General features: G+C 58.0%; 11 protein-coding genes across 22 annotated transcripts; 6 read left to right on the forward strand and 5 right to left on the reverse strand.

The window, feature by feature from the left end:
* Positions 1-887: 887 nt before the first annotated feature.
* Positions 888-8118, forward strand: RIN1 (Ras and Rab interactor 1). 3 transcript variants are annotated; one of them, XM_065551077.1, is made up of 11 exons: positions 888-1064; positions 1474-1536; positions 1721-1904; positions 2267-2381; positions 2582-2654; positions 2976-3067; positions 3523-4326; positions 4757-5062; positions 5700-5831; positions 6603-6754; positions 7095-8118. In XM_065551077.1, the coding sequence occupies exons 2-11, from the start codon at positions 1511-1513 to the stop codon at positions 7347-7349; spliced, it is 2139 nt and encodes a 712-aa protein (XP_065407149.1). In that variant the 5' UTR covers positions 888-1064; positions 1474-1510; the 3' UTR covers positions 7350-8118. The 3 variants fall into 3 exon arrangements, with proteins under 3 accessions (XP_065407149.1, XP_008177942.1, XP_042705696.1); XM_008179720.4 differs by lacking the exons at positions 888-1064; positions 1474-1536 and adding an exon at positions 1099-1302; XM_042849762.2 differs by lacking the exon at positions 888-1064 and having other exon boundaries at positions 1318-1536.
* Positions 8119-23854: 15736 nt separating this feature from the next.
* CD248 (CD248 molecule) lies at positions 23855-27836 on the reverse strand. The gene has a single exon (XM_008179721.4). The coding sequence runs from the start codon at positions 27819-27821 to the stop codon at positions 25521-25523; it is 2301 nt and encodes a 766-aa protein (XP_008177943.2). The 5' UTR covers positions 27822-27836; the 3' UTR covers positions 23855-25520.
* A 3693-nt stretch (positions 27837-31529) lies between these two features.
* LOC101949686 (actin-related protein 2-B) lies at positions 31530-41412 on the reverse strand. Its single transcript, XM_005305462.5, has 9 exons — positions 41215-41412; positions 36032-36142; positions 35662-35877; positions 35347-35419; positions 34713-34849; positions 33782-33931; positions 33411-33556; positions 32891-33023; positions 31530-32507 (listed from the first exon to the last, which is right to left on the reverse strand). Exons 1-9 carry the CDS (start codon positions 41260-41262, stop codon positions 32337-32339), a joined length of 1185 nt encoding a protein of 394 aa, XP_005305519.1. The 5' UTR covers positions 41263-41412; the 3' UTR covers positions 31530-32336.
* Positions 41413-43657: 2245 nt separating this feature from the next.
* On the forward strand, positions 43658-51384 carry PELI3 (pellino E3 ubiquitin protein ligase family member 3). Its single transcript, XM_005305463.4, has 7 exons — positions 43658-43763; positions 46778-46930; positions 47699-47828; positions 48154-48255; positions 48868-49065; positions 49738-49926; positions 50476-51384. Exons 2-7 carry the CDS (start codon positions 46779-46781, stop codon positions 51040-51042), a joined length of 1338 nt encoding a protein of 445 aa, XP_005305520.1. The 5' UTR covers positions 43658-43763; position 46778; the 3' UTR covers positions 51043-51384.
* An 8831-nt stretch (positions 51385-60215) lies between these two features.
* On the forward strand, positions 60216-78384 carry DPP3 (dipeptidyl peptidase 3). 5 transcript variants are annotated; one of them, XM_065551078.1, is made up of 18 exons: positions 60216-60332; positions 61060-61342; positions 61583-61672; positions 61953-62090; positions 68215-68289; positions 68575-68668; positions 68908-69038; positions 69419-69549; positions 69821-69879; positions 70343-70537; positions 74886-74998; positions 75293-75385; positions 75607-75669; positions 75982-76106; positions 76686-76806; positions 77022-77201; positions 77446-77608; positions 78170-78384. In XM_065551078.1, exons 1-18 carry the CDS (start codon positions 60283-60285, stop codon positions 78319-78321), a joined length of 2256 nt encoding a protein of 751 aa, XP_065407150.1. In that variant the 5' UTR covers positions 60216-60282; the 3' UTR covers positions 78322-78384. The 5 variants fall into 5 exon arrangements, with proteins under 5 accessions (XP_065407150.1, XP_065407151.1, XP_065407153.1 ...); XM_065551079.1 differs by having other exon boundaries at positions 60297-60359; XM_065551081.1 differs by having other exon boundaries at positions 60299-60349.
* Positions 78385-79623: 1239 nt separating this feature from the next.
* On the forward strand, positions 79624-90714 carry BBS1 (Bardet-Biedl syndrome 1). 3 transcript variants are annotated; one of them, XM_042849763.2, is made up of 17 exons: positions 79624-80021; positions 80403-80479; positions 82420-82454; positions 82829-83101; positions 83329-83375; positions 83744-83782; positions 84594-84666; positions 84923-85054; positions 85212-85318; positions 85811-85931; positions 86238-86396; positions 86675-86744; positions 87092-87250; positions 87744-87877; positions 88535-88615; positions 88748-88834; positions 89042-90714. In XM_042849763.2, exons 1-17 carry the CDS (start codon positions 79984-79986, stop codon positions 89126-89128), a joined length of 1719 nt encoding a protein of 572 aa, XP_042705697.2. In that variant the 5' UTR covers positions 79624-79983; the 3' UTR covers positions 89129-90714. The 3 variants fall into 3 exon arrangements, with proteins under 3 accessions (XP_042705697.2, XP_008177855.2, XP_023956126.2); XM_024100358.3 differs by having other exon boundaries at positions 79637-80021; positions 88535-88669; XM_008179633.4 differs by lacking the exon at positions 84923-85054 and having other exon boundaries at positions 79625-80021; positions 88535-88669.
* On the reverse strand, positions 89627-96228 carry LOC101950436 (cathepsin W-like). 4 transcript variants are annotated; one of them, XM_065551083.1, is made up of 11 exons: positions 95751-96228; positions 94970-95036; positions 94391-94504; positions 93720-93856; positions 93368-93467; positions 92635-92715; positions 91972-92088; positions 91471-91535; positions 91257-91347; positions 91066-91124; positions 89627-90003 (listed from the first exon to the last, which is right to left on the reverse strand). In XM_065551083.1, the coding sequence occupies exons 1-11, from the start codon at positions 95838-95840 to the stop codon at positions 89890-89892; spliced, it is 1035 nt and encodes a 344-aa protein (XP_065407155.1). In that variant the 5' UTR covers positions 95841-96228; the 3' UTR covers positions 89627-89889. The 4 variants fall into 4 exon arrangements, with proteins under 4 accessions (XP_065407155.1, XP_065407156.1, XP_065407157.1 ...); XM_065551084.1 differs by having other exon boundaries at positions 93723-93856; positions 95751-96032; XM_065551085.1 differs by lacking the exon at positions 95751-96228 and adding an exon at positions 95341-95421.
* LOC101934885 (Bardet-Biedl syndrome 1 protein-like) lies at positions 96218-112631 on the forward strand. The gene is made up of 9 exons (XM_065551090.1): positions 96218-96516; positions 96948-97068; positions 109169-109327; positions 109607-109676; positions 110034-110192; positions 110684-110817; positions 111882-112016; positions 112095-112181; positions 112388-112631. The coding sequence occupies exons 1-9, from the start codon at positions 96314-96316 to the stop codon at positions 112472-112474; spliced, it is 1155 nt and encodes a 384-aa protein (XP_065407162.1). The 5' UTR covers positions 96218-96313; the 3' UTR covers positions 112475-112631.
* Positions 100870-106940, reverse strand: LOC103307591 (cathepsin W-like). Its single transcript, XM_065551088.1, has 11 exons — positions 106306-106940; positions 105700-105766; positions 105110-105223; positions 104552-104685; positions 104197-104296; positions 103427-103507; positions 102765-102881; positions 102233-102297; positions 102006-102099; positions 101814-101872; positions 100870-101249 (listed from the first exon to the last, which is right to left on the reverse strand). The coding sequence occupies exons 1-11, from the start codon at positions 106393-106395 to the stop codon at positions 101136-101138; spliced, it is 1035 nt and encodes a 344-aa protein (XP_065407160.1). The 5' UTR covers positions 106396-106940; the 3' UTR covers positions 100870-101135.
* On the forward strand, positions 106828-108517 carry LOC101934175 (Bardet-Biedl syndrome 1 protein homolog). Its single transcript, XM_065552753.1, has 4 exons — positions 106828-106899; positions 107693-107911; positions 108161-108292; positions 108407-108517. Exons 1-4 carry the CDS (start codon positions 106828-106830, stop codon positions 108515-108517), a joined length of 534 nt encoding a protein of 177 aa, XP_065408825.1.
* A 323-nt stretch (positions 112632-112954) lies between the features above and the next one.
* On the reverse strand, positions 112955-118845 carry LOC135972577 (cathepsin W-like). The gene is made up of 11 exons (XM_065551089.1): positions 118697-118845; positions 118059-118125; positions 117489-117602; positions 116921-117054; positions 116571-116670; positions 115820-115900; positions 115228-115344; positions 114698-114762; positions 114487-114577; positions 114293-114351; positions 112955-113333 (listed from the first exon to the last, which is right to left on the reverse strand). The coding sequence occupies exons 1-11, from the start codon at positions 118784-118786 to the stop codon at positions 113220-113222; spliced, it is 1032 nt and encodes a 343-aa protein (XP_065407161.1). The 5' UTR covers positions 118787-118845; the 3' UTR covers positions 112955-113219.
* Positions 118846-122199: the final 3354 nt, after the last annotated feature.

Consider the following 122199-nt stretch of genomic DNA (forward strand, 5'->3'; position numbering starts at 1 on the left):
GCCAGGCAGCTGCCAGGTTTGGCTGGCGCCCCAGACATGCTCAGAACCCAGAGCATCTGAGTCCGACGTGGGAGCGAAGGGAATAATTAATTAATAACGACACTGCAGGCAGCGAAGGGGTAGCAGGAAGGGGGCACTGCCAGGTAAGGGCTTGTGGTGGGGGGGCATTGGGATGGGGCACTGGCAGAACTCCCCCAGGATGAGCCGCGATGTCAGCTCCAGTCACATCAAAACTTCACTCCGGGCAGGGAGGGAGCAGCCCGGCAGTTATTTATAGCTCAGGGCCTGGGGGGGGGCTGAGATGGGGGGTGGGAGATCAGGAGAGCTGGGATCTGGCTTGGTCCTGATGGATTTTCCATTTTTTGCTAATCCTCTCCCCCTCTCCGCCCCCCCCCGCTCCTCCATCTACTGCCCTGCCCCCCCCCCTCCATTTCCCTGTGATTATACACACATAAGTACACACCTGGCCTGCAGCCCTCAGATTGACCTTTCTCTCCCATCTGGAAGAGGAGTAGTGTCTCTAGAGTTTAGAGCAGGGTGCTGGGAGCTAGGACTCCTGGGTTCTATCCCAGCCCTGGGAGAGGAGGGGTGTCTAGTGGGAGGGGGGCTGGGAGCCGGGACTCCTGGGTTCTAGCTCTGGGAAGAGAGTGGGGTCTAGTGAGTAAGAGCAGGGGGCTAGGACGCCTGGGTTCTATTTTTAGCTCAGGGATTAGGGTCTAGTCACTAGTGGATTAGATCAGAGGGGCTGAGAACTTTTTCACTTGACCAGAGCTCAAAGATCCGCAGCTCGCTTGAGCACAACCCTTCTCCGTGCCTCAGTTTACCCCTGTACAAAATGGGCAAGCTGGGAGGCTGGTGTCTGTTCCTGGTCCCCCTCTGTTCCCCCTGCCCCGGGGCTGGGTTGCTGATTAGATCTGCGCCCCCGCATGGGCTGTGCCAGCCCAGACAGCTTCGCCTTGGAAACGTGACTGCGCTGCGGGGGGGGAGCCCGTCTGTCCCTGCCTCGGGCTGGGGCTGGCTCTGGCTCAGCCCGGCCCAGCCCTGTGCCAGGGCTGGGTGTGACGGTGAGTCAGAGCCGACGTGCGCATTCCTGGCCCAGGCACGAACAGCTCCCCCGTCCCGCGGAGCCGCGGCACTGTGTAGCCGCTGCCGCAGCCCGCCCTGTGTAGGAATCCCCCCCTCTCCTACTGAGCTCCCGGTACAAGCAGCCCCCGCGCACCACCCCAGAGGCGGCTGCATCTCAGCGCCCCGCCAGCGCTCCATGCCCTGGGGAGAAGCATATTCCCAGCAAGGGCCACGTGGGTATGAGTCGTGCCCCTTCCTGCTCCTCCTGCAGCTTCCCGGTAGCGTTTCAGGGCTGGCGTCAGGCTGGGCTGGGCTGCCCCACACTCAGCCGCCCCTGCGGGCCCCAGAGGAGTTGGTACCAGGGGAAGGGGGGCGCTAAGGGTTAACAGCAGCTCCTGTTTCTGGCAGAGGGAGCCTGTCTCCGCAGCCTGGTCACCCAGCCGAGATGGAGCCCCCGGACCAGCCAGACGGGTATGGCAGAGGGGCCTGGGGACAGGGAGGTGGGGGGGAGCCAGGACTCCTGAGTTCTATCCCAGCGAGGGGCTAGTGGGTTAAAACAGGTGGGGCTGGGATCCCGGACTCCTGGGTTCCATGCTTTGGCCCTTAGTGCTAGAGGCTCCCCGCCCTCCTCACAGCTCTGTCTGTCCCTCCTCAGTCTGGGGCGTGGCCCTGTGTACGATGTCCCAGACCCACACGTCTTCCCCCAGCCCAGACCAGCACGGGGGTCTCCGAACAACGTCAGCCTCCTGGATCGCCTGCTCCTCACCCAGTCTGTCTGGCTGCAGCTGAGCCTCAACTCTGCCACCGCCCTGCACATCCTGCAGCGTGAGCCCCCCGGGGTGAGGGCTCAGGGGTGCCTCTGCCGGGCTGGACACTGAGGGAGATGGGTCCATTGGTCTGAGGGGGGGGGGGATCATGTAGGATGGCCCCTACGGCTCATCTGGGAAGGGGAATGATACAGGGCTAGATGGGTTCATGGCTCTGACTGGGGATGGGGGACAAAACCCAGGCCAGATGGGGTCCATGAGGCTGATGGGGGGGGGGGGAATCCCACACTGGATGGATTTATGGGTGTGTGGGGGGGAATCCCACACTGGACGGGTCCATGGGGCTGAGCAGGGAAGGGGGTGGATATCGGGAAATGTTCCAAATCCCCAGCCCCTGGTAGCCCCTGCTGATGGGTGCCCCATTCCTGCCCCAGACATTCCTGGTGCGCCGATCGAACACACACCGACGCCGGGTGCTCTGCTTGCGCCTCCTAGATGACTTGGCCCCGGCCTTCGTCGCTAGCTACTGCCTGCAGGAGAAAGCAGCAGGTAGGGATGCGTCTGCGCTGCCCTCTGCCCCCCAGGGAGCACCACGCCTACACACAGTCCTGCATCTGGGGCCCTACTGAGCTCCCCAGCTCCTGCAGTACGGTATCCCCTAGTGCTGCACTTGGCCAGTAGGCAAGTACTGACTGCCAGGGGAGAGCGCCTCCTAGCGCTGCAGGGTCTGAGGGGCCTTCTCTTTGCAGGCATCTCTCTAGAGGGCTCATCCTGGAGCTTCCCAGACCTGCTGCACCTGGTGGCCTCCTACTGCCAGAGCCGGTGAGTGGGAGGATGGGGGACATCCCCAAATCTGAGCCCCTGAGCTTCAGCTCTCCCCTGCTCCCAGTAGACTGAGATCCTGTAGTGCCCGGAGCAGTGGGGGACAGCGGAGGGGTTATAGGACAGAGGGCATTGGGGCAGCCCTGGGGGAGAGAGCAAAGGGCAGAAGAGGATTGGGGAAGTGCCCAAGGGGGAGGGGCAGAAGGGAATTGGGGGAGTGCCCGGGGGGGAGGGGCGGGGCAGAAGGGAATTGGGGGAATGTCCCTGAGGGAGGAGGGAGCCCTGGGCCTGTTGTCAGAGCCTGATGCACTGTCCCCCTAGGGAGGTTCTCCCGGTCACCCTGCGCCTGCCCCAACCCATCCAGCAGGCGGTGTCGCACAAGGAACTGGAGGCCATTTCCCACCTGGGCCTTGGTGAGTGACACCCCCCACAGCCCTTCCCCCTGGACCCCTCCCTCAGCGTCCCCCCCGACATCTCAGTGGCCCCTACACTGATCTCCCTGATCCTTCCTCTCCCTTCAGTCCCCCTGGTCCCTCCCTGCCCATCCTCTCTCTGTGCCCCATTTCCACCCCATTACCCCCATCCCCACAGCCACTCCCCTTCCCCCATCACCCTGCACCTCCTCCCTGCACCCCCCAGGTAGCTGGGAAATCCCTCCCATCCCTTCCTCCTCTAGTTCCCCTCCCCCCCGGCCTGGGGCCAGATTGGAGCTGGCACTCCCTAGAGGGGAAAGGCTCATATCCCATTCTGCCCCCCTGAGCCAGCCAGACCTCCCACCTTGGGGCTGGATCAGAGCCAGCGCCCCCTAGAGGGGAAAGCCCATGTCCTCTCCTCAGTGCTGACCCCTCGTTTCCTCCCCCCTCCCCAGAGTTCTGGAGCTCTTCTCTCAATGCCAAGGACCCCCCGGAGTCGCCTGAGCCCCCACTCTGTGAGGATGCTGCCCCTGCAGCTGGCCAGCTGGGTGCAATCCCCACGCGGAGCCCAAGGGAGCTGGACTGTGGCCTGGGCAACGGGGCGCTGGGCTTCCTGAACCCCCTGTTCCAGGGCAGGGATGGGGGCTCACGGCGGGACGACTTCAAGCGCAGCATTAAAGTGCGGGTGTCCACCGAGACCTCCAGCCCTCTCTCACCACCCCCCAAGCCACCGCCCCCCATCCCTTCCAGCCAGACTGGGATGCTCCCCACCCCGCGCCGAGAGCCGGGCCAGTACACATCGCTCAGCATGTCGGGGTATCGGGTGCCCCAGCGGGCTGGGGAGCCCCTTAATCCCAAGCCAGCCGGGAGCAGCCTCCCATCCCTGCAGGAGCTGGACAGCGGGTCCCCCAGTGGCTCAGAGAGCGAGGGGGGTGGGGGTCCTCGTGCCCCCTCACCTCCTGCCCAGCGCCGCCCCCGTGCCCCCCTGCGCTCCATGAGCGATGCCGTCCTGGCAGTGCTGGCCCCTGAGAAACAGCTGGCACGGGCCGTGGAGGGGCTGGCGCGGGACCGGAGCACCAGGCTGGGAGCCAGCATCCAGGATTTCCTGACCCTAGTGAGGGGTGGCGGGGGGGAGTGGCGGTCCAGCCACGAGCTGCTGAGTCCCGTCCGGACCTTCCTGACCCACACCAAGGCCCAGCTGCTGCACAGCCCAGCCCTGGAGCTGCCGAGCCCCACGCTGCTGCCTGACCACAGGCTGGGTGAGTGGGGCTGGGGGGAGGGATCCAGGATGCCTGAGTTCTATTCCCAGCTCTGGGATGAGTATGGGGTCTACTGGGTTAGAGCTGTGGGGCTGGGAGCTAGGACTCCTGGGTTCTGTCCCCAGCTCTGGGAGGCGAGTGGGGTGTAGTGGTTAGAGTAGGGGTGGCTGGGAGCCAGGACTCCTGGGTTCTAAGAGTAGGATGGAGTCTAGGGGGTTGGGGCGGGGGGGAGCCAGGATGCCTGGGTTCTATTCCCAGTTCAGGAAGGGGAATGCGGTCTAGTGGGTTAGAGCTGGGGCGGGAGAGGAACCAGGACACCTGGGTTCTGTTACCAGCTCAGGGAGGGGAGTGGGGCCTAGTGGGTTAGAGCAGTGGGGCTGGGAGCCAGGACTCCTGGCTCTGGCCCATGTAACCCACTCCTACCCCGCAGACGCTGTGCTGGAACGGGCCCTACATCGTTGTGTGCTGAAGCCTCTCAAACCAGTGCTGGCATCACGGCTGCGCAGGCTACGCGTGGCAGATGGGTCCCTGGGCCAGCTCCAGGAGAACCTGCGGCTGGTGCGGGAGCGGGGCCCTGGTGCCTTCCCAGCACGGGCGACCCTGCCTAGCCCCCATGACACCCAGCGGGCACAGCGCAAACTGCTGCAGCTTCTGCATGCCTATTCGCCCAGCACCCAGGTGACACTGCTGCTGCAGGCCTGCAAGGGTGTCTACCGAGCCATGGGGGCAGCCCCGGGTACGGATCCCTTCATCCCTTCCCCCCTCCCCTCCTTCGCCCACGTGATGCTGCTCCTGCAGGGCTGTAAAGGTGTCTGCAGAGCCATGGGGGGTCCCCCTAGCACAGCCTTCCCGCCCAGCCTAACCTGCATGTCCCCTCCCCCTCCGCTCTTCCTCGCCCAGCACCCAGGCCTAGGAGAGCATCTCTGCAGCCATAGATCTGTCCCCAAGTACAGACAACCCCCATATGGCCCCCTGTTCCCCAGCACCATTCCCATATCACCCAGCCTGGCCCCCTCCCTCACCTCCAACCTACTCATTCCTACAACCTCCTGATCCTCCCCCCATCCCCATAACCGACCCCTGTGTCCCTCCCCCATCTCACATATCCACCCAGGGCCCCCCCACCCTCCCCAGTCCCCCCGCCTGTGCACCTCACCCCATGCCTCCCTGGATTCTGGGATCCCTCCCCCATCCCTGCCCAGCCTGTGCTCTCCATGCTGCCCACAGCCCCCTGTTGCTGGGAGCCCCCCTCCCCCAGCTTGTGCTCCCAATGCCGCATGCATCCCCTGCTGCCGGGACCCCCCCTCCTGATCCCCCTATGTTCCTGCTACATCCCTGCCAGCACCCACTCACTTGTCCCCTCTTCCCCTCAGATGGGAGCTATGGGGCGGACGAGTTCTTGCCGGTTCTGAGCTTCATCCTGGCTCAGTGCGACCTGCCCCAGTTGCTCATGGAGGCTGAGTACATGATGGAGCTGATGGACCCCAGCCAGCTCCTGGGGGAAGGTAAGGGAGACCCCTAGGCCCTCCACTACCCTTTTTCCTTGTCCCCCTGAGCCAGTCAGTCCCTGGGGCCAGATCAGAGATGGTGCCCCCTAGAGGGGAAAATCCCTGAGTCCGTTTACTTCCCTAAATGGGAGGGACCCACCTAATCCTCTGAACGTGAGCTCTGCGATCCTGGGGTGTGTAAACAGGGGAATCTCGACTAGGAGAAGGGAGGTTCTGTTACCTCCGTGTGTGGCGCTGGTGCGGCTGCTGCTGGAATCCCGCGTCCAGTCCTGGTGCTCACAATGCAAGAGGGATACTGGTAAATTGGAGGGCTCAGAGAAGAGCCACGAGCATGACTAAAGGCTCAGAGAACAGGCCTCAGAGTGAGAGACCCCAGGAGCTCGATCTGTTTAGTTTGACAGAGAAAAGGCTAAGAGTGATCCCAGTCCAAGTACCTACGTGGGGAACAGAAACGGGAGAGCAGACGGCTCCTCAGTCTAGCAGCCAAAGGTCTAGCAAGAGCCAAGGGCTGGAAGCTGAAGTTGGACAAATTCAGACTGGCAATAAGGTGCACCTTTGTAAGTGAAGGGAATTAATCAGGGGAACAACCTCCCACGGGCTGCATTCTCCCTCGCTGGCAGTGTCTAAAGCAGGGTGGGATGTTTTTCTGAGATCCGTGCTAGTTCCTCCAGGAATCAATTCAGGGCAGCCCTGTGCAGAGAGGGGGCCAGCCTAGAGAATCCCCATGGGCCCTTCTGGCCTGACAATCTACGCCCCATCCTCCCCCAGGGGGCTATTACCTGACCACTCTCCAGGCCAGCCTGGCCCTGCTGGGGCGTTTCCATGAAGAGGAGCCCATGGAGCTGCGCCCTGATGTCCAGAGAGCCCTGAGTTGGCGGCACCAGAGCCCCTCAGGGCGGCCCCCTGGGAGCCCATGCCAGGTACGTGGGGAGGTGCTCTGGGGGGAGTCATTGACGGGGACTCCCTGCTACCCACCCAGTCCCTGCCCCCTCCCCTCCCTGCTATCCACCCAACTCCCGACCCCTCCTGACCCCTCCCCTGTCTACTCTCCGCTCCATCCCTACCCTCTTCCTTACCCCTCCCCACTGCCTGCACAGTCCCCCCATCACCCCTCACGCCTGCTCAGTCCCTATCCCCCATGTCACCCCATCTGCCTCAGTGCCCACTCAGTCCCTGCCCCCATCCCAATTGATCCCTGCCACTCTTAGTCCCTCCCCCCGCCACATGCCCACTAAGTCCCTGACTTGCTCTGCCTTCCAGGACCCACCGCCTGAGAAAACCCAGGCCCCCTGCAGTGGGTGCCACTCCACCACACCTGCGCTGGGAGCCCAGGGGACGGTGGAGCAGCTACAGAGGCACCCCACAGACAACAGTCTCCCCCTGCACCCTGAGGGCCAGCACCAGCCCCAGGAGCACCCGGCCCAGTACCGCCACCCCGGGGAGATGGGACCTGGGCCGGGAACCCCACACAGGCTGCTCCGCGAAGCGGCTGTCGACCTGGATGAACCCCTCTGACCTGGGATGCCTGGTTCTGTCCCAGCTCTAGGAGGGGAGTGGGGTCTAATAGGTTAGAGCAGGAGGGCTGGGAGTGAGGTCTCCTGGGTTCTAGTCCAAGCTCTGCTGTGACTGGCTTTATGACCACTTCCCTCTTGGTGCCTCAGTTTCCCCCTTATGTAAAACAGGGTGAATAAGACCTGCAGCAGTGTGGAAGGGATGTCTGTCCCAGGTAGCCCCTCCCTGTTCCACTCTCGGGGGGAGGGGATTCTGGGGGAGCCTTTTCCTCACTCTGGGGGTGGGGCAGGGAGTATCAGCTTGTGACAATCACTCCTGACTTGAATAAGAGTCCGTTAAATGCCAAAAGAGAGAGCAAGAGAGAGAGAGAGGGAGATTCTTTCTCTAGTGACACAGATGATCAATGTACATACATCAGGGGGATTTGCTGGCACAAAAACCTCTTCTGCTGATGGTATTTTTGTAGGGCCTACTTTATTAAATATTTTTTGGGGGGGGGAATTAATTTTTATTTTTTATTCTCCCAAAAGCGACATGGCTGGTTTGTCCGAGCCCTCAAATTTACAATTTGTTCATATATTACAAGAAAAGGAGTTCTGTAACAAAATGCTCTTGTATCAATATTATTGTAGGGCCTACTTTATTTACTATTTGTAAAAAAGATTTACTTTGTTTGAAGAGTGGCATTCTTTGTTTTTAACTCGAGTCTGTTTTTTTTATTTTCTGAAATTCCATATGTTTTTGATAAATACAAACACAAAACTCTCCTGTTGATATTATTGTAGGGTCTGCTTTGTTGGCCGAACAACGTCCAATCTGTTTAGCTGTCTCTATCTGTAACAAGATAACTTTTGAACACTGTGTACAATCAATTCCAACGTTTCCAGGAACATTCTAGGCATCAATGGGCAAGAGCCGATGGATGTTGGTGAAAATCAGATAAACCAAAAGGGGAAAATGGGAGGCCCCTGGAACTCCAGCATCTGATAGCAGAGCCATGGCTTCAAGTCCCTCTGCTGCTGACAACGATTAACACCTTCCAGCACAACACCCCCCATCATCTCAGCTCTGCCCAGCCTTCAGGTGGAGTTTGAGACGTTGACACCCTGTGTGACTGAGTTCCTGGACAGACAGAGAAGAAATGAAAATGGTGGGAGAGGAGGAGGGACAGACAGTGCCCCTGGCATGGGTGGAAATAAGGGGGCTCTGGTGTGAGGGGAAGGCAGACAGACAGACCCCTTGGCAGGGAGGAGAATGGGGGCCCCTGGTATGGAGGGAAGGGGGAGCTGACAGACCCATGGCAGGGGAAAGGGGGAGCTGACAGAGCCCATGGTGGGACGGGAATGGGGGCCCCTGGTATGGGGAAAGGGAGAGCTGACAGAACCCGTGATGGGGGGGAAGGGGAACCCCTGCTGTGGGGGGAGGGGGAACTGACAGAGCCCATGGTGGGGGGGGGAAATGGGGGCCCCTGGTATGGGGGAGGGAGGGCAGACAGCCCCTGGCAAGGAGGAGCTTGGGGGAGGGGCAGGGAACCCCTGAACGAGAGGGGAATGGAGGGTGGCACCCAGGCAGCTGGGGACGGGGGAAGGAGGGATGCCAGGAACCCTGGTGGGGGCGATGAGCTCGGCCGACACCAGCTGTGAAGCGGGCGCCCTGGCGGGTTTCACTGCGGTTTTCCCCCAAGGCACCATGCCCAGCTCTGTCTGTGGCTGGACACCGAGGCTCTACGCCCAGCTCCCCGGCCTGTGGCGGCCTGCCTGTCGGGCGAGGGCCTTGCAGCAATGGCACAGCCTCAGGGACGTGCCTAGCACCCGGGGACAGAACCCCAGTGGGAGGGAAATCAGGCCCATCTGGCGGGGTAGGCAGAATGGGGACACTGGTGCCCCCTGCTTAGCACATCACAGGCAGCAGCTGCTGCACTGAGTGGGGCACTGGCCTGGAGTCCGGCAGCACGTGAGGCTTTTGAGGGGAAGTAGGGCTCCGGGGGGCGAGGAGGAGTGTGGGGATGGGAGAGGCAGCCAGGACTGGAGGGATGGGCCCCACTGACTGCAGGGAGCTGGCACAGGCTATGGGGCCAGGTCCCCCTGGCCTGAGCACTGCCCCCACTTTGGAGACAGACAAGTCATGAGTCATGGGCTGACTCCTAGCCAAAGGGCCCTGAGTCATCACTCCACTGTCCTAGAGCCCAGCCCCAGACATGAGTTCAGAGCGGTTCTCTCAGGTATCCCAGTGCTCCCGGGACAGGGACTCTCATGCTCCCCATATGCCCTGTTACTCCGATCCCGGGGCCCTTCTCCTAATCCACACAGTGTCCCACAGTGGCCCAGTTGGGATCCCTGGGGCCCATCTAGGGGACACGTCCTCGGGTGCTGAGCTCTCTGAGGGCTAGGCCAGGCCCCCGCCCTCCTTCCTGGGATAAGGATATATTTGGAGTCAGATCCTTTCCCTGTGGGCTGTATCTGAACACTTCTATGGCCAGGCTGAGGAGTCTCTCATGAGCTACTGCGGGGCCTGGCACAAGGCGGGGTTACTGCCGGAAGGCTGGCTGAAGGCCTCAGCCCCTGCCAAGCCACGCCAGATGGAGTCTAGGGCTGCCGGCGTGGACTTGGCTCACGACCGATACGTCCGTCCTCTTCACTCCACAAATGATGGGACCCTGCTGGGCCACGCAGCCTCTTGCCCTTTTGTGATGCCACCTGCCAAACTGCATCTATGCTGCATGCAAGCTCAGCTGGGGACAGCCTGCAGCCCAGACTGGATGGGAGCACTCCTACCCAGGGTTCCCTCCTCTCCCAACTGGGGAAGCACCTGGCTGCAGTTTGGGTAGGAGTCCCCTTCGCCCCAGCCCTTCCGACAGGAACAATATTGCTGGAGGCATCTGTGCTCGATTGGGGAGCCCACCTGGACCATCACGTAGTTCAGGGCAAGAAGAGTTGCTCTGATGGATCTCAGAGCAGGGCACAATGCGAGGATGTTCTCCAGACCGGCCATTCCAACCGGTCCGTTCCTATCACCACAGACAATATGACCATGCTATAAACGAGCAGGGGGAGGGAGCTCCTCTCTTTCCCGTCCCCATGGTCACAACAGATGTCGATCCACCCACCCCATTGCTTCCCAGAGTACTAGGACACAGCAAACAGGACACCGTGCTAGTTCTCCTACTGGCACCCACGTGGCCGAGGCAATAGTGGTTCCAAGATCCTCTTGGTTTGTCCACTTGTTGTCCCATCCCATTCCCTCTGCTGCCAGGGCTCCTCTCACAGAACAAGAGAAGGGCTCGTTCCCCCGAGCTGTCCTCCCTCCACCTGACCACTTGTTTCTTGGCTGGGTGTCCGAGCTAGAAACAATAGGCAGCGCACAAACAGGGACACAAAGTCTCTTGCTCAGCAATAGAAAGGACTGCATAAGAATGGGCCACACTGGGTCAGACCAATGGTCCATCTAGCCCAGTATCCCGTCTCTGATAGGGGCCAGTGCCAGATGTGTCAGTGGGAATGAAAAGAACAGGGCAATTATCAAGTGATCCGTCCCCTGTCGCCTAGTCCAGCTTCTGGCAAACAGAGGGTTAGAGACACCCATGTGATGGGGCTGTGTCCCTGACCTTCTTGACTAATAGCCACTAATAGATCTATCTTCCATGAACTTACCTATTTCTTTTTTGAACCCAGATATCCTTTTGGCCTTCACAACATCCCCTGACAATGAGTTCCACAGGCTGATTCCATGAGGAAAGTGGGCAGCTCCAAGTGGAAAGGATCCATGGCTTGGCGGGACCAGCTCGAGCTTGTACTGGGGCAGTCTCGCGTAGCTGACAGTCTGGACTCTAGTATCAGAGGGGTACCCGTGTTAGTCTGAATCTGTAAAAAGTAACAGAGGGTCCTGTGCACCTTTAAAACTAACAGAAGTATTGGGAGCATAAGCTTTCGTGGGTAAGAACCTCACTTCTTCAGATGCAAGTAATGGAAATCTCCAGAGGCAGGTATAAATCAGTAGGGAGATAACGAGGTTAGTTCAATCAGGGAGGGTGAGGTGCTCTGCTACCAGTTGAGGTGTGAACACCAAGGGAGGAGAAACTGCTTCTGTAGTTGGATAGCCATTCACAGTCTTTGTTTAATCCTGATCTGATGGTGTCAAATTTGCAAATGAACTGGAGCTCAGCAGTTTCTCTTTGGAGTCTGGTCCTGAAGTTTTTTTGCTGTAAGATGGCTACCTTTACATCTGCTATTGTGTGGCCAGGGAGGTTGAAGTGTTCTCCTACAGGTTTTTGTATATTGCCATTCCTGATATCTGACTTGTGTCCATTTATCCTCTTGCGTAGTGACTGTCCAGTTTGGCCAATGTACATAGCAGAGGGGCATTGCTGGCATAGGATGGCATATATAACATTGGTGGACGTGCAGGTGAATGAGCCGGTGATGTTGTAGCTGATCTGGTTAGGTCCTGTGATGGTGTTGCTGGTGTAGATATGTGGGCAGAGTTGGCATCGAGGTTTGTTGCATGGGTTGGTTCCTGAGTTAGAGTTGTTATGGTGCGGTGCGTGGTTGCTGGTGAAAATATGCTTAAGGTTGGCAGGTTGTCTGTGGGCGAGGACTGGCCTGCCTCCCAAGGTCTGTGAAAGTGAGGGATCATTTCCCTGGGCAGCGATTAGTGCCCCCCAGCCCCATGTAGACAGTTTGTCGGTATTCTTCCACCATACCAACTCCCCATTTCCCTGGGAGTATTTCCACCTGGAGTGGAACCTGCCCCAGTCTGGGACCTCAGTGCAGTGTGAACCGGTCTGATGAGATCACTCTTTGAACCATGCTCTTTTCTTCACTGACCCAGGAAAGCCCCCTGTCCTGCAGCAATAACATCAGCAGGAATGGTGGGGGGACTAGGGGCTCTTACAGCTGACCCTCCTTATACAGTTTTGTTCCCAGACAAGGAGTCGCTCAGGCCACACCCTAAGTTCATACCCAGAATTGTGTCTGAATGCCATCGATCCCATTCACGCCATCCATTTACCCAAGTGTCACACGAGGGCCTGCCCCTTTAAGGCCCAGGAGGCCTTGGACCAGTTGGCCCTGTTCAGTTAGCTGCAGCCTGCTGGGTGTGGGCCTTAAGAGGAAAGAAGCCCAGCAGAGCAGAGTGGAGTGTAAGGTGAGGGGGGGAAGGTGTCTGGGTGTGGCTGCTTGGGAGGGGCTGTGGGGGCAGATGGGAAGCATGGCTGGCCTGGAAGCTGAGCACAGCAGGTGTATGTGAATTAGAGGAAAGAGGACAGATCCCTTGGGAAGGAAGGAGTGGATCCAGTTGGGAACTGGGGCAAAGACTCATTGGGAGGGTTGTTGATTCCCAAGATAGGGTGGATGTCTGTTAATGAGTTAGCTGGAGGGCCACATCACTGCAGCCTGTCATCCCTATGGCAGGAGTAGGCTGAAGATTGTTGTGGGGAAACTGAGGCAGAGTGTGCTGCCATGCAGGGCTTCGCTGTGAGGGACTGCTCTGCGGTGGTGAGTCTTGTACTGCTGTGTGGTATCTGAAACGTCACAGAAACGGGGGAGGCCAAGAAACACACGTCATGGATTTGGAGACCTTTAGCCTTTTCCCCCCAGACACAAAACCATGCGGCCCTCCCTGAGCCAGTCTGTCTCGTTGGCTGGGGGAATGGCAGGTGCTGTGGTCTGAGCTGCAGCTGACGTGTCTTGAGGCTGCCACACAAGATCCCCCAAGCACGGTTAGAGCTCATTTGACAAGGGCTCAAGGTGTCCTTCGTGGGCCACCTGAGGAGCGTTCCTGGAGCTGAGCCACCACATGTGGTTCTATCCATACCCTTCCCGGGTACTGCAGATGGGGCAGGCGATTCTCCTGTGGGTGGCAGGCAGGGCTCGGAGCCCTGCTCGGGAGGCCCCTGGAATGTAGCATGCATTGGGACAAGCACTGGAGGAAGATAGGGCAGTTATCTGCAGTGGCAGGGATTCTTTGCAATGTGTTGGCCCTGTGTCTGTTCCACATCCTGCCCCCCTTCCCCTCTGCTGTGGAGCCTGCTGTCTGCTCTGGGAGCCCTGCTGGTGAAGGCACTGGTCCACTCCACCTCCTCGAAATGGAGCATGGGGTAGTTGGGGTGCAGGTGTGGACCAGAGGGGCGCTGCTGGCAAAAATATCTGCTCTGGGAGGACTGTGGCACCGGGCACCTCTAGTGGAATACGCCCGGGGCAGCACTTCTCAAAAGCCCATCGCTGCTGTCCAAGGAAGGAACCTTTCTATGGCTTCCCTAAGGTCCTGGTGGTAGGTACGGCAATGTAAGAGCCAGTCAGCGCACACACGGGGTCCGGCTGGAGCACTCCCGGTCTCGTTTCAGCACCAGGATACTTCCTGCCCCTGGTGAGGGTGCAGCTGTACCAGGATACAGGATAGCTGTACACAAGGGGAATAGGATAAGTGGGGTTAAAGCACCGTTATCCTGGGATAACAGGATCCACCTGAGGGGCTGTCCTGGGATAACTGTGTCACTACAAAATCAACCTCTGTGTGCGCCCCCACTCCCAACATTGTTCTACTGAGGAAATCCACTGTGTGAAGCGCCGGGCCTAAAGAAATCCTGGAGTGGTTTGGTGCCAGAAAGACATGGTCATGGTCTGTGCCCCTGAGCCAGTCCCCTGCCCTGGGGCTGGATTGGAGCTGGTGCCCCCACGGGAAAAGGCCCATATCTCATTCCCTGCCCTCCTGAGCCAGCCGGTGGGAACCGGCACCCAAAAGACATTAATTGAAATGTTAAATTCATCATTGAATCAACTGAATAGAGTCCAGGTGTAGTGCTGCGATCACGCCTGCAGGGGGCAACATCACTCCATCCGTATCCTTAAACAGGGATTGTAACTCAGTTATGAATTTGGAGTGTTGTAAGGACAGCCCAGGTCTGGGACAGCAGAGGCTGTGGGGTGGGATTGAGGGGCTCTGGCGGAGCTGAGGGGGGAGCCCAGGGCTGGGATTGAGGGGCTCTGGCGGATCTGAGGGGGAAGCCCAGGGCTGGGATTGAGGGGCTCTGGCGGAGCTGAGGGGGGAGCCCAGGGCTGGGATTGAGGGGCTCTGGCGGAGCTGAGGGGGGAGCCCAGGGCTGGGATTGAGGGGCTCTGGCGGATCTGAGGGGGAAGCCCAGGTCTGGGATTGAGGGGCTCTGGCGGAGCTGAGGGGGAAGCCCAGGGCAAAAGGCAGTGGGTCAGGATGAGAGTGGGGAGCCCAGGGCTGGGATACAGAGGGGCTGCAAGCTGGACTGGAAGAGCATCGGCAGAGCTGTGTGCATTGGGCCAGGCTGCAGGATCTTTGGCAGCACCGGCTACAGCAGCTGACGCCCTGTGACTGGCCCAGTTCTATCCCTGGGCACTGACCCCTGTCCCCGTCCCACCCACCCTCGTGCTCCGGCCCCAATTCCCTGCCCTTGCGTCAGCCTGTCCATGGGCCAGCGGGGCCGGGAGCAGCTGGGGCTGCTGTGAGCTCATGTGGGGAGAGTGTGGAGCTCTTCCCCACCCCTGATTGCTGCACTTCCCCTGCACCATGGGGCCTTTCCCCTCTGGCACCAGCTCCCATCCAGCCCAGGCCGGGGGGGGGAGGGGGACAGGACTGGCTGGCTGGCTGGCTCAGGGGGGTGGGAAATGGCACATGGGGCCTTTTCCTTCTAGTTCATTTGCCCCATAAGAGGTAAGTTTGCCAGGTCACAGCCTGGTCCCTAGCAAGGCAGGATCTGCCCTCCACAGGGGCAGTAGCACCCTTGTGCCTCCTGGAGTGGACCCTGCATGGCTGGGGAGTGGGGAGAGGGTGACTGAGGGGTGGGGAGGGCTGTGGGGGGGTTGCTCTGAGCAGGTGAGACTAGGGCACGTTGGGTGGACAGGGTTCCTGCAGGGCGGGGAGGGGGCACATTAGATTGGGGGAGAGGCTATGAGTGTTAGGGGATCTTCTGTGCGTTTAGGGATGTGGGGTTCCTGCAGATGTGCTGGGGGGCAGGTTTCCTGCCAGTGGGGTATGTGGGCTGTGGGGGAAGATGCTCTGTGTATGTCTCTCCTCCATGGGGACATACACAGAGCTATGAGGAGGGGTGGGTGTTTTGGTGAGTGGCAGCTGTGTGGGAGAGGAGCTCTGTGTCCTCCCCCCGTCACTCCCTGCTGGCTGTTGGGCTCTGGGTTTGCTCCAGGCTGAGCCAGCACCGCCCAGGCCCAGCAGACGCTGTGTGAACCCTGAGGCCCCACCCTGCATGGCGGTCTGGGGGGGGGGGGATGAGCTCATCCAATGGGGGCTTGGAATAGCACATGCTGTTTGTCCTGTCCTGGAGCAGTGGGGGGGGGGGGGGGCAGCACTCAAAAGGACGCTGCCAGAGGGACTATGGCCCTGAGACACCCCCACTCCACCGGGGAAAGTAATGTCCCTGCTCCCAGCCAGGCCCTCACTCAAAGCAGAGACAGGCCCAGGTGTCCTCTGAGTGGACGAGCTCAAAGTTAAATAGTGAGTCCCCACCCCACTCCCACAGGGGGGGCTCTCGCCTAGTAGTCAGGGCTGATCCTCGGGCCTCAGGACAGTGCTGGGGGCTGCTGCACTGCAGGACTGGGGTTTGTGCAAGTATCCCACCTCTGTTGGGGAGGGATAGCTCAGTGGTTTGACCATTGGCAGGTTGTGAGTTCAATCCTTGAAGGGAACTGGGGTAAAAATCTGTCTGGGGATTGGTCCTGCTTTGAGCAGGGGGTTGGACTAGATGACCTCCTGAGGTCCCTTCCAATTCTATGATCTGGGGTGGGGCAGGGGGGCTGTTCATATGGGGGCTGTTTATAGAGGGAGCATGGGGGGACTGGAGTGAGGTCTGTTGTGGGGGCTAGAGGGGATCAGAATTGCCTCCCCCAGTCCATCCTGCTGTCAGTGCCTCCCTTTGGGCTCTGAGTTGCTCCCCCCACACACTGTCTACTAATCCCTAACCCCCATTCTTCCTTTAGCAGGCAGAACTGGTATCTCCCCTCATAAACCCCATCAGGGGACCCCAGCCCCCTTTGGGCCACAGGAAGAAGATTCCAGGCCCCCCATCTCTGTGTCAGTGGCAGCATCCACGCTTCCCACTCTGATGTTAATCTGTATACGCAGGATGCTTCTCTCATCCCTCAGTCTCACCACAACTTTGCCCCCGCCCAGGAGTCAGCCCCCTACATCTGTGGGGAATGGGACACAAGGTCTTTCCCTCTATGGGGGGTGGGGTGAGCTGTTGTGGGACAGGATGGAAGGACTGTCTGGATCGGGCCTGTAGGGTTTATTGGGTGGGGAGGGGGGAGTCTCCATTCCTGTTTCTGCTGGATCCCTTGTCAGCAAGCTCCTGGCAGCCCGGATGCTGGGTGCCTGTGTGGGAGGAGGAATCATGGGGTTGTGTCGTTGTCGCTGCGGGTCACTCAAGGACAGAGAGGGATGGCTGGAAGCTGCCACCCTGTTCCTTCCTGTCTGTGACCCCCTGCTCACCCCTGAGCTATATTTATCCACTCTGGGAAGAGGTTGCTTGCTTTCCTTTCCTGCTGGGGCCACATTCCCTGGGAACTCAGACCCCAGGGGGCTGGGAATCCAGCCTGGACTACGCTCTCCCTGCTGCTAAGCAGGGTCTGTCCCACACTGCACAGGGCTGAGGGACCAAACCACTGGACTGCAGGAAGGAAACAATGGAGCCTAGTACTTCATAGGAACCAGGACTCCTGGGTTCTATGTCCTGGCTCTGGGAGGGGAGTGGGTCTAGTGGTTAGAGCAGGGGGCTGTGAGTCAGGACTCCTGGCTTCTATGTTCTGGCTCTGGGAGGGGAGTGGGTCCAGTGGTTAAAGCAGGACTCCTGGGTTCCATTCCCTGCTCTGTGATAGACTTTCTTTCACTCCCAGACAGCTCTGAAGAGGTCCATATGGAGGGGAGTCCCAGCTAGTGGCACCCAGTGTGTACTGGGGGGTACTGACCCAGCTTGGGTTAGAGGAGGGGAGCTCCAGGCCCAGCAAAGCCTGGCACATGATCCCATTCTTGCTCTCACTGCGCCCCCTCCCCCCCATGGGCGCTCCAGCTGCTGAGCAAATCCAGATGTTGTTGTGGGTCCAGCCGGCCTGTGTCGGGTGGGGTGGGTGTGAGCAGGGAACGCGTGAGCCCATCACATTCCTGCTGTGATGACTCACTTTCCCTGGGGTGCTGGGGTGTCCTGAACCACCTCTCCCCTTAACACTCCACCCCGACTAGAGCTGGGTTGGAACCCAGGAGTCCGGGCTGGGTCGGTGCTGGCTCTGTGCAGGAGAGGCAAGGCTGCGAGTGCCCCTCTCAGCCCGTCGGCCTAGTTAGCATGGCAGCGCGTGTGAGTGTGACCAGCTACAGGCACGGAGGGGATGTTTAATGCACTGTTTCCTCTACACACCCGTGCACACACATACACCAACATGTACACAGAGCCGCTCACCGATACGCACTCTCACCCGCACTCGCCTGCCCAGCGCACTAGTTGTGGGGCACATGCCATATCTCTCGCACACCAACCCCGTGAGGGCTGGGAGCAGGTCTCTGGGCTACAATCCCCCAGGCCTGGAGGTGCTGGGATGGCTGAGCAAAACCAGGGCTGGGTCATACAAGAACAGGGCGCATTCGAAGGGGACACACACACACGCCCAGCCTCCAGGTCTGCCTGGCTCCCAGGGGGAGTTTCCCCCAGGTCTCACCAAGGGCGCAGGAACAAGTGGGGGAGCTGAGAGCCATTGAACCAAACTGTAACTCTGGGTATGATGGAAACCACTTCAAGCCGAGGGGTGCAGCAGCACCCCTTGTTCCAGCACCTATGGGTCTCACCTGTAGCCACTCATAGGCCCCCTGGCCCCACCACACCGCCCTGCCCCAGTGGCTGTCCTCTAAGAGGAGGGTAGATTGGAGTCAGCACCCCAAGAGGGAAAAAGCCCCCTTTCCCATGCCCCATCCCCTGGGAGCCAGTCTCCCCTCCGCCCCAACACACAAATCCTGGGGTCAGATGGGAGCTGGCACCCCCTGGAGGGGAAAGGCCCCAATGTCCCATGCAAAGCTTGGCCCTGCTCTCCCATCCCATCCTTTGGCTCTTTGCTCAGATACTTTCCTGGTGACGTGCAGGTCCTGGCCTGGCTCCTCCCAGACTGTCAAGCCTCAAATATTCCCCACTCCACCCCCCGACCCGGAGATAGACAAGGGGGGACTTCCCCAGGGACTCCTTCTTCCTCCGACCACCACAGCTGCATCCCTCCCCCAGAGAAGGGACAGAGGCAGGGCTGGGCTGCAGGGCTGGAGTGAGGGGCAGTGCCAGGGAGGCTGGGAGTCAGGGCTCCTGGGTTCTATTCCAGCTCGGTTGGGCGACCCCCTGTGAGCAGCGTGTGGGCAGTGCGGAGGTGGGGCGAGCTGTTGGGGGACAGGATGGATGCGCAGTTGCTGGGCTCTGGGGCAGCAGTGGGGGCACAGTGCCACATGGCGCTCGTGCCCCCCTCTGGCTGCTGATGGCTCTACCAGGCGCCGGAGCAGGTCCCATAGGACTGAGACAGGAAATGGGTTTAGCAGGGAATGGGCCTTGCTCCTTGCAGAGCCAGCGCTTTCTCCTGAGCACAGCTCGACCTCCAGCTCTGATGGTGCCCCTCAGCCCCAACCGCCAGCCCCCTGTTATCCCAGCATTGGGCTCCCCCACAGCTTTGCTGCCCCTCAGATATCCCACCATGACACGCTCCTGAGAGACCCTACAAAAACAAAGCCTGACAGAGGGCTACCGAAAGCGTCCTTAGCTCTGAGCCGAGGGGGTTAAACGCAGTTGAACAGGACGGTACAAAGTGGGAGCTGGCAGCGTGCCCAGCCCTTCCCAGCCTCACTTTGCGCTTCTCTTCCCCACTGTCAGCCCCCATCTCCCCTCCACACACACTGTCACCTCCCCCAGTACCCACTGCACCCTCCCTCCCCCTTAACTGGTCATTTGCAGTCCCTATGATGGGACGGGGGCTGGATACTCATTAATCCCATTCACCCTAATGAGGCAGCGCCTGCTCCTGCCCCACCAGCGATCCTGTCACCGAGCCATGGCTGAGCCACAAGATAGCCCCTCCCTGAACCAGAGGGAACCCAGGAGTCCTGGCTCTCAGACCTCCCTCTCTAACGCTCAAGACCCCACTCCCCTCCCAGAGCTGGGGATAAGGGAGGGGAGGGTAGAGCTGGGTCGCTCAGCTTCCCTTTTGTTGTGTCCAGGGCCAGATTTCACACTCACTCCCACATGCCCTCACAGGCGTGAACCAGCCCCTGATTTCCTCCCACACCGCCACAGCCCCCCACTGGCTAGCCAAACTCTGACCGGTTGCATGTCCCTCGCACACCCAGCTGGGTGCACACCCACACTTGTGCACATGCACTAACCATTTGCACACTCAAATGACACTGACACACACACAGACATTCCCCTGCACCTGGCTGTGCACACTCACACCGCACAGACACACACAGACATTCCCCCGTACTGGCTGTGCACACTCACACTGCACTGACACACTCACACTGCACTGACACACACACATACATTCCCCCGCACCTGGCTGTGCACACTCACGTTGCACTGACACACACACTGACATCCCCCCACACCTGGCTGTGCACACTCACACTGCATTGACACACACACACACACATGCCGACATTCCCCCGCACCTGGCTGTGCACACTCACACTGCACTGACACACACGCACACTCCCCCACACCTGGCTGTGCACACTCACACCGAACCAGCCTGCTTTTCCCATCAGGCTCACACACAGAACCAGCACACACGCACACACCCCCTATGAACTCACAAACACACACTCACCCTGCATGCTTCCCTGGCAGTGGGGCTGAGCTGGGGCAAGAGTGATGGGCACAGCAAGGGCTCCTGTATCTCCATACTCAGACAGACCCTGGGGTCCCCCTCCCCCAGCTGTGCTGATGACCCTCAATCCCAACCCACAGCCCCCTGCTATCCCCACTCTGGGATCCTGTAAGATGAGCCTGTGCCTCCCCCATATCTCTGCTCGGTGGGGGAGGTGGCAGGAAGCTGGGGGGGTGGAGAGGGGGCTGTAGCTCCAGCCAAGACAAACAGACTGCCTGGGCTGCTCCTCTGCGGAAGCCTGAGGCCTGGGCCTGGCTGATTTCCAGGGGCACAGGGATGGGCCAGGCTACCTACCTGGGTCTCTGCCTCAGGTGGGCAGCTCAGGGCTGGGGTAGCAGGGGGCTGCGGGTCGGGATTGAGGGACACTGGCAGAGCTGTGGGGGGAGCCCAGGGCTGCGATAGCCGGGGGCTGCGGGTCGGGATTGAGGGGCACTTGCCGAGCTGGGGGGGGGAGCCCAGGACTGGGATAGCAGGGGGCTGAAGGTCAGAGTGAGGGGCATTGGCAGAGCTGGGGGGGTGTTCCCCAGTTCCTCGTTCTGGCTTCCGCTGCTGAGCCATGGCTGGGACTCACTGGGTGGTCCCGGCACTTCCTTTCCCAGCCCCCCTTCAGCTCTGCCCCCTGCCCGACCTGGATCTCTGCTCCCCACCCCCACTGCTGGGACAGGCCTCAGGCTTCTGCAGAGGAGCAGCCCAGGCAGTCTTTGGGTCCATGCAGTGGGGGAAGGGTATGGGGTGGGCTGCAGGCTGGCTTATTGCACCCCACGGCCAGGGGTCACGAGTGACTTGGGGGGAGCCAGGACACATGTTCAGAACGAGTCCTTGGGGGCCACATGGGTCCTCAGGCTTCTGCACGTGTGTGAGATCCCTGCATGGGCGCAGTCACGGCCCTGCTCCTCCTGACATGCCCACCCGCCCGCACGGGCGTCCGCCCGGCCCCTCGTGCTCATGACGTACCCGCCCGCTCATGACGGGCATCCACCCGGCCCCTCGTGCACATGACGTACCCGCCCCCCCCCCCTCACAGGCGTCCGCCCACCCCCTCGTGCTCACAACGCACCCGCCCGCACGGGCATCCGCTCGGCCCCTCGTGCTCATGACGTACCCGCCCCCCTGCCCTCACAGGCGTCCGCCCACCCCCTCGTGCTCACGACGCACCCACTCGCACGGGCATCCGCCCGGTCCCCCGTGCACATGATGCACCCACTCGCACGGTTGTCCGCCTGGCCCCTCGTGCACATGACGCACCCGTCTCCCTGCCCTCACAGGCGTCTGCCCAGCCCCTCGTGCTCACGACACACCCGCTCGCACGGGCGTCTGCCCGGCCCCTTGTGCTCACGACACACCCGTCCGCATGGGCGTCCGCCTGGCCCCTTGTGCTGACGACGCACCCACCCACACGGGTGTCTGCCCGGCCCCTCCTGCACACGATGCACCCGCCTGCACGGGCGTCAGGCCGGCCCCTTGTGCACACGACGCACCCGCCTCCCCACCTGCATGGACATCCGCCCGGCCCCTCGTGGTCACGACGTGCCCACATGGGCGTCAACTTGGTCCCTTGTGTTCCGATGAGGCCATCCACCCACACAAGTGTCTGCCTGGCCACCGGGCAAGCGTCTCCCCACCACGGTGAACAGGGACAAAACTCCTTTAAACCCCCCACTGGTGAAGGACACCCCATCCCCAAGAACGGAGCACCGGTATGGGTCACTCTCTGCAAGTGCTTTGGGGGGGACACTGGGGGCCTCTATGGGGGAAAGATTTGGGGTCATCACAGGGGAGATGACAAGGATTGGGGCAGTGGGCTGTGGGGAACTGGGGGGAGCATGGGGGGCTGGGCTGAGGGATTATAAGGAGCCATAGGAGGGGTATCAAGGAATGGGGGCCTGTACTGAAGGACGGCAGTGCTGTGGGGGTGGCCTTGCCATGCGGGGCCATGGTGTTGGGGGGGGGGGCCCTGGGGGCAGGTATTGGGGCTTTGCTGGGTGAATGGTGGGGGTGGAGTGGGGGTGTCATGGTTGATGAGGGAGGCAGGGGACTGTAGGAGTGGATATCAGGGCTGTGCCAGGCCAGTGGGGGGGGGGGCTGTACTCTGGGGGAGGCCAGGAGGGGTCTTTGGGACAATGGGGGGCCATGCTACAGGGGGTGAGGGGAGCCAGGCCGTGGAGGGGTCCCTGTCCCAACCACACAGCCCCATCTGCTCTTCATTAGGCCCCACAGAGCTGGGATTCTTCTGGCTTCTCCTCCCGTCTGGCTCTAATTAACCCTTCTCAACACTCCCCCCCTCTCCCCGGCACATTCCTGTCCATCTGGGGGGGGGGGGGGGGGGGGAGGAACGCAGGGAACTGGGGGAAGGGGGGTGGGGGGACAGTATGTTGGGGTTCAACCTGCCTGCCCCCAAATACACCCCCCATAAACATGCAGAGTCAGCCCTGCCCCCACCCACAACTCTGCCTCTGCCAGTGCCCCCTAGTCCTGACCCACAGCCCCCTGCTATCTCAGGCCTGGGTCTGTCCCACATGCAGGCTGTGTCAGGAGGGGGTATGTGTGGGGGCGCCATGTTGTCGGCACCTGAAGGCTGCAAACCCCCTTAGCTGACCATAGCTGGGGGATGCCGGCTTCTCCCAGCAGGGCCCAGGGTCTATGCAGCTCCCTGATCCAGCCAGCAGGGGGCAGGGCGAGCACACACTTACACTAACACTTGCACAGACACACAATGCACACACACACCGCCTAGCCTGCTCACTGTCGCATTTATAGAGTTTGCTCAGCCCTGATCCAGGAAAATCCATGGAGGGACCATCGGCGGGGGGGAGGGTGCGTGAGCACATGCACATCTCGGGGGGTGAGGGTGTTCACCTTGGTGTGGGTGCGTGTCAGTGTGCATGTGTGCTTGCACCAGTGTGTGTGTGCATGTGTCTCGAGGGGGAATGCATGTGTCTCTGTGTGTGGTCACACTGGTGTGTGTGCATGTTTGTATGTGCATGTCTGTCTGTGTGTGTGCGCGCTCGCACCAGCGTGTGCGCACATGTGTCTCCAGGGTGGGGTGTGCGTGTCTCTGGGTGGGTGAATGCATGTTGGTATATTGCACATGAGCGTGTCTCGGGGGGGGGGGTTGTCAGTGCGCGTTAATGTCTCTGGGTGTCCGTGTGTCTTGGCACGTGGGGGAGCTGGAGTTCAATTGGGCACAGACATTGGGAAACTCAATCAGTTGAAGGAGCCAAAAATCTCCTTCCCTTCCCCCCTGCCCCCTTCCTCTCCTGGCCCCCCCATGCCTCCTAGCACCCCTCCCACTCCACCCCCCCCCCAAGGTGCCTGGGGGCCGTTGTTTGCCAAGTGTTTGCGTCAGGCCAGAGTCTGTTTCCAGTTTGTGCTAACAGGCCGGGCGGCTCTGGGGCAGGGAGCCCAGGAAACCTTCCCCCATCCGGCTGAGGTGGGGGGCTCCCTGGGCCCCCGCAGTATTAACCCTTCACTGCATGGTGGGCTGGGGGTGAGGAAGCCCAGGCCTGGGATAGCAGAGGGCTGTGGGTCAGGACTGGCAGAGAGGGAGGGAGCAGCCCAGGACTGGGATAACAGGGCGTATTTCCCTGCGTAAGAAGCTGTAGAACATTTAATCCATAGCCAGACTCAGTTTAAAATATTTACTAATGGTTTGTACACATTGTATACAGAGAAATCACTTCCCTGCCTCTGAGATGCTGCCACCTCTGGGGTGGCGCATGGGGGCTGTTTACACAGGGATTCCTCACCTGGCACTGAGATGAAGCCACTGCTGGGGCTGAGCATGGAGTAGGGATCCCTCACCCCGCGCAGAGATGCAGCCACCTCTGGAGTGAGGTGCAGCAACTGGGTAACTGCTCATTGCAGGATCGTTTAGGGCAGGAAGTGAGCCTCTACCTCTTCTCACAGCCTCCTGGAGGTCTCCCATCCACAGACCTGCCCCCGCTTAGTGTAAGAGCTGAAGACAGCCCATCTTACAACGGGACAGGGGGATGGGATGTTCCTGGCTTTAGTGAAGGGTTAAGTGGGGGAGCCATGTCCCAGCCCACCCCAGTGGGACACAGACTCTGGGGGACCATCGCTCGCTTGGTGGGAAAGGCCCCAGGGGAGAGGGGAGTTGGTACAGGGAGCTTCCTGCCACCAGGAGCTTTAATTACAGAGGCAACAGCAGACACAAACATCCCTGCCTGCTCCCAGGGAGACCCATGAGTAGTGGCCTCCCCCCAACTCTAACCCACCAGCCCCCACTCCCCTCCCAGGGCTGGGAGCGTCCTGGATGGCCAGGGGGCTGAGTGTGGGGCTCGGTAGCTTATGACCCCCACAGATTTCTCACACAATGCCAATTCCAAGGTTTCCATCATGGAGTCAGGGGTTGACTCCCTCCCTCTCAGTAAAACTGTTTGGGAATAGAACCCAGGAGTCCTGACGCCCAGCCCCCCACCCCAGTAAAGCTGTCCAGCTGCAGGCAGTGCGGGCTCCACCCCTTTATTGTGAGAGCAACACACGTTAAGAATGGAACAGCATCTGGGGGCCCCCTGAACATCCACGCCCCCCAGAGGCCCCCCACATTATCTCCCCAAGACCTCCCACAACCCCCATTCTGAGCCCCCCATGACTCCCCCCTTCCCCTAGCTCCAGGCCCCCACTTCCCTCCCCTCTTGGCTCCGTGGCCCCTAGTTCCAGAGGTCTCTCAAGTCCTGCAGGCACTTCTCCATCCCTGTCAGTTTCTCAAAGCTTTTCTGGGGTGGGGGTAGCAGTGGGTCCCATCAGAGGTTTCCCACAATCAGAGCAGTGGGGGTGGCTCCTGTGTCCATTTAGCAGAAGTCCAAGGAGCAAGATAAGGAGGAACCCAGCCCTGGAGATGAGGGGGGGGGACGTGTCCCAGGCAGGGTGCAGGTGATCCATGTCTCTGCCCTGGATCGTGGGGCCCAGTCCTAGTCCTAGTGCCAGCCCTGGGGTGAGGGTGATTCCATCTCCGGGACAGCCACTGCGCAATTCCAGGGGACCATCTGATGGAGGCAGGACAGTTGTGGGGGGACCATGCTCCAGCTGGGGAGTTGGGAAATAAATGAGGGTCCATGTTCCAGCCAGGGGGCAGGGTGGCTGCAGGGCCCTTGCTCCAGCCAGGGCGTCGGCCTCCATGTCCCAGCCAGGGGCTATGGGGTGGCTCCAGGGTCTCAGCTGGGGAGGGGTGCAGGCCAGTCCTGGCATCCCAGCCAGGGGGTCTCATCTCCCAGCTGAGGTGTGTGGGGGGGCGCGTCCTGGTCCCTTTGTGTTCTGGGCCCCCACAATCTCAGACGCTGGTCCGGCAGGTGGTCAGATGGGCCCCTGCAGGGGGGTGGGGAGGCCCCTTGCTCCCCGCACTGGTGACCCAGCGGTAGCACTGTGTGACGCTGCGGCTCTTGGCCCTGGCACCACAGCGGGTGCAGTACACGATGCCCAATGCCACCATGATCACCAGGAAGACGCAGAGGGGCACCAGCAGTGCCACCAGCAGCCACCGGTCATCCCGCTTCCTCCGTGCCCGCTCCCCACCTGGAGAGGTGCTGGGGTCCTCCGAAGGGGGCAGCGGAGCCCTGGCCCTGTCTGCTGAAGGGTCCCCTTCCCCCGCACTGTAGGGTGAGGCAGGAGCACCAGGGGACCTTGGAGATTTGGAGCTTGGGGGGCTGGTGCTGGGGGTTGGGGGGCCAATTGTGGGAGTGATAGCGGGGCTGGTGTGGGGAACTGGGGGGCTATTGGTGGGCTCTGGGGGGGCAGTGGATGTGGGAGGGATCAGGGTGGTGGTACTGGGGATTGGGGGGCTGGTGGTGGGGTCCAGGGGACCAGTGGTTGTGGAAGGGATTGGGGGGCTGGTGGTGGGGTCCAGGGGACCAGTGGTTGTGGAAGGGATTGGGGGGCTGGTGGTGGGGTCCAGGGGACCAGTGGTTGTGGAAGGGATTGGGGGGCTGGTGGTGGGGTCCAGGGGACCAGTGGTTGTGGAAGGGATTGGGGGGCTGGTGGTGGAGGGGCGAGGGGCTGAGTGGCCAGTGCTAGGGTGTGGGGCTGCAGGAGAGAGATCAGGGGGCGAAGCAGTGGGGTCGGGGAACTCCTGGATCAGGCTGAAAGGCTCGTCCGTCCCCAAAACCTGCAGCACCTCCGCCCCCCACTCCTGCTGGTTCCTGAAGTGTGGGTAGAAGGTCTGCTGCCTGGTGGCCAGCGCAGGGGGCTCTGCCAGGGGGGCACAGCTGATGCGGTCAGCCTCCAGCTCGTAGCCCTCGGTGCAGTAGCACTCAAAGCCGCCCACGTAGTTGACGCACATCTGCTGGCAGACGCCGGGGATCTGGCACTCGTCGTTGTCGACACAGTGCTGCGGTGCCTCCTCGGCCGGGCTGAAGCCCAGGTGGCACAGGCACAGGTAGGAGCCCTCGGTGTTCTCGCACTGGTGCTCGCACGGGGCGGTGTTGCATTCATCCAGGTCGGCGCAGCCCCCGGCCTCGTCGTCCTCGTAGCCCACCTGGCAGCGGCATTGGAAGCCGCCAGGGAAGTTGTCACACAGCTGCTCGCACGGGCCCGTGGCACACTCATCCGTGTCCTCGCACGTGTGCCCGTCACTGGCCAGCGTATAGCCCACGGGGCACAAGCACCGGTACCCTCCGTCCTCTCCTGGCACGCACTGAAACTGGCAGGGGTGGTTCTGGCAGCCATCGGCTGGGGCGCAGGAGCGCCCGTCAGGCAGTAAGGCGTGGCCGGCGTGGCACTCGCAAGAGTAGCTGGGACCCTCATCCACGCACAGCTGCTGGCAGCCCCCATTGTCACCCTCACACCAGTCCCCCAGCTCCTCCCCGCACAGGGGCTCCTCCTTGGACCAGCCCACGGAGCCGTCGTCCCGCTGCATGCACAGCACCGAGACAGGGGCTGCGCCACCACAGGCCACGGACGCCACTGTGCCGAAGGGGATGTGGCTCAGGGTGCTGCTGACTTGGCCGAAGGGTGTTGTGTAGCTCACGGGCCCCGTCTCCTCCGTGGCCAGTCCGTGGCACATGCCGGCAAAGCCGAAGCGGCACAAGAAGCCGTCCACGGGTAGGGTGCACGAACCCTCCAGCCACTGGAAATTCTCCTGCGTGGCCAGGCCATAGCTCAGCACCACGCAGCGCGAGGCCGAGCAAGCGGTGCCCCCGGCCGGCTCGGCCTGCGCCCAGTTGGTGTAGAGCGTGTCTTGGTCGCCGGTGGTCCAGGTGAAACCACGCAGTGGGCGCTGGGGGAAGCACTGGCGTGGCTGGCGCTGCAGCCCGATCCAGAAGAGCCGCCGCTGCCCTGTACCTGGGCCCGTGGCCTGCAGCAGCTCCGCCACCTGGGCGGCCTCCTCATGGCGCTTGAGCGTGGCCAGGTTCCCGCCACGCTCTCGGCAGCTCCGCCAGGACTCCAGGAAGCTGCGGCGTTGGAAGAAGACAACGTAGCAGCCCTCAGGACCACAGGCAGCCTCGGGCCCCGGCCAGGCAGCCTCAGGCCCTGGCCAGGCGCCCCGCGCCGGCCCCACCAGCCCAGTGAGGAGCAGCCAGAGACGCAGCATCGTCCTGGCGCCCACGGCTGCCTGCTCGGCTCTGCGCCTCCGCATGGAGCCCCTGCCCTTCTCTTCCCCTCGGCGGGGAGGGGCAGGATGGGACAGTGCCCGCCCCTGCCCTTGTAAGGCAGAGAATTGGTCCCAGGCCCAGGGAGAGGGGGAGACAAGCTGGGAGGGGCAGCTGTGGGGATCGTGGATGGCCTGACCCAGAGGATGGAGGCAGGGTATGTGTGTGTGAGACCTTCCCTTGTGTGCAGCTGGATGAGAAATGCAGATCCCACTCCTCTCCGAGAAATGGGATAGATCCCCGGAGTCCTGGCTCCCAGCCCCCCTGCTCTAACCACTAGACATACCACTCCTCTCCTAGGGCTGGGGCTAGAACCCAGGAGCCCAGACTCCCCGCCACAGTGAATCTGCAGAGAATGGGTGTGTACAGTGACCATATGCTGTGGCTCACACTGACACACACATACAAAGACATGTGCATATGCACACAACACTCACACACACTCTGCATACACTGCTACATCCCCCCCGCCTGCCCCAGTCCCAGACCTAGTTCAGCCCTTTGTTCCAGAAACCTGGAGGCTGGAACACTGGGCTGGAATTTGGCTCCTCACTCCCCCCGCCCCCATGCCCGGCTGGGAGCAGGGAGAGGCTCAGCGTGAGTTTCCTCCCCGCCATCCTCTCCAGGCCCTCATGCTGCTCAGGGCGATTCCCACGGGGAGCTGAGACCCTCAACAGGGAGCTGGTCCCAGATTGGGGGAAGTCAGTGTGCACGTGGGTGTGCATGCAGAGGAGAGTGAGTGCATACAAAGGTGCGCATTGCATGGGCGAGAGCGGGAGCGTGGGGGGTGGGGACATAGAGGGATCAGAATTGTTCCTAGCCCTCACTTTCCCACACGTGTGAGTACCCCCTTGTGCAGCTTAGTTTGACATGCATGCACATGTGCACACCCATGTGCACTCTTGTGTGTGCATGCTGTGCACACACACACACACAAAAGCTCTCCTGTGCAAGCTCAGTTTCTTGTACCTTCTCACTTTCCCATGAAAGCATACCCCTGTGTGTACACACATTCCTGGGCATGCACACCCATCTGTACACATACCCTCCCATGCATGCATTTTCCTGTGCATGTGCATACATACCCTCCTGTTCATGCACGTGTTCCTTACTTCGTCATACACACACTGGTGTGACCATTGTCCCATTGCACACCTGCACATATGCATGCATCCTCCCATGCCACCACACACCCATGCTACCACATTGTGTTCGCTGCTCCCACTCACAAATGTGTGTGCCATGCATGTGGCATGCACACCTGAGCATTTGCACATGTGCACTCACTTGTGAGCATACCCCTGGGCATTTGCACACGTGCTTTTCCACACACTCCTACCTGCTCACCCTGTCTGCTAAGCCAACTGGCAGTCCCTGGGGGCTCCATTCCTGGGGAGGCCGAGGCCAGCAGCACAGGTTCGCGAGGCTCTGGAACTCCCCCCAAGGCCAGGCGAGGGGAGACAGGGAAGGGTCGGAGCTCTGCAATCCAGGAATCCGGGGCTGCAGCCCCGACTAGGGGCAGGGATCGCAGCTGTCTCTGCTGTGAACCAGGTGTGCGTGTGCCTCTGTGTGTCAGGGGGTCGTGGTGTGCATCTCTGCACGGGGGGCTGTGTGTGTTTGGCGGGCTTTGTGGCGGGGGTGTGTGGTGCATCTCCGGGGGGTTGTGTGTTTCGGTGTGTGTGGTGTGAGCCGAGCAGGGGAGGGTACAGTGGGCCCAGCCGCGGGGGCTGCAGGTCGGATGGAGCCGCAGCGCGGAAATGCATGGAATTCCTTGTGTGTGGGAACCAGGAGGGGGGCGGGCGTGGGACGTAGGGCCTTTCTCCGCTAGGGGGCGCCAGCTCTGCTCCCCTCCAGCCCCAGCTGCGGGGAATGGCTGGCTCAGGGAGGTGGGGGGTGGGACACAGCCCCTCCTCCGCCCCGGCACACCGGCTCCGATCCAGCGCCCGTTCAGGGCCCGCCGAGAGGTGAGTTTTCTGGGTCTCAGCCGCCCTGGTCCCTGTTGGGGCAGAAGCCCCCGCCCCATAGGTAATAACCACACCCCGTGCTAGTGGCCCCACGAGGGGGGAGGCATCCCAGGCAGACGCTATGGGAGCTCTCCCGCCCCCTTTCCTCTCGTTTTAATCCCCCCCCCCCCCGGTTTCTGCTTGGTTGTTTTAAGAGACTCCAGAAACACTGGCCTGTGGCTGATGGAGTTGGGCCCCGCTGGATCCGCTTGGGGCTGGGGGAGACACTGACCCCTAGACCCCACCAGGTATTCACCCCCCACCCCTTCAGCCTGGTATGCCGCCCGGCCCCGATCCCTGTGAGACGGGAGGGATGGGGGCCAGCCCCTCCCCCATTTTCATCCCCTCTCTGGACTCTCTGAGGCCGGGGGGAGGCTCTATACTGGGGGGGGGTGTGGCTGATTCTGCCCTGGGTCCTGGTTCCAGGCTCGGGGGTGGGCGGGGACAGGGGCTCCCCAGTTAAGGGGCCTCTGTGCTGGGACAGAGATGTGGGTTGAGCACCACCTGGTGGCAATGTTAAGAACTGAGAGCCAGGGCTCCTGACTTCTGTCCCCAACTCTGAGAGGGGAGTGGTGTCTAACGGTCAGAGCATAGGGGATGCTGGCAGCCTCTGCACTCAAGTGACATCAGATTTACCACAGGGCAGACAGGGAAATGTACGTGTGAATCACTCCGACGTAGTTAGTCTTGAAGGCCTGTGCTGCCCCCTGGCAGCCTGGGGCTGACACTGCCCAAGCCCTATGGTCTGTAAGAGCAGCAGGATTCCTATTTAGCAACAAGGATTATTCTTGGCATTTGTCGTCCCCATGGCCTTGCCACCCCAGGACCTCACAGCCCCTGATAGATCCCAGCGACCTGAGCCACAGCGCCGGGACAGGAAATGCTCAGATTGACCCTTCAGACAAAGGGCCACACTGGGGGCTAGGTGAGCATCCCCCACTTCCCTCCCACAGCTGGGGATAGACCCCAGGAGTCCAGCTCCCCTGCTCTAACCACCAGATCCCACTTCCCCCCCAGAGCTCGATCGGGATAGACCCCAGGAGTCTATTTACACACATGTCGTTCCCATCTTCATCACAGGGGGCCTGTGTGTAGCGCAGGGCAGGAGGGAGCTGAGGGGGATAGGCCTGGGCACCTCCTACATAAATCGAGGCCCCCTCCACCAGTCACTGTCACCCCAGCTGCAAGCAGGCATCTGTTGCCATGGCAACCCAATGGCAGTAATCAGAAAAACAGGCCCCCCCACACACACACTTAAAAAGGTTCCCTTGGCCAGGAAACAATCATGGGGGGGCTCAGAGTTCCAGACCTGGACATGCCCTCGTGCCCCATGGCTGGCAGCCCTAGGGACTCTGTGTCATCACAGCAGCCCCCCGCCCAGAGCATCTCCCGTTATGAGTATGGAGGGAGCAGGGGAGCCACCCCGAGGCCTGACTCCTGCCCCTAGGGATGGGGGCAGATCCCCCAGGGAGGCCAGATTCAGCACTCACAGTTACATGGCTGCTTGGTCCCACTAGGAGCTGGGCTGGGACCCTCCCCCACAGTCAATCCACTCATGGGACACAGAACAGGGACCAGCGCCCCATAGAGAGGAAAGGCCCCATATCTGAGCCAGCCTGTGGTTGAACCAGAGCTGGGACATACACTTCTTCTCATCCCTCCCTCCCCAGCAGAGACAGGAGACAGAGACACTAAGAAGCAAAAACAATTTAAAAATCAGGGTAAAAAAACCCATTTACAGGTTTGTGTGTGCGCGCGGGGGTGATTTCCCTCCGCCACGTTTAATACAGAGAATGCATCGCATGGGAATCCTGCCCCAGGCCCAGCAAACACTCCATGTCTGCACCCCAGCATTGCAGTGTGGAGACGGGGAGGCATGGAAAGAAGTGCCCCCCACCCCCTGAAGCTGGCTACACTCCCCACCCCAATTCAGTTTGTTGTGTCATTGATCCCTTTATTCCTCCCCTCAAATTTCCCCCCCAACACTCCCTTATTTGCTTCCCAAGGGCCAATCCCACAGGGATGGGGGGGGGCAGCTAGCCCCTCCCCCTGGTCCCTACAGCACATCCCCCAGGGTGTTAGCCAGGCTGCGGAGTGGGGGACTACCTGGCCTCACTGATCCCTCCCCAGCAGGGGCATCTCCCTGAGATCCAGCCCGAGACAGCCTTGTGTGAACCCCACTCTCTCCTGCCTCTAGCAGGCTGCTCCAGGGGAGGGAAGACATCACTGGCGTGGCCAGGGCAGAGCCCAGGAATTGGGACGGAGAGTGCCCTGGGCCTATGAGAGAGGCACACCCTCCCTTTCCCCACCCCACCCAGACCCAATCCCCTGGTACCATAATTATTCCCCCCTCCCCACCTCAGAAGAAAAGTTCCCAAAAGAAGCCCTGTGATTGGTTGGCCTGTTAGAAAGGCAGAATCAAGGCGATATTGACAGGGAGGAAAGGGTTAATGAAGAGATGGGGCGGCTGAACTAGTGGGGGGGGAGACGGGGGCGTCCCTATCGCACAGTGACCCCCAGCTTCTCCAGGATGCGGGTCCCCTTTTCCAGGTACTCGGCTCGCTGCAGCCAGAAGGTATCCTTGTCCTTCATGATGTCGGCCAACACAGCGCCCCCCAGGAACACCATGTGCTTCCGCCGCGGTGGGTCCTCGATCCGGATTTTGAATTTCTGCAGGGGAAGAGAAGACCATTTATTAAAAACGGGATCCCCAGGATTCAAACCCAGAGCCAGGAGAAGAGGCTCCGCCCCCTTGGCTATGGGAGGAGCCCGACTGGTCTCAGGCACAGGGTCAGTGGGATCAGGATTTCACCCCTGGATTTTCAGGCCAGAAGAGCTGTTCTGAACCCCTGCATCACCCCTGGGCAAATCCCCCTCACAGGGCAGGGGCCTCCTTGGCCCCCCATGCAGGTCAGTTGCAATGGATTGTGGGTGGCATTGGGGAGCTGAGCTGGCCTATCCCACACAGGGAGGAGACTGTAGGCCCCATGCCCATTGCAAGAGCTAGGGTCCAGTGGGGCAGTGCCCATGCATCTCACATGGTGCCCACTCACCGACAGCTTCTCCACGTCGCCCTTGAGCACCCGCTCCAGGTAGAGCTGTTTGATCTCACGCTCCAGCCGGGAGGGCAGGCCCGGGTACATGGTGGAGCCGCCTGACAGTACAATGTGCTTGTAGAACTCTGCCCTGGGGAGAGGGATGGAGTGAGACAGACAACACCCCGTGGGAGGGGTCCTCGAGGCTCAACCCCACTGCATCCCCAGGATCTCCACTCCACCCCCAAACAACTTCCACCAGGATCCCCCCCAACAGGCTTACCCCAGTGATTGCCTCCACTCACCTCCCAACACCCTAGGATCTTCCCAGCAACCCCCCTCCAATCGGCCCCCTGGGATCCACCAACAACCTCTCAATCCCCAATAACATCATCACCTCCCCTACTAGCTCACTCACACACACACAAAATCCCCATCAATAGTCTCGCCTTCTAGGCCGGCAGCCCCCCTCCCCCCCCCGCAGCGGCCCAGTGTTGAGGGAGGGGCTCCAGGCTCCACTTCCCACCCCCTTGCTCACCTGGTGTCGATATCAGCCGCCTGGATGGTGTTGAAGAGCAGCTCAGCCACACCCACACCCTCCACATTGATGAGGTGGGGCTGGAATAGGGCCTCGGGTGCCTCAAACCGCTCACCCCCCACCTTGATCACACGCCCATCAGGCAGCTGGGGGGGGAGCAGAGGGAGAGGCCATCAGCAACACTGCCTGAGTCTGCAGTGAGCCTGAGCTGATGGCTCCAAGTGGGAGAATTGCTCCAGGCATCCCAATGAGGTGTTAACTCCCAGCCCCACTGCGCTAAGGTCCCCACCATTGCAGCAAGGGTCTCTCAATGGGGCAGGAGTGACCCACCCATCCACCAAGCAGAGACACAGCCCCAGCAGCTCCCTCACCATATAGGACTCCACCAGCACTGTGGTCTCCTGAGCCAGCTTCTGCTCCTGCTCAATGTTGTACCCCACGTAGCAGAGCTTCTCCTTCATCATCCGCACCGTCTCAAAATCCGCAGAGTGGTTAAAGGCATAACCCCGCAGCAACAGGAGCTGCCAGGAGGGGGAGACACAGTCATGGGGGAACCTGCAGTACCAGCAGCTGCCAGAGGGGGAGACCATACTAACAGGAGCTGCTGGGGCCCCACCCCCTCCCATAAAGGTCCCACCCCTCACTCTGGCCTCCTGTGAGGATCTGGGGACGATCTAGGCACTCTGAGTGGGGGCAGGAACTGGCTGCCTGGCTCCTTCCCACACAGGACCCTCCCTTTGGGGTGCAGCCTTTCACCTGCGTGACGCCCTGTTCGCCCCCACGGTGGGCGGAGAGTCCGAAGGCCGGGGGCAAAGCGGTAACACAGAGCGGCGGCGACGCGAGGCACTCGGCACAGCATCGCCCTAGACAACAGACTGGCCCCCCCAGGAGAGCTGGGTAGCGGGGGGAGACGGCCTGGGCAGCGAGGTTGCGGGGCCGGGCTCGCCTGGTGCAGCTGAGAGGGAGTCACCTGTCAGAGGAGGCTGGACGGTTATGAAGGGGAGGAACTGAGCTCTTGGGAGGTTTGGACCATTTTCGACAGAGTAGCCTTGAGGCAGGGGCCCTGCCTGAGTCCAGCTGGGTGGAGGCCTCCCCAGGGAAGGGGAGCTAGTGGCAGGCACTGTAGGCAGGAGGTCGGGTCTGCAGGGTCTGAGCTCTCTCTGCTGCGCGTGATGAGGTACAAGAGCAGCAGGTGAGTCTCGGGAGGCTTAAGACATCCAGGGACCCCGGGGCGTGGATTCCCCTCACAGCAGTCCAATGGGCAGCTAGCAAATCTATGACACACCCTCACCCAACTCTCACCTTGATGAGGTAGCGGGTGATGTCCCGTCCCGCAATGTCCAACCGCCGGGTGAGGTGGGGCAGGGAGAAGCCCTCATAGACAGGGCAGATGTGGGTCACACCATCCCCAGAGTCCACCACCACCCCAGTCAGCAGGCCTGAAGTGGAAGGGAGAGGTTACTGTGCTGAGAGGCAATACGCCTATCTACCCTGGTATCCCACCTCCAAAGGCACCAGGACTGGCCACTTCAGAGGAAAGGTGACAATGGCCCCTTAGTGGCCAAACAGGAAATAACATGCCCAGAGGGGATGTCTCCCGTGCCCGCCCTCCCAAAGCAGGGCTCCCCTGGTCATTCCCTGCACTTCCCACCCCAAACCCTGCTCAGCTCTCAGCCTCCAGGGCATCCACTGGCAGTGAGTTCCCCAGGCCAGCAACCTGGGCAACTGGTTCATTCACCTGCCATATGGCAGGGTAGATTTCACCACTGTGACACCTTCCCCTGCATTCTCTCTACTGCCCCTGACTCTGCCCTCCCCTCTCCTCTCCCCAGACCTCTTGCACCCTCCCCCTCTGGCCCTCCCATACCTCACCTGCTCTGCCCCTTCCATTCCCCTTCATGCCCCCACCCCCACTCCAGCCCCAGCGCCCCCTCACCCTGGGCGTAGAGAGTCAGCACGGCCTGGATGGCGATATACACGCCTTCAAACTGGTACGTCTCGAACATCACCTGGTGGGAGAGGAGATATCATGGGCACAGCCCTGCCCCTGCCCTTCAGCCCCAACCTCCTGCCCCTGCTACCCAGCCCTGGGCGCCGCACCCGACGTCCCTCAAGCTCTGCCAGTGCCCCTCAGTCCCACCCTGCAGCCCCTCCCCCTGGGCTGTGCTGATACCCCTCAGTCCCAACCTAGCCCCCTGCCCCCCCAGGCTGTGCTGATGCCCCTCAGTCCCACCCCACAGCCCAGCCTGACCTCAATGATCTTCTCGCGGTTCTTGGTGGGGTTCATGGGGGGCTCGGTGAGCAGGATCTTGCAGCTGCGGGGGTCGACGTTGAGTTTCTCGGGCCCAAAGGTGTAGTCCCACAGGTACTTCATGTCATCCCAGTTGCGCACGATGCCGTTCTCCATGGGGTAGTTCACCTCCAGCATGGAGCGCAGCTCGCTGGCCTCATCCCCTACCATCAGGTCCTGGGATGGGCAGGGGGCAGATTTGAGACACTAGCCCTTTGGCTAAGCCACCACCACAGGCCAGGGCCCCTCCCTCCAAGGAAAGGCTCCCCTTCAAAGCCCCCCTCCCCTTACCTGACCCCTGTGGGACATGCCCCCCCTGCCAGAGCCTGACCTTGATCTCGATGTTGCCCACGCGGGCGGTGGAGCGGATGATGGGGCGCCCGACCAGCGCGGGGAAGATGTGCTCAGGGAAGTTGGAGCCGGCAAACCCGCACTTAACGAACTGGGGAGAGAGAGAGGGAAATGAAACAGGTGACAACCCCCCAAGTCTCTGCCCAGCCACACAAGATCCCCCCGACCTGGGGACCAGGCCAAGCTGGGGGGAGAACTGCCCCATTCCTCCGTCCAGCTGGTTTAAAGACACCAGGGAGACATGCTGGGGGCCACCTGGCTACTACTGTTACCCTCGCAACACCTAGAGGGTGTTCTGAGGTGGAGGGGGGGTCCCAGGCTAGCTGGGCCCACCAGGATGACCGGGGGTAGGGAGCAGAAGGATACCAGGCTGGGTAGTCACTGGAAGTATCACCCTTTAAATCCCTACAGAATTTCTCCCCTCAGCCCCAAATCCTCTTGGCCCAGCCCTTAGCCCCAGACACCCCTGCCCCAGGGGGAGGGAGCCAAATTGCTGCAAAGAACTGTGTCCAATGCCCCGTGGGCTGGCCTGACCCTCCCTGTCTGCACCCCAAGCGCCAGCAGGAGGTGCTAAATGCATACAGGGTCACTAGCCCCACCTCCGTCCCCCTCCGCCCCCCCCAGTCATGGAGGGAAGTAGCCCTGGGCGCAGAGTCTAGAGGAAGTGACACTTCTGCTTTTGTAGACACTCACCACTCCCTCCCCCCTTCTCCCCCCCCCATGGCAAGGGAGAGGCTCCATCAGTATCCCCATGTAGGGAGATGTGTATGCCCTGCTATTACGACTATTAGGGTAGTGCCTAGAGACCCTGTAAAGCAGTGGTTCAGCCAAGCAGGGCCGGCGTTAGACTCGCTAGGTCCCAGGGCAGAAAGTCGAAGCCCTGCTGCATGGGACTGCAGCCTGGGGCCCCGAGCCCCATCACCCGGGGCTGAAGCCAAAGTCTGAGCAACTTAGTTTTGTGGGGCCCCCTGTGGAGTGGGGCCCCAGATGATTGTCCTGCTTGCTACCCCTTACTGCCAGCCCTGCAGAAAAACAGTTGTTTTGGCCCAGGAGGGTCGTGGAGTTTTTATAGCATGTTGGGAGGGCCTGCAAAAGAAAAAGGTTGAGAACCCCTGCTGTAACGGCCTAAGATAATATCCCTTTAAATAGTGTGAGAGTCCTTTCGGGGTGCTCACCGTGTTCTAAGGCTTTAGAAGTCAGAGCAGCAGTATGAGAGCAGGGCCCCCATTGTGCCAGGTACTACCTAGACCTACAGTGAGAGACAGGCCCTGCCCCGAAGAACTCTGTCTGAACAGACAAGGGGTGGGAGGGGAAACTGAGGCCCAAAGAGGGGAAAGCTCCCACCCAAGGTCACACAGGAAGATGGTGGCATAGCTACAATTAGAGTCCTGAGTCCCAGTCCCACCCCCACTACCCACTCAACCATGCTGCTTAATTTTGTTCCGATCTGTGGATGACCTCATTACCCATCTCAGTGCCCTGCCACCTCTCCAAGCCTGGCCTCCTGAACACCCAATGACAGCGAGCTCTGCAAGTTAATTAGAGTTTGTGTAAAAGCACTGGGCCTGATCCTCTCACCTGCCCTAGGGGATTAGGCCCTCCAGGGTGGCAGGCAATGGACCCATTACTCCCTCTGAGCAGTGTAAGTTTCACCCAACGCTCCTTGGTTCCCAGATTAGGCAAGAGTGTCCCCTAGGCCTTCCTCACTCCCATTAACCTGTGGAACCCTCTGCCACTGGACGCAGCTTGCAGATTAATTCTGCCTCATGTTGAACAGCAGGCCCAGGCAATCATAGCAAAAGCACTGGCAGACTGGCCCTGCCTGCTGTGGGAGCGTGAACCCTGCAGCGAGCGAGCGGATGTGGAGAAAGAGGAAATGCAAGAACTGAGCCTGCTTCTGCTAGCACAACACATGCACTCACACCAGCAGAGAGGCACCCGCAGACCCAGCCTGCAGGAGTCAGGCACATCCCCTCTGGCCCTATCGCTCCTGGCAGCACCCTGTATTTCTGGGCAATCTCCCCTTCTGGCTACAGACTCTGCGTGGCCAAAGCCTCTAGAACAACAGCCCTTACAGAGGAATCTCATTTCTGATTCCTTTTACAGGCACTTTCCTGGCATCCTCCCTGCAAAGGAGTTTTGCTTCATGTTTCATTTACAAATTACCTTCCACTTTGGCATAATGCAGGCCTGTCTCCCGTTTAACCCCCAAGTGAGCAAGTGTGGGCGGGGCTGCCATCCTGCCAGGCACTGCACAGATCCAGACCGAGATCAGGGCCCCTATTGTGCCAGGCGCTGAACAAACCCTGACCGAGATCAGGGCCCCCACTGTGCCAGGCACTGCACAAACCCTGACCAAGATCTGGGCCCCCACTGTGCCAGGCACTGCACAGAGCCCCTCCCCCCTGGCTGAATTGGGACCCCTTGTGTTGGGTGCTGCACGCAGCTGAGATCGGGGCCCTGGTGAGGACAGCCAGGTTGTAGACACTTCTGACAAACGCTTGGATAGATCCAGCAAGCAGTGTCGGAGTTCCCTGCCGAACACACAGCATAGCTGTTAACCTGCGGAACTCACATGGCAATTGCTAGACTGGCTCAGAGTCAAGGCCCCTCTAGCCCAGAATCCTGTCTCTGACAGTGACCATTGTCAGTGGAATTGGTCAGTAGAAGGTGTAAGACTCCTCCAGTAGGCAATGGGGAATAATCGGCCTCACATTAGCCTCCCCCTGCTCTCTCACTAATGGGTAGAGATTAGCTCAAGCCCTGGAGCCTGAGGTTTCATCCCCTGCCAGGATTTGTGTCAGAATCAACAATTCCAACTCTGCCGATTCTGCTTCTCCACAGAAATGACCAATCCCTTCTTGGACTTTGCTGCGTTTTCAGCCTCAGCAATGTCCTGTGGCTGTGAGTCCCACAGGCTAAATACGCCTTGTGTGAACAGCATTGCCTTCTCTCAGCCTTCACCTCGTGGCAAAGCTCTCCAATGAAGCAGGTTAAAAAGAGTTTCTCACTTGGAAATATAGAAGAAAAGGCTCTTACGATGTTCACTGTAATGTACATCGCACACAGAGGCTTCTTTACAGACAGACAGAGGAGTGCCTATGGAAGTGGGGGTCTGCCCCACGCAGGTGATGAGAGGGTTAATGTGGGCCTGAGAGCCCAATTAACACAGCTGGCTGCACCTGGAAGATGGGCCAGGCCTCAGTGAAGATGAAGCTCAGCTGGGGGGGAGCCGGATGGAGCTATAAAAAAAGGAAGTGGGGTGAAGCTAAAAAAAAGGTGGAAGAACTCTACATCCTGGTGGGGGAGGGGGTGAGACATGAGAGTGCCTTGAGTGGCCTAGTAAGGATCTGATTGGGGATGGGGGTGCTGAGAAGGCACCACATTGAAGCAAGTTCCTGTGGCTGACCTGACCCAAGGGTAGGGCCCAGATCTCTGGGAGCTTGTTAAAGAGCCCAGAGGGGAGCTGGGGATGAGGCCTGAAGAAAGGCTAAGGGGTAGGATAGAGACCAGGGAGACAGTGACAAGGCATCTGATAGCACAGAGCTTGGCTGCATATGCTAGGGGCCCTGGACTGAACCCCCACAACCAGCCCCTGGGGGGAGGTAGTGTGAGGCCTCTGAGAAGGGGATACAGGTGATTGAAAGAGAGGCTGGTGTGCAGGGCTGTAGGGACCACAGAGCCTGGAGTTGAGCACCAAAGATCCAGCGTAAGGATGGGGACTGCTGTCAGTTTAGCTTTTGGTACCCAAAAGGGGAGGGGTAGAATAGAGGTGTGAGCTGGCTGAGTGGTGAGAAAAGGAACTCCACCATGGTTGGTGTGACCATGGGTAGGGGAAGTAGCAAGGAAAGAGCTGTTACTCCTCAGTTCTCCACAAGGGAGAGCACCAGAGTGAGCCCACTCTCCTACAGGGCTAGACAGGACTGAAAGGAGATTTTCTAGTCAAGGAGGTCATCACTACCCTGCCTTGAGAATCCAGCTCCGGGGGGGGGGGGGGTGTTTGCCCCCCCACTGCTGGGGGAGGCTGTTCCAGAACCTCCCTCCTGTGAGGGGCACAAACCTTCTTCTCACTTCTAGCCTCAGCTGTTCCCTGGCCAGTTTAACCCCATTTGTTCTTGTGCCCACTTAAACTTCAAGAGCTCTTCTCCCTCTGGGGTTTCCTTAGAGGGAGCAAGCAGATCCCTTCTCTGGCCAGGCTGAAGCGACTCAGCTCTTTCAGGCTCCTCCCCTAAGATCGGCTCTCCATTCCTCTGATCAGCCTAGGAGCCAGTTTCTCTGTTGAATGGGGTGAGCAGAACTGCACACAGTAATTCCTGATGTGGTCTTACCACTGCCTTGTCTAATAGTATTAATGCTTCCCCCTCACCAATGGAGGTGCCTTGCTTACACTGGATATACAAAGTCCCCCCTACACAAAGCAATTCAGCAGAGGGGATGAGTCAGGGTGGGCTGATAGCTGAGATTCCTGGGTTCTATTCTTGGCTCTGCCCCTGAGCTGCTTTGTGACCTCCAGCAAGTCCCTTTTCCTGCCTCAGTTTCCCTTCCTACCCTTTGTCTATTTAGATGGTGAGCTCTGCAGGGCAAGGACTGTCTCTCACTGGGTGGCTGGGCAGCACCGGGCACAAGGGGTCTCGAAGCTTGGTCAGTGGGTCTGGCACAAGGGCCCTTGATTTCAGGCTGGGAGTGCAGTTCCCACCGTAATGCAAATAAGAAACTGAAATGGGCAAACAGGAAGCGCCAACGCTGAGATGCTGGCGGAGTCGCTGGGCCCCTTCCCCACCCGGGCCAGCACCGCCGGGCGAACCCTGTCCGGCCAGGGGAACTGCCGGCCAAGCCGAAACAGTCACCGCACCCACAGGCCACACTGGCCCAGTTACTCCATCTGCTCCTCCACCTCCCTCACCGGAGAGCCAGGACCCCGCACCGCACCCCGGGGAGCGGAGCGGGGCGAGGCTCTTCCGGCGGCTGCAAAACCCTTTAAGCCGATTGCTTCTTGCCGGTGCCAGTGGGAGGGCCCGATCCCCCCCCCCCCTGCTCCTTCCGGGGCCCGATCCCCACCCCGAACCGCGGTGGCAGCGAGACTGGGCCGGGTCTAGGTCCCGAGCCGCGGCTCACGGCCGCCCTTGCACCCAGCCAGGGGTGGGGCCGAGGCTGCACACTCACCCCCGTGCCATTGTCGCACACCACCACCCTGCGGCCCTGGCTGTCCATGGGGGCTCCGCCTCTCGCTGCCCTGCGCCGTCTGAGCCACGGAACCGCGGTACTAGCCCAGTGACCCGGCTCCCAGCGCAGGAAACCAGCCCCGCTGATGTAACGTCCTGGGCTGGGACCGCGTCGGGGGCGGGGTGTGTCTGTGTGCGACGCGCTGCTGCCCCCTGCTGGGGAGAATCAGAAAAGTGTGTGGGGCGGGGGCAAAGCGGGAGGCGGGGGGGGGGGGGGCACTGCCTTTCCCTCCGCGGGAAAAAGCTGCTTTCAGTATTCACCTTGCAGGTAGAGCCACACACACAGCGACAGCCCGGGGACTCTTGGCGGTTCATGCCGGGGGTCTGCTTCTTGGGGCGGCCAAGGGGGGAGAGGTCATACTGTCTGGGTTGCCCCCATCACCGCAGGGGCTCAGCACCTCTCTCTCCACCCTTCCCCCCAGGAGGCAGGGCAGCGCTGTGAGCCCCACTGCACAGAGGGGGGACTGAGGCCCAGTCTACACACCCCGGCCTGGCCCACAGCAGCTGGCTTGGGCTAATGGGGCCCTGGTTGCAGGGCTGTAAAATTGCTGTGTAAACATTCAGGTTTGGGCTGGAGCCGAAGCTCTGGGACCCCAAGAGGGGGGAGGCTCCCCTGGCTCCAGCTGGAGCCGGAATGCCTGCCCAGCGAGTTTACAGCCCTGCACCCTGTGGGCGTCTACTTGCTGGGCAGACATACCCTGGGGCTCTAGATTCCTAGCGCTTAAGGCCAGCAGGGACCGAGATCATCCACCCTGATCTCCCGTCTAGCACAGGCCTGACCTCTCACCCAATTCCCCCTCTATTGAGCCCCAAGACATAGTTAAACCAAAGCATTTCAGTCTCCAGAGACTAACCTGTTGTGAGCCCCAGGCAGATAACAGGGGAGGTTGAGGGGCCCCCAATGCCCGGGGCTAATGCAGTGGCAGGGAATTGCTGAGGTGAGTCACGCCCAGCGGATCCCAGCAGGCGACCTGTGCCCCATGCTGCAGAGGGAGGTGAAATCCCCCCAAGGTCCCTGCCAATCTGACCTGGGGGAAATTCCTTCCCATCCCCTAGCCTGGTGATCAGCTGGACCCTGAGCATCTGCAGGAGCGGTGCCAGGGTTTTTGGCGCCCTAGGCGGGAGTCCTTCCACGCTCCCAGTCGTCGTCGGCAATTCTGCGCGGGGGGGTCCTTCCGCGCTCCCGGTCTTCGAGGCACTTCGGAAGCGGGTCCCGGAGTGAGTGAAGGACCCGCCACAGAATTGCTGCCGAAGACCCGGAGCGTGGAAGGACCCCCCGCCTCCGAAATGCCGCCCCCCCAAATCCTGGCACCCTAGGTGACCGCCTAGGTCACCTAAATGGAAGCGCCGGCCCTGAGCATCTGGGCAGCCTGCACCAGCTTGGCAGCGAGAGAAAAGATTCTGTGAACAGGCTCAGAGTCCAGTGCCCACCTTTCCTCACCCTCCTCCTGGTGTCCTGTCTCCAGCTGTGGCCAGCCCTGATGCTTCAGAGGAAGATGGGGGTGGGGGGAGAGGGGAGAGGGGAACCAACCATTCAACCAACCCAGAATGGATCTGGTCCATTGTGCATCAGCCAAAAAAGTGACTTGGCCAAGGGGACACCAGGAAGCTGGTGGGAAAGGGAAGTGAAGCCAGGCCAGTGCCCTGGCCCCTGAACCAACCTTCACTGTCCTCCTCCGAATGGGCAAAGAAGGATACAGGAGGCCAAGGAAATTTTGAGGAACAGTTAAGAGTTTGCAGAGGCCACTGGCCCCTCAATGTGTCCCCAGGTCCCCGTAGTGGAGATAGGGCAGAAACCCAGCTCGAAATCCACGGGGAGTTCCTAGTGTGTGGGGGAGGGTCCACATACCGCCCCCCCCATGAGCATCACTGCTCAGCAGGAAGTGGGGACCAATGCACAGACTCTCATGCCCCCCAACCCACAGCAAGCGCCCTGCCCCCCAGTCTAGCTCTGCTCCCCCCCGTCCAGCTCTGATCAGCTCAGTTCCCTAATTCAGCTTCAGTCCCCTCAATACAACTCTAGCTTCCCTCCTCCGGATCAGCTCAGCCCCCAATCCAACTCTAATCCAGCTTCAGTGCCGCCATCCGGCTCTGCTTCCCCCGATCAACTCAGCCCACCCCCGCTCCGGCTCCGATCCCCCCCCCCCAGTTCTAGCCTTTTCCATCCCTTCTCGCACCTGCATAGTAATAAAAGCGCCTCGCCCCATCCCCCCACGAGTGACGCAGCGGCTGCGGGCAGGGGGTGCACGCGTGGCTGGGGGGATCCCTGCCTGCGGTGGGGTGGGGGGGAGGCGGGGGCAGGGCAGGGAGGGGCGGGGGTGGCCGTGGTGGTCTCGGGGCCTCCCCCACTCACACCCCGCCCCGGGGGGAGGGCAGTTCCGCTCCAGCACTGCCGGCGGAGACAGCAGCAATGCAGGGCTATTCATCCTGGCGGCGCGACGCAGGCGGCTGCTGAGCCAGGCTGCGGGGGAGCTGGGGCCGCGCCGAGGGGTAAGCGGGGGGTGTCGGGGCTGCTGGGGGGATTACATGGGGGGGACAGAAGCAGAGGGGCGGCTGGAGATGGGAACCTCAGTGTCAGCCAGGGTCACCTCCTCTGTCCTTCCCTTCACAGCCCTGCAGCCATCCCTCCATCCCTCCCTCCCCTGTCCTGTAACCCTCCCTTCCTCCATCCCTAGTCCTGTAACCATCCCTCCCTCCCCAGTCCTGTAACCATCCCTCCCTCCCTTCCTCCATCCCCAGCCCTGTAACCATCCCTCCCGCCACAGCCCTGTATCTATCTATCTATCTATCTATCTATCTATCTATCTATCTATCTATCTATCTATCTATCTATCTATCTATCTATCTATCTATCTATCTATCTATCCGCATACACTTCATCTGTTTCTCTCTCTCCTTGAGATCTGATTGCACCATCAGTTCCCCTCCTTGTCTCACTAACACACGCGTTTGTTGTCTGGAGGGGAGGAGGTTGTTTCTTTTGCACCATGTGTGCTAGAGCCAAACCAAAGGGTCAGATAGGGACACCTCCACAGCTACATCCCTTCCCGCCTCCCAGCAGCCCCCAGTCACTTAATCCCCAGCCCCTGATCCCGGCCCCCCTCCCTCCTATCTCACCCCTGACACAGACACCCGTCTGTGGCTTGGGGACCAAATGGCTCTCTGCGCACCCACACCAGGGCTGCAGTCCGGGTCTGGCTGGAGGAGGTGCGGGGATCACCTGGCTCCCGGGCAATTGCTGCCAGCAGCTGCAGCAGCCACTGCCCCCTCCCTGTTTGTGTGTGTTTGGGGAGCCGGTTGTGTTGCTGGGGGGCGGTGCCTGGGAGGGGAGCCCCTTGCTCTTCTCCATGTGGGTTGTGTTGGTGGGAAGGGAAGCGCCTGCTCACCCCACTCCTGTGTGTGCTGGGAGGGAGTTGTGGTGGCATTGTGTTGGAAGGGGATCCCCTGCCATTTGTGTGTGTTTGGGAGTTGTGTTGAGTGGGAGGGCAGCCCTTGTCCCTTCCCTGTCTGTTTGTGTTTGGGGAAAAGAAGTTGTGTTGTCCTTGTGCACGTGTGGGGAGCCCCTTGCAGCCCTGTGTGTGTGTTGGGATAGGGTTGTGTTGTTGAGTTAGAATGTCTCTCCCTGTGATGACACCAGGAATTGTTGTGTTATGTTGTTTTGGTGAGGGTTGTTTGGCTTCTTGCTTTTCAAAGGGGGTGGGGTGAAGGATGTTTATCCTGCGTGTGTGTAAGGGATGGGTATGTGGTGTCGGGGGGTGGGGGTGTTGCCAGGTGTGTCTATGTCTACTGTTTCAGGTGTGTAGTATCGGGGTATGTGTCTGCGTCATTTCAGGTATGTCTGTGTGTAGTGACGGGGTGTCTGTGTATGGTGATGGGGTGTCTGTGTGTGATGCTGGGGGTGTCTGTGTGTCATTTCAGGTGTGTGTGTGGATGGTTGATGTTACAGTTGAGATATTAGAAACAGATGTTTCCTCCCCCCATACAGATATGTACAGACCAAAGAAACCAGTCCGTAGACTCTCGCCTTCCCTCCCAGCCAGTGGGCCTCTCCTGTCCATGGGCAGGTGGGATGACGATTGGGAGGCACCGCATTGTGGTACCCGATGGGTCCCTGCAGCTACCCACATCCCGAGCCTCAATGCCCACAGCTACCCCTACATCCCAGGGAACCCCACAGATCAGCGATCCCACGTGCGTCCCCTACATCCTGTGCTGCTCTGGGGGGATGAGAAAACTCACTATCCTCGTCCCTTCCCCAGGTTCCTCTGCCTCGCTTAGGCTTCACTGCCTGGCATAGCTAGCCTTGTGTGGCATGGATCCCATTGCAGGGGAAGGCCGGAGAGCCAGCATCTGGGGGCTGCACAGGCCTCTGCACATGGGCAACCCATGGCAATCCATAGGGGCAACTCAGAGCAGGGAGGGTTTTGGCCTTCAGGATCAGCTGGTGAGGGGGCGAGGGGGAATAGGATGTGGGGTCTTTCCCTTCTAGATGGCTGGCTCTGACCCAGCCTGAGTGAGGGGGGACCAACTGAAGGGAAAGTGTTTTCCTGGTAACAAGAGGGGTATTAAAGATCTAAAATGTCACTGTGATGACAGGGATTCCAGTTCAGGAATGTTGCCATGGAAACAATGGGGTTGTTATGGTCTGGAGCATCGCCATGATGATAGTGGATATCAGAAATCAGGGATGTTGCCATGGTAACATGGGGTTGGGAGAGCTCAGGAGTGTTGCCATAGTGACAAGAGGTTAAGTGTTAGGGGCATTGTCGTGGCAATGTCAGGGTGGGGATGGACAAGGGAGGGGGCAGAGTCCTGAGCTGCCCAGCTTTCTGTGTTCCTGTTAGACATAGGGGAGGTGGGAGGAGAAAGGGGCGGGGAGGTTAACACTTTACCTGCCATGTGGTTGGGACCCACTTCCTTCCTCCCTCCAGATGCACACCATCCACCCATCCAAATACAGTGGATAATCAGCTGAACATGAGTAAACAGGGTAGTCTGAAATAGGAGAAGGGAGGTTCTGTGTGGCGCTGGTGCGGCTGCTGCTGGAATCCTGCATCCAGTTCTGGTGCCCACGATGCAAGAGGGATGCTGATAAATTGGAGAGGGCTCAGAGGAGAGCCACCCAGAATGAATAAAGGGCTGGAAAACATGCCTTGTAGTGAGCGACTCCATAAGCTGAATCTGTTTAGCTTAACAAAGAGAAGGTTAAGGGGTGACTTGACCTCAGTCTAGAAGTACCTAGGTGGGGAACAGCAATGTGATAATACAGAGCTCTTCAGCCTCGCAGCCAAAGATCTAACAAGAACCAAGGGCTGGAAGTTGAAGCTAGACAAATTCAGAGTAGAAATAAAGTGCAGATTTTTAACAGTGAAGGTAATTAACCATTGGAACAATAACTAGATGGGGGTGTAGGGGGATGGATGGACAGAAGGGTAGATAGAGAGATGGGATCTAAGCCCCAGGTTGCATTAATTATCACTTCATCCCCTCTTCTTTCTCTGCAGGATGGTGCTGGAGGGCAGCCCCGAGGCCGTCAACTCCCAGTCCCTGGATCTGCGGCGCTCCTGCCCCAAGGGCTCCCGGGTCTTCCCCTCTGCTGGAGAGGGCTCCCTGCTGAACAAAGAGGCGGTGAAGTATGGAGAGCTCATTGTGCTGGGGTGAGTGGGGACTAGGGATGAGGTATGATAGGGGGAGCCCTGGGGGTATGCAGGTTGGTTTGTTAGTCTGTCTAGAGTCTCTAGGAGCATTGGGGCTGTGCAGGCCAGCTTGTTGTAGCATCTCCAGGGGTGCTCGGTATGCATGCTGGTTTGTTATTGTAGGGTCTCTTAGGGATGCTGGGGCTGGTTTATTATGGAGGGATAAGGCAAACAAGAGCCCTCTCTGGTAACACAGATCCAGCTGGAGTGGGCACCTTGCCTGGACAGGACTCAGGATACCTGGGTTCTATTCCCAGGTCTGCCACTGACCTTGGGCAAGTCCCATCCCCTTCTGGAGCCTCAGTTTCCCTCCCACTCCTTGGCTATTCAGACTGTGAGCTCTTTGGGGCAGAGACTCTCGCTCACTTTGTGTCTGTGCAACACCCAGCACCATGTGTGTTTGGCGGTGCTGGGACTGCTGCCTTCCTTAGAAGCACTGTTTAACCCTTTGTATGCTGCTAAGGTACCAGTCAGGCAGCAGGCAGGGCTGGGCTCCCAGACCCATTCCCGGCTATCCCAGAATTCTTTGCTCATTGGTGTTGCTGTGCTGGCCCCGGGGGAGGGGTTCGGCACTGCCATGACACCTGGTTTCTCTTGCTTGTGTTGCCATCCTGGACCCAGAGAGGAGTGTCTGGCATGGTGGGGGCTGGGCCTTGTGCTGGCTCAGGAGGGGAGGGTGGTGTGTGTGGGGGAACAGTGTCTGTATGGGACTAACCTCTCCCCCCACAGATACAATGGCTCCCTGGCCAGTGGGGACAAGGGCCGACGCCGCAGCCGCATCGCACTCTTCAAGAGGCCGAAGGCCAATGGGGTGAAGCCGGATGTGATACACCACATCTCCACCCCCCTTGTCTCCAAGGTGAGCCATGCCCCTGCAACCACTGCCCCATGGCCATGGCTTCCAGCAGGCCCACAGGCAGTGCTGCTGCCTGCTTTGGCCACCAAGGGGAGATACTGCACATAGACACAGCACTGGGGGGCGCCAGCTCTGATCCAGCCCCAGGGCAGGGGACACTGGCTGGCTCGGGGTGAGGTGGGGTGGGGCGGGAGGAGACAGGGAATGGGATACGGGCCCTTTCCCCACTAGGGGGCGCCAGCTCTGATCTGACTTGGGGGGACAGGGAATGGGGCATGGGGGTGGTGCTGGGGCCATCTGGCTCAAGTAATGCTCTCTGCTCCCCCAGGCGCTCAGTAACAAGGGCCAGCACAGCATCTCCTACACGCTGTCCCGCAGCCACTCGGTGATTGTGGAATATACGCATGACTGTGATACGGACATGTTCCAGGTACCACACCGTAGCTACCCACAATGCACTGTGGCTCCCCCCTCTCCCCCCTCCATGGCCACTTGCCCATGACATCTTAGCTCAGCCACTGCCCCTTCCACCACTGCTTAACTTAGGCTGGGGTCAGGGTGCCCCCTTGTGGCAACAGCAGGCAGAACAGGCTAGGAGCCAAGGCTTGGCTAGAGCCTCCCCTTTGTGCCCATCAAAGCCCTTGTCTGGCCCTTCTGAGCCAGACACTGACTCTATGGATCCCATTTTGCCTCCCTGAAGCCTCCACCTGCAGTTCTCACTCACATCCTGACCTAGACTGTTGGGCATTATTGCTGTGCAGCCCCCATGCCCACCCCAGAGGTGGCTGCATCTCAGTGGTAGGTAAGGGATCCCTGTTTAACCAGCCCCCATGCCCACCCCAGAGGTGGCTGCATCTCAGCGCCAGGTGTGGGGAATCTCGGTATAAACAGCCCCGACACCCTACTCCAGAGGTGTCTGCATGTCAGTATTGGGTGAGGAATCCCTGTATAAACAGCCCCCACATCCCACCCCAGAGGTAGCTGCCTCTCAGCCCGGAGGGGGCAGGAGGAAGCTGGTCGCTCAGAACTAATGTCTGTACAGATTGGCCGTTCTACGGAGAACATGATTGACTTTGTGGTGACGGACACGGCACCCGGGGGCAGCTGCGCCAGTGAGGGGCAGTCAGCCCAAAGCACTATCTCCCGCTATGCTTGCCGCATCATCTGTGAGCGCAGCCCTCCCTACACCGCTCGGATCTACGCCGCAGGCTTCGACTCCTCGCGCAACATCTTCCTTGGAGTGAGTGAGTCCTGACAGTGTCGAGAGGGGACCTCCCCTCTCAGGGCGCTGGCTGCAATCTGGCTCCTGACCAGTGTCACTGCCTGGCTCAGGGGTCAGGGAATGGGACACAGGGCCTTTCCCTCTAGGTGGTGTGGCTTCAATCTAGCCCCAGGGTAGCTGGTCCTCGGGACACTTGTTCAGGGAAGCACGTGCCTGAGGTCCCTGCCCTCAGTGGCTGTGAACCCCGAGGGAATACTGGAGGGGGAGCAGGAGCCATAGGTCATCGCTGGGCAGGGTGCTGGTCAAGGCTGGTGCCCTGTGGCTGAGGGATCTGGGGGTCTTCTCCTGGGTATGATGGGAGTCCAAGCATGGGGGGCAGCAAGGTCAAGCCCTGGGGAATGGACTGTAAGGGTCGCCCTTGCCCTGGATCACTGGGAATAATGCAGGGGGCTGGGACCCATGAGTAGCAGGGTTACTTGGCCCTGGTCCTGGTGAAGGTACTGGGAGCCTCTGGGTCCTGGAGGGTGTTGGGTGCATGTGTTGGGCATGGAGGAGGATGGGGCAGATGGCCCCCTTGGGGGAGGAACAAGGAGCTGGGTCCAGATGGGGGGATTCAGGGGAGGAGCTATAAGGAGTCTCCTCCCTCCCCCCCCCCGTGTTGCCATGACCCCTGGCTGCTCTCATTGGTAGGAGAGGGCGGCCAAGTGGAGGACGCCGGACGGGCTGATGGATGGGCTGACGACCAATGGGGTGCTGGTGATGCACCCCATAGGGGGCTTCAGTGAGGACTCGGCACCCGGCATCTGGCGCGAGATCTCGGTGTGTGGGAATGTGTACGCCCTGCGTGACAGCCGCTCCGCGCAGCAGCGGGGCAAGCTGGTACGTGGGGCCCCCAACACCCTCCTGGGGGGCCCCGTTCACTGCCAAAGGGGGGCACCTGCCCCACCCCTCCAGGAGGTTCCTCCTGCCCAGGGGGTGCTCCCACACCCAGCTAGGGGTTTGCAGGGACCTGACTATAAGTCTGTGGGAGGCCCCAGTCCCTTTGGTGGTCATAGAGGAAACCTCCCCCTGCCAATCCAGGATGGACTCAGCACCCAGAGGGATGCCCCTGGTTTGGAAAAAAAACCCAACCCTTTGGCCTGGTGCTCTTGCCCTGTCAGGAGCACCCCTCCCAGACCCATGTGTCATGCCCCCTGGCCTTGTATCCTCCCCCTAGCCTGAGCCCCCTCCCCCACACACCCCCAGTCTAGTGATCCTTCCCCCAACGCCCCTCCAACTTGACCCCGCCCCACCTGTCTGGAGCAGATATCTCCCTCCCTTGGTCCGTCCTGACTTCCCCTTTCCCCTCCCCAGCCCCCACAGCTTAACCTCCCTCCCTTGGAACTGATGCTCTTATGCCTCCGGCTCCCCGATGCCCATGTCCTGCAGGTGCAGACCGAGTCCAACGTGCTGCAGGACGGCTCGCTCATCGACCTGTGTGGGGCCACACTGCTGTGGCGGACCACAGCGGGGCTGCTGCTGACACCCACCCTCAAGCAGCTGGAGGCGCTGCGCCAGGAGACCAATGCCGCCCGCCCCCAGTGCCCCGTGGGCTTCAACACGCTGGCCTTCCCCAGCCTGGCCCAGCGCGGCGTGGTGGACAAACAGCAGCCCTGGGTCTACGTCAACTGCGGCCATGTCCACGGCTACCACAACTGGGGCTTCCGCAAGGAGAAGGGGGGGCTGGAGCGGGAGTGCCCCATGTGCCGCCGAGCCGGGCCCTATGTGCCGCTCTGGCTGGGCTGCGAGGCCGGGTTGTACCTGGACGCAGGCCGGCCCACCCACGCCTTCTGCCCCTGTGGCCACGTATGCTCCCAGAAGACTGTGCAGTACTGGGCCCAGATCCCGCTGCCCCACGGCACCCATGCCTTCCATGCCGCCTGCCCCTTCTGCGGCACCTGGCTCACAGGCGAGCGGGGATTTGTGCGCCTCATCTTTCAGGGCCCCATGGACTGAGCCCGGGGACTCAGCAGGGGGACGTGGACTGAGCAGATGGGGCGGGGCAGGGCCCGGGGACTCAGCAGGGGCGGGGCCCATGGACTGAGCCGGGGTACCTGGCGGGGGCCATGGACTGAATGAGGAGCCAGGCAGGAGCGTAAGTGGAGGAGGAGCCTGTGGCCAAAGCGTGCGCGTGCGTGTGGTGAGGTGAAGCCTGTGGCCTGAGCGGGGGGGACATGGCATGGCTCTGTGGACAGAGTGGGGGATGGGGCAGGTGCGCGGGGATGCCCATGGACTGAGTTTGAGTGACCAATAAAACAGCAAAAAACCTGGGGGGGGGGACTATCTACAAAGACTAAATGGGCGTGTCCATGTGTCACTTACTGCCCGCCCCCAGATGGACCCACTGCCCTGTCCTGCTGTACAGGTCCCCATCTCCTCCCCATCCAGCCCAGTATCCATCCCCGCCACAGCAGGGGCAGGGTGTGCCCCCTGCAGGCTGTTATCCCAGCCAATGCCCCCTGCTGCAAGAAGTCCCACAGGTGAGGAGAAATGGGGGCAGTAACTAACCCCAGGAACGGGTGCCCCAGCTCCTCAGGGTCCCTAAGTCTAGTGCCCAAGGGTCCTGAGATGCAGGCTGGGGCAGCGGTGTCAGCCCAGTTCCTGCTAGCGAACATGGCTCACGTGGGCAGCCCCCTAGATGCAGCTGCCCTAGCGAGGACCCAGGAGTCCTGGAGGAAACCAGCTGGCTGGGCGCTCCCTGCAGGACACAGGATCTGAGAACTAAGGCAGCCCTGGGTGTATAACCAGTGGGGAGAGGGAGGTCCCCTGTGCATACTGCAGTGAGGAGACTGTACCCAGTTATGGGGCACGGCGTGTCAGAGAGGAGCTATGAGAACAAGGCTAGTCTGGACATCCCGAGACTCAGGGAGCCCCTTGGAAGAGCTCCTCTGAAGGAGGATCCCAAAGGGACTCAATCCCAGTCTCTCAGCCCCTCCCCTTCTGGGAGCAAGGGGTTCCTCCATCCCACAGACAAAGGCCAAGCCAGAACCCCAGGGCCAGGAGCCGATGCTGGTCACATTTGGCCTGGAACGAAGGGGCGGATGGGGAAGAGCTGACTGACTCTCCATCACTCAGTGGCTGGGGGGCATTGCCAGCCTAGCTGATGCAGGGGTCAGAACAGCCGTTTCTGGCCTTGAAATCTATGGAGCAGGATATGGAACAAGAGGTTCTTGGGGACAATTGACTCTTGGCTGTCACTGGTGTGACTCACGCTAACCCTGTGTGGCTCTCTGGCTCCTCCTGGTGGTCAGAGCCATCAAGAGGTTTGTGAGTGGCCTGTAGCCTTGGAGCTGCCACAGCCGCTCCTTTAGCTCAGGCCAGGTCTACACTACCCCCCTAATTCGAACTAAGGTACGCAACTTCAGCTACGTGAATAACGTAGCTGAAGTTCGAAGTACCTTAGTTCGATCTTACCTCAGTCCACACTTGGCAGGCAGGCTCCCCCGTCGACCCCGCAGTACTCCTCTCGTCTAGCTGGAGTACCGCAGTCGACGGCGAGCACTTCCGGGTTCGACTTATCGCGTCCAGACTAGACGCGATAAGTCGAACCCAGAAGTTCGATTGCCAGCCGCCGAACTAGCGGGTAAGTGTAGCCAAGGCCTCAGACACAGGAATCTGCCTTTACCTTCAGGGATCCCGGGCTCAGTCCCTGAGATGCGGAGGGGAGTTACATTTATTCTGTGACAGCTAGAGGCTCAAACTGGCCCCGTCGCGCTGGGTGCTGCACAGACCCTGACTGAAATCAGGGCCCCGTCGAGCCGGTGCTGCGCAGACCCGGATTGAGATCAGGGCCCCGTCGTGCCGGGTGCTGCGCAGACCCGCCGGGTGCTGCGCAGACCCGGACTGAGATCAGGGCCCCGTCGCGCCGGGTGCTGCGCAGACCCGGACTGAGATCAGGGCCCCGTCGCGCCGGGTGCTCCGCAGACCCTGACTGAGATCAGGGCCCCGTCGCGCCGGGTGCTGCGCAGACCCTGACTGAGATCAGGGCCCCGTCGAGCCGGGTGCTGCGCAGATCCTGACTGAGATCAGGGCCCCGTCGCGCCGGGTGCTGCGCAGACCCTGACTGAGATCAGGGCCCCGTCGAGCCGGGTGCTGCGCAGACCCTGACTGAGATCAGGGCCCCGTCGCGCCGGGTGCTGCGCAGACCCTGACTGAGATCAGCGCCCCGTCGCGCCGGGTGCTGCGCAGACCCTGACTGAGATTGGGACCCATCACACTGCACAGACCCAGCAGAAATAAGGGCACCCTCAGGCTGGGAGCTGCACAGACACACGGTGAGAGACAGTCCCAGCCCCAAAGAGCACTGTCTGGGATTCTGATTATTGGGCATGCAAAGCAAGGTCACACCCTTTGTTGCTTATGTAGACCAAGCTGTATTCCCAGCCGGGTCCCTCGCCCCCAAATATGGCCAGCCCCTCGCCCCATTCCGACCGGGTCCCCCAGCCAGGCCTTTATTTGCATTTTAAAAGCTGGATAACACAGAGCTCAGCCTCCCTGAGCAACGACCTGTGTGACCCTTTAGTGAAGTAAACTGGGGCACCAGCTTTGTCCGGGACTGGGACACAGGAGCTTGCCCCTAAAGGGGGGTACCGGCTGCAGTCTGGCTCCAGGGTGGGGGACTGGCTGGTTCAGGTGGGCAGGACCCTCTCCTTTCTGGGCAGGCCCAATAGAGAAGCTGAGGACTGAATGGCCCCGGGCCCAAAGCCCAGCCCAGGGCTGTCCCTTGGGATGGGGGCAGTGCATCCCTGGGGCTGCTGGGAGGGGGAAATGTAGCTGGCTTCAGCTTCCAGCTGTTGGTTCTTGTTCTGCCTTTCTCCGTGAGCCTAAAGAGCCCTTTACTAACGAGTATTGTCTCCCTGTGACACCATCATCAAGTCACCTCTCTACTTTCTCTTTGAGAAGCTCAACGGATGGAGTTCTTTAAGTCACACTCTAAGGCACTTTCTCCAGCCCCGCGACCATTTTTGTGGCTCTTCTCTGCACCCTCTCCAATTGTTCAACACCCTTTTTAAAATGTGGCCCCTCCTCATGAGTTGGACGCACCACTCCAGCACTGGTCTCCCTAGTGCCATTTGCAAAGGTAACATTCCCTCCCTGCTCCTACTCACTATGCTCCAGTCTACACAGCCAAGGGTCGCACTGGCCCTTTTTGCCACAGCATGGCACTGGGAGCTCATGTGGAGTTGCTTGTACGCTGAGACCCCTAAATCCTTCCAGAGTCACTGCTCTCCAGGATATAGTCCCCATTCTGTAGGCGTGGCCTGCAGCCCTTGTTCCTAGACTTGATCAAGTTTGCACATGACACACAAATTGGGGGAGTGGTAAGTAATGAAGGGGACAAGTCACTGATTCGGAGTGATCTGGATTGCTTGGTAAACTGGGCGCAAGCAAACAAATAGTGTTTTAGTACAGCTCAATGTCAACGTATACATCTGTGAACAAAGAACATGGGGCATGCTTACAGGATGGGGGACTCTATCCTGGCAAGCAGTGACTCTGCAAAAGATTTGGGGGTCGTGGCGTGTAATTAGCCAGTCAGGAGCTACCGGTGTGACACTGTGGTCAAAATAGCTAATCCGATTTTGGGATGCATAAACAGGGGAATCTCGAGTAGGAGTAAAGAGGATCTTTTACCTCTGTATTGGACACTGGTGAGATCGCTGCTGGAATCCTGTGTCCAGTTCTGGTGCCCACAATTCAAGAAGGATGTTGATAAATAGGAGAGGGTTCAGAAAAGTCACAAGAATGATTTAAGGATTAGAAAACATGCCTTATAGTGAGAGACTCCAAGAGCTGAATCTGGTTAGCTTAACAAAGCAAAGGTTGAAGGGTTACTTGATCTCAGTCACCTACATGTAGAATAAATATTTAATAATGGGCTCTTCAATCTAGCAGGGACCGGTATAACACGATCCAATGGCTGGAAGTTGAAGCTAGACTAATTCAGACTGGAAATCGGGCATAAATATTTAATGGTGAGAGTAATTAGCCATTAGGACAATTTACTAAGGGCTGTGGTGGATTCTCTGTCACTGACCATTTTAGAATCAAGACTGGATGTTTTTCTAAAAGATCTGCTCTTCTTAAAGAACTTCCAGTTTCCATTCGAATTTTTTCCATCTAAATTTTTCCCCCCAATCAATTTCACATATAATGTTCCTCAACTTTGGGAAATTAGCCCTTCTGAAGAATCAAGTCTATGTTACTGGTTGGGACTGTTTTCTGTTTGCCCATTTGGAATGTAATCGGGTCATGATCTCTGGTCCCTAGGCAACCAGCACCTTCCAGGCCAGTGATTCATTCCTCTTTATCTGTGTATGGTGGAACACCTCTGGGCTGATGCCAATGGCCTTCAGACCCTGCAGTACCTGCCAAAAGGTGTGGCAAAGGTGGCTGGATAGCTCATTTAGCTCAACACAGCGGAGCCCATTCATGACATCCGATGCAGTGTTGTTTGCAGTGTTGGGCCCAGGATATTAGAGAGACAAGATGGGTGAGGCTCAGGGCCGGCTCCGGATTTTTGGCCACCCCAAGCAAAAAAAAAAACCTGCAGCGCAGCCGGAGCCAGGGTGCAGGGGGACTCCCTGCGCTGCAGATGTGCCCCGGCTAGCGGGGGAAGGGGGAGGGAGCAGGGGGGAAGAGAGAGAGAGAAGGGGGGCGGCCAGGGCTTCAGCGGGGCGCTGCCACGCGGCCCCGCCGCCTGCCGGGAGGGCTCTGCGCTGCTCCGGTCGGCTGGGAGGGAAGGACGCGGGCTGCCCTGCTCGGCTTGCTGCGGGGCGCTTCCGTCCTCCACGCCGCGCGGCCAGAGCGGAACACCACAAAAAAAAAAAAAAAAAGCAGCCATGCCGCCCTAGCATTGGGCGGAATGCCGCCTCCTACAAGCTGCCGTCCCAAGCACCAGCTTACTCAGCCCGGAGCCGGCCCTGGTGAGGCCATATCTTTTATTGGACCAACTTCTGTTGGTGAGAGAGACAAGTGTTGAGATACACAAATGTACCTTGAAAGCTTGTCTCTTTCACCTACAGAAGGTGGTCTCTGCATTTTGATTGTCTCACAAGCTGCATGTGAGGGTCTGTTTCTATTTTCAGCTTGCCCGCTTGGTGTCCGTCTCCCTGAGATATGTCTTTCCTAATTGCCGAAAGTCCATGCTGTCACACAGGTGTGGCAATTGAGCCAAGTAATTCACCATCTGTGCCATCTCCCTCATATGACCAATGAAACCGTTGCATGCAAGTTAGCTGTAGAGCAAGGATGGTGATTGGTTGAGTTACCTCTGATCTCACAATGGTCTAGAACTCTTGGCCTGGCGTGGATACATGCCTTACTGTAGCTGTACACAACACAGGAGTAATTTGTAAAGTCAAAATGGCTGAGAACTTAAAAAATGGACAGTAACAAACTGCGAAACCCAGTGATGATCGAACCTGGTGATATTCTGAACCAAAAGAGCTCACAGCCATGCTTATAGCTGCTTCCATCCCTTCACACTGACTCCACAGACAGTGTAGGCCTCCGAGTGACACACACACACACGTGACAATTGTGGAATCTTATTATATAGATATTCTGATATAGTGCTGGATAGAGCTCCCAGTGACTGTTCTTCCTCCTTTCACACGTTGAAGGTATTCTCGTGTTGTGCTATTATCAGATCCATGGCTTGTACTGCCCAGCAGCGGGTGGTGCTTCTGTATATCAACTACTGTGAGCTCCAAGCAATGTCTCTTGTCTCGTGGGTTTCTTATCAAGCACCTGCATTTGCCCACTAGCCTCCAGCACTTAGTCACATTCCTCCAGTCTAATATTGGTGCTCATCATTGTTGCTGGGATTACATTGCAGCTGGCTTTGCAGTCCAGCTGGAGTCCAATCGGTTGTCGATCCAATAGCATAGTTGCAAATATGGCAGTTGAATGGTGGGCAGCTTTCTCCTGCAGTGCATGGACACTGAGTGAATGTCTCTGGACCTGCTAAAGTTATACTGTAGATCTCCTCTTCCCCACTGAAAGTCTCTACATCCTTAGTCACTACATACACTGGCATGGAGACACGAAGTGGTTCTATATTCCACATCCCTTGCACCATTGTCCATAGACTGGGCATTTTCCTTTCTGCCTTTCATGCCACTCACTGGACCATGATGGCTGCATTCTTGGCCGGTATGTCTCTGTCCTGCTTCCTGGGTTCCTTTAGCTTGAGCCTGTGTACTTGGTCTGCACCAGTGACTGTCACTGTTTTGCTCCTTCCCCAGACAGTTTAGTTGCCCTTGCTGTTCGGAGGCATTTCTCTAGGGTTAGATCGGTTTCTTTCCACAATCTTTCCAATAAGCTGGAATCATGTGTCCCACAAATGATCCTGTCTCTACTTAGGGAATCTTTAATGTCTCCAGAGTTACATATGGATGCCTGTGTTCTCAGCTCTTTAACATAATTATCTATTTCCTGTTCTGATTCTTGTTTCCAGGTTAAAAAAGGTATCTCTCTACAATCGCTTTCTCTTCTGGGGTTGCCATATGCAGGCCTGGCTCCCTGCTCTAACCACTAGATTCCACTCCCCTCACCTGAGTTCTGTCCCTGGCTCTGGGAGGAGAATGGGGTACAGTTAAGGCTACGTTTTAGTCATGGGTATTTTTAGTAAAAGTCATGGACAGGTCATAGGTAGTAAGCAAGAATTCATGGCCTGTGACCTGTCCATGACTTGTACTACATATCCCTGAGTAAATCTTGGGTGCTCTGGGGGTGGCGGCTCAGGGGTGCGTGGGTGCTCTTGGGGGGACAGCGGCGTGCAGCCTGGGACCCCCACTGCTACTCAGAGGCGGGTGCGCAGTGGCTCGAGACTGCCCCAGCAGCGGCTGGTGTGGCTGGCCCACAGACTGCCCGAGCTGCTTGGGTGGCCCCCAGGCCAGCCACACCAGCCACTGCAGAAGTCACAGAGGTCCCGGAAAGTCTCAGAATCTGTGACAGACTCGCAGCCCTAGGTATAGTGTGTTGGGGAGTGGGCAGGGGCTGGTCGTCAGGACTCCTGGGTTCTATTCCTGGCTCTAGAAGAGGAGAGAGGGGGAAAGTTAAAGGGAGGGGATGTTAATTAGATTAATTATGATATTTGCATAGAGGTTCCCTGCAGCCTTGAAAGTCAGGGTGGAACACTTGCTAGAGCACTAGACTGCAATTTAAGAAACCTGAGTTCTGATCCTTGCTCTGTCACAGACCCGTCCTCGCTCTGTGCCTCAGTTTCTCCATCTGTAAAATAGGGATAATGATACTGACCTCCTTTGTACAGTGCTTTGAGATGCATTGATTAAAAGTGCTGTATAAGAGCTATGGATTATTTTATAACTCAAATTTATATTACATATAAAGGGGATGTGATATAGTGGATGATATCCCAAGCTGTATCTTGGTATTGGTAGCAGCATTATGCTGAAAACGAATTTTTGGAGAGGAAAAGGCCTGGTTGATATTGCTCTTGGTACGGGCACTGATGGAGTAGGTGAACAGAACAGTGGCAGACATGCCTGCAGGAGTTTGTGTTGCGTTTTGATGAGTACACTGGACCAACTTCATATAGTCCCCAGAGCACCAAGTCCTGGGAGCTCCATCACTGGGGCTGGATGACCAGAAATGGAGCTAAGAGCCACTTTCCTTTGCTTTGGGCTTGGGCTGGGACAGTTCAGGAGTCGCAGAGGCTCCTGTTATCCAAAGTTGTCGCTGACATTGGCCAACGTGAACCTGCAGCCAGATGCACATGCTATAGGGAGCCCTTTCCAGGACCCAAAGATGTGATGGGATTACACTGGACCCTGGATTCAATTATCAAGCAATACAAACTAGAAAGAAGATGAAGCTAACGAACCAGCGAAGACAAGAAGAGGAGTGGCTTGATGACTCCCCACCCAGATTTCAGAGTAGCAGCCGTGTTAGTCTGTATCTGCAAAAAGAACAGGAGTACTTGTGGCACCTTAGAGACTAACAAATTTATTTGAGCATAAGCTTTCGTGGGCCACAGCCCACTTCATCGGATGCATGTAGTGGAAAATACAGTAGGAAGATATATATATACACAGAGAACATGAAACAATGGGTGTTACCACACACACTCTAAGGAGAGTGATCAGTTAAGGTGAGCTTTTATCAGCAGGAGAGAAAAAGAACTGTTTGTAGTGGTAATGAAAATGGCCCATTTCCCCACCCAGAGGTAGCTTTGGTGGTGGTGGCGGTGACACCAAGAAACAACTTGACGGGGTGAGGCCGCAGGTGTGCTGAGACCAGACACCCTCTCATGCTGACCACTACTGTCTCACTGTTACCTTGTGCTCCCCCATCTCTCTGTCTCTCTACCCCTCTGTAAAAAGCAACAGAGGGTCCTGTGGCACCTTTGAGACTAACAGAAGTACTGGGAGCATAAGCTTTCGTGGGTAAGAACCTCACTTCTTCAGAGGCATCTGAAGAAGTGAGGTTCTTACCCACGAAAGCTTATGCTCCCAGTACTTCTGTTAGTCTCAAAGGTGCCACAGGACCCTCTGTTGCTTTTTACAGATTCAGACTAACACGGCTACCCCTCTGATACTCTACCCCTCTGTTGTCTCCTGGCTTATACTTAGATTGTAGGCTCTGCGGAGCAGGGTCTGTGTGTTCTGCATTTGAACAATGCCTAGCACAATGGGGCCCTGTCTGTGAACCAGGCTCCTAGGTGCTGCGGTAATACACATAATAAATAATCACAATCATGTAAAATTGCCAGCAGACACGACTCTCGCGGCATGGTTTGGTTGCGAGCTTTCTGGAAAATCGGAAAAGCCACTTGCACTTAAAAAGCAGGCTGACCCCCTCCCCGGCCTCCAGGAGCAGGGCAGCCTGTGACCTTCTGGGAAAGTAAAGCGAGGTCTAATCCGGTTTGTCAGTGAAAGGAAGCAGGGACCTTTCCCCTCTCGGGGCACCAACCCCGATCCAGCCCCAGGGCAGGTGGACTGGCAGGCTCGGGGGTGGGCAATGGGATTTGGGACCTTCCCTCTCCCGTTAATTACATGACAACAGCACCTGAGGCGGCAGAGCACGGACCAGCCCTTCAGGGTAACGCGTGTGGCAGCGGAGGAGCTCGGAAAGCGAAGTCCTCCCCCATCCCGAAGCACGATTGGCTGCAAAGAGTGTCCGTCTCTCTGGCAGAGCGCACGGATTGGTGGGTGGGCGAGGGCCGAGGTTATGAATGGAAAGCCGCTGGGGGCGGGGCTGCAAGCAGGAAGTGGCGGCAGGTGGGGGCTCTGAGCGCGTGCTGTAGCGTGAGTTGGGTGCAAGGCGGGTCTCGCGCACCCTGCCGGGAGGAGGGGCGTGCATAGGGGTCTTGGGGGGAGGGGGAATCCTCAGAGCGGTGGAGGTTCTGGGGGGTGGTGAAGGCCCCTCCCCGCGGTGCAGGGGGCATAGGCCTTGCCCGGACTGGGGAGGCACCAGGTGTGAGCTGGGGGCTGGGCACAGGGAGAGTGGAAGGGGATGCACTGGGGTATGTGCAGGCACTTGTGGGTGCAGATGTTGCTGCAATATAAGGGTGCACCGTGCAATTAGGGCACTGTCATGGGGTGTGTGTGTGATGCTAAGATGTAGCCGCCTCTGGGGTGAGGCATGGGGGCAGTTTATACAGGATCCTTTATCTAGCCGCCTCTGGGGTGCTGCATCTTGGGGTGGATGTGTCATTGTACAGTTGTGCTTGGGAGGGCAATTGTGTGGTTGTGTAGGTCAGTCAGATAGGCCATTGCATGAGCGTGTGGTTGTGCATGTGGCTGTGTCCCTGGTTGTGCACATGCCACATTGGCTCAGCTGTGGGGCAATAGCCCTGTCTGTCCTCATTGACCTTCTGCTGTAGCTGTTACGGGCGGGGACAATAACCAACCTAGGGATGAATATGGAAGTGGGAAGGGAGTGGGGTCTTGTGGTTCGATCACAGGCTGTGGGTTGGGACTGAGGGCACCCATGCTCTCCCCGCAGGCTGGCCAGCAAAATGGTGGACTCGCAGTACGTGCTGCCCAATGACGTGGGGCTGGCGCTCCTGGACTGCAGCGAGGCCTTCCGGCTGCTGCTGCGGGGCGAGCGGCTCTACGCCCACTACCTGTCACGTGCCTGCTGGTATGGGGGGCTGGTTGTGCTGCTCCAGACCTCACCTGAGGCACCAGCCATCTATGTGCTGCTCTCCCGCCTCTTCCGTGCCCAGGACCCTGACCAGCTGGGGGAATTGGCACGCTCCACTGGCCTCACTGACCAGGAGTACCAGGTACCACCATATCCAGATACCTGGGTTCTGTCTCTAGCTCTAGAAGGGGAGTGGGGTCTAGTGGGTTAGAGCACTGGGGAGGGGCTGGGAGGTTGGTCTCCTGGGTTTCTTTGGCTCTGGGAGGGGATTGGGTGTTAGTAGGTTAGAGTGGGGGGGAGGGAGGGAGGGAGCCAGGATTCCTGGGTTCTCCCTGGCACTGAAGTGCCTGGCTGGACCCTGATCTTTCCTCTCCCCACCTAGGCGTTCCTGGTTTACGCTGCTGGCGTCTTTTCCAACATGGGGAACTACAAATCTTTTGGGGACACCAAGTTTGTGCCCAACTTGCCCAAGGTGAGTCTGTGGATGCAAGGGGTGGAGGGAGGGGCCACATGCCAGAGTCATGGGGATGGAACATATTTTGGAGTCTCCATGGGGAGACACTGCTCCCCAGACACAGCATCATCCTCTTGCCAAGAGCTCTGTGCCAGATGCCTTCCCTCTCTTTGGCTATGGGGCAGGTCCCTGATTGAGTTGAATGTTCCATGGAGGGAGACTGTTTGGCCCTCCCTCACCTCATGGCTCCAGCCCACTTATCCCCCCCTCCATCACAGCTGTACCCCTTTCCCCCCAGGATAAGCTCCGACGACTGATCTGGCAGAGCCAGGCATTCCAGGAGCAGCCGGAGGAGATGAAGTTGCTGTGGGATAGGTGTGGGGAGCTGATGTTCTCGCTGGACGCACAGCAGAGACAGCTGGGGCTTAGAGAAAAGGTAATGTCCCATGCATACACATGTGATGATTCTAGTCTGGGGAGGGGAGGGGTGGGGCTTGAGAGCAACCAGGATGGATTGATTTAAATAATCTATTGTCATCTTGTTTTGCCTTTGTACTTTTTAGTTGTTTTCCTAAAGAAAGGTTTATTCTCATTGGTTATTATAAATCATTCAAACAGATTGATTTATAGATTCATGAATTCTAAGGCTACGAGGAACCTCTGTGGTCATCTAGTCTAATCTCCTGTATAACACAGGCCATAGGACTGCCCTGAATTAATTCCTGGTTGAACTAGAGCAGTGGTTTTCAAACTTTTTTCCAGGGACCCAGTTGAAGAAAATTGTTGATGCCTGTGACCCAACGGAGCTGGGAATGAGGGGTTTGAGGTGTGGGAGGGGCTCAGGGCTGGGGAAGAGGGTTGGGGTGCGTAGGTGAGGGCTGTGAGGTGGGGCCAGGAATGAGGGGTTCAGGGTGTGGGAAGGGGCTCTGGGCTGGAGCAGGGGGTTGGGGTGCAGGAGGGGGTCAGGGCTCTGGGCTCGGGGTGCAGGTTCTGGGCTGGGGCTGCGGATGAGGAGTTTGAGGTGCAGGAAGGGCTCTGGGTTTGGGGGAGCTCAGGGTGGGGGCAGGGAGTTGGGGTGTAGGAGGGGGTAAGGGCTCTGGGTTGGGGGTGCAGGCTCTGGGGTGGGGTTTAGGGTGCAGGAAGGGGTTCCAGGTTTGGGGGGGCTCAGGGCTGGGGCAGGGGATTGGAGCACGGACTTACCTCCGGTGGCTCCCGGTCAGCAGCACAGCTGGGGTGCAGAGGCAGGCTTCCCAACAGTCCTCGCACCGCGGACTGTGCTGCACCTGAAGCAGCCAGCAGGAGGTCCGGCTCCTAGGCAGAGGCGCGCAAGTGGCTCTGCGCAGCTCTTGCCTGCAGGCACCGCCCCTCCCCCAGCTCCCATCAGCTGGGAACTGGCCAATGGAAGTGCGGAGCTGGTGCTTGGGGCAGGGGCAGTGCACGGAGCCCTGTGGCCCCCCTGCTTAGAAGCTGGACCCGCTGCTTGCCACTTCCAGGCTGCAGCACGGTGTCAGAATAGGTAGGCACTAGCCTGTCTTAGCTGGGCAGCACCGCTGACGGGACTTTTAACGTCCCGGTCGGTGGTGCTGACCAGAGCGACCCAGTGCCTTCCATGCTGCGACCTGACCCAAACTTTGAAAAACACTGAACTCAAGCACTAAATTAAGGCGGAAGCTTTTGTGCAGAACAGAAACTGAAAGAGCTGTGGTTTGAGGTAATGCAGATAGCAAAGTTTGCTCATTGTCAAACTAATGGCGTGCCCAGGTCTCACTCTGCTCCAGCATCAGGACACGTAGGCCGTTGTGACATGTATAAAGCTTGACTCGTCCTCAGCCATTAAAGATGGTTTAGCCCCAATTGCTCATATAATTAAACAAGCCGTGCACTTTCCCCCTTAAAGATTTGAGGAGGGCTCATCCATGCAGCATATTATATTATTGTGTATTTCTTTCAGTGTTTCTGTTGGTTTGCAGTAAGTTTTGGCCTTGCCAGAGCCTGTCAGAAGTTCAAACTGAATTTGAAACACATTGAAGAACAGTTAGCCAAAGAATCAAAAAGTTAATAGCACTTTTTTTTTTTAAAGGACATCAGAAGCAAAAAAGCCTGCTAAACAACCAGTGGGGCCACTGGACAATGGAGATGCTAAAGGAGCACTCAGGATGATAAGGTCATTGCAGAGAAACTAAATGAATTCTTTGCATTGGTCTTCACGGCTGAGAATGTTAGGAAAATTCCCAAACCTGAGCCATTCTTTTTAGGTGACAAAGCCAAGGAACTGTCACAGATTGAGGTGTCATTAGAGGTTTTGGAACAAATTGATAAACTAAATAGTAATAAGTCACCAGGACCAGATGGTATCACCCAAGAGTTCTGAAGGAACTCAAATGTGAAACTGCAAAACTATTAACTGTACTTTGTGTCATTTAAATCAAATGACTGGAGGATAACTAATATGGTCAGTTAACTCCCGCGATTAACTCAAAAAAATTAATTGCCATTAATCACACAGTTAAACAGTAGAATACCAATTGAAATTTATTAAATATTTTTGGATGTTTTTCTACATTTTGAAAAATATCAATTTCAATTACAACACAGAATACAAAGTGTACAGGGCTCTCTTTATATTATTTTTATTACAAATGTTTGCACTGTAAAAACGATAAACAAAAGGAATAGTATTTTTTCAGTTCACCTCATACAAGTACTGTAGTGCAATCTCTTTATCATGAAAGTGCAACTTACAAATGTAGGTTTTTTGTGACATAACTGCACTCAAAAACAAAACTTTAGAGCAGGGGTGGGCAAACTTTTTGGCCACATCAGGGAATAGAAATTGTATGTCGGGCCATGAATGCTCATAAAATTGGGGTTGGGGTGCGGGAGGGGGTGCTGGCTCTGGGTGGGGCTGGAGATGAGGAATTTGGGGTGTAGGAGGGTGCTCTGGGCTGGGACCGAAGGGTTCAGAGGGCAGGAAGGGATCAGGGCGGGGGGAGGGGTGCGGGAAGGGGTGCAGGTTCTGGCTGGTGGTGCAACTCTGGGGTGGGGCTGGGGAATGAGAGATTTGGGGTGCAGGAGAGTGCTCCAGGGTGGGATCGAGGGGTTTGGAGAGGAGAATCAGAGCTGGGGCAGGGGGTTGGGGCACGGGGAGAGGCTCAGGGGGTGCAGGCTCCAAGTGGCGCTTACCACAAACGACTCTCAGAAGCAGTGGCATGTCCCTTCTCCAGGTCGTACGCGCAGGCGCAGCCAGGCGGCTCTGCTCGCTGCCCCATCTGCAGGTGCTGCCCCTGCAGCTCCCACTGGAGCATGTAGGAGCCGGAGCGGTTCCGGAACATCCCACAGCTTCCGGGAGTGGCGTGGTGTGGCCCCGACCCAGCGCCCCAGACAGAGCAGGGCCAAGCCATATGGTGTAGCCAAGACCCAGCGCCCCGGCTGGAGCGCCAGAGCAGGGCCAAGCCACTGATGCGGCTCGCAGGCCATCTGAAAACGGCTCTGGGCCGTAGTTTGCCCACCCCTCCTTTAGAGCCTACAAGTCCACTCAGTCCTACTTCTTATTTAGCCGATCGCTAAGAGAAACAAGTTTGTTTACATTTACAGGAGATAATGCTGCCCACTTGTTAATTACAATGTCACCTGAAAGTGAGAACAGGTGTTCACATGGCCCTGTTGTAGCTGGTGTCGCAACAGACTTACGTGCCAGATGCGCTAAAGATTCATATACTTCTTCATGCTTCAGCCATCGTTCCAAAGGACATTCTTCCATTCTGATGACGCTTATTAAAAAAAAAAATGCGTTAATTAAATTTGTGACTGAACTCCTTGGGGGAGAATTGTATGTCCTCTGCTCTGTTTTACCCGCATTCTGCCATATATTGCATGTTATAGCAGTCTTGGATGATAACCCAGCACATGTTGTTCATTTTAAGAACACTTTCACTGCACATTTGACAAAATGCAAAAAATATACCAATGTGAAATTTCTAAAGATAGCTGCAGCACTCGACCCAAGATTTAAAACTCTGAAGTGCCTTCCAAAATCTGAGAGGGACGAGGTGTCGAGCATGCTTTCAGTCTTAAAAGAGCAACATTCCGATGTGGAAACTACAGAACCCAAACCACCAAAAAAGAAAAATCAACCTTCTGCTGGTGACATCTGACTCAGATGACGAAAATGAATTTGCATCAGTCCGCATTGCTTTAGATCATTATCAAGCAGAACCCGTCGTCAGCATGGACGCATGTCCTCTGGAATGATGGTTGAAGCATCAAGGGACACGTGAATCTTTAGCACATCTGGCATGTAAATATCTTGCAACGCCGGCTACAACAGTGCCATGCAAACACCTGTTCTCACTTTCAGATGACATTGTAAACAAGAAGCAGGCAGCATTATCTTCTGCAAATGTAAACAAACTTGTTCGAGCGATTGACTGAATGAGAAGTAGGACTGATTGAACTTGCAGGCTCGAAATTTTTACATTTTTATTTTTGAATGCAGGTTTTTTGTACATAATTCTACATTTGTAAGTTCAACTTTCATGATAAAGAGATTGCACTACAGTACTTGTATTAGGTGCATTGAAAAATACTGTTTCTTTTGTTTTTTTACAGTGCAAATGTTTGTATTAAAAATAAAGTGAGCACTGTAGACTTTGTATTTTGTGTTGTAATTGAAATCAATATATTTTAAAATGTAGAAAACATCCAAAAATATTTAAAGAAATGGTATTCTATTATTGTTTAACAGCACGATTAATTGCAATTAAATTTTTTAATAGCTTGACAGCCCTAGTTGAAACTATAGTAAAGAACAAAATTGTCAGACACATAGATGAACTTAATTTGTTGGGGAAGAGTCAACATGGTTTTTGTAAAAGAAAATCATGCTTCACCAATCTACTAGAATTCTTTGAGGGGGTCAACAAGCACGTGGACAAGGGGGATCCAGTGGATACAGTATACTTAGATTTTCAGAAAGTCTTTGATGAAGTCCCTTACCAAAGGCTCTTAAGCAAAGTAAGTTGTCATGGGATAAGAGGAAAGATCGAAAACAAAGGGTAAGAATAAATTATCAGTTTTCAGACTGGAGAGAGGTAAATGATGGTGTCCCCCAGGGATCTGTACTGGGCCCAGTCCTATTCAACATATTCATAAATGATCTGAAAAAAGGAGTAAACAGTGAGGTGGCAAAATGTGCAGATGATACAAAACTACTCAAGATAGTTAAGTCCCAAGCAGACTGCGAAGAGCTACAAAAGAATCTTACAAAACTGGGTGACTGGGCAACAAAATGGCAGATGAAATTCAATGTTGATAAATGCGAAGTAGTGCACATTGGAAAACATAATCCCAACTATACATATAAAATGATGGGGTCTAAATTAACTGTTACCACTCAAGAAAGAGATCTTGGAGTCATTGTGGAGAGTTCTCTGAAAACATCCATTCAATGTGCAGCAGCAATCAAAAAAGCGAATAGAATGTTGGGAATCATTAAGAAAGGGATCGATAATAAGACAGAAATATCATATTGCCTCTATATAAATCCATGGTATGCCCACATCTTGAATACTGCTTGCAGATGTGGTCGCCCCATCTCAAAAAAGATATATTGGAATTGGAAAAGTTTCAGAAAAGGGCAACAAAAATGATTAGAGGTACGGAACAGCTTCCCTATGAGGAGAGATTAATAAGCCTGGGACTTTTCAGCTTGGAAAAGAGACGACTAAGGGTGCTATGATAGAGGTCTATAAAATCATGACAGGTATGGAGAAAGTAAATAAGGAAGTGTTATTTACTTCTTCTCATAATACACAAACTAGAGGTCACCAAATGAAATGAATAGGTAGCAGGTTTAAAACAAACAAAAGGAAGTATTTTTTCACACAACACATAGTCAACCTGTGGAACTCCTTGCCAGAGGATGTTGTGAAGGTCAAGACTATAACAGGGTTCAAAAAAGAACTAGATAAGTTCATGGAGGATAGTTCCATCAATGGCTATTAGCCAGGATGGGCAGGGATGGTGTCCCTAGCCTCTGTTTACCAGAAGCTGGGAGTGGGCAACAGGGGATGGATCACTTGATGATTACCTGTTCTGTTCATTCCCTCTGGGGCACCTGGTATTGGCCACTGTCGGAAGACAGGATACTGGGCTAGATGGACCTTTGGTCTGATCCAGTATGGCTGTTCTTATTTTCTTTGGAAAGAGAAATTGATAGAATGATAAAAAATTAATGTAAAGTAAAAAATGTGATTTAAAAAAATGAATTTCTATCTGACCTGGCAGCCTGAGGAGATGAGGAGTCAGTGGGCATGGCTGGCGGCAGGGGTGTCTCAGTGGACGTGGCTGACAGCAAGGAGACAGGGGTGCCTCAGTGGGTGTGGCTGGTGGCAGGGAGATGGGGGTTCAGTGGGCATGGCTGGTGGCAGGGAGGGGTGTCTCAGTGAGCATGGCTGGCAGCAGAGAGATGGGGGGTCAGTGGGCATGGCTGGCGGCAGGGAGGGGATGTGTGAGCGGTTTTGGTTGGTGGTCTCTCTGTAACACCCTGCCCTCCCCCTCAGGGTACCACCACCTATTTCTCTGGGAACTGCTGTTTGGAGGATGCCCAGCTAGCCCAGAAATTCCTCGACTCGCAGGTACTTGCTGGCGCGCTGACATGGGACATCTCCCCGGTTCCCCCCAGGCAGCCCCAAGGCCTGACCACCTCCGTGGGGTGTGTCTGCTGCCTCTGCATTGCTACGGCCCTTGTGTCCATAGGGCAGTGCCCAGCATCAGACCTCCTGGGGTCTGCGCCCTCCAGGTTTCCCATCCCCCACTCTGATTCCAGTGCCTCTGCATGGGGTTGTCGGGTGCCCACTGAAGTGGGGGGTCAGATGGGGTAAATCTCCCACCCCCTCCAACACCATCTCTGCATCTTTCAGAACATCAGTGCCTACAACACACGGCTCTTCAAGGAGAAGGACAAGGCAGGGCAGACATGCTACGAGGTGCGACTGGCATCAGTGCTGGGCACTGGTAAGACTCCCCCTTCTCTGCCCCCTCACTGCTTGGATCCCCCTGGTTTGTGCTCCCCACAGTGCCCACCTACCTCAGCTCCTCTGACCTGTGCTTCCTGGATCTCTCCCCAATCCCCCAACCTGTACTCCCCCCTCACCTGCTGCCTGGATCCCACCCTCATGCTTGGCTCCCAGCCTGTGCTCCCCACTCTCTCCCTTCCCCCATTGAATTATCTGTCTCTCTGGGTCTCTCCCCAGATGCACCCGTCGACCATGAGCTGGCCCCCAAGCTACGCAGCTTTGAGTTTGAGGGCTGCACGTTCCGTGTGACCCGCGGGGACTACGCACCCCTGCTGGAGAGAGTGGTGGAGAACCTACAGCGCACCAAGGCATGTGTCCCCCTGCCGCCCCCGCTCTGTGTGTGCACTGAGCTGTGGGGGGCTCTGTGGTGGCGGGGAGGGAGGTCTCTCCAGTGGCTTTTGTAGGTTTTAAACCCCAACTCTGCCACCAAGGGGAAACCTTAGTTTTATATCCAGAGAGAGAAGATAGTCTTAGGGACAAAGGACTGAGAGCCTGAACTCCTGGGTTCTGTTCCCAGTTCTGGGAGGAGAGTGGGGAGGAGCTGGGAGCCAGGACTCCTGGGTTCTCACTTCCTGGGGTTGAGATGGTGATGGGGGAGGAGGAATTTATTGGGGGGTGGGGAGAGGAATGGCTGAAGCCAGAGGAATAGTCGTTGATGAGCTACGTGTCTGCCCCTCTTCTCTCCCAGGCTCATGCTGCCAACACCAACCAGGAGCACATGCTGGAGCATTACATCCGTAGCTTCACTCAGGGTTCCATTGCGGCCCACAAGGAAGGTTCCCGCTGCTGGATCCGTGACAAGGGGCCTATTGTCGAAAGGTGGGGGCTGGGAACCGGGACTCCTGGGTTCTGTCCCCAGCTGTGGGAGGGAAGTGGGGTTCAGTGGGTTAGAGCAGGGAAGGCTGGCAGCCAGGGGTTTTGAGAGAAGTCAGGTGCCAGCTGCGGGGGGGGGGGGGGGGGCTGGGAGAGGAGAGGGGTTTGTTGATAGGGACATTTGCCTCCTGGGATCAGCGAACCAGGGGGCTTGTCTCTTAGAGCCTCCCCAGTCCAGGGCAGGCCAGGCCATTTAATGTGCTCTCTCCCTCCACAGTTACATCGGCTTTATTGAAAGCTACCGAGACCCCTATGGCTCCCGGGGGGAGTTTGAAGGTAAAACACGAGGCCCCCAGATCCCAGCCTCAAAGGACCCTGGGGAACCAGGAGGGGTTGGAGTAGTGGGAGGGAGGGGGGGGATGGGTAGGCTGTGGACGTGTGTGTGTTTTTTTCTGGGTGTGATTTTGTGCTGTAACTGTTAGGGTGTTTGCGGGGGGGGAGTTGGTTGTGTAGTCGTGTAATGTCATTCTTTCAGTGGGGGGTGTGGCTGGGTGTCCCTTGCAATTGTGTACTGTAGGTGTGTTTTGGAGATGGTGGTCGTATATTGTAATTGCTTTGTGGGAGTTAGAGGGGAGGGGTATAGTTTTGTGCGACTGTTGGGGTGTTTTGTGGGGGGTTGCTTTCCTCAGTGGGTTTGGGGGGGTTGAGGTGGTGATGGTGGGCAGAGGGTGGCTGGCTGTCAGGGACGGGGCAGTACTATCCAGCCCCGTCCACAGCACCCGCTTTCCCCCCCTCCCAGGATTTGTGGCTGTCGTGAACAAGGCCATGAGCGCCAAGTTTGCGCGGCTGGTGGAGTCGGCTGAGCAGCTGCTGCTGGAGCTGCCCTGGCCCCGTGCCTTTGAGAAGGACACCTTCCTCACGCCGGACTTCACCTCGCTGGATGTGCTGACCTTCGCAGGCAGTGGGATCCCGGCTGGCATCAACATCCCCAACTGTGAGCACTACCCACAATCCTCTGTGCCTGCGCCCCTGCCCACAGTGCTCTGCACCTCCCCAGGGGCTACCCAGAATCCTCTTTGCCTGCATCCCTTCCCAGAATCCCATGTGCCTCCCAGGAGCTATCCACAGTTCTCTTCCACCCTGACACTATCCAAAATCCCCTGCATCTGCATTGCTGGGGGGAGTTGGTTGTGTAGTCGTGTCATGTCATTCTTTCAGTGGGGGGTGTGGCTGGGTGTCCCTTGCAATTGTGTACTGTAGGTGTGTTTTGGAGATGGTGGTCGTATATTGTAATTGCTTTGTGGGAGTTAGAGGGGAGGGGTATAGTTTTGTGCGACTGTTGGGGTGTTTTGTGGGGGCTTGCATTCTTCAGTGGGTTTGGGGGGGGTTGCGGTGGTGATGGTGGGCAGAGGGTGGCTGGCTGTCAGGGACGGGGCAGTACTATCCAGCCCCGTCCACAGCACCCGCTTCCCCCCCCACCCCCCTCCCAGGATTTGTGGCTGTCGTGAACAAGGCCATGGCCATTGGCATGGGAGACCAGACCATATGTAAGGCCCGCTGGTCTGTCCCCTTGACATGCTCTTGCCTCATGGTGAGTGTTGGCCTCAATGCCCTAGCAAGGCCCTATGGGGCGCTATGCTGCAGGGAGGATTCAATAGGGGGTGTTTTCCCCTTGCAATCAGTTCTGACCCCAATGCAGCACTAGGGGGCACTGTGCTGCAGCGAGCAGGGTGGCGGGTACAATAGGCGCTCTTGTTACACTCCAGCCCAGGGACAGTTTTAAAACTGGAGTTTTATTAAGCTCTGTATCAAAACCCGAACACACCCCCACACGTTGCACAAGCCCCATTACTGCTCAGTGCTTTCAGAGCACAGATGCTGCTGCTGCAACCAGAGCTTCCCCTTTGGACCCCCTTGGCAGACCTTCAACCTTTAAAGGGACATGGCACAGGTAAATCTAACCCTGACCTTCCCTTTAGAGTACTACATTCCCCCCATTCATGTAATGTCTTCCCAAGCAAAATAGAACCCAGTCCATCCGTTTGCGTTATTAGCAATAGTCCCAGCACATCACTGTCCTTGTCATTCGAGCCTCTCGTCCGTCACAAGTTCTGGGACTGATGATGGGGCCTTCTGCAGCTCTCTCCCATTTATTTCACATTCAGCAGAAAGCTTCTGCAGCAATTTTAGTTCCGCTGTCCAACAGAATAGTCGGTTCTGAACACCTTCAATTAGGGTGACCAGATGTCCCTATTTCATAGGGACAGTCCTGGTATTTGGGGCTTTGTCTTATATAGGCGCCTATTACTCCCCACCCCCTGTCCCAATTTTTCACACTTGCTGGTCACCCTACCTTCAGTCCCCAAAGATGTTCATATCTTATGGAATAACAGTTCCTATGTGATTGGTGGCATCACCATGTAACTCCAAGTCATTGGGCATATGGCAAGCTACTTAGAAAAACACACTAAATTAACAGAATTACAAACTATCTAGAGCCGTAAAACGCTGTAGATCAACATCCACAGTGTAATTCAATATCCCCTACATCAGTCTTGGATAGAATGGCGGATAAGGTGCAGGAATAGGTACTGGGTATGACATGTGACAAACATGAGGACACCCTCCTGGTGCATTCACCGGTCCAATAGTTGGATTTAGATATTGATAAGTAGGTGCCCTAACTGTTCGTATATCAGCATCTGCAGGGCTCTTCTCTTCCTAGTCAGCCGACCCTGTGTGTCAATGATCTGTCCTCCGGGGAGCACTGCTGGTTTCAGGTTCCATGGTCACATTTTGATAATCCTGTCTTTCAACGGCTCTTGCAAATGTCCCATCAATGTGACCAGCAGTTTCCCAACATACAGGGTCAACAGGATCCTCATTTCCCAGCTGGGGAAGAAATATATGTGGATTCAGAGTTTCTGTGCCATGGGCAGCATCGGATACCATCAGCAATGTAGTTCATCTTCACTCTCACTTTGAGTCCCTGGAGTCCGATTTCCTGTCCTCATCTTGATTTCCTTCGGTGTTAGTTTGCCTTGTCCTGCGTGTCTTCTGTAGTGGTGTTACGTCCAAGGGGAAGTCAGAGGGAAGTAGAAGATAGGGTTCTTCACTGCAAACATTTCCTTTCCTGTCTTCTGCTTGTGCTTCATAGACTAAACTAGGGGTAGTCAATAGGCGGATCACGGGCCCAATCCAGATCGCCAGATGCTTTTGAACATCTTTTTATTTACTTATTATTATTGTTGTTGGGTTTTATTATTTTCCCTGGAGTCTGGACCTTGACTATACCTTGACCAAGAAATTTGGACTTGGACCAAAATATAATTGACTACCCCTGGACTAGACAGTCCCCTTCCCTGTGAAGTACTATTTGATTTTTTTATCTTCCCACTACAATCTTAATTTGTCTGGTCCCCTTCTCTCTGGGAGACTCTGGATGAGTACTGGTGCACCTGGCAAGAGGGCAGCACCATGCACTTTCTAATCACAGTGATTCCTTTCGTGAGTAGCAGATTTTTGAGAACATGTTGATGCTGGTTTGTAAGCTTCTTTCATCTGCTGTCTTCATTTCTCAGCATAATCTTTACGGTTCCCAGGTGCAGATTGAGAGTTTATAGATCAACCAAATGCAACGTCAATGGGCAAATATGCTGAACTTCCATATAATAAACAGAAGGATGAGAACCGAGTAGCTCATTTCATGTACAGTCATAGGCAAAAATCACTTTATTAAGGGAATCCTACCAATTTGACTTTTGTTCTTCTGGCAAGGTTTTCAACCTACTCAGCAGAGCCTGATTCAGCCTTTCCACATGCCCTTTGCCCCATGGATGCTTTGGAGTTGTGCAGGGAGTTTCAGTTTTACTGTAGTGCTGTAACCTTTGGAATAAATGATTTTCAAACTCTGCCTCTTGGATCCTTTGGGGGAAAACAAATTTTAAAACAGTCACCGAAGATCTAGTCTGCCATGGTGTTTCCTGACTCGGTGGTGGGAGGGAAGGTTTAGACATACCTAGTGAAGTGATCCCTTATGTCTAAGATGTATTCATATCCTCCTTTGCTTCTATCTAGATGCAAGAAGTCTCTTGATACAAGCCCAAATGGTTCTGTTGTAACTGTGAGTTAATGATGCTCTGGTAGGCTGGTGAGGGTTCTTTTGCTTGTTGCGTGGACAGACTCCAGTGACAATGTCTGTCTCTCTTCGTCTGTGGCCAATAAAACCAATCTCTTGCAAGACTGATTACTTGCTCTGCTCCTCAATGTCCCATCTCTTCATGTGGTTCTTGATGTACCTGCTTTTGGATTTTTCAGGTAATACGAGGTAGCTTGGTTTCCAGTAAAGTCATATCTGTAGCACAGCATCATATTTTCAGTGAGAATCAGACCTCTGAGGCAGACAGTACTTTCTGTCTCAGATCAAGGGCTGGGAGTAGCAAATCCTGAGATGTGTCATCTTGTGCTGCTCTTGAGAGCTGCAGGGGAAGTTCAGTTGCATCTTTTTCCTGGTAATAGGACCTTAATATACCCTTAGTTCTGGCAGGCTCTGATTAGATCACAGCTTCCATTGTCTCTGCCTCAGCGTACCCCTTTTGAATTCCACTTTCAGTTTGATAAGCCAGACTGTTTAGGCTTAGCCTGTCCTCTTGGTTGGCGTTCCCCGTCTGTCTTGTTCTAAAATCTTTCCTTAGAGTTAGTTCTATTTTCTGGGATGGGGGTGGCAGATTTTTCCCCAGGGGTTTGGCTTGTTAATTTCATTCATACTTTCCTGAGACTATATTTCAAGCCATTTAAATATTTCAGCACTCTGTGTCTGAATTGTCTCTTCTTCAGTTGTTTCTGTTTGCTCCCCGTTTGCTGCAGCAATGATCTTATCTTGTAATGCCAGCAACTTAGACAGTCCCTGATCCTCCAACTCTTCCTGCAATGGTTTACATATTTGATTAAAGCAAATCGACATTTTGCTGCAGTTTCACTGCGACTTGTCCCAGAAATGCCCAGAGAGTCGCAGACCATCCTTTGGCTGGTATAAAAGTCCTCCTACCTCCATGTGACAGTCCTCTAATGCTCTCCCAGCCAAAGTGTTTGTAAATAATGAAATCTTCCCTGGCAGCTTTCCCTGGAACAGTTTACAGCAGCTTCTAGGGAGGTTCATCTCCTGGAGAGGTCAGATCACTGCAGTTCAGCCTCTCCTGGCTGGGAGTGTAACTCTCCCCTCTCCTAGTCACTGCTGACCCTAGTGCGGTGCTAGGGGGCACTGTGCTTCAAGGAGAAGGTTTGGGGCCACAGTATGGGGCAGGTGGGGCTGAGCCAAGTGTCTGCTTCCCCCACCTCTCCAGATGACGACATCCGCCAGACCGAAGGTTTCAAGAATGTGTCCCTGGGCAACGTGCTGTCAGTGGCTTATGCCACCCAGAAGGACAAACTGACCTTCCTCGCTGAGGAGGACAAGGTGTGTGGGAGCCCGGAGCTGTGGGTCAGGGTTGAGGGGCATTGGCAGAGCTGTGGGGGTTGGGGCAAGGCCAGGGCTGGGATAGCAGCGGTTCTGGGTTGGGACTGAGGGGCACTGAGAGAGCTGGTCAGGAGCCCATGGCTGGGATAGCAGGGGGGCAGTGAGTCAGGATTGAGGGGCACTGGCAGAGCTGGGGAGCTTTGGGAGAAGCCAAGGCTGAGATAACATGGATTGTGGGTTGGGAGGAAGGGGCACTGCACACCATAGCTGGCTGAGGCTGTGGGTCTCTTGCAGGACCTGTACATTAAGTGGAAGGGGCCATCATTTGAGGTGCAGGTCGGGCTTCACGAGCTGCTGGGGCATGGCAGTGGGAAGCTCTTTGTGCAGGTAAGCACCCCCTTGGCAGGGGATGTGGGTGGGGGAGGGGGAAAGGATCCCTGTATAAACAGCCCCTGTGCTCCACCCCAGAGGAGGCTGCATCTCTGCTGCAGGCGAGGGATCCCTGCACACAGTGTTTGGGATGATGCTTCTCCCCATGGGCTAGCACGGCTGGTGCGGCGCAGCAGTGCTGGCTGAGGGTGGATGCTAACGTCTCCCCCATTCCACAGGAGGAGAAGGGCACCTGTAACTTCGACAGAGAGGCTGTGATCAACCCGGAGACGGGGGAACTGGTAAGGGGGCTGGGAGGGAAAGTGATGGCGATGGGGGAGGGTGGGGAGAGTAATGATCTTAATGGAGGAAGGGAAGTGGCAGAGCCAGCTTACACTGAACATCTGTGATCACCTTGGGGTGCCCCCCACCTGCCAGCCCTGCACCCCAACCCCTATAATGTCCTCATGCGTGTCTTCCCCAGACCCCTCCTCCCCACATTACCTATAGGGTCCCATTGGGTATCAGTCCCAGCCCCCTAGCCCTGCCCCCCACATTGCCTATAGGGTTCCCTCAAGTGCCAGCCCTGCCCTCTAACTTTGTCCCCCCCACAGATCCAGAGCTGGTACCGGGGTGGCGAGACGTGGGACAGCAAGTTCTCCACCATCGCATCGAGCTACGAGGAGTGTCGAGCCGAGTGCGTGGGGCTCTACCTCTGCCTCAACAAGGACGTGCTCCGGTGAGGGGCCTGGGTGGGGGGGACAAGGCCTATCGCCAGGGCTGGAAACCGTAGGCGGATGGGAAGGGTCACCTGGATGGTGGGTGTGGCTGTCATGGGGGGGGGTGATGTCATATTACCTGGGTATGGAGGGGACGGTGGGTGGTGAGGTGGGGGCTGTCACTGGGGACTGTGAGACAGTGTGGGGAGGCTGGGGGATGGCAGGGTCTGGGGCTCGGGATAATGCTGCTGTCCTGCAGATACCCAGAGGGGCGTGTCCTTGCACTTGTTGCTGCCCCCCACTGTCAGCAAGTCCCGTCCCCCCCCCCGGCTTTTGTATCCAGGCCCCCACATCCAGACACATCCCCTGTTCTACAGTGTGGGACCTGGTGTATTTGCAGGGGGCTCATCGGGGGTGGATCATGGATGGGGGAACCTTGCGGAGTTTTGGGGGGGTCATGGCTGGGGGGACAGAGGGGGTACCCTACAGAATTTGGGAGAGTTGTCTCGGAATTCAGCTACAGCCCCCCCCAGTGGGGGGGATGAGAGGTTGGGGGTTCCCCAGTGGGCCTCCCTCACTCCCTCCTGCCCCCCCCCCAGGATTTTTGAGCTGGAAGGCGAGGATGCGGAAGACGTGATCTACATCAATTGGCTGAACATGGTGCGGGCTGGGCTGCTAGGGCTGGAGTTCTACACCCCTGAGACCGGCACCTGGCGCCAGGTGAGTTGGGGGGGGGCACTGGCCCTTTAAAAGGAGGCAGGGCAGCCTTTGACTCCTCCTCTGGGGGGGGGTGGCAGGCAGGGCTGTAGTGTGTGGGGGGAGCCAGGGTTCTATCCCAGCCCTGGGAGGGGAGTGGGATCTAGTGGATTAGAGCGGAGGGGGGCTGGGAGCCAGGACTCCTGGGCTCATCACTGCACCTTGCTGCTCTCCCCCAGGCTCACATGCAGGCGCGCTTCGTGATCCTGCGGGTACTGCTGGAGGCAGGCGAGGGGCTGGTGTCGCTGCAACACACCACGGGCGCTGACGGCAAACCCGATGCACTCATCACTCTCAACCGCAACAAGATCCTGCCTGTGGGGAAGCCGGCCATCGAGCGGTTCCTGCGCAGGCTGCAGGTGAGGGATAGGGCAGGGCTGCAGGGAGCAAGCTGGGGGCTCAGTAGGGGGCGCTCTCCTCTCACAGTCAGTGCTGGCCCCAATGGAGGTGCTGTGCTACTCGACAGTGGGGCTCAGTGAGGCAGTGCTTGTTCTTGTGCGGGGGACCATGATGGGGGTGGTGGGGCCATGGCTGTGTTGTGGGGGCACGGGGCAGTTCTGCCGGGGGCAGCCTGGCTGGGTCTCAGCCCCCTTTGTGTTGCAGGTGCTGAAGTCGACGGCGGATGTGGCGGGGGGCCGGGCGCTCTACGGGGGTTTCTCAGCCGTGACAGACGAGGGGCCTGAGCGTTTCCTGAGCCTGCGCGACACCGTGCTGCTACGCAAGGAGGCACGCAAGATGTTTGTGCAGGCCAACACCCGCCTGGAAGGTATGGAATCCCCCGGCACTGCCCAGCCTTCTATCTACCTCACTACGGGGTAACACTGCCTGGAGGGTATGGAGTCCCCCCAATTTCCCCATGCACCCTGCTCTGGGGTGACACTCACGTGGCGGGTACAATTCTGCCACACAACTCCCACCCAGCTCCCCCGCTCAGGTAACTGAGCCTTGGTTTACCCCAGTCCTATGCCAGCTGGGAGTTCAGACCCTTGGGGCATTGGTGCCAGGTGGAGAGGGTGCAGAGAAGGCGTGGTGGGCTAAAATTGGAGCCCAGGCCATGAGGAGTGATTGACGTGACAAGGTAGGGGCAGGTGGAAGGGTACAGGAGCAGGGGGTGGGTGCAATATAGAGGGCTGTGATGGAGCAGGGGGTGGGGGAAACACTGTGACCCCCTCTCACCTCCTCTGCCTCTGCAGGCAAGAACATGAGACATGACCTGTGTGTGTGTGTGTGTGAGAGAGAGAGAGAGAGAGAAAGGAGTGGGGTGAAGGTGAGGTGGGGGGCTGTGATGAGGACAATGCCATGACCCTGTCTCCCCCCTCCTCCTCAGGCGAGGATGTGACCCTGGTGCAATACGAGGGTACCGCAGCCGGACTGATCCGCTCCTTCTCCGAGCGATTCCCTGAGGATGCTGAGCTCTTGGAGCGCCATCTGCTGGAGCTGTCGGACGCCGACTCCCACTTCTGGGCAAGCCGGGGCTGAGAACAGGGAGACCCAACCCCCACACTGCACAGGGGACTCAATACACTCAGCTTTTGTACCTGCCTCTCGTCTCTTTCTGCTGCGTCTGATGTGTCAAACAAGGGTGGGGGAGCTCGTCCCACATGAGCATTAATGGGGCTCCTCACCAAGCCTCAGCAAAATGGCAGGAGGTTTAATGGGCCTTAGTGTCTAACACCCACCCCCCCAACTTCTGCCAGAAGTCCTGGCTCCCATTCCCTTCCACCAGCACAAGCCACCAAAACAACTTCCTTCCCAGAGTCGGGCATAGAACCCAAGAGTCCTGGCTTCCAGTTCCCCCTGCTCTAACCACTAGACCCTACTCCCTTCCCAGAGAACCCTGAGAAGTTTCAGTACATCCAAATTCAAGGTAATATGTCTGGGAGCCGACAATGCAGGTTCAGGCAGTGACTCAGAAAAGGACGTAGCTGGCATCAAAAATAATTGCCTCACTATGAGCTCCCAGTGCAGCCCTGCAGCCAAAAGGGCTAATGTGACCCTTAGGTGTACGAGCCGGGATAGCAAGTAGCAGGGAATGATCTTGCCTATGCCCCCAGTGTCAGTGTGATTGCTGCTCGAATGCTGTGTTCGGTTTGGGTGTACACACTTCCAGCAGGGTGTGGAACGTTCAAACGTTCAAAAATGAGCCAGGATTGCATGATGGGCTCAGTCTATTCAGCTGATCGAAGCTAAGGGTGAGAGCTGATTTGATCGCTGGGTGTAGGTACTTACACTTGGAAAAGAGAGCAGGTAGTGGAGACTTTTCACCATGGCTGCAAAGACATAGCAAGACCCAACAGCTGGAAGTTGAATTTAGACCGATTTAACCTTGATCTCAGATGCAAGTTCCACAGCCATTCAAAGGGCTTCCCCAAAGAGGTGGAGGGATTCACCATTGCTTGGAGCCTTTAACAAGACATCTTACTTTAATCCAGCACCTGGGAGAAATGATACAGCCGGTGTGTGCTGGAGGGCTTGGGCTGGATGGGTGTGGTAGTCTGTTTTGGGCATGGAATCTCTGAATTCCCCTGTTCATTCCCTTTCCTGTCATGTCACAGGGGGTGATCCTCTTTCTGCAGAGCCCTATGAAGTATCTGGGCCTGGCCTCAGCTCAGCTGGGATCTCCAGGAGCCAGACCTGTGCATTTCAGCCTCTCATTTTCAAAGGAGAGTGGCCCGGCTGGCTTAGGGGGCAGGGGAAGGGGCTGCTGGCTCTGATCTGGGCCTTGGGCTTTGGAGGGACTGGTTGGTGCGGAGGTATGGGATACAGGGCCTTTCCCCTCCTGGGGACACCGGCACTGGTGCCTGTACTGTGGGTCAGTCAAGTTGGGGGTCCCAGCATAGCTCTTAGGGGGACCATCTTCTCCCTTGGAGGCTGGATCCAGGAGGAAGTCAGGTTCTTGGGGTGACTCCTCCCTTGCAGGAGCTGCTCTGCTTCCACTCTCTGCCCGCCCCCCTCCCGTCGCCGCGCGCCCCAGAGTCAGTGGGGGTGGATCCGGAACCTTGAGTTGCTAGGGTTAGTCTCCCCCGGAAGGATCCTTTTGAGTGCGACACCGTATCTGGCTAGGGGACTGTTTTCCGGTTACTCCCATCCACAGCCATTGGGTTGCCGTAGCAACAGATCCTGCCAGTCCTGCAGAAGGACATGGCGGCCGTCTCCTCCTCCTCCTCCAGCAGCGAGAGGTGTGTGTGGCGGGGGTGTTGGTGATCCCTGAACCCCTCTTTCATGGGCCTGATTAACTGGGGGTGGCAATGTCTGGGATCCTCTTCCCAGCGCAGGGAGGGGCTGGGAGCCAGGAGCCAGGACTCCTGGGTTCTATCCCAGCTCTAGGAGGAGAGTGGGGGCCAGTGGTTAGAGTAGGGGAGGGGCTGGGAGCCAGGACTCCTGGGTTCTAGCCCAGCTCTAGGAGGGGAGTGGGCTTTAGTGGTTTGAGCAGATGGGGAGGCATTGGGGCGGCTGGAATTTCTGTTCCATGTGTTGATTGAAATATATCCCAGTTTCTCATTGTCGCTCTGTGTCTACCTGTCTCTTTGTGTCCCCACCCTGTCCACGTCCCTCTCCAGTAATGAAGCCAACTCCAAATGGCTGGATGCCCATTACGACCCCATGGCCAATCTCTACACCTTCTCCTCCTGCATCGGTAAGTCCAGGATCCTCCCATAAAGTGCCCTGAGCTGAGAGAGCTGGGGAATGGGCCAGTGGGATTCTCCTGGGTGGAGGCCCATTGAGTGGTTAGAGGTGGGGAGGGAGGGGGAAAAGGGCCAGGAGTTCTGGCTCTGCAAGGTGAGTGAGGGCTAGTGGTTAGATTGGAGGGGGGCTGGGAATCAGGACTTTTTGTTTCTATTCCAGTGGTTATAATGTGTGGGCGGTGGGGTGCTGAGAATCCAAACAGCTGTGTTCTGTTCCTGCCCCTGCCATGTTGTCTCTGTAGGTGCTTAGATAAGTCCCTTCCCTTATCTGCTCCCCACATTCTCCATCAATAACTTAGTGAGGTACCTTGCAAAGGAAGCTCTTCTCAAGGTCACTTAAGCATGTGTGGTGCTGGCGGATGGCAAAGCGTAGTTATGTACAGAGCCATGGAATCCCAACCCTGGGAATACAAAATAAACCCTCCCTCCCACCCACCCAGGTTTGTTAACACTCAATGGGAATGGGACTCCATAGACTCCTGTCTCTCAAGGTGAGTGTGTGAGACGCACAGCCACAGCAAACAGGACGTGGAACTTAAAAACACAGGGAAAGGCAATGAAGGGGACGGTCTGATGCTTATTTAACTCTGAGGCCTGGTTGGCAGGAAAGTGTTCTCCATTAAGGATTTAACCCCCTCCAACCCTTCAGTGACAGAGCCCCAGCTCCACATCTCTAGGTCCTCCAAGGAGAACTCATTGGAAAGCAGCTGTTGCATTCCTGATAGTGCTGGGAAGAAAACCTTATAATTGTGTTCATTATCTCCTCCCAGAACTGGGGATAAACCCAGGAGTCCTAGCCCCCCAGTTCTAACCTCCTGGACCCCACTCCACTTCCAAAGCTGAGGTGAAAAACTTGGTTCCCAGCCTCCCTCGGATCACCATTAAATAACTAACTGTAGCGCATAGCAAGCTTCCAGGGCCCTGTGTAATCCTTTCTAATTGTTGTATGCAGTGTAGTTGTAGCTGTGTCAGTCCCAGGATATTAGCGAGACAAGGTGGGGGATTGAATATTTTTTATTGGAACAACTTGTGCCGGTGAGAGAGAGAGACACTTTCAGAGTACCTTTCCCACACCTGAGGAAGAGCTCTGTGTAGCTTGTCTCTTGTAACTTGTCTCTCTCACCAACAGAAGTTGGTCCAATACCTTGTCTCTCTAACCCCTTCTATGGCACTTTGCCTTCATCGTGTCCACCACTAACATCCCTGGGAGGGGAAGATGGATGGGAGCTGTGCTGCTAGGGATAATGACTAATACTGCTGGGCTCATGCTAGCTAGGGCCTGTGGAGGGCCACCCATTACAGGGGTCTCCCCTAGGATATATCCCCCGACCTTTCATGCCACTTGTGGACATTTATGAGACCCTGCTGAGAGCATCCCAGAGGGGAACCAGACGCACAGCAGTGATAGACACAGCCCTGTGGTTACAGAGCACTGAGCATAGTGGTTAGATGGTCTGCCTTACAGAGCTGGGGATAGAACCCAAGAGTCCTGGCTCCCATCCCATCTGCTCTAACCACTAGTCCCCACTCCCCTCCCAGAGTTGGGGATAGAACCCAGGAGTCCTGGCTCCCAGTCATGCTCTTACACTCCATGTTTCCAGAGCCCCTTTCATCTCAAAGTCCTTCAAATTATTACATGGCTCTGGAGCACAAGCCTCCTCAGTTGGTATGGAATGAGCCAATGCATCTGCGAGGAGAGAACACCTCCTACTAATTCCACTCCCTGCAGCACAGTGCCCCCTGTCACTATGCTGGGGCACTGTGGTCAGCATTAATTGGGAGGGGAGAGCGTCCCCTTGGTCTCCCATGCAGATACTGGGCATGGCTGGACCTGTTTAGCACGGGGGGAGGTTGTCAGGGATGCTGACTCCACATCTGTCTTTTGTTCCAGCACTGGCTGACCTGCATGGTGATGGAGAGTACAAGGTGAGGAAAGCTGGCCTGCCTGCCCCCCCACCCCAACCCCCAGGCAATGGGCCTATCCAGCCTGGTACCTCCCCCCCCCCACCACCTCCCAGATCAGCCTGGTATCCCTCACACTCCACCCTGGCTTTGGCACCCCCCCCCCAGGGGCAAACAGCATCTGGATGGGGATTGTGTCTCTTGGGGCGGGATGGGGGCAGACATTTAGGGTGGGGGTTGTCTCTTGGGGTGGGAGTGAGTATTCTGGGCCGGTTGCCTCTCTGGGCAGGAGGGAGTGAGGGTGCCTGTGCCCAGCTCAGAAGGTGGGAGCTGCCCTGGGGTGGGGGTGAGGACCCCCCAGCACTGCCCTTCTGTCTCTGTCTCCTCCCCCCCCACAGCTGGTGGTGGGTGACCTGGGCATGGCTGGGCACACCATGAGGCTGAAGGTGTACCGGGGCACAGGGCTGGCCAGCGAGAGCACCTTGTTGGACCTGCCGTCTGCTGTTGTCACCTTCCTGATGGACCAGAATGAGCCACGCACGCCTGCCGTGGCTGTGACCTCCGGCCCATTTGTCTATGTCTACAAGAACCTGCGGCCCTACTTCAAATTTACCTTGCCCCCCCTGGATGCCAACCCCCTGGAGCTGGACGTCTGGGAGCAGGCCAAAGAGGTGAGCAGGTGGGGGGTGGCATGGCCATCCCAGGGTACCAGTCCACACCCCTGTCCCCCACCTCAAACCAATGGGCCCACCCCTCCCTGGCACTCCACATCAGACCCAGCTCTGGGAGTGGAGTCTAGTGGTTAAAATGGAGGGGCTTGGAGCCAGGACTCCTGGGTTCTATTCCCAGCTTATAGTCATGTGCCTTCCCATCTCTCTCTATCTGCATCTCGTTCCAGGACATGATCGACCCCCTGACTCTGAAGGAAATGCTGGAGGGGATCCGGTGAGTGTCTCTTCCTTCCCCCCATGGACTGTCACATCACCATGCCCCCCCAAAAACTTCGTCCTGGTCCTTGGCTTAGCAAGTGCTGGGAGCTAATGCCAGAGGCATTTAACATTCGATCCCTGGGTGTGGACTCTGGGGAGATCCTTGAGGTTAGAGCCGGGCATGCTGAGAGCCAGGACTCCCGGGTTCTATCCCCAGCTCTGGGAGGGGAGTGGGATCTAGTGGTTACAGTAGAGGGGGTGGGAAATCAGGACTCCAGTGTTCTGTTGTGGATGGCAGGGTCTGTGATGGTGAATGTATCGTATTGAGTTTCTGTCCAATGTCTTCCTCTCTGTTCAACATCTTCCTCTCCTGGTGTGTGTCAGGGACAAGGCGGAAATCCCCCTGTCGGTACGATCACTGAGGTAAGGCCATATGGTACCACTGAGGGCAAGGAGTGGCATGAGCACCTCACCCTCCAGCGATTTCCTGGCTAGCACCAAAAACGTGGGCTGGGAGCTCTAGGAGCCTGATTTTTGTAGGGGATTGGAGCAGGGAGATTGAGGCTGGTGGCCAAAGGAGAATGTGTGAAGGGGTCAGGGCTGGATCCTGGCAACGGGGAAGGCAGATGGTGTAGGGAGCACAGGCTGGGGATTGGGGATCAGGGAGGGATCTCAGCAGTAGAGGAGGCGGGTAGCGTGCGGAGCACAAGACTGGGAGGTGACGGATCTCGGCAGTGGGGGAGGCGGGTGGTGTGTGGAGCACAAGCTGAGGGAGGGATCTCGGCAGTAGGGCAGGTGGGTGGTGTAGGGAGCACAAGCTGGGGCGGGGGGGATCGGGGAGGGATCTCAGCAGTGCGGGAGGCGGTTGTGTGACAAGGGTCGTGTGGGGAGCACAAGCCGGGAAGGTGGGGGTCGGGGAGGGATCTCGGCAGTGGGGGAGGCGGGTGGTGTGGGGAGAACAAGCCAGGGAGGTGGGGGTCGGGGAGGGATCTCGGCAGTGGGGGAGACGGGTGGTGTGGGGAGCACAAGCTGGGGAGGTGGGGGTCGGGGAGAAAGCTCGGCAGTGGGGAGGCGGGTGGTGTGAGGAGCATAGGACGGGAGCGGGGACGTTTTCCCAAAGCTTGGAAGGCTCTCAGCAGCAGAGCTCCTGTTCTAAGGGGTAGGGGGGGACACTGGGCCAGAGGAGGCTGTGTCACTATCCCACAATCCCCTTCTCTGTCTCCCCCACCCCTAGGTTCCTGGCCCAAGATGTACCAGAGATGGAGAATTTTGTGAACCTACATAAGGGGCAACCGATCAAGCGCCAGGTGGGTCCCTGCCCTGCCCTGAGTCTGGGGAAAACTCCCCAGTGGACCCTCCCAGAGTAGGGGACTCGGTGGGGTGGGGGTTAGAGAAAAGGGGTATTCTAGCATTGCCAGTTCCCCACCGATGACTTGCGGGTCCCAGAAGGGCCATCCGGGTACCCTTACTTCCCAGCATGCCCCTGAGGAGACTGGCACTGCCCACCCTTGGTAGAGAGGGGGACTGGGGAAGGGGGAGGTTCATGCCCATCTCCCTGTCCAGACTGTCATCACCTGCATGAGCACGCTGAAGAAGAACATGGCGGATGAGGATGCGGTCAGCTGCCTGGTGATCGGGACGGAGAGCGCCGATGTCCTCATCCTGGACCCTGAGGCCTTCACTATCCTGGCCAAGGTGAGTGGGGTGCCGGGTAAGGGGGTCTGTATATAAACAGTCCCCGCATCCCACCCCAGAGGTGGCTGCATCTCAGCACCAGGCAAGGGACCCCTGATCATATGTAGCTCGTTCCCATGGGTGTGGGGCTGCCCCAGCTCTCCATTTGCTGTTGCAGATGACGTTGCCGAGCGTGCCAGCCTTCCTGGACGTGATGGGGCAGTTCGATGTGGAGTACCGGGTCACGGTGGCCTGCCGGGACGGGAGCATCTACATCCTGCGCAGGTGACAGCCATCTGTCTTGGAGCCTGGGGCTGGAATGGGGCAAAGGGGAAGGCAGAGGAGTGCTGAGGAACATAAGATAAGGAACCTGGTATGTCTCCTCCTCCCCCCGGATCAGACCTATGGTCCTTTCCAGCTTGGTATTCCCTTCCCTCTCCAATCAGACCCATGGGCTTATCCCAATACTCTGCCTCTCTGCTGCCCCACTGCCCAACAGCCACCCATGCCAGTTGCCCATAATGCACCTCTGTAGCGCTCTCCCATAGGGATGATTCCCTCCATGCAAGGGCTCAGCCAAGCCCAGGTGCCTGAAGGTTTGGTCTTGCTGTAACATCCCTACGAGTGAGGCCTGTCTGTGCCCATTCCCTGGGCACAGGGGGTGGGTGGGGGAGTGACGGGAGCCCACAAGGCAGGGGTGCAAGGAGGGAGCTGGGTGGGGCAGCAAGCACTGGGGCGGGCTGGCACTGACCTGTCTGCCCTCCCTTCCCACTCCAGGGAATCCAAGCGGCCCAAGTACTGCATCGAGCTGAGTGCCCAGCCCGTGGGGCTGGTGCGGGTACACAAGAATATCGTGGCCGGCTGCTCTGACGAAACCCTGCAGGGCTATACACAGAAGGTGGGAGTGGGTGAGGGCACCTGCTACGGGGCACTAGGGGTGGGGCAGCTGGGCAGGTCTTGGAACCTATGTGCCCCCAGATCTGCTCCCTACACCACCTGTTACCAAGGTGCCTCTCCCTGGGAGGACCAGCAGGAGATCTCCATACCTCCATTCTAGGTCTGGTCTGCTAAGGGGGCCAGTGTCACAGGGGTGGCACGCAAGGGATCCTTGTATAAATAGTCCCCCTCCCCCATCCCAGAGGCAGATAAACAGTCTTGCACCAGAAATGGTTACATCTAAGTGCCAGATCTCTTTCTCTTACAGGGGAAGAAGCTCTGGACAGTCTATCTGCCAGCCCCACTAATGACTATGAGCCTCCTAGACCAGAAATCACGCGGCTTCCAGGCCGTGATGGTAGGTCTGGCCAACCAGGAGGTGCACATGTACCGGGACAAAAACCTTGTGGACATCATCCGCACGCAGGTAACTTTCCCACCAGGCAAAGCCAGTGCCAGGGTTAATGCAGGACTTCTGGGTTCTATCCCAGCTTTGGGCGGAGAGTAGGGTCTCATGGGCTAGAGCAGGAGGCTGGGAGCCAGGCCTCTTAAGTTCTATCGCTGGTTCTGAGAAGGGAATGGGGTCTAGTGGCTTAGAGTGAGGAGGCTAGGAGCCAGGATTGTGGATCTGATGGTTATGGGGGAGCCAGGACACTGGCCGAGCTGCCTGATATCACATTTCCACCCCCCCTCGCTCCCTCACAGGACGTGGTCACCAGCATTTGCTTTGGCCGCTATGGGCGTGAGGACAACACCCTGATCATGACGACTAAAGGTAGGCAAGGGGCATGCCGGGCGGGCACCATTCAGTTCCGTGCAATTGCTTCTGTGCAGTAGTGAATGCACCCTGCAGGGGATGCTGCCGGCTGTGTGCAGGACACCCTGCCCAGCCCCATCTGTAAGGACACCCTGACCCTAGCTTAGAAATTCTACTCTCAGGCATCTGGGCATCAGCTGGGCTCCAGCTGGTGGGTCAGGAAGGAATTCAACTCCCGTGGGACAGTGCAGTGCAGCAAGGGGCATTAAGGAGACAGTACACCATGGGGAATAGGCCCACAGGTCTGATCCAGGGAGAGGGGATTCAGGACCTTTGTGCCCATTTGTGGTGGTCCCACCCCACAGGCGGGGGGTTGATCATCAAGATCCTGAAGCGCACGGCCGTGTTTGAGGAGAAGGACACGTCGCTGGGCCCTCCTGTGGCCCAGAGCATCCGACTCAGCGTGCCCAAGAAGACCAGGCTGTACGTGGACCAGACGCTGCGGGAGCGGGAGAATGCTGTGGGTGAGTAGGGCACGAATGGTGGGTTGAGGAGGGGGACTGCTTGTGGGCAGGTTGAGGATGGAGCAGCTGGGAGTGTAGGGGAATAAGGAGGGGGAATAGAGATTAGGGGTGGGAGGCAAGGTGGGGCATCTCCCATTCCATTTCCCATGCTCCCCCGGCCATGAGTCTCCTCCCATGCGCCCAGCCGTAGAGTCACCAGTCCCACTCTGAGCATCAACCATGGGAAAGAGAGAAGCCACTGGATTGGGATTTACTTACCAGCTCAGCATGTCCATGCAAATGCACTGACCAGCCACTGGGGGCGCTGTGCTGCAGGGAGCAGGATGGGGACTCAGTGCTGACCCTGGTGCCAGCGGAGCGACACTAAAGGTCCCTGTGCTGCAGATAAGGCATAAAGCCAAGATCCGTTGTGATTGGTAGAGATCCCCCTTATTGATTGGCTGCTGGCCCCAGGCTGACTGTCTGTCCTCGCTGTCCCTTCACCCCTCGCCAGCCATGCACCGCGTGTTCCAGATGGACCTCTACCGGCTGCGGCTCATGGCAGCCCGGGCCTATGTCAAGGCGCTGGAGTCCAGCCTGGTGCCCGTCACATCCACACTTCAGGAGCCCCTTAAGATGAATGCCGTGGTGAGTGGGTCATGGGGACACCAGACCCTTGGAATGAGGAGGGTATGGGGCATTTGGAGGGAGCCAGGAGACGGGGTGAGAAAATTCAGGATTGCGCAGGCGGAGGCTGTTCTTCCACAAGGATACTGACCCACGGGGGAGGGGTCAGCGAGGAGCCACGCGAACAATGGAAACCCTGGGCCTCAGGGAGCCCTAGTGGAAGAGTTCCTCTGAGAGAAGGTCCTGAGGGGGCTTGTCCCGGTCTCTCTGCGTAGTGGGGGGATTTGTGGGAGCAGGGGGTTCATGAAGGTCGCAGACAAAGTCTGAGCAAGAGCCAGGAGCCACCGTCAGCCACAGCCAGTGTTTAGCAGGGAGAGGGATTTGCCCTTCGGACAACAGGGGGCAGGGAACTCTCCATCGCTTGGGGGCTTTCAATCCAGAGGGGATGTGGCTCTAGCTCAGTGAGCAGATCTGGGCTGAACTCCGGAATGGTGGGGGTGAGATTTGGGATTCAATCATCTCTTTAGATTTCCAGGGGTCCCTTCTTGTGGCTCCTGTGATGGAGAACCCCTCCCCCCCCCCAACCCCAGGCTGACTGGATTGGCTGTGGGATCAAGGACTCCTCTCTCCTTTGCACTGAACCTATGCTCAGGATCTACCCCACCCCCCCTTCCCCAGGTCCAGGGTATCGGCCCCACCTTCAAACTGACCCTCCACATTCAGAACACGTCAGCTGGGCGCCCCTCCATCAACCTGCTGGTGAGCTTCCTCTACGACCAGAGCCTCTATGCCATGAAGAGAGCCTTCTTCAAGGTACTCCCACCCCCCAACACCTCTGACCACCCCTACAGGCCCCTGCACTCTGCCTGACTCAGCTTTGTCTCCCTACAGGCCCCCATGCTGGTCCCGGGACTGAACTACCCCATTGAAACCTTTGTGGAGTGTCTGAGCGACAAGGGGATCTCGGACGTCATCAAGGTTTGTAGAGGGACACCCCACCGCAGAGAGATGCCTGACCCTTTAAAATGCTCCCACCTCCCTCCTGGTGTGGGTGGGTGGGGGGTTAGGACCCAGAGGTGGCTGCATCTCAGTGCCAAGGGAGGGATCCATGTATAAGGAGGCCCTGCACCCCACCCCAGAGGTGGCTGCATCTCAGCACTGGGCGCTCTGTCTTCTCTCTTGCAGGTGTTTGTATTGCGGGAGGGCCAGAGCATGCCCTTGCTGACTGCCCATATCAACATGCCAGTGAGTGAGGGCCTGGTTGCTGCCTGAACCGCCTCTGGGGGGCGATAGAGACCAGAGCTGCAGTAGATCCCCTAGGAGCCCTCACTGGATCAGAGCCAGGACTGGGAGCCGAGGCCCCCTGCTGTGCAGTGACCCACCAGCTGCCCCCAGGGTGCACATTGCTGACTTGGGACCATGTAGAGTGGGGTGTCAGGGTTGCTGCTTCCCCAAACCGCCACCTGGGGTGCAGACCCAGCTGCGTTGTCTGGGATCAGGCCAGCTCCTTACATCAGAGGTGGTGGGGGGAGGTCTTATGCCCAGGCTGGAATTAAGAGCTGCTGGGGAAAGGGGTGTTTCTCCCCCATCATGGCCCTGGGGGCAGCACCTGGAAACCCCCTTAGCTGTGATCGTAGCATCTCACTAAAGCCAGCACCGTTGCTGTAACGAGGGTGCTGGTGTGTGGAGTGCGTAGCATGGTGGGAGTCGGGTGGTACACTCAAGTTAACAATTAAACAACCTCCCCCCATCAAAGGGGCCACACACACAGCCCATAAAAGCAGTTTAATGGCAGTTTCACAGGCCCCTTTCGCTGCTGCAGCAAAGGGAAGGAGCATTCGCGTGGAGGCAGTGTTGCTGGAAGGGCCGAGCCCAGCTCTGGGTACCTGTGGGGATGGAGCTAGAGCAGTCTGAGTATCGAATTCATTCCCCCATCACCCAGGGAAGGCCCGTGGCCCCAGTTAGTTCTGTCTTGGTGGTAGCAGGGGTCTTGGCAGGAAGTCAGCAGGCTCTCTGCAGCAGCAGCACCCCCTTCAGGGCGGGCAGGGGACTTTATGTTCCGGAGCCCCAACGCGGTGGACGGTGGCTGTTACAGGGAACGTGGTGATGCCGCAGGCGTTACTGCCGCGATGGAGACGGTAATAGCCCTGCCGAGGGGACACGTGGTTAGGGACAGATGGTACTGGACAGTCTTTCCTCACCTAGGGCTGCTCTACACCGGGAACTGACATTGGCATAGCTCTGTCTCTCGGGGGTGTAACAATCCACACACTCCGAGAGACATAGCCGTGCGGCCCTGCCCCCGCAGTAGCCTGCACTAGGTGGATGGAAGAATTCTCCCGCCTCTCACTCCACCTTTGCGTCAAACTGGAACGGGGTCTGAACCTGCACAGGGAGTGGATAATACAGGGGTAGCCAACCTGTGGCTCCGAGCCACATGTGGCTCTTCAGAAGTTAATATGTGGCTCCTTATATAGGCACCGACTCCGGGTCTGGAGCTACAGGCGCCAACTTTCCAATGTGCCGGGGGTGCTCACTGCTCAACCCCTGGCTCTGCCACAGGCCCTGCCCCCACTCCACCCCTTCCCTGAGCCTGTTGTGCCCTCACTCCTCCCCCCTCACACCCTAGAGCCTCCTGCATACCACAAAACAGCTGATGGGGAGGAAGGGGAAAGGCGCTGATTGGTGGGGCTGCCAGTAGGCGGGAGGTGCTGGGAAGCGGGGTGGAGGGGAGAAGCTGATGGGGGGCTGCTGATGTATTACTGTAGTTCTTTGGCAATGTACATTGATAAATTCTGGCTCCTTCTCAGGCTTAGGTTGGCCACTCCTGGTATAATAAAAGCCCACACCTCACCCCAGTGAGGGCTGTGTCTTAGCATTACTCATAGACTCATAGACTCTAAGGTCAGAAGGGACCATTATGATTATCTAGTCTGACCTCCCGCATGATGCGGGCCACAAAAGCTGACCCACCCACTCCTGGAAGAATTCTCTCCCTTGACTCAGCTGTTGAAGTCCCCAAATCATGATTTAAAGACTTCAAATTGCTGAGAATCCTTCAGCAAGCGACCCCTGTGTAAACAGTCCCTGCACCCCACCCAGAGTCCGTCTCTGTATGATCCCACAGCACAGCCTCCTTCAGACAAAACCAGCCCACACCCTCACAGCCAGCACTGCCCTGGGGGCAGCCCCATACACTCCCCACTCACCTCCTCTCCCCAGTCTTCCCCCCTGGAGTTCTGGATGACCCAGTACTGCATTTTCTTCTCTGAAATGAATTGGTGAAGAGAAAGGCACAGTGGTCTTAGTGTTTCTGACAGCTGAGCCCCCTGCCAAACTCCAGTTCATTTAACCCCATCTCACCCCAATCCAAACCCTTGTACTGCCCATCCCCACTCACCATGCCCGTAACCAACCAGCAGGCCAACATGATCCACCCGGTCTGGACTACAGCTCTTCACTGAGGGCTGGGAGATGCCCAGTTTATAATGCTGCAGTGGCACAAAAATGAGCCAAAAGTGAATGGGCGGGGGGTGTCTTAGTGGGTGGATCACCATGGGTTGGGCTGAGTAGCCAGAGGGCTTCTCCCGCATTGCTAATTGGGAGGCACCTACCTTCATGACAGCTGAGTTCAGGGTAACTGTGATTGGGCCCTTGCTTGCGACGTGTGCAGCTATTTCTACAAGAGGAAACCCAAAAGTACGGGGTGAGGAGGAGGACCCAGGAACAAACACCCCTGACCCAGGCATGGCCCTACCAGGCTGCTGCTGTCCCCACACACTGGCTACATTGGCCCTTGCCCCTCTCTGGGCCCTCTACACCCCTCACATTCCCCCTCTGCTGCTCAGAGCTCCCCCAGGGGGAAGCATGAAACTAACCAGCCCCTTGTTGGTTTCACACACATCACCCCATGCACCCTCCTGCCCATGCACAGCTGCCTGGAAACTGACCAGGTCTTGATCAGTTCTGCCCCTGCTTCCCCCCTTCCCTCCCAGCCCTCTTTGTCACCCCCCTAATCCTGTTCTACTGCCCTCACTTGCTTCCTTTGCCCTCACCACTCCCCCTCCTTGCCCCAGTGCTGGCCCCACCCCAACCCCTCTCCCCACAGGCCTCACCCTCCTCATCTCCAGGTAGTGTCTGGAAGCCCTGGATATAGGCAGCCAGCACATTGAGGCTGTCGCATGTTTCCTGTGTCCCTGTGTAGGGGTAGGCATCCTCGCTGGTCAGACCACCTGGGAGGGAGTGTATGTGAAAGGTCTGGGATGGGCCCAGAGCGCCTCATTCCCTGCTCCATCCTTCCCCTGTTCTGGACTCAAGGGTCACAGTAAACCCCCTCCCCCCAAATTCAGCCTGTCACAGAGTATGGCCAGAGCAGAGTCTAGGAGTGAAGAGGAATGTCCCTTCTGTATACAGTATTGGGAAAATTGCTCCCAGTCTGGGTCAGGGTCCATGCACCACCTGGCGTAATGGGGGCTCCAATCTCAGTCAGGGTCTGCGCAGCGTCCAGTGATGGGGGCTGCAGATTGGGCTGGGGGCCCCAATCTCAGTCAAGGGGTCTGTGCAGCACCTGTGGTGACGGGGGCCCCAATCTGGGTTGGGGTCTGTGCAGTGCCTGGCACAATGGGGGGCCCCAGTATGAGTTGGAGTGAGTCTCCATGCACTGAAGTATCCTTACAGTAAACAGTTGTGAGGGGTGAATAGGGGAGAGTCCTGGGAGCTGTGGGGGGCTTTATTGTCTGTAGGGCAAAGGAGCCCACGTCCCTCCAGTGCCTATATACCCTTGTGTAGCACCGTAGTGAAGGCGTCCCACACGTAGCCCCCTTTGCACCCCACTCCGCACAAGCTGCAGTCCAACACCTCTGCAAGGGAAGTAGTGGGTGAGCATCAAGCCAGCTCCCCCTCACCCCAGTCAGATCCTGGGATCCTGCTCCTGCTGGGTGGCACACACTGACCAGGAAAGACCCCAGTGGGCACTGGCTCATCTGACAGGTGGGACGTCTCACAGTGGCTCCCACTGGGGTGATGAACCCACCCCTGGATGGAGAGACTCAGCACCTGCCACCCCCTGCTTTAACATCTGGTGGGGGAGAGTTCCACAGGCAGGGCTCAGCTGATAATAGATGCGGGGGGAGGGGAGGTCGGTGAAGGGATCCTAGCCTACCAGGAGGCAAGTCTGTGGTGGGGCTGTCCCCCCACCCCAGTGAATGCTAATGGGGTGCAAATACATGAACCCCCATGCATGGAGACATGGTCCCTATATACCCCACACACCCAGCCAGCTCCCAGGCCCGTCAAGGGTTACAAGCTCCCAGTTTGGGACAGGAAGTGAAGGGGGTACTTTACACACACACTAACTCTCATTCTCAGGGGGAGGAGCTTAGAACAGCCCCAGGCGCCCCCTCCTCTGTGCCCCATTCATCCCGGCCTCTGGGGCTGCTGCACACATCAGGGCAGCGCTGGGGTGCCCCTCCCTGTGCCAGTCGAGGGGGCGAGGCTCCCCACAGCCCCTACCTTGCACCGAGAGGTTCCGGGGCTGGTGGAAGTGGATGTTCCAGAGGGACTCGATGTTGGCAACGGCAGCGAAGGCCCAGCAGGAGCGGCACTTATCGCCCTGCGGAGAGAGGGGTGAGGCCCAGCGTGGTGCTAGGGGGCACTGTGCTGCAGGGCAGGAGGGGGCGCTCTCCCCAGCCTCAGCGCTGACCCCAATGCCCCAGCTGAGGGAGGGGGCGCCGGTTGGGGTTAGCAGTGGGGAGAGGGGTGGGAGTGGAATGATTTTGTCAGTACTGAGCCCCGCATGGCTCCCCCTGTCCTGCCCCATCTAACTGCCCGTCTGGGGGGTTCCCAACCCCGCCCCTCCCACAACTACCTGGTCTTTTACGGCCGTCACAGCCCCCGCCTTCCTCCAATCGCAGGACAGGGGCAGCTTCTTCCTCGGGAACCGGGGGGCCTGGCGCATGGTGGGGGGCGGGGGGCTCCGGAACATCCCCCGGAACTCCTCATCTGGGGAGATGGAGGGTGATGGTGCTGAGGGGGTGCTGGAAGGGAAGGGAGGGGGTGCAGAGCAGTGGGCGAAGGGAGGACTGCAGAGCGGTCATGTGGGAAATGAGGGGTGCATGGGAGAGGTGCAGAGCAGTGGGCGAAGGAAGGGGTACACGGGAGGGGTGCAGAGCGGTGGGGGTGGGGAAGGGGGGTGCAGAGAGGTTGGGGCAGGGGAAGTGAAGGGTCCACAGTAGGGGGTGCAGAGCGGTGGAGGCAGAGAAAGGAGGGGTACACGGGAGGGGGTGCAGAGCGGTGGGGGCGGGGAAGGGAGGGGTGCATGGGAGGGGTGTAGAGCAGTGGGTGAAGGGGAAGGGAGTGGGTGCAGAGCAGTGGGGGAAGTGGGGTGCACAGGAGGGGGTGCAGAGCGGTGGGTGAAGGGGAAGAGGGGGTGCAGAGCAGTGGGGGAAGGGAGGGGTGCAGAGAGGTGGGCGAAGGGGAAAGGAGGGGGGCAGAGCTGCAGGGGAGAGGGATGCGGCGTCGGGGGTCGCTCCCCACCTGTCCAGTCGCTGAAGCGGGTCACCCCGTACTGCCCCGTGCCCAGCTCCGTCTCCTGCAGCCGCTGCGCCGCGAGCAGGCTCCGCGTGAAGATCCCGAAGCGTCTGCGCTGCTCTGGAGGAGGATGTGGGGGTCACGGGCACTGGGGGGCACGACACCCCCCGCCAGTGGCATCGGACACCCTGCCCCCCCCCGACCTCCCCAGGACAAATCGGGCGGAAATTTCCAACCCTCCCCGCGCCTATTTCCGCTGCCAGCTACAGAGCCGAGCCACAGGGGGCTGGGTGTGAAACCAGCGTGAGGGAAAGAGCGAGACAGCAGCGGAGCCCCCGCCCCTCCCGCGCATCCCCCCGGCCCTGAGGGGAGGGGAACATGCAGGGCCCAGGGAAGGCGGCTTGCACCAGCCGCGGGCAGGCCGGGCTCAGAGGTGTCTGGTCACAGAGGCGGAGAGAAGGAGATCGGTCTGGTCTGTCCACCCCCGCCTCAGTCCCATCCGTCCCCCTGCTGCCCCATGTTCTCCACATGCTAACAGCCCCCAGGAAGAGCCGCCTGCCCCCCCCCCCCCCGTCCGTCCGTCACCTGCGGGGCTCCTGTAGGTTCTGTTGAACTGAATCATAAAATCCTTGAACATTCGAGTCACTTCAGTCTGAAATGGACAAACCGGCAGGATGGTGGGGAGAGAAGGCGCGTCCCAGCAGCCAGTGCCCCTGCCTCAATTCCTACTCCCAGCCCCCAGCTACCCACAGCTCTGCTAGTGCCCCCCCATCCGCACCCACAGCCCCGTTAGCCCAACCCTGGTCCCCCCACCCACAGCCCTGCTAGTGCCCCCCCATCCGCACCCACAGCCCCCTGTTAGCACAACCCTGGTCTCCCCCCACCCACAGCCCTGCTAGTGCCCCCCCCATCCGCACCCACAGCACCCTGTTAGCACAACCCTAGGCTCTGCACACCCTTCCCAGCTCTGTTCCTGGCCCTCAATCCTCAGCCTTCGGCTATCCCTGCTTTGGGGTGCAGGGTGGAGTCTGCTGCTGTCAGGGATGGATGGGGGAACATGCCTGTCTAGGTGGGTGGGCATTGGTGTCTGTGTGCAGTTTGGGTGTCAGAGGGGGGAGCACGTGGAGCATGGGGGAGTGTGCAAGGAGCGTGAGGCACAGACTGGCCCTACCGGACCTTCCCCTCTCGCGGGTGCTGGCTCCAATCCCCGTCCCTGGATTCTCCACACATGCACCAAATGCTGGGTCTCAGCACAGTAGCCAGTGAGTCTTGGCACAGACACTCGGTGTCTTCTCTGTCCTTCTCTGGCTTTCAGGTCCACTCCGCCCCAAAACTGCTCCCTCCAGGTGCATCCTCCATCCCTTACCTTGCTGAGTTCAGGGGGCAGGACAGAGCCAGCTGGGAGGGCCCAGACCCACAGCAGCAGGAGGCAGGGACTCAGGACTCCAGGCCCCATGGCAGTAGCAGCTCAGTGCCTGCCTAGGCATCCTGTGGGGGGGTTATATGGGGAGGGGCAGGCAGAAGAGTGACGGAAACCACAGAGCAGAGGAGCTGCAGGTGTGAGATCCGGGGCCAGGGGGCAGATATGTGTATGTGGGGAGGGAATCCAAGGTGTGGGGGTTGGCTTCAGATGTCCAAGCAGCCTCAAACCTGCTCCTGTGCCCTCAGGGTCCACACCACGGGGGCGGGGGGACGGAGGATGGACAGATTTGGGGACAATGGGGCATTGTTCCATCCATTCCCATCGCTCATCTGCTCTACTACATTTAGCCCGAGGCACCAGCCCCTGGTGACTACCCTTCCCCCTCCCCCCCGTGGGAGGTAACAGTCCCCCAGAATCCAGGGACCTCGGGAGCAAAGACGCTTATGGAAACCACAGCACAGTGAACCTCTGTCCTATATAAACAGTCCCCGCATCCCACCCCAGAGATGGCTGCATCTCAGCACCAGGCGAAGGACTCCTGCTCATATACAGCTCGTTCCCATGGATGTGGGGCTGCCCCTGGTCTCCATTTGCTGTCGCAGATGACGTTGTCGAGCGTGCCAGCCTTCCTGGACGTGATGGGGCAGTTCGATGTGGAGTACCGGGTCAACGTGGCCTGCCGGGACGGGAGCATCTACATCCTGCGCAGGTGACAGCCAGCCGTCGGGGTGCCTGGGGCTGGAATGGGGCAAAGGGGAAGGCAGGGGAGTGCTGAGGAACATAAGATAAGGAACCTGGTATGTCTCCTCCTCCCCCCGGATCAGACCTATGGTCCTTTCCCACTGCCCAACAGCCACCCATGCCAGTTGCCCATAATGCACCTCTCTTTGTAGCACTCTCCCATATGGGTGATTCCCTCCATGCAAAGGTTCAGCCCAGGCCCCGGTGCCTGAAGGTTTGGTCTTGCTGTAACATCCCTACGAGTGAGGCCTGTCTGTGCCCATTTCCTGGACACGGGGGGGAGGGGGAGGTGACAGGAGCCCACAAGGCAGGGGTGCAAGAAGGGGAGCTGGGTGGGGCAGCAAGCACTGGGGGGGGGAGGGCTGGCACTGACCTATCTGCCCTCCCTTCCCACTCCAGGGAGTCCAAGCGGCCCAAGTACTGCATCGAGCTGAGTGCCCAGCCCGTGGGGCTGGTGCGGGTACACAAGAATATTATGGCCGGCTGCTCTGACGAAACCCTGCAGGGCTATACACAGACGGTGGGAGTGGGTGAGGGCACCTGCTACGGGGCACTAGGGGTGGGGCAGCTGGGCAGGTCTTGGAACCTGTGTGCCCCCAGATCTGCTCCCTACATCACCTGTTACCAAGATGCCTCTCCCTGGGGGGACCAGCTGGAGATCTCCATAGCTCCATTCTAGGTCTGGTCTGCTAAGGGGGCCAGTGTCACAGGGCTGCCACGCAAGGGATCCTTGTATAAATAGTCCCCCTCCCCCATCCCAGAGGCAGATAAACAGCCTTGCAGCTCACCCCAGAGATGGCTACATCTGAGTGCTAGATCTCTTTCTCTTACAGGGGAAGAAGCTGTGGACAGTCTATCTGCCAGCCCCACTAATGACCATGTCATAACTATAAAGGGAAGGGTAACAGCTGTCCTGTGTACAGTACTATAAAATCCCTCCTGGCCAGAGACTCCAAAATCCTTTTCCCTGTAAAGGGTTAAGAAGCTCAGGTAACCTGGCTGGCATCTGACCCAAAGGCCCAATAAGGGGACAAGATACTTTCAAATCTTGCGGGGGGGGGGGGGGAAGGCTTTTGTTTGTGCTCTTTGTTTGGGAGTTGTTTGCTCTTGGGACTGAGAGGGACCAGACATCAATCCAGGTTCTCCACATCTTTCTAAACAAGTCTCTCATATTTCAAATTTGTAAGTAAACAGCCAGGCAAGGCATGTTAGTTTTTACTTTGTTTTCTCAACTTGTAAATGTACCTTTTACTAGAGTGTTTATCTTTGTTTGCTATACTTTGAACCTGAGGCTAGAGGGAGATCCTCTGAGCTCTTTAAGTTTGATTACCCTGTAAAGTTATTTTCCATACTGATTTTACAGAGATGATTTTTACCTTTTTTCTTTAATTAAAAGTCTTCTTTTTAAGAACCTGATTGATTTTTTTCCTTGTTTTTAGATCCAAGGGGGTTGGATCTGTATTCACCAGGAGTTGGTGGAAGGAAGGAGGGGGGGATGGTTAATTTCTCCTTGTTTTAAGATCCAAGGGGGTTGGAACTGTATTCACCAGGAGTTGGTGGAAGGAAAGAGGGGGGATGGTTCATTTCTCCCTGCTTTAAGATCCAAGGGGTTTGGATCTGTGTTCACCAGGGAATTAGTGAAGAGTTTCTCAAGGCTTCCCAGGGAAGGGAATCCACTTGGGAATGGTGGCAGCGGACCAGATCTAAGCTGGTAGTTAAGCTTAGAAGTTTTCATGCAGGTCCCCACATTTGTACCCTAAAGTTCAGAGTGGGGAAGCAGCCTTGACAGACCATGAGCCTCCTAGACCAGAAATCACGCGGCTTTCAGGCCGTGATGGTAGGTCTGGCCAACCAGGAGGTGCACATGTACCAGGGCAAAAACCTTGTGGACATCATCCACACCCAGATAACTTCCCCAGAAAGCAAAGCCAGTGCCAGGGTTAATGCAGGACTCCTGGGTTCTATCCCAGCTTTGGGAGAAGAGTAAGGTCTCATGGGCTAGAGCAGGAGGCTGGGAGCCAGGCCTCTTGAGTCTTATCCCTGGTTCTGAGAAGGGAATGGGGTCTAGTGGGTTAGAGTGAGGAGGCTAGGAGCCAGGATTGTGGGTATGATGGTTATGGGGGAGCCAGGACACTGGCTGAGCTGCCTGATACCCCATTACCCCCCCTCGCTCCGCCACAGGACGTGGTCACCAGCATTAGCTTTGGCCGCTATGGGCGTGAAGACAACACCCTGATCATGACGACTAAAGGTAGGCAAGGGGCATGCCGGGTGGGCACCATTCAGTTCCGTGCAATTGCTTCTGTGCAGTAGTGAATGCACCCTGCAGGGGATGCTACCGGCTGTGTGCAGGACACCCTGCCCAGCCCCATCTGTAAGGACACCCTGACCCTAGCTTAGAAATTCTACCCTCAGACATCTGGGCATAAGCTGGGCTCCAGCTGGTGGGTCAGGAATGAATTCAACTCCCGTGGGACAGTGCAGTGCAGCAAGGGGCATTAAGGAGACAGTACACCATGGGGGATGGGCCCACAGGTCTGATCCAGGGAGAGGGGATTCAGGACCTTTGTGCCCATTTGTGGTGGTCCCTCCCCGTAGGCGTGGGGTTGATCATCAAAATCCTGACAAGCACAGCTGTGTTTGAGGAAAAGGACACGTCGCTGGGCCCTCCTGTGGCCCAGAGCATCCGACTCAGCGTGCCCGAGAAGACCAGGCTGTACATGGATCAGACGCTGCGGGAGCGCGAGAATGCCGTGGGTGAATAGGGCAGGAATGGTGGGTTGAGGAGGGGGACTGCTTGTAGGCAGGTTGGGGATGGAGCAGCTGGGAGTGTAGGGGAATGAGGAGGGGGAGTGGAGATTGGGCGTGGGAGGTGAGGTGGGGCATCTCCCACCATTTCCCAGGCCCCCCCGGCCATGAGTCTCCTCCCATGTGCCCAGCCATAGAGCCACCAGTCCCACTCTGAGCATCAACCATGGGAAAGTGAGAAGCCACTGGATTGGGATTTACTTACCAACTCAAAGTATGTCAGTGCAAATGCACTGGCCAGCCACTGGGGGCGCTGTGCTGCAGGGAGCAGGGTGGGGACTCAGTGCTGACCCTGGTGCCAGCGGAGGGACACTAAAGGGCCCTGTGCTGCAAATAAGGCATAAAGCCAAGATCCGTTGTGATTGGTAGAGATCCCCCTTGTTGATTGGCTGCTGGCCCCAGGCTGACTGTCTGTCCTCGCTGTCCCTTCACCCCTCGCCAGCCATGCACCACGTGTTCCAGATGGACCTGTACCGGCTGCGGCTCATGGCAGCCCGGGCCTATGTCAAGGCGCTGGAGTCCAGCCTGGTGCCTGTCACATCCACACTGCAGGAGTCCCTTAAGATGAATGCCGTGGTGAGTGGGTCATGGGGACACCAGACCCTTGGAATGAGGAGGGTATGGGGCATTTGGAGGGAGCCAGGAGACGGGGTGAGGAAATTCAGGATTGCGCAGGCGGAGGCTGGGAGCCAGGACTCCTGGGTTCTCCACAGCTCTAGGAGGGGAGGGGGGTCTGGTGGGCGTGGGGCTGGGCAGTTTTCCCTACTGTGGGTTGTCCCTGTGCAGGACTATTTTTAAAATCCCCCTCCCATCCTGCCCTGCAATACCCATTCCCACACCCGCTCCAGCCTTCTTTCTTGAATTTTTATCCTGCTCCTGCCATTATGGCAGCAGGACCCTCAGGATCCCCGTCCCGCTGCAGGGTTCTAGGTTGAAGCACATGGTCTAACTACTAGACTAAGCTGCCTGCTTTGGCAGGGTCACTGGTGGGAGAGAAGCATCTGATTTCTCTGTGCTCAGGGTGGAGGTGCTGGGAGCGGAGCAGGCAGCGCCCGCGAGGCCATTACAGGATGTTGCAGAGCTACAGTAGATCCCATAGGAGCCCTCACTGGATCAGAGCCAGGACTGAGAGCCAAGGCCCCCTGCTGTGCAGTGAACCACCAGCTGCCCCCAGGGTGCATGCTACTGACTTGGGACCATGTAGAGGGGGGTGTCAGGGCTGCCGTCCCCAGCCTGGGGTGCAGACCCAGCTGCGTTGTCTGGGATCAGGCCAGCTCCTTACGTCAGAGGGGGTGTGGGGAGGTCCAGAGCTGCTGGGGAAAGGGGTGTTTCTCCCCCAACATGGCCCTGGGAGCAGCACCTGGAAACCCCCTTAGCTGTCGTAGCATTTTAATAAAGCCAGCACTGTTGCTGTATCGAGGGTGCTGGTGTCTGGAGTGCGCAGTGCGGGGGGAGATAAGGGGGTACACTCAGGTTAACAATCAAACAACCTCCCCCCATCAAAACACACACAGCACATAAAAGCAGTTTAATGGCAGCTTCACAGGCCCCTTTCGCTGCTGCAGCAAAGGGAAGGAGCATTCGCATGGAGGCAGTGTTGCTGGAAGAGCTGAGCCCAGCTCTGGGTACCTGTGGGGATGGAGCTAGAGCAGTCTGAGTATCGAATTCATTCCCCCATCACCCAGGGAAGGCCCGTGGCCCCAGTTGGTTCTGTCTTGGTGGTAGCAGGGGTCTTGGCAGGCAGTCAGCAGGCTCTCGGCAGCAGCAGCACCTCCTCCTTCAGGAGGGGCAGGGGACGTTATGTCCCGGAGCCTCAACACTGTTGACGGTGGCTGTTACAGGGAACGTGGTGATGCCACAGGCGTTACTGCCACGATGGAGACGGTAATAGCCCTGCCGAGGGGACACGTGGTTAAGGACAGATGCTACTGGACACTCTTTCCTCACCCAGGGCTGCTCTACACCAGCAACTGACACTGACATAGCTCTGTCTCTCGGGGGTTAAAAATCCACACACCCCGAGAGATGTAGCAGTGCCGACCTCCCCCTGCAGTAGCCTGCGCTAGGTGGATGGAAGAATTCTTCTGTCAGCCCAGTTCCTGCCTCTCAGGGAAGTGGATGAACTTCAGTGACAGGAGACCCCCTGCCACTGGTGGAGTTGGCGGTGCAGCTGTGTTGTGGTAGCGGTTTAAGTGTAGACAAACCCTCACTCCGCCTTTGCGTCAAACTGGAATGGGGTCTGAACCTGGACAGGGTGTGGATAATAAAAGCCCACACCTCACCCCAGTGGGGGCCGTGTCTTTGTGTTAGGCAGGGGATCCTGTATAAACAGTCTCTGCACCCCACCCAGAGGCCATCTCTGTATGATCACACAGCACAGCCTCCTTCAGACAAAACCAGCCCACACCCCCACAGCCAGCACTGCCCTGGGGGCAGCCCCATACACTCCCCACTCACCTCCTCTCCCCAGCCTTTCCCCCAGGAGTTCTTGATGATCCAGTACTGCCCTTCCTTCACTGCAATGAATTGGGGAAGAGAAAGGCACAGTGGTCTTAGTGCTTCTGACAGCTGAGCCCCCTGCCAAACCCCCAGTTCGTTTAACCCCATCTCACCCCAATCCAAACCCTTGTACTGCCCATCCCCACTCACCATCTTCCCCGTAGCCAACCAGCAGGCCAACATGATCCACGTGGTCCGGACTACAGTTCTTAACCGCGGGATGGGAGATGCCATTTTGATAATTCTGAAGAGGCACAAAAATGAGCTGAAAGTGAGTGGGGGGGGGGAAGAAGGGGGGGCCTTAGTGGGTGGGTCACCATGGGATGGGCTGAGTAGACAGAAGGCTTCTCCTGCGTTGCTAATTGGGAGGCACCTACCTTCATGACAGCTGAGTTCAGGGTAACTGTGATTGGGCCTGCGCTTGCGACGTGTGCAGCTATTTCTACAAGAGGAAACCCAAATGTACGGGGTGAGGAGCAGGACCCAGGAACAAACCCCTGACCCAGGCATGGCCCCACCAGACTGCTGTTGTCCCCACACACTGGCTACATTGGCCCTTGCCTCTCCCTGTGTCCTCTGGGCCTCCTGCACCCCTCACATTCCCCCTCTGCTGCTCAGAGCTCCTCCAGGGGGAAGCATGAAACTAACCAGACCCTTGTTGGTTTGACACATATCACCCCATGCACCCTCCTGCCCATGCACAACTGCCTGGAAACTGACCAGGTCTTGATCAGTTCTGCTGGCCCTGCTTCCCCCCTCTCCCCTCCCCAGCCCTCTTTGTCACCCCCTAATCCTGTTCTACTGCCCCTCACTTGCTCCCTTTGCCCCCAGAACTCAACCATAGATGGCCCACTCCCCCCTGGCCCCAGTGCTGGCCCCACCCCAACCCCTTTCCCCCCCAGGCCTCACCCACTTCATCTCCAGGAAGGGTCTGGAAGCCATGGATATAGGCAGCCGGCACATTGAGGTTGTGGCATGTCTCCTTTCTCCCTGTGTAGGGGTAGGCATCCTCGCTGGTCAGCCCACCTGGGAGGGAGTGTATGTGAAAGGTCTGGGATGGCCCAGAGTGCCTTATTCCCTGCTCCATCCTTCCCCTGTTCTGGACTCAAGGGTCACAGTAAACCCCTTCCCCCCAAATTCAGCCTGTCACAAAGAGTGTGGCCAGAGCAGGGCCTAGGACTGAGGAGGGGTCTCCCTTCTGTATACAGTATTGGGAAGATTGCTCCCAATATGGGTCAGGGTCCATGCACCACCTGGCGTGATGGGGGCCCTAACCTCAGTCAGGGTCTGCGCAGCATCCGGTGATGGGGGCCGCAGACTAGGCTGGGGGCCCCAATCTCAGTCAAGGGGTCTGTGCAGCACCTGTGGTGACGGGGCCCCAATCTGGGTTGGCGTCTCTACAGTGCCTGGCATGATGGGAGGCACCAGTCTGAGTCCGAGTGATTCTCCATGCACTAAAGTATCCTCATAGTAAACAGCTGTGAGGGGTGAACAGGGGACAGTCCTGGGGGCTTTGGGGGGTTTATTGTCTGCAGGGCAAAGGACCCCATGTCCCTCCAGTGCCTACGTACGCCTGTGTAGCACCGTAGTGAAGGCGTCCCATGCGTAGCCCCCTTTGCACCCTGCTCCACACCAGCTGCAGTCCAACACCTCTGCAAGGGAAGTAGTGGGTGAGCACCAAGCCAGCTCCCCCTCACCCCAGTCAGACCCTGGGATCCTGCTCCTGCTGGGTGGCACACACTGACCAGGAAAGACCCCAGTGGGCACAGGCTCATCCGACAGGCAGGACGTCCCACAGTGGCTCCCACCGGGGTGATCAACCCACCCCTGCATGGAGAGACTCAGCACCTGCCACCCCCTGCTTAAACATCTGGTGGGGGGGGGTTCCAGGGGCAGGGCTCAGCTGATAGTAGACTGGGGGTGGGGGGAGGTGATGGGATCGTAGCCTACTAGGAGGCAAGTCTGTGGTGGGGCTGTCCCCCCACCCCAGTGAATGCTAATGGGGTGCAAATACATGAACCCCCATGCATGGAGACATGGTCCTTGTATACCCCACCCACCCAGCCTGCTCCCAGACCCATCAAGGGTTACAAGCTCCCAGTTGGGACAGGAAGTGAAGTGGGTACTTTACTCTCTCTCTCTTTCTCTCTCTCACACACACACTCTCTCTCTTCCCCCCTCTCACGGCTGGGAAGGGCACGGAGTTTACAACAGTCCCAAGCGCCCCCTTCTCTGTGCCCCCCATTCATCCCAGCCTTTGGGGCTGCTGCTCACAGCAGGGCAGCGCTGGGGTGCCCCACCCTGTTCCAGTCGAGGGGGCGGGGCTCCTCCCAGCCCCTACCTTGCACCGAGAGGTTCCGGGGCTGGTGGAAGTGGATGTTCCAGAGGGACTCGATATTGGCAACGGCAGCGAAGGCCCAGCAGGAGCCGCACTTATCGCCCTGCGGAGAGAGGGGTGAGGCCCAGCGTGGTGCTAGGGGGCGCTGTGCTGTAGGGCAGGAGGGGGCGCTCTCCCCAGCCTCAGCGTTGACCCCAATGCCCCAGCTGAGGGAGGGGGCGCCAGCTGTGGTTAGCAGTGGGGAGCGGGGTGGGGCTGGAATGATTTTGTCAGTACTGAGCCCCTCATGGCTCCCCCTGTCCTGCCCCATCTAACTGCCCATCTGGGGGGTTACCAACCCCGCCCCTCCCACAACTACCTGGTTCTTCACGGCGGTCACGGCACCCGCCTTCCTCCAATCGCAGGAAGGGGGCAGCTTCTTCCTCGGGAGCTGGGGGGCCTGGTGCATGGTGTGGGGCGGGGGGCTCCGGAACATCCCCCGGAACTCCTCATCTGGGGAGATGGAGGGTGATGGTGCTGAGGGGGTGCTGGAAGGGGGAGTGAGGGGTGTAGAGCAGTGGGGGGCAGGCAAAAGGGGTGAAGAGCAGTGGAGACAGGGGAAGGGAGATGGTGCACGGAAGGGGTGCAGAGCGGTGGGGGCGGGGAAGGGAGTGCAGAGCAGTGGGGGCAGAGAAGGTGCATGGAAGGGGTGCAGAGCGGTTGGGGTCAGGGGAAGGGGGGTGAAGAGCGGTGGGGGTGGGGAAGGGAGAAGGTGCATGGGAAAGATGCAGAGCGGTGGAGCCGGGGGATGTGGGGTGCAGAGCGGTCAGGGCAGGAAATGGGGTGCATGGCAGGGGTGCAGAGCGGTGGGCAAAGGGGAAGGGAGGGGGGCAGAGGTGCAGGGGAGAGGGATGCGGCATTGGGGGTCGCTCCCCACCTGTCCAGTCGCTGAAGCGGGTCACCCCGTACTGCCCCGTGCCCAGCTCCATCTCCTGCAGCCGCCGCGCAGCGAGCAGGCTCCGCGTGAAGATCCCGAAGCGTCTGCGCTGCTCTGGAGGAGAGTGGGGGGGTCACAGGCACTGGGGGGCACGACACCCCCAGCCAGTGGCATCAGACACCCTGACCCCCCCAGCACTAATCGGGGCGGGGATTTTCCACCCTCCCCGCGCCTCTTTCCGCTGCCAGCTACAGAGCCGAACCACAGGGGACTGGGTGTGAAACCAGCGTGACAGAAAGAGCGAGACAGCAGCGGAGCCCCCGCCCCTCCCGCGCATCCCCCCGGCCCTGGGGGGAGGGGAACATGCAGGGCCTAGAAGGCGGCTCGTGGGCAGGCCAGGCCAGGCCAGGCTCAGAGGTGGCTGGTCACAGAGGCGTGGAGAAGGGGATCAGGGGTGGACAGACCAGCCCGCCTCAGCCCCATCCGTCCCCCTGCTTACCCCCAAAGTTCTCCCCTTGGTAACAGCCCCCAGGAAGAGCCGCCTGCCCCCCCCCACACCAACAGCCCCCCACTCCCGTCCTGCCCCTCACCTGCGGGGCTCCTGTAGGTTCTGTTGAACTGAATCATAAAATCCTTGAACATTAGTGTCACTTCAGTCTGAAATGGACAAACCGGCAGGATTGTGGGGAGCGAAGGGGCGTCCCAGCAACCAGTGCCCCTGCCTCAATTCCCACTCCCAGCCCCCAGCTACCCACAGCTCTGCTAATGCCTCCCAATCCCCACCCAAAGTCCCCTGCTACCCCTACCCCAGCTCCCGGCTATCCCTGCTTTGGGGTGGAGTCCACTGCTGTCTGGGGTGGATGGGGGGACATGCCCGTCTGGATGGGTGGGCGTTGGTGTCTGTGCAGTTTGGGTGTGTGTGTGTGGGAGCACATGGAGCATGGGGGAGTGTGCAAGGAGCATGAGGCACAGACTGGCCTACAGTGGTGGGGAATGGCTACAGGACCTTTTCCTCTCTCGGGTGCTGGCTCCAATCCCCATCCCTGGATTCTCCACACATGCACCAAATGCTGGGTCTCAGCACAGTAGCCAGTGAGTCTTGGCACAGACACTCGGTGTCTTCTCTGTCCTTCTCTAGCTTTCAGGCCCACTCCGCCCCAAAACTGCTCCCTCCAGGTGCATCCTCCATCCCTTACCTTGCTGAGTTCAGGGGGCAGAACAGAGCCAGCTGGGAGGGCCCAGGCCCACAGCAGCAGGAGACAGGGACTCAGGACTCCAGGCCCCATGGCAGTAGCAGCTCAGTGCCTGCCCAGGCATCCTGGGGGGTTATATGGGGAGGGGCAGGCAGAAGAGTGGCGGAAACCACAGAGCAGAGGAGCTGTAGGTGTGAGATCCGGGGGTGGGGGAGCATATGTGTGTGTGGGGGGGAGGGAATCCGAGATGTGGGGGTTGGGCTTCAGACGTCCAAGCAGCCTCAAACCTGCTCCTGTGCCCTCAGGGTCCGCACCACGGAGGGGGGCAGATTTGGGGACAATGGGGCATTGTTCCATCCATTCCCATCCTCATCTGCTCTACTACATTTACCGGGAGGCACCATCCCCTGGTGACCACCCTCCCCCCATGGGAGGTAAGAGTCCCCCAGAATCCAGGGACCTCGGGAGCAAAGACGCTTATGGAAGCCACAGCACAGTGAACCTCTGTCTGGGGCCGGCCTGGCCATGCTGAAATTCGGCCCGGATGCCTGGGTCCGCACCCTGAGTCCAGGGAAAAGGATCAGCCATGACCTCCAGGTAACACTGCACTGGAGAAGTGAGGCACATAGCACCCCCTACTGAACCCCCCGCAGCTCAGCACCTCCTAGGGCTGCACTAGGCCATTGGGGCCAGCACTGATTGTGAGGGGCGAGTGCCCCCTACTGAATCCCCACCCTGCGGCCTGTCTAGCTAGCGAGGCAGGCCCTGTTCAGAGACATGGCTGAATCCACCCTACCCAGTTCCCCCCACCCCAGGCCTTGAACAGGTGCAGGCGCTGAGCTTGCAAACAGCTAATCACCTGACAGATTTCAGCCCTGCAGGCCCCCCCAGCTCATTGTACTCAGCACCACCAGGCTCTGTGCTTCATCCTGACACAATCAGCCCCCTGCTAGCTTAGCCCAGGGCTCCCCCTGACTCTGCCTCTGCCCCTCCATCCTGACTTGCAGCCCCCCCCCGACAACTCCTCAGCTTTGGACCCCGTTTATCCCCAGAATCCCGGTCCCTCCTCCTGCCCCTGGCTCATTTAGTTGAACAGTTGCTGTGTTTTAAGGGTCCCACACCCAGGGCCTGTGTGGGATGGCAAAGGAATCATTAGTGTGAAAGGTCTGAAATCTCCATCACTTCAGGAAACATGGTGCCTGATTCACCAGTGAGTGGGGAGTCCAGGGCTGGGAGAGCAGGGGGCTGTGGGTCAGGATAGGGCCCAGGGTTGGGGATGGGGATTGGGGAGGGATCTCAGCAGTGGGAGAGGCAGGTGGTGTGGGGAGCACAAGCCGTGGGGGTGGGGATCGGGAAGGGATCTGGGCAGTGGGGGAGGCAGGGAGCATAGGCTGGGGAGTGGGGGGGACGTTTTCCCAAAGCTTGGAAGGCTCTCAGCAGCAGAGCTCCTGTTCTAAGGGGTAGGGGGGACACTGTGGGCCAGAGCAGGCTGTGTCACTATCCCACAATCCCCTTCTCTGTCTCCCCCACCCCCAGGTTCCTGGCCCAAGATGTTCCAGAGATGGAGAATTTTGTGAACCTACATAAGGGACAACCGATCAAGCGCCAGGTGTGTCCCTGCCCTGCCCTGGGTCTGGGGAAAACTCCCCAGTGGACCCTCCCAGAGTAGGGGACTCGGTGGAGTTGGGGTTCGAGAAAGGGGGTATTCTAGCATTGCCAGTTCCCCACCAATGTCTTGTGGGTTCCAGCAGGGCATCCGGGTACCCTTACTTCCCAGCACGCCCCTGGGGAGACTGGCACTGCCCTCCCTGGGTAGAGATGGGGACTGGGGAGCTCTTATGCCCATCTCCCTGTCCAGACTGTCATCACCTGCATGAGCACGCTGAAGAAGAACATGGCGGATGAGGACGCGGTCAGCTGCCTGGTGATTGGGATGGAGAGCGCCGATGTCCTCATCCTGGACCCTGAGGCCTTCACTATCCTGGCCAAGGTGAGTGGGATGCCAGAGGTGGCTGCATTTCAGCACCAGGCAAGGGACCCCTGCCCATATATAGCTCATTCCCATGGGTGTGGGGCTGCCCCAGCTCTCCATTTGCTGTCGCAGATGACGTTGCCGAGCGTGCCAGCCTTCCTGGACGTGATGGGGCAGTTTGATGTGGAGTACCGGGTCAACGTGGCCTGCCGGGACGGAAGCATCTACATCCTGCGCAGGTGACAGCCATCTGTCATGGAGCCTGGGGCTGGAATGGGGCAAAGGGGAAGGCAGGGGAGTGCTGAGGAACATAAGATAAGGAACCTGGTATGTCTCCCCCTCCTGCCAGACCAGACCTATGGTCCTTTCCAGCTTGGTATTCCCTTCCCTCTCCGATCAGACCCACGGGCCCATCCCAATACTCTGCCTCTCTGCTGCCCCACTGCCCAACAGCCACCCATGCCAGTTGCCCATAATGCACCTCTCTTTCTGGCGCTCTCCCATAGGGTGATTCCCTCCAGGCAAGGGCTCAGCCAAGCCCCCGTGCTTGAAGGTTTGGTCTTGTGTAACATCCCTACGGGTGTGACCTGTCTGTGCCCATTCCCTAAGGGGCACTAGGGGTGGGGCAGCTGGGCAGGTCTTGGAACCTGTGTGCCCCCAGATCTGCTCCCTACATCACCTGTGAACAAGGCGCCTCTCCCTGGGGGGACCAGCGGGAGATCTCCATGGCTCCATTTTAAGTCTGGTCTGCTAAGGGGGCCAGTGTCACAGGGGTGCCACACAAGGGATCCTTGTATAAATAGCCCCCCTGCCCCACTCCAGAGGCAGATAAACAGCCTTGCACCCCACCCCAGAGATGGCTACATCTGAGTGCCAGATCTCTTTCTCTTACAGGGGAAGAAGCTCTGGACAGTCTATCTGCCAGCCCCACTAATGACCATGAGCCTCCTAGACCAGAAATCACACAGCTTCCAGGCCGTGATGGTAGGTCTGGCCAACCAGGAGGTGCACATGTATTGGGACAAAAACCTTGTGGACATCATCTGCACCCAGGTAACTTCCCCACCAGGCAAAGCCAGTGCCAGGGTTAATGCAGGACTTCTGGGTTCTATCCCAGCTTTGGGCGGAGAGTAGGGTCTCATGGGCTAGAGCAGGAGGCTGGGAGCCAGGCCTCTTAAGTTCTATCGCTGGTTCTGAGAAGGGAATGGGGTCTAGTGGCTTAGAGTGAGGAGGCTAGGAGCCAGGATTGTCGGTCTGGTGGTTATGGGGGAGCCAGGACACTGGCCGACCTGCCTGATACCCAATTACCACCACCCCCTCGCTCCCCCACAGGACGTGGTCACCAGCATTTGCTTTGGCCGCTATGGGCGGGAGGACAACACCCTGATCATGACGACTAAAGGTAGGCAAGGGGCATGCCGGGCGGGCACCATTCAGTTCCGTGCAATTGCTTCTGTGCAATAGTGAATGCACCCTGCAGGGGATGCTGCCAGCTGTGTGCAGGACACCCTGCCCAGCCCCATCTGTAAGGACACCCTGACCCTAGCTTAGAAATTCTACTCTCAGGCATCTGGGCATCAGCTGGGCTCCAGCTGGTGGGTCAGGAAGGAATGCAACTCCCTTGGGACAGTACAGTGCAGCAAGGGGCATTAAGGAGACAGTACACCATGGGGGATGGGCCCACGGGTCTGATCCAGGGAGAGGGGATTCAGGACCTTTGTGCCCATTTGTACTCTATCCTGGTGGTCCCACCCCGCAGGCGGGGGGTTGATCATCAAGATCCTGAAGCGCACGGCCTTGTTTGAGGAGAAGGACACGTCGCTGGGCCCTCCTGTGGCCCAGAGCATCCGACTCAGCGTGCCCAAGAAGACCAGGCTGTACGTGGACCAGACGCTGCGGGAGCGCGAGAATGCCGTGGGTGAGTAGGGCAGGAATGGTGGGTTGAGGAGGGAGACTGCTTGTGGGCAGGTTGGGGATGGAGCAGCTGGGGGTATAGGGGAATGAGGAGGGGGAGTGGAGATTTGGGGTGGGAGGTGAGGTGGGGCATCTCCCACCATTTCCCAGGCCCCCCCGGCCATGAGTCTCCTCCCATGCGCCCAGCCGTAGAGTCACCAGTCCCACTCTGAGCATCAACCATAGGAAAGGGAGAAGCCACTGGACTGGGATTTACTTACCAGCTCAGCATGTCAGTGCAAATGCACTGGCCAGCCACTGGGGGCGCTGTGCTGTAGGGAGCAGGATGGGGACTCAGTGCTGACCCTGGTGCCAGCGGAGCGACACTAAAGGTCCCTGTGCTGCAAATAAGGCATAAAGCCAAGATCCGTTGTGATTGGTAGAGATCCCCCTTGTTGATTGGCTGCTGGCCCCAGGCTGACTGTCTGTCCTCGCTGTCCCTTCACCCCTCGCCAGCCATGCACCGCGTGTTCCAGATGGACCTGTACCGGCTGCGGCTCATGGCAGCCCGGGCCTATGTCAAGGCGCTGGAGTCCAGCCTGGTGCCCGTCACATCCACACTGCAGGAGCCCCTTAAGATGAATGCCGTGGTGAGTGGGTCATGGGGACACCAGACCCTTGGAATGAGGAGGGTATGGGGCATTTGGAGGGAGCCAGGAGACGGGGTGAGAAAATTCAGGATTGCGCAGGCGGAGGCTGGGAGCCAGGACTCCTGGGTTCTCCACAGCTCTAGGAGGGGAGGGGGGTCTGGTGGGCGTGGGGCTGGGCAGTTTTCCCTGCTGTGGGTTGTCCCTGTGCAGGACTATTTTTAAAATCCCCCTCCCATCCTGCCCTGCAATACCCACTCCCACACCCGCTCCCGCCTTCTTTCTTGAATTTTTATCCTGCTCCTGCCATTATGGCAGCGCGACCCTCGGGATCCCAGTCCCGCTGCAGGGTTCTAGGTTGAAGCACATGGTCTAACTACTAGACTAAGCTGCCTGCTTTGGCAGGGTTACTGGTGGGAGAGAAGCATCTGATTTCTCTGTGCTCAGGGCGGAGGTGCTGGGAGCAGAGCAGGCAGCGCCCGCGAGGCCATTACAGGATGTTGCAGGCACCTGGGGGGCTGGGCTTCCATGAGAATACTGACCCACGGGGGAGGGGTCAGCGAGGAGCCACGCGAACAATGGAAACCCTGGGCCTCAGGGAGCCCTACTGGAAGAGTTCCTCTGAGAGAAGGTCCTGAGGGGGCTTGTCCCGGTCTCTCTGCATAGTGGGGGGATTTGTGGGAGCAGGGGGTTCATGAAGGTCGCAGACAAAGTCTGAGCAAGAGCCAGGAGCCACCGTCAGCCACAGCCAGTGTTTAACAGGGAGAGGGATTTGCCCTTCGGACAACAGGGGGCAGGGAACTCTCCAGCGCTTAGGGGCTTCCAATCCAGAGGGGATGTGGCTCTAGCTCCGTGAGCAGATCTGGGCTGAACTCCGGAACAGTGGGGGTGAGATTTGGGATTCAATCATCTCTTTAGATTTCCAGGGGTCCCTTCTTGTGGTTCCTGTGATGGAGAACCCCTCCCCCCCCAACCCCAGGCTGGCTGGATTGGCTGTGGGATCAAGGACTCCTCTCTCCTTTGCACTGAACCTGTGCTCAGGATCTACCCCACCCCCCCTTCCCCAGGTCCAGGGTATCGGCCCCACCTTCAAACTGACCCTCCACATTCAGAACACGTCAGCTGGGCGCCCCTCCATCAACCTGCTGGTGAGCTTCCTCTATGACCAGAGCCTCTATGCCATGAAGAGAGCCTTCTTCAAGGTACCCCCACCCCCCAACATCTCTGACCACCCCTACAGGCCCCTGCACTCTGCCTGACTCAGCTTTGTCTCCCTACAGGCCCCCATGCTGGTCCCGGGACTGAACTACCCCATTGAAACCTTTGTGGAGTGTCTGAGCAACAAGGGGATCTCGGACATCATCAAGGTTTGTACAGGGACACCCCACCGCAGAGAGATGCCTGACCCTTTAAAATGCTCCCACCTCCCTCCTGGTGTGGGTGGGTGGGGGTTAGGACCCAGAGGTGGCTGCATCTCAGTGCCAAGGGAGGGATCCGTGTATAAAAAGTCCCTTCGCCCCACCCTAGAGGTGGCTGTATCTCAGCGCTGGGCGCTCTGTCTTCTCTCTTGAAGGTGTCTGTATTGCGGGAGGGCCAGAGCATGCCCTTGCTGACTGCCCATATCAACATGCCAGTGAGTGAGGGCCTGGCTGCTGCCTGAACTACCTCTGGGGGGCGATAGAGACCAGATCTGCAGTAGATCCCATAGGAGCCCTCACTGGATCAGAGCCAGGACCTGGAGCCAAGGCCCCCTGCTGTGCAGTGACCCACCAGCTGCCCCCAGGGTGCACATTGCTGACTTGGGACCATGTAGAGGGGGGTGTTAGGGCTCCCGTCCCCAGCCTGGGGTGCAGACCCACCTGCGTTGTCTGGGATCAGGCTAGCTCCTTACATCAGAGGGGGTGGGGGGAGTTTGGAATTAAGAGCTGCTGGGAAAAGGGGTGTTTCTCCCCCATCATGGCCCTGGGGGCAGCACCTGGAAACCCCCTTAGCTGTGATCATAGCATCCCAATAAAGCCTGCACCGTTGCTGTACCGAGGGTGCTGGTGTGTGGAGTGCGCAGCGCGGGGGGAGATAGGGGGGTACACGCGGGTTAACAATTAAACAACCTCCCCCCGTCAAAGGGGCCACACACACAGCCCATAAAAGCAGTTTAATGGCAGTTTCATGGCCCCTTTCGCTGCTGCAGCAAAGGGAAGGAGCATTCGCGTGGAGGCAGTGTTGCTGGAAGAGCTGAGCCCAGCTCTGGGTACCTGTGGGGATGGAGCTATAGCAGTCTGAGTATCGAATTCATTCCCCCATCACTCAGCGAAGACAAAACTAACTGGCCCCAGTTATTTTTGTCTTGGTGGTAGCAGGGGTCTTGGCAGGGAGTCAGCAGGCTCTGTGCAGCAGCAGCACCCCCTTCAGCACGGGCAGTGGACTTTATGTCTCGGAGCCCCAACGCGGTGGACTGTGGCTGTTACAGGGAATGTGGTGATGCCGCAGGCGTTCCTGCCACGATAGAGACGGTAATAGCCCTGCCGAGGGGACAGGCGGTTAGGGACAGATGGTACTGGACAGCCTTTCCTCACCCAGGGCTGCTCTACACCGGGAACTTACATAAAATCCACACACCCCGAGAGCCGTAGCAGTGCCGCCCGGCCCCTGCAGTAGCTTGCGCTAGGTGGATGGAAGAACTCTCCTTCCTCTCAGGGAGGTGGATGAAGTTCAGTGACAGGAGAACCCCTGCCACTGGTGGAGGTGGCGGTGCAGCTGTGTTGTGGTAGTGGTTTAAGTGTAGACATACCCTCACTCCGCCTTTCCATCAAACTGGAACAGGGTCTGAACCCGGACAGGGAGTGGATAATACAGGGGTGGCCACCCTGCAGCTCTGGAGCCACATGCGGCTCTTCAGAAGTTAATATGTGGCTCGTTGTATAGGCACCGACTCCGGGGCTGGAGCTACAGGCGCCAACTTTCCAATGTGCCGGGGGTGCTCACTGCTCAACCCCTGGCTCTGCCACCAGCCCTGCCCCCGTTCCACCCCTTTGCCTGAGCCTGCCGTACCCTCGCTCTTCTCCTCCCCCCACCCCAGCCTCCTGCACGCCCTGAAACAGCTGATCAGGAGGTGCATGGAGGGAGCGGGAGGTGCTGATCAATAGGGCTGCTGGTGGGTGGGAGGCGCTGGGAATGGGTGGGGGAGCTGATGGGCGGGGCTGCTGACGTATTACTGTGGGTCTTTGGCAATGTACGTTGATAAATTCTGGCTCCTTCTCAGGCTCAGGTTGGCCACCCCTGGTATAATAAAAGCCCACACCTCACCCCAGTGGGGGCTGTGTCTTAGCGTTAGGCAGGGGATCCTGTATAAACAGTCCCTGCACCCCACTCAGAGGCCATCTCTGTAGGATCCCACAGCACAGCTTCCTTCTGACAAAACCAGCCCACACCCCCACAGACAGCACTGCCCTGGGGCCAGTCCCATACACTCCCCACTCACCTTCTCTCCCCAGTCTTCCCCCCAGGAGTTCTTGATGACCCAGTACCGCCTTTCCTTCACTGCAATGGATTAGTGAAGAGAAAGGCACAGTGGTCAGAGAGTGCTTCCTACAGCTGAGCCCCCTGCCTAGACCCCAGTTCATTTAACCCCATCTCACCCCAATCCAAACCCCTGCACCGCCCATCCCCACTCACCATGCCCATAGCCAACCAGCAGGCCAACATGATCCACATGGTCTGGACTGCAGCTCTTCACCAAGGGCTGGGAGATGCCCTTTTTATAATGCTGCAGAGGCACAAAATTGGGTGAAACTGAGTCGAGCGGGGGGGCTTAGTGGGCGAGTCACCATGGGATGGGCTGAATAGCCAGAGGGCTTCTCCTGCATTGCTAATTGGTGGCACGTACCTTCATGACAGCTGAGTTCAGGGTAACTGTGATTGGGCCTGTGCTTGCGACATGTGCAGCTATTTCTACAAGAGGAAACCCAAATGTACTGGGTGAGGATGATGATCCAGGAACAAACACCCCTGACCCAGGCATGGCCCTACCAGTCTGCTGCTGTCCCAAAACACTGGCTACAATTGGCCTTGCCCCTCCCTGTGTCCTCTAGGCCCCCTGCACCCCTCACATTCCCCCTCTGCTGCTCAGAGCTCCCCCAGGGGGAAGCATGAAACTAACCAGCGCCTTGTTGGTTTCACACACATCACCCCATGCACCCTCCTGCCTATGAACAGTTGCCTGGAAACTGACCAGGTTTGATCAGTTCTGGCCCTGCTTTCCCCCTGCTATCCCCTAGCCCTCTTTGTCACCTTCTAATTCTGTTCTGCTGCCCCTCACTTGCTCCCTTTGCCCCCTACCACTTCCCCCGGAATGGACCACTCTCCCCTGGCCCCAGTGCTGGCTCCACCCCAACCCTTCTCCCCCCCAGGCCTCACCCTCTTCATCTCCAGGTAGTGTCTGGAAGCCCTGGATATAGGCAGCCGGCTCATTGAGGTTGTGGCATGTCTCCTGTCTCCCTGTGTAGGGATAGGCATCCTCGCTGGTCAGACCACCTGGGAGGGAGTGTATATGAAAGGTCTGGGATGGGCCCAGAGCGCCTCATTCCCTGCTCCATCCTGCCCCTGTTCTGGACTCGGATCAGAGTAAACACCCTCCCCCCAAATTCAACCTGTCACAAAGAGTGTGGCCAGAGCAGGGTCAGGGAGTGAAGAGGGGTCGCCCTTCTGTATACAGTATTGGGAAAATTGCTCCCAGTCTGGGTCAGGGTCCATGCACCACCTGGCGTGATGGGGGCCCCAATCTCAGTCAGGGTCTGCACAGCGTCTGGTGATGGGGGCTGCAGACTGGGCTGGGGGCCCCAATCTCAGTCAAGGGGTCTGTGCATCACCTGTGGTGATGAGTCTCCATGCACTAAAGTATCCTCACAGTAAACAGTTGAGAGGACTGAATAGGGGACAGTCCTGGGGGCTGTGTGGGCTTTATTGTCTGCAGTGCAAAGGACCCCATGTCCCTCAAGTGCCTACATACGCTTGTGTAGCACCGTAGTGAAGGCGTCCCATGCGTAGCCCCCTTCACACCCCGCTCCGCACCAGCTGCAGTCCAACACCTCTGCAAGGGAAGTAGTGGGTAAGCATCAAACCAGCTCACCCTCCCCCCAGTCAGATCCTGGGATCCTGCTCCTGCTGGGTGGCACACACTGACCAGGAAAGACCCCAGTGGGCACTGGCTCATCCAACAGGCAGGACGTCTCACAGTGGCTCCCACCGGGGTGATCAACCCACCCCTGGATGGAGAGAGACAGCACCTGCCACCCCCTGCTTTAACATCTGGTGGGGGAGAGTTCCACAGGCCGGGCTCAGCTGATAGTAGACTGGGGTTGGGGTGTGTGGTCGGTGACGGGATCCTAACTTACCAGGAGGCAAGTCTGTGGTGGGGCTGTCCCCGCACCCCCGTAAGTGCTAACAGGGTGAAAATATGTGAAACCCCATGCATGGAGACATGGTCCCTGTATACTCCACACACCCAGCCTGCTCCCAGGCCTGTGAAGGGTTACAAGCTCCCAGTTTGGGACAGGAAGTGAAGGGGGTACTTTACACACACACATACACACAGAGGGATTCTGGGCTGGGAAGGGGACGGCACTTAGAACAGCCCCAGGCACCCCCTCCTCTGTGCCCCCCATTCACCCCAGCCTGTGGGGCTGCTGCACACAGCAGGGCAGCACTGGGGTGCCCCGCCCTGTGCCAGTCGAGGGGGCGGGGCACCCCACAGCCCCTACCTTGCACCGAGAGGTTCCGGGGCTGGTGGAAGTGGATGTTCCAGAGGGACTCGATGTTGGCAACAGCAGCGAAGGCCCAGCAGGAGCGGCACTTTTTGCCCTGCAGAGAGAGGGGTGAGGCCCAGCGTGGTGCTAGGGGGCGCTGTGCTGCAGGGCAGGAGGGGGCGCTCTCCCCAGCCTCAGCGCTGACCCCAATGCCCCAGCTGAGGGAGGTGGCGCTGGCTGGGGTTAGCAGTGGGGAGGGGGGGTGGAACGATTTTGTCATTACTGAGCCCCCCATGGCTCCCCCTGTCTTGCCCCATCTAACTGCCCATCTGGGGGGTTCCCAACCCCACCCCTCCCACAGCTACCTGGTCCTTCACGGCGGTCACGGCCCCCGCCTTCCTCCAATCACAGGATGGGGGCAGCTCCTTCCTCGGGAGCTGGGGGGCCTGGTGCATGGTGTGGGGCGGGGGGCTCCGGAACATCCCCCGGAACTCCTCATCTGGGGAGATGGAGGGAGATGGCACTGAGGGGGTGCTGGAAGGGGGAGTGAGGGGTGCAGAGTAGTGGGGGGCAGGGGAAGGGGCTGCAGAACGGTGGGGGAAGGGAGAAGGTGCACAGGACGGGTACAGAGCGATGGGGGTGGGGAAGGGTGGGAGTGCAGAGTAGGGGAAGGGGGTGCAGAACAGTGGGGGCAGAGAAGGTGCATGGGAGGGGAGGGGGAGTGAAGAGTGGTGGGGGCCAGGAAAGGAGGGAGTGCAGAGTAGGGGGGGCAGAGAAGGTGCATGGGAGGGGTGCAGAGCGGTTAGGGCAGGAGAAGGGGGTGCAGAGCAGTGGGTGAAGGGGAAGGGAGGGGTGCACAGGACAGGGTGCAGAGCAGTGGGGGAAGGGAGGGGTGCAGGGGAGAGGGATGCGGCGTTGGGGGTCGCTCCCCACCTGTCCAGTCGCTGAAGCGGGTCACCCCGTACTGCCCCGTGCCCAGCTCCGTCTCCTGCAGCCGCCGCGCCGCGAGCAGGCTCCGCGTGAAGATCCCGAAGCGTCTGCGTTGCTCTAGAGGAGAGTGGGGTGAGGTCACGGGCACTGGGTATGACACCCCCAGTCCTGACCTTCCAGCACAAAGCGGGGTGGGGATTTTCCACCCTCCCAGCGCCTCTTTCCGCTGCCAGCTACAGAGCCGAGCCACAGTGTGTGGTGTGAAACCAGCATGACAGAAAGAGCGAGACAGCAGCGGAGCCCCCCCACGCCATGCCCCCACCGGCCCTGGGGGGAGGGGAGTATGCAGGGTCCAGGGAAGGCAGCTCGCACCAGCCGCGGGCAGGCCAGGCTGCGCTCAGAGGTGGCTGGTCACAGAGATGTGGAGAAGGGGATCGGGCTGGTTTGTCCACCCCCACCTCAGCCCCATCTGTCCCCCTGCTACGCCCCCACATTCTCCCCATGGTAACAGCCCCCAGGAAGAGCCGCCTGCCCCCCACACCAACAGCCCCCCCAATCCCTCCTATTCCTCACCTGCGGGGCTCCTGTAGGTTCTGTTGAACTGAATCATAAAATCCTTGAACATTCGAGTCACTTCAGCCTGAAATGGACAAACCGGCAGGATGGTGGGGAGTGAAGGGGCGTCCCAGCAGCCAGTGCCCCTGCCTCAATCCCCACTCCCAGCCCCCGGCTACCCACAGCTCTGCTAGTGCCCCCCCATCCGCACCCACAGCCCCTGTTAGCCAAACCCTGGGCTCTGCAACCCGTCCCAGCTCTGCTCATGGCCCTCAATCCCCAGCCCCCAGCTATCCCTGCTTTGGGGTGTAGGGTGGAACCCGCTACTGTCTGGGGTGGATGGGGGCACATGCCCATCTGGGTGAGTGGGCGTTGGTGTCTCAGGGGGAGCACATGGAGCATGGGGGAGTGTGCAAGGAGTGTGAGGCACCGACTGGCCTACAGTGGTGGGGAATGGCTACAGGACCTTCCCCTCTCGCGGGTGCTGGCTCCAATCCCCGTCCCTGGATTCTCCACACATGCACCAAATGCTGGGTCTCAGCACAGTAGCCAGCGGCTCTTGGCACAGACACTCGGTGTCTTCTCTGTCCTTCTCTGGCTTTCAGGCCCACTCCGCCCCAAAACTGCTCCCTCCAGGTGCATCCTCCATCCCTTACCTTGCTGAGTTCAGGGGGCAGGACAGAGCCAGCTGGGAGGGCCCAGGCCCACAGCAGGAGGAGACAGGGACTCAGGACTCCAGGCCCCATGGCAGTAGCAGCTCAGTGCCTGCCCAGGCATCCTGTGGGGGGTTATATGGGGAGGGGCAGGCAGAAGAGTGACGGAAACCACAGAGCAGAGGAGCTGTAGGTGTGAGATCCGGGGCCAGGGGGCAGATGTGTGTGTCGGGGGGGGGAGGGAATCCGAGGTGTGGGGGTTGGGTTTCAGACATCCAAGCAGCCTCAAACCTGCTCCTTTGCCCTCTGGGTCCGCACCGGGAGGGGACGGGGGGGACGGACAGATTTGGGGACAATGGGGCATTGTGTAGATAAAACTCTGATAATTTTCATATGACTTTACATTGTGCCTCTTCATATAACCTTGTAGTGGGTCTACCCACGTGTGACCTCTGTTTTCATGAAACTTCGTATCAAAGCCTAATATAGAAACCTTGTACTGATGAGCCTTGGTATATGGAAACTTTGTATCAAAGCCTCATGTAGAAACTTTGTGTCAAGCCGTGGTATAATGGTATAGCCCCTAAGGATAGTTGAAGTCGAAGGAAAATGTCTTTTTGCTAGGAGTAGAATAAGATCTGTCTCCCCCCCCCCCAACTCCCTTAATCAATTGCCCTGTTGAATGAATGAGGTGTGAATGAGCAAGGTATGGAAGGCAGCACCTCCAGACAGCTGCAACTCTTGGAGAGGGGCTGGGAGCCAGACCCAAGGACAATAAAACATGTCAAGTGAGCTCACTAAAGAAGAGCAGACATACTGAAGGCCTCGAGGGTTAGAAGCCAACACCTTCTTTTGGAAACACCCTCTTTGCAGCATTGGGACAACACCCAGAAGGAAGCAGCACAAAGGACCAATGGCCACAGACACAGATTTTGAATCTGGTACAGATTTGCATGCGAGGGAAGCTGCTATAAATGTGAGGTGTCTTGCAGCCAGGGCCGGCTCCAGGCACCAGCCGAGGAAGCTCGTGCTTGGGGCGGCAGATTTCAAAGGGCGGCATTCCATCTAATCTTTTTTTTTTTTTTTTTTTTTTGGTTTTGTTTTGTTTTGCGCTTCACCGCTTTGCCCGCCCCTGCAGGATTTTTCTTTTTGGTTTACTTCTCCCGCCGCCCTGTAGGGGGTGGAGGTGGGGAGCGCCCTGCAGCAAGCCCGGTAGGGCAGCCCGCGTCCTTCCCTGCCTGCCGAACGGAGTGGCGCGGAGCCCTCCCAGCAAGTGGTGCAGCGGGAGGGGCCGCGAGGCAAGCGCCCCGCTTAAGGAAGCCCTGGCCGCCCCCCTTCTCTCCCCCCCTGCCCCTGCTAGCCGAGGTGCACACTCCACTGCCCGGGGTCTGCAGGGCCGGGAGTCCCCCATCACCCACGCTCCCACCGCCCCGCAGGTATTTTTTGTTTGTTTTTATTTTTTATTTCCTTTGCCGCTCCAGCAGGCGGGCCAGTTTGTCGTCCCCCCCACCCGTCGCTCCGGCCGGGGGCAGGTTTGTCCCCCCCCACTTTGCTGCTCCGGCCGGCCGGTTTGTCCTCCCCCTCCCCTTTGCTGCTCCGGCCGGCCGATTTGTTCTCCCCCGTCCCCCTTCGCCGCTCCGGCCGGGGGCAGGTTTGTTTCCCGGCTCCCCCCACCCCCACTTTTGCCGCTCCGGCCGGTTTGTTGTCCCGTCCCCCCCCGGCCGGGGGCAGGTTTGTTTCCCGCCCCCCGCTTTGCTACTCCGGCCGGCTGGTTTGTTCTCCACCCTCCCCTTCGCCGCTCCGGCTGGGGGCAGGTTTGTTTTCCTCCTCCCCTTGCTGCTCCGGCTGGCTGGGCGTTTTTTGCTTTGGGCAGCAAAAAAGCCAGAGCCGGCCCTGCTTGCGGAGGACCCTGGGTCTCATCTTGTCAACATGGGAGCATCCATCCGGATTGGCAGAAGCCCGGCTCCACCCCCTTCCCCATCTAACTCACCTGGCCAGTGAAGTTAAGGGGAACAACTAACTGGTAACAACAACAAGACGGAGTGTGTTTGTGTGTGTGTATGTGAGTGCATGAGTGTAATATATATATAAAATGCATATGATACAGTGTTAATTAATACATGTATTACTAATAAATGTGGCATTTTGCCTTATTCCCCCTGAAAAGATCCTGTGCAGTACTTTAAGTACAACATTTTGGTGGAGAATCGTGAAAGGGGGAAATGTACCACAAGCATTTATTAAGTAATGAAACAAACTTTGATAGTAAGTAATGGAGAAGTATGGAAAAGTGATCAGAAACCTTGAAAAGTATTAAGAAGTGATCGATCATTAAGGTGTGCACACCCCCGGTGGTAGAAAGCCGGGTAAAGAGAGGAGGAGAAGTAGCTTTCTCACTCCAGGAAAAGAGGTATTGGTAAATAAGTGTAAAGAGATAAGCATTGCTATTTTAGTCCCAATAGGAGGTTGGGTATACTAGAAAATGTTTAAATGCAAACAGTCTTTTAAGAAGGCTCCCAGCGAGGAGACTGAGAAATTGGCATTTGTAAAAGATGTTACCCCTTTTGAACAAATCTTGCAAAAATTTGGACACAGCCCTTGGCCTGATCAAGTGTTGGCTGATGTCCATACAATTTCAGACCTAGAAGATAAATTGGCTCAGTACATATTGATATATAAACCCTCAACTCAAATGAAAAAGGAAGCAGCTGCAGTTTGGCTTCTATGGAAAACCTGTAATGAGGTATTCCTTCAATTGGCTGAATATAAAAATGAAAACAAGAAACTGCACCAAGATTTACAAGCCTCTGCTGCAGAAGCAGAGAAATGGAAATGTATGTCCATTAGTACCCAAACCCAGCTTGGTGCCCTTAAGGATGGGTACAGAGAGTTAAAGCAGCACTCTCAAATCCTACAGGACCACACAAAAGACAAGGAGAAAATTGAAAAAGAAAATCAGGTATTACAGGGAATGGTCAAAAAGTTAACTTTAGAACAGGGGAGAGCCCCCGCTGACCATAACCACTGTAAATCACTCATTAAACAACTGGAACAAAAATTGGGATTTGCAAATAGACAAATTGCTGCAGTAACTTCAGGAGAAGGGACATTTGAGACCCCATAAGGGGCAGACTTTTGGGACCCCCCTGGAGGTTGGGAAGGGGATATTTGGGTCGATTCCTCCTCCCAGGGCCAAAATGCCATTGCAGCAGTAACAAAGAGAACAGTCACCACCACAAGGGAGGGTGGTGAGAGTGACACAGTAACCACAGTGCCTGTTTCTGCCTCAGATCTCCAAGCCATGGCAAAGTGGCTGGGGATTTTAAAACGGGGAAAAGTTTCTAGGTGAAGTGTTAATGTCCTTTTACTGGGAAAAGGAAAAATTTAAACCCACAAGAAATGCACCACTTAATGAGCATTTGTGCAGCGCCAAGTACCAGACACACTGTGGCAGAAACCGAGCAGCGTCTGCCATGGTGGGAGCACTGTGCTAATTTGTTTCTAAG

The sequence above is a fragment of the Chrysemys picta genome, chromosome 7 (genome assembly GCF_011386835.1).
Source record: "Chrysemys picta bellii isolate R12L10 chromosome 7, ASM1138683v2, whole genome shotgun sequence".
Classification (NCBI taxonomy): domain Eukaryota; kingdom Metazoa; phylum Chordata; order Testudines; family Emydidae; genus Chrysemys; species Chrysemys picta.

What these genes read in the sequence shown, in the direction of transcription:
- RIN1 (XM_008179720.4), top strand. Translation starts at nt 1,262, where the DNA reads ATGCCCTGGGGAGAAGCATATTCCCAGCAAGGGCCACGTGG. An exon ending in AGCCATGGGGGCAGCCCCGG is followed by an intron (nt 5,063 to 5,699) that starts GTACGGATCCCT and finishes TCTTCCCCTCAG; the next exon opens with ATGGGAGCTATGGGGCGGAC. An exon ending in CAGCCAGCTCCTGGGGGAAG is followed by an intron (nt 5,832 to 6,602) that starts GTAAGGGAGACC and finishes ATCCTCCCCCAG; the next exon opens with GGGGCTATTACCTGACCACT.
- CD248 (XM_008179721.4), bottom strand. Translation starts at nt 27,821, where the DNA reads ATGCGGAGGCGCAGAGCCGAGCAGGCAGCCGTGGGCGCCAGGACGATG.
- LOC101949686 (XM_005305462.5), bottom strand. Translation starts at nt 41,262, where the DNA reads ATGGACAGCCAGGGCCGCAGGGTGGTGGTGTGCGACAATGGCACGGGG. An exon ending in GCTGACTCTCTACGCCCAGG is followed by an intron (nt 34,850 to 35,346) that starts GTGAGGGGGCGC and finishes CTTCCACTTCAG; the next exon opens with GCCTGCTGACTGGGGTGGTG. An exon ending in TCACCCGCTACCTCATCAAG is followed by an intron (nt 33,932 to 34,712) that starts GTGAGAGTTGGG and finishes CCCTCCTGGCAG; the next exon opens with CTCCTGTTGCTGCGGGGTTA.
- PELI3 (XM_005305463.4), top strand. Translation starts at nt 46,779, where the DNA reads ATGGTGCTGGAGGGCAGCCCCGAGGCCGTCAACTCCCAGTCCCTGGAT. An exon ending in GTGATACGGACATGTTCCAG is followed by an intron (nt 48,256 to 48,867) that starts GTACCACACCGT and finishes ATGTCTGTACAG; the next exon opens with ATTGGCCGTTCTACGGAGAA. An exon ending in CGCGCAACATCTTCCTTGGA is followed by an intron (nt 49,066 to 49,737) that starts GTGAGTGAGTCC and finishes TCTCATTGGTAG; the next exon opens with GAGAGGGCGGCCAAGTGGAG.
- DPP3 (XM_065551078.1), top strand. Translation starts at nt 60,283, where the DNA reads ATGAATGGAAAGCCGCTGGGGGCGGGGCTGCAAGCAGGAAGTGGCGGC. An exon ending in TCACTGACCAGGAGTACCAG is followed by an intron (nt 61,343 to 61,582) that starts GTACCACCATAT and finishes CTCCCCACCTAG; the next exon opens with GCGTTCCTGGTTTACGCTGC. An exon ending in GGCATCAGTGCTGGGCACTG is followed by an intron (nt 68,669 to 68,907) that starts GTAAGACTCCCC and finishes GTCTCTCCCCAG; the next exon opens with ATGCACCCGTCGACCATGAG.
- BBS1 (XM_024100358.3), top strand. Translation starts at nt 79,984, where the DNA reads ATGGCGGCCGTCTCCTCCTCCTCCTCCAGCAGCGAGAG. An exon ending in TCCTCCTCCAGCAGCGAGAG is followed by an intron (nt 80,022 to 80,402) that starts GTGTGTGTGGCG and finishes GTCCCTCTCCAG; the next exon opens with TAATGAAGCCAACTCCAAAT. An exon ending in GGAGCGGGAGAATGCTGTGG is followed by an intron (nt 87,251 to 87,743) that starts GTGAGTAGGGCA and finishes ACCCCTCGCCAG; the next exon opens with CCATGCACCGCGTGTTCCAG.
- LOC101950436 (XM_065551083.1), bottom strand. Translation starts at nt 95,840, where the DNA reads ATGGGGCCTGGAGTCCTGAGTCCCTGCCTCCTGCTGCTGTGGGTCTGG. An exon ending in CCGGAACCTCTCGGTGCAAG is followed by an intron (nt 92,716 to 93,367) that starts GTAGGGGCTGTG and finishes CTTCCCTTGCAG; the next exon opens with AGGTGTTGGACTGCAGCTTG. An exon ending in GGGAAGACTGGGGAGAGGAG is followed by an intron (nt 90,004 to 91,065) that starts GTGAGTGGGGAG and finishes TCCCCTCGGCAG; the next exon opens with GGCTATTACCGTCTCCATCG.
- LOC101934885 (XM_065551090.1), top strand. Translation starts at nt 96,314, where the DNA reads ATGGCTGCATCTCAGCACCAGGCGAAGGACTCCTGCTCATATACAGCT. An exon ending in AGCATCTACATCCTGCGCAG is followed by an intron (nt 96,517 to 96,947) that starts GTGACAGCCAGC and finishes TTCCCACTCCAG; the next exon opens with GGAGTCCAAGCGGCCCAAGT. An exon ending in TGGACATCATCTGCACCCAG is followed by an intron (nt 109,328 to 109,606) that starts GTAACTTCCCCA and finishes GCTCCCCCACAG; the next exon opens with GACGTGGTCACCAGCATTTG.
- LOC103307591 (XM_065551088.1), bottom strand. Translation starts at nt 106,395, where the DNA reads ATGGGGCCTGGAGTCCTGAGTCCCTGTCTCCTGCTGCTGTGGGCCTGG. An exon ending in TGACCGCCGTGAAGAACCAG is followed by an intron (nt 104,297 to 104,551) that starts GTAGTTGTGGGA and finishes CTCTCTCCGCAG; the next exon opens with GGCGATAAGTGCGGCTCCTG. An exon ending in CCTTCCTGGAGATGAAGTGG is followed by an intron (nt 102,298 to 102,764) that starts GTGAGGCCTGGG and finishes TTCCTCTTGTAG; the next exon opens with AAATAGCTGCACACGTCGCA.
- LOC101934175 (XM_065552753.1), top strand. Translation starts at nt 106,828, where the DNA reads ATGCTGAAATTCGGCCCGGATGCCTGGGTCCGCACCCTGAGTCCAGGG. An exon ending in GGATCAGCCATGACCTCCAG is followed by an intron (nt 106,900 to 107,692) that starts GTAACACTGCAC and finishes CAGGGAGCATAG; the next exon opens with GCTGGGGAGTGGGGGGGACG. An exon ending in CCTTCACTATCCTGGCCAAG is followed by an intron (nt 108,293 to 108,406) that starts GTGAGTGGGATG and finishes TTGCTGTCGCAG; the next exon opens with ATGACGTTGCCGAGCGTGCC.
- LOC135972577 (XM_065551089.1), bottom strand. Translation starts at nt 118,786, where the DNA reads ATGGGGCCTGGAGTCCTGAGTCCCTGTCTCCTCCTGCTGTGGGCCTGG. An exon ending in AACCTACAGGAGCCCCGCAG is followed by an intron (nt 117,603 to 118,058) that starts GTGAGGAATAGG and finishes ACTCTCCTCTAG; the next exon opens with AGCAACGCAGACGCTTCGGG. An exon ending in CACTACGGTGCTACACAAGC is followed by an intron (nt 115,345 to 115,819) that starts GTATGTAGGCAC and finishes ACTCCCTCCCAG; the next exon opens with GTGGTCTGACCAGCGAGGAT.